Source organism: Hydra viridissima, unplaced genomic scaffold (genome assembly GCF_058129835.1).
Source record: "Hydra viridissima isolate aposymbiotic clone 2 unplaced genomic scaffold, HvirCarnegie_v1 scaffold_15, whole genome shotgun sequence".
NCBI classification, from domain to species: domain Eukaryota; kingdom Metazoa; phylum Cnidaria; class Hydrozoa; order Anthoathecata; family Hydridae; genus Hydra; species Hydra viridissima.
The window spans coordinates 3,310,329-3,454,507 of NW_028324314.1; the positions used below are offsets into that span (position 1 = coordinate 3,310,329).

At 29.7% G+C, this 144,179-nt stretch overlaps 10 protein-coding genes, 1 long non-coding RNA gene and 2 pseudogenes across 17 annotated transcripts in view; 7 read left to right on the plus strand and 6 right to left on the minus strand.

Annotated features, from left to right (window-relative positions):
- LOC149878216 (uncharacterized) overlaps nt 1–580 on the plus strand; it is a 7,246-nt gene extending 6,666 nt beyond the window's left edge. Inside the window, exon 4 of the long non-coding RNA XR_016447627.1 lies at nt 1–580. This exon is cut by the window's left edge and continues 453 nt beyond it. This is a non-coding gene — a long non-coding RNA (uncharacterized LOC149878216).
- Nucleotides 581–3,433: 2,853 nt separating this feature from the next.
- Nucleotides 3,434–10,460, plus strand: LOC149878217 (neurexin-1-like). 3 transcript variants are annotated; one of them, XR_016447626.1, is made up of 8 exons: nt 3,434–4,018; nt 4,589–4,812; nt 5,211–6,444; nt 7,074–7,179; nt 8,263–8,413; nt 8,634–8,751; nt 9,110–9,213; nt 9,824–10,460. XR_016447626.1 is itself a non-coding variant. In XM_090073007.1 (8 exons), the coding sequence occupies exons 1-8, from the start codon at nt 3,507–3,509 to the stop codon at nt 10,085–10,087; spliced, it is 1,689 nt and encodes a 562-aa protein (XP_089929133.1). In that variant the 5' UTR covers nt 3,443–3,506; the 3' UTR covers nt 10,088–10,460. The 3 variants fall into 3 exon arrangements, 2 of the variants coding, with proteins under 2 accessions (XP_089929133.1, XP_089929134.1); XM_090073007.1 differs by having other exon boundaries at nt 3,443–4,018; nt 4,586–4,812; nt 5,211–5,417; XM_090073008.1 differs by having other exon boundaries at nt 3,444–4,018; nt 5,211–5,417.
- A 4,726-nt stretch (nt 10,461–15,186) lies between these two features.
- On the plus strand, nt 15,187–17,340 carry LOC145193068 (sodium/potassium/calcium exchanger 5 pseudogene; annotated as a pseudogene). The gene has a single exon (XR_016447683.1). The product of XR_016447683.1 is annotated as a sodium/potassium/calcium exchanger 5 pseudogene (transcript).
- Nucleotides 17,341–21,224: 3,884 nt separating this feature from the next.
- On the minus strand, nt 21,225–29,854 carry LOC149878218 (uncharacterized). Of its 2 annotated transcripts, none has more exons than XM_090073327.1 (9): nt 29,797–29,854; nt 27,867–27,915; nt 27,582–27,685; nt 27,282–27,381; nt 27,094–27,170; nt 25,240–25,339; nt 22,798–22,869; nt 22,560–22,628; nt 21,225–22,186 (listed from the first exon to the last, which is right to left on the minus strand). In XM_090073327.1, the coding sequence occupies exons 5-9, from the start codon at nt 27,141–27,143 to the stop codon at nt 21,707–21,709; spliced, it is 771 nt and encodes a 256-aa protein (XP_089929453.1). In that variant the 5' UTR covers nt 27,144–27,170; nt 27,282–27,381; nt 27,582–27,685; nt 27,867–27,915; nt 29,797–29,854; the 3' UTR covers nt 21,225–21,706. The 2 variants fall into 2 exon arrangements, with proteins under 2 accessions (XP_089929453.1, XP_089929452.1); XM_090073326.1 differs by lacking the exon at nt 29,797–29,854 and adding an exon at nt 28,494–28,911.
- A 5,251-nt stretch (nt 29,855–35,105) lies between these two features.
- LOC149878219 (endonuclease V pseudogene) lies at nt 35,106–36,062 on the minus strand (annotated as a pseudogene).
- A 15,883-nt stretch (nt 36,063–51,945) lies between these two features.
- Nucleotides 51,946–53,192, minus strand: LOC145196832 (uncharacterized). Its single transcript, XM_090073083.1, has 2 exons — nt 53,064–53,192; nt 51,946–52,642 (listed from the first exon to the last, which is right to left on the minus strand). The coding sequence occupies exon 2, from the start codon at nt 52,640–52,642 to the stop codon at nt 51,950–51,952; it is 693 nt and encodes a 230-aa protein (XP_089929209.1). The 5' UTR covers nt 53,064–53,192; the 3' UTR covers nt 51,946–51,949.
- A 4,069-nt stretch (nt 53,193–57,261) lies between these two features.
- LOC149878220 (uncharacterized) lies at nt 57,262–60,306 on the plus strand. Of its 2 annotated transcripts, XM_090073372.1 has the most exons (4): nt 57,262–57,399; nt 57,571–57,645; nt 57,820–57,885; nt 58,049–60,171. In XM_090073372.1, exons 1-4 carry the CDS (start codon nt 57,349–57,351, stop codon nt 58,160–58,162), a joined length of 306 nt encoding a protein of 101 aa, XP_089929498.1. In that variant the 5' UTR covers nt 57,262–57,348; the 3' UTR covers nt 58,163–60,171. The 2 variants fall into 2 exon arrangements, with proteins under 2 accessions (XP_089929498.1, XP_089929499.1); XM_090073373.1 differs by lacking the exon at nt 57,571–57,645 and having other exon boundaries at nt 57,285–57,399; nt 58,049–60,306.
- LOC149878221 (uncharacterized) lies at nt 58,775–61,136 on the minus strand. Its single transcript, XM_090073374.1, has 3 exons — nt 60,210–61,136; nt 59,703–60,135; nt 58,775–59,626 (listed from the first exon to the last, which is right to left on the minus strand). The coding sequence occupies exons 1-3, from the start codon at nt 60,840–60,842 to the stop codon at nt 59,280–59,282; spliced, it is 1,413 nt and encodes a 470-aa protein (XP_089929500.1). The 5' UTR covers nt 60,843–61,136; the 3' UTR covers nt 58,775–59,279.
- A 156-nt stretch (nt 61,137–61,292) lies between these two features.
- Nucleotides 61,293–63,234, plus strand: LOC149878222 (uncharacterized). The gene is made up of 5 exons (XM_090073370.1): nt 61,293–61,359; nt 61,633–61,695; nt 61,921–62,177; nt 62,710–62,932; nt 63,027–63,234. The coding sequence occupies exons 1-5, from the start codon at nt 61,308–61,310 to the stop codon at nt 63,140–63,142; spliced, it is 711 nt and encodes a 236-aa protein (XP_089929496.1). The 5' UTR covers nt 61,293–61,307; the 3' UTR covers nt 63,143–63,234.
- An 11,223-nt stretch (nt 63,235–74,457) lies between these two features.
- Nucleotides 74,458–75,560, minus strand: LOC149878223 (H/ACA ribonucleoprotein complex subunit 2-like protein). Its single transcript, XM_090073447.1, has one exon. The coding sequence runs from the start codon at nt 75,003–75,005 to the stop codon at nt 74,529–74,531; it is 477 nt and encodes a 158-aa protein (XP_089929573.1). The 5' UTR covers nt 75,006–75,560; the 3' UTR covers nt 74,458–74,528.
- Nucleotides 75,561–80,268: 4,708 nt separating this feature from the next.
- LOC149878224 (atrial natriuretic peptide receptor 1-like) lies at nt 80,269–103,954 on the minus strand. 2 transcript variants are annotated; one of them, XM_090073051.1, is made up of 21 exons: nt 103,839–103,954; nt 102,627–103,409; nt 100,719–101,019; nt 100,378–100,542; nt 100,029–100,282; nt 99,713–99,848; nt 96,690–96,770; nt 96,288–96,329; nt 95,796–96,047; nt 92,275–92,353; nt 89,078–89,171; nt 88,801–88,947; nt 88,497–88,601; nt 88,128–88,362; nt 87,869–88,018; nt 84,402–84,585; nt 84,041–84,305; nt 83,737–83,805; nt 82,913–83,186; nt 81,418–81,509; nt 80,269–81,135 (listed from the first exon to the last, which is right to left on the minus strand). In XM_090073051.1, exons 2-21 carry the CDS (start codon nt 103,308–103,310, stop codon nt 80,803–80,805), a joined length of 3,942 nt encoding a protein of 1,313 aa, XP_089929177.1. In that variant the 5' UTR covers nt 103,311–103,409; nt 103,839–103,954; the 3' UTR covers nt 80,269–80,802. The 2 variants fall into 2 exon arrangements, with proteins under 2 accessions (XP_089929177.1, XP_089929176.1); XM_090073050.1 differs by having other exon boundaries at nt 88,801–88,950.
- Nucleotides 103,955–111,718: 7,764 nt separating this feature from the next.
- Nucleotides 111,719–112,144, plus strand: LOC149878225 (histone-lysine N-methyltransferase SETMAR-like). The gene has a single exon (XM_090072508.1). The coding sequence runs from the start codon at nt 111,719–111,721 to the stop codon at nt 112,142–112,144; it is 426 nt and encodes a 141-aa protein (XP_089928634.1).
- A 27,712-nt stretch (nt 112,145–139,856) lies between these two features.
- On the plus strand, nt 139,857–143,307 carry LOC149878226 (protein mesh-like). Its single transcript, XM_090073328.1, has 2 exons — nt 139,857–139,920; nt 140,400–143,307. The coding sequence occupies exon 2, from the start codon at nt 140,422–140,424 to the stop codon at nt 143,305–143,307; it is 2,886 nt and encodes a 961-aa protein (XP_089929454.1). The 5' UTR covers nt 139,857–139,920; nt 140,400–140,421.
- The last annotated feature ends 872 nt before the right edge of the window (nt 143,308–144,179 follow it).

A 144,179-nucleotide genomic window follows, 5' to 3' on the forward strand; every position in this document is an offset into this window, starting at 1 on the left:
TTACATTTTTAAAAGGAAGTTTAAAGGATGAAAGCTGCATATATAACTAGAAGTTAAAGCTTGTGTATTGAGCGTTTGTAATTAATTAGGATCACGTGTATGAAAAACGATTGGTTGATTTTTAATCTTCGGTTATATCAGAGTTTTGCATATTTCCATCAATATTTTTTATCTTTTTTTTGCGCTGATATTTGTTAGGGTTTTTGAAAAAAAATTTAAATTACATTAATAATGCTTTTAATTGCTTCGTTTTAAAAAAAATTAAGGGTTTGTTATTTATTTTCCTGTATCAAAACTAGTTTTTAAAAAAGGCTCAAGTTTGCTTTAGTAATTCAGATTTGCCTTTTTTATTTTGCGATGCTGAAACGAGCAAACAACAACATTTTATGTTGCATTGTTTTCATATCGTTGCTAAATCTAAAAAAATTATCAGACGGTTTATGGTTTTGCAACGCCAAAAGATTTTAACTTCAAACTTGCAAAGCTGATTTGATCAATAAAGTAATTATCACGGTTTAAAAGTAAGGGAGATTATAAAGGTAAGGGAGATTATAAACGTGTAGATAAGTTGTTGATTGAGAAGGAGGGGGGGGGTGGAGGGACTTCGGAAATCTATGTATTAATTTAAAATTTGTTGTTATTAAACAGTCCTGTTTTTTTTTTTTTTTTTTTTTTTTTTTTTGTTAATTACCATTGCTGTTATTACTTATCACCAAGATATGTAATTTCAAAGACTTAGATACAAACATTTTGAATTCCTCTATGCATATTTCATTTAATCTCTTTTAAAGGCTTATGTATTAAATGTTTATAAAAATTACTGATTTGAACTGAACTGACTCGTTTGAATAGATATTAAACTTCGTTATGACCGGATAAGACAGAGATGATATTACGTTTGTATATCGCATATGTCCTGTAGTTACGATTTGGTTGACGTTATTTTAAAAGACAGTTTTTCTTTTGCCGCCTGACGGACTCTTGACAAGATGAACTCATGTTATTGTGAGTGTCCAATTTGAAAATAATGTCAACTTATAAGAGTAGATGTTTTGATTGATACTTATAATATTGATGCAGTACAGTATGTGTTAAATTTTAAGTGAATTTTATCTGTCCCTTCATCGTTACTTCAATCTTAAATATTGCTTATTTATACGACGCAACTAGTGATGGTGAGTTGATGGTTTCATTTCAAGCTTTGACGTACTTTTGGATCATTATTTCAGATCAAAAAAACGAATCTTTTTTTAAATGCTAGATAAAAGGTAATCGCTAATATAGAAAAAGAAATTATTTTTTTGAAATAATAAATTTTAAGAAAAACAGATCATTTTATTTCATTAAAGTATGAAAAAATGAAGTTAAAAAGTTTTTTGTATTTTAAAATTTGCTCGCGGAGACGCCTAGTTTTACGGATACCACTTTTCTTCTCTTTTATCTGGTGATCACGAGCTATCTTCTTAATGATTACGTTCTATCTTCTTGATGATCACGTGCTATCAAAATTTTATTCGTGTAACTTTATCAAATACAAAGTAGTCGATCATCAATCAAAACAATTTTTTCTATGAAAAAGAACCAAGAAAACCAACATATTTCAAGTCGACCTATAACTTTCCTTCGTCAAGATGTTTCCCCTTGGCAATTAACATTCGCATACGGGCCTACGATTAGAAGATTTTCTGTCCTTTATCAGTTTTTAAAATAATTTGTCACCTACTGATAAGTGGAGTTGATTTTTTCAAGTTACTTCGGACTAAAAGTGAACTTTCTTTGAAATGCACGCTTAGTTGATGACTTTCAACGCGTAAGTTTTATTTTTATTATACTTTAAAATTTTATGATGATATTAACATAAGATGTAAACACATTAATATTTTAATTTTGTTTCTAAAACTCAGTTTCATTTAATACAATTATAAATGGCAGATAAATTTGAAAAAATCAAAGGGGGGGTTCTCCCTATTTAAAATTCTTGAAATAAACCACCCGCGGTGTTACTCTTTTTATTTTTAATCTCGTGTAACAGATGCATAAAGTATCACGTTCTAATGTTTATTTAGTTAAATAACGTTTCGGTGAAAATTAGAGAATTAATATATTATTACAAAATTGATCTTTAGTATTCTTTTTGAACTAGTTTCTATCTTTTTTATGAATGAAAGTGTATATAACTATTTAACTTTGTATGTCATATATGATATGATATTATATATATATATATATATATACATATATATATATATATATATATATATATATATATATATATATATATATATATATATATATATATATATATATATATATATATCTTATATGACGTGTTGGACAAGATTTTCCATTCAACAAAAACTTGATGAAATTTCTTTTATATATCTGGTTGCTAAGAACTTCAGGTAAACTAGAGGGAAAGAGGAGAGAGAACGAGAAAAAATTAGCAGGTGGAAACATCTTGACAAACGAAATTTATAGTCGACTTGAAATATATGTTGGTTTCTTGATTCTGTTTTATGGAAAAAAAATATTTTGATTGATGAGCCGACTACTTTGTATTCGATAAAGTTACACGAATAAAATTTTGATCTGACACAAGTTATGTTCCGTGAAACTATTAATCAAGTAAAATTTGCCTCATATCTTTGAGATTCAGGTGCAGTTAAAATAGTCCAGGGACTTTCAACCTCCCAGGATATATTAGATTTTTTTAAAACAAGTTGATTCAAATTTTATCAGTTTCTGCTGTTCCTAAACATCCTTTTTATAAATTCGTTCCATGTAGCGAATTCAGTATTTTAATAATTTATTTCTTAATACAAGAGTTACCTTAACTTCTAGGTAACCATAAGTAAGTAAAGACTTTCGAATTGTAAAAAGCGGTTTTCTAAAGCTCGGTAAATTATTTTAAGTTTTTTTTTTTTTTTTTTTTTTTTTATCTTTTTCATGTTTAAATAAACTCTCTACTTATTTTATCTTTTTATAAATGCATAACCCAAATATTTCACGCAGCTTACGAAGCCATTATGTTTGAAGGTTTTGGATGACTTCATGTTTTTTTGTTGTTTTTTTTTTTTTTGCGTTCTTTTATCTTTCAAGCATTTTTTTTTTGCAAGTGTTTTACATTTTTCTATTTCAATGAACGCGTCATTTGAAGAAAATTAGAGTTGAGTATTGGTATTCCCATGAGGTCCAATCGATGAAACCAAGACGTATCTTTAATGGTTGTTGCGAATATCAATACCCCCGTAAGACAACATTACATACCGTTTTCTACGTAATGTTTAAAAGTTCCTCATGAACTTCTCGCTAATGAAATTAGCAACCATTAACGCATTTTTAATGATAGGTGTTTATGTATATGGTATTCACACTGTATGACGTTGAGTATTTAGAACAATTTTTAAAAGATTGAATCTATATTATTTAAATTTTAAGATTTTTAACCATTTTTTATATTTTTTTAGTTTGATGTTGGTTTTTTAAAACTTTAGAAAAAAAAAAAAATGCATTCACTAACAATATTATTTGTGGCATCAATATGGACTTTAGTAAAGGGATATACCTTTGTTGATTTAAAGACATCCTACATAAAATATAAACAATGGTCAGCGAATCGTTTTGGGACCTTAACGTTTAGATTCAAAACTAGCAGCCCACACGGGCTTCTTCTTTATAGTGATAATAGTAAAACAAAACTTTCCACTTCACAAAGTTTTATAAAACTGCAGCTCTCAAAAGGAGACTTAGAATTTACTGTGCAGACTGGTTCCGAAGATTACAAATCGAAAAAAACCGTTTCGATCGGTAAAAATTTAAATGACCTGAAATGGCACGAAGTTAATATAACGAGAAACGATCGGGAGACCATCATTTTATTGAATAAATCAATTGAGAAAATTTTGATAAATGATGGAGAACACGATGAATTAGATTTGAATTCCGATATTTACGTTGGAGGAGTATCTGATCAGATAGCAACCAGTTTAGTTGATGGAGCTGTTTTAGCTATGCCGAGGTAAAGTTTTATTGAAATGCTTTGCTTAGATTTGTTTAAAAAAAAATTAGTTAGCCTTTACACTTTATACAAAAATTTTATATTTGTATGATGTATATATAATATAAAAGTATAAATAATATACAAATATGCACATATATATGTTTGTATGTACATATATATGCAAACTACATGTAAGTATGTATTTAATAATAAATATGTAGTTTGATCTAGAGATTTTTAGAAAGGGTATTCATAATTATGATTTAACTTGGTGATCTGATGTGCTAATCTTGATTTTTAATTAACAGAAGTTATTATTAATCTTACTAATAATCTATATACACTAATACACATACACAATTTACAAATACTAATAATACATATATACCATCATACATATATACCAATACAACTCATATACTAATAATACTTATATATACCACTTATTTACCTAAACTACCTAAAAAAATCAACTAATAAAAATAATAATAAAAATAAAAATAAAAGATTAAGCTACTAATCAATCGACTAACAATTGCGCAAATTTATTAAATGCTGACTTTTGTCTTTACTATTTATGTGAAGCAGATTTATTGGGTGTGTTGAGGACTTTAAATTCAAAGGCAAAAATAGTTATGATGTTTGGGAAGAGTTTGATGATCCCCTTTTATCGTCTGTTGGTGTGAAAGATGGTTGTCTAGATGCATGCGCGGAGTTTGCGTGCGCAAACAATGGGCAGTGTATTAATTATTTTACGACTGCAAAATGCAATTGCATTGGAACCGGGTATTATGACAGTAACTGCAGCAAAGGTCAGTTTTTGAAGTTTTTTTATCTCTGGTTTGTGCAATAACCGATTTTTAACTCAAAATTTAGGCTACTCCTATGAATGTGCTCAAAATTTACATTAATATTACGAAAATTTTTTATATTGGTATTGAAAATTTAGCAGTAAAATAAACTCGGTCGATAGGAAATTAAGTTGTAAAATTTTGTATTCAAAGATTAAGACGGTTGGTAGACTTCAAAAAAAGTACAGACACAAATATTACTCATTTTCTTCCTTTTCTTTTTTTTTTTTTTGCACACGCGTTTAGGTTTAGTATTTACATATGTATACATTCATGCTATATAAGCTTATATTAATTTCAATGATCATATTAATTTATTATATAATTATATTGGTTATACAAACTATATTATTTATTAGAGCGTGAATCGATACAGTTTGATGGTCAGAGCTTCATTGATGTGGACTTAGCTGACCCGCTTAAATCCACCACTGACAACATAGTTACAATGAGATTTAGGACAAAGTTTGCCGATGGCCTACTATTTGCTGCATATAGCAGAAGTGATCATATGATGATTGAGTTGTATTGTGGTTTGGTGAGGATGAGTATGGATTTAGGAGGAGGTGAGCCAGCCATTTTTGTTTATCTATTTTATGCTTGATTTTTTTCCCCTATCAATCTGTCATTTACACATTTGCTTTTTGTTTACTTTTTTTTATAGCGACATTCATGATATTTATATTCGGGGGCGGGATTAAAGTAGATAAATGTAATTAAGAAGAACAAGGTTTTTCTTTGCGCACTTTTTTTTTTATTGTTATATGAATTTTTTTCAGCTTCACTTTTTTGTTTGAATCCAAATCTTATTTAAAACTATTTAATTATTATCAATTTAAATATTTCTTGCGCTGTTAAACCGTGTTTATCAAAATTCACCTGGCAACAGTCTATTTCTGCTCTTTTATCAAACTTCACCTGGCAGCAGTCGATATCCGTTCTTTTTTAAAAAAGAATTCTAAGAATTAATTAATCGTTTTTCCGCTAAAAACTAATTGCTATCTGTGCGATCAAACACAATAACTATGATGATTAATACAAACACCTTGCTTTCACAAGTTTTGATACAAAATTACTAATGCAGTCCTCAACTTGAGAGTTAGATGTCCGATTGTTTATTGGATCGGATGCTTTTGTTATTGTAATCGACTGTGTTAATCACTTAGGTAGCTTTTTTGTCTTAGCCATTATCTAAGAGTATTTATCGCTGCGTATTTGTAAATAAAAGAGATCTAAAAATATCATAGATATCAAAATAGATATCTGAAGATATCATTTTGATTCAAATATTTACTTTGTTCAAAACCATCTAAAAGGATGAGTCAAGATGATTCAAGATGGTTTTGAACAAAGTAATTTATAAAGTGTTTAATTTTAGAGCAATAAAAATAATTCTATAAGAAATTAATTATTTTTTGGAAAAATTGGATCGAAAGTCTCAGCCAGCTCAAGCAATTTGTAATCTTATATAATGGTGTTAGACATTTTGACACCGCTTTGATTCGCACAGAAGGAGCGAGCCTAATATTACGTCAACAACGAATTTAAACGTGACACATCACAATCCACTTTGAGTTCCCTTCAAACATTAAGGTAATAGGACTAAAACTACATTCTAATCGCAAAAAAAACTTAACAAATAAGAAATTTTAAGATTTTAAACTTTTAAAAAAAGTTTGAAAAGCGTGATTGTTGTACCAAGAAAAAAATTTTTTAATTAGATAAAACTTTGTTTTTGAAAATAAAATATAATATATTTATTTACTTTTTTTAAGTCGTAATAACCCTTAAAAAAAACAATGTTACATTTTTGTTGGAGAGGACCGTGACGAATATTTGCGGAAAAAGAACCTTTTCCCCCGTAGTGAGATATTGTTTCCTTTACATCAACAACTAATGCTGCATCCTTAAAAAGATGTAATTTTAACTTTTTTCCGAAAAAACATTTTTGAACACGCGATACTAACAGATAAATTATAACCTGATTTTTGCTCTTAAAGATAAAATAAAGGTTCATGATTTTGAAAGGAAAACTTTCTTGAGAAAATTCAATTAATTCTATAAATTTTGGAGTACTAAACTCGATTTGAATTCAATATTTAGTATTTAGGCAGCTTCTTTATTCAAGATCATAGTCCATCAATCGATAGTTTTGTTATTACTTTGAATATTGTCGCTATTTTTATTGTGAATTAAAATAAATAAACCTTTTATTTATTTAGGCTACTTCATACTCGAAATTGCAGATATATCATTTAATGATGGTAAATGGCATTTGGTATACGTAAAAAGAAATGGAAGACAATTTTCCTTAACTGTTGATAATAGGTATAAAAACTAGTTTCTGTATACATGCATAGATACATACACACATACATACATACATACATACATACATACATACATACATACATACATACATACATACATACATACATACATACATACATACATACATACATACATACATACATACATACATACATACATACATACATACATACATACATACATACATACATACATACATACATACATACATACATACATACATACATACATACATACATACATACATACATACAGTGGCGGCTCGTCAATAGGGGCCATAGGGGCCCGGCCCCACTTATATTTATTTAAGATAAAGTATTTGGTAATGTAATTATGTATTTATATATATCTAAATATAAAACTATTAGCCTAAACTATTTGCAGACAGGTTTTATAAAAATAAATAGTTCTAAGTTAGTTCTAATTTTAAACTATATTAATTTATAAGTAATATGTTTATTTGCAATTTATTCAAAGTATTGTATCGTTGTTTTAATTAATTGCCAATAACGGCTGGGCCGATTTTTACTGGCCCTATTTATTTTGTTTGTAGTAATATTATTTTTGATGCGCGCGCAGAATTTGTTGTGCTTTCAGATGGGACGAAAAAACGCACCGCAGGGCCTCATTGAACTGGCCCTTGAGGAAAAGAACCTTAAAAACATCGCTAAGTTAAAAAATTTGCGATATTTTTCGTTTAATATTTGCTGGCCCCACCAAAGTTTAATGTCACCGGCCGCCACTGCATACATACATATACTTATTTAAACAAATTGATTTGGCATCAGCATAAAATTCTTGCATCAAATAATTCATCAAAATTGGAAATTTAAAGCATAAATATAATAACAAAAACATTAAAACACTTCAAAATTAAATATCTTGCAAATTTTCAGCCTGTTTTACTCAAATTTTTACTTTGTATTAGCAGTTTATATTACTAAGTATTTATTATAAATAAACATACTGAATTATTATTACATAGTAGTTGTCAATTGCAATTCTAATGTATGCAGTATTAGTTCATGTTATAGATCTTCTACTCTAAATTATATCTGGCAATTTTTTTTTTATGTTTAGATATTCACTTCAAAGTGAAACTCCAGGAATGTTTAGTAAGTTTAACATCCAAGATCTTTACATTGGTGGTCTACCTATGTCTGTTGTGATGATGAATTCCAAAAGCCAAACAAATTTCACTGGTTGTTTACAAGAGGTCTTGTTTAATGAGGTATTCATCCCAAATATTTTATAACTTTACAAATATCGTAAAGTAATCAGGTTCATTTAGGTTTTACATTTGTGCAAAAAATAACCATCCATAAAAATAAAAATTTTGTAAATATAGGTATTTTAAATGTAGTCAAAAAATGAATTAATGTATAGATAAAATTAAACTTATTATTAAATAATATTCTTTTATTTTGTTTTTTTTTTCTTCTCCAAATCAGCTAGATATTGTTTACAAATCTCTAAATACAGAGAGTAGTCGATTTCAAATGTTTGGTAACATCAAGAGTGGATGTGATGTGGTCAAGACTAAAGTAATTCAAACCAGAGACAGTGCAGGTGCTTTGTTTATTCTATTTAAAGTAACCAACTTTAAATAACAATAAAATAATAAAATAACAAATTTAAAAGAAAAGTCAGACATCAGACTGTCTGTTAAAAAGTCTAAAATATCCTAGAGACAATTTATCTGACCACAAGTTTTACACTAATGATAAATATATTTTCTATTCTTGATTAGTTTTTACGTTTTGTTTTTATTAGGAATATTTTCTATTTTATGTTATAGAAAACATGACAACTTTATTTGGATCAATCTTTCTTTTTTGAGTTCCTTCCCCATGCTTTTATTTTGTTATTTAATTTTTTTTTTTGTCAATCCCAACTTCGTATAACGAGATTTTTTATTCTTATTAAGGTCCTGTACTTAGTAAAAGTGGATCAGCTGTACCATACCAACCAAATGTTACTCCTATTAAACCATTTGAAGCAACTGAACAATTAACAGCACAGTATGCTCCAGTAAGTATATTGTCACCAAGCTTGTTAATATGTAATTATATTTAAGGCTTTACACCATTTTATTAATCTGTTTATATACATGCTAAATGATTATAAATTGCATTATAATTATATATGTTAAAGTTATGTAGATTTATTAATAAATATTAAATAATTTTATATTACATAATTATATATATGAAATATATATATTTATTCTATAATTATGATGAGTAATTATATATTATATAGTCATATGTATGTATATGTATTATATATGAACCAAGAAGATTAAAAAGCATAGACACTGACAATAGTTTATTGGTTACCACAGCAACTGGATTGTCAGTTAACTTGAACTAATTAATGACAGCTTTTTGAGTATTACTTTGATAATGAGTTTATGATTACTTGACTATCACTTGGTAGTGACTTTAACTCTGAATTCATGAGTACCTACATATTGAATTTTTAAACAACTTTGACAATGACTTTTTTACTTTGATATGATTATAAAAAGTTGTTTTGTAAATTTTCAGTTTTGCTAAGATTATTTCCACATACACTCTTCGTTGATCATTTTTCAAGATTTTTTTTTTGGTACCATTTCTAATTTTCAAACTTTATTTAGAAATTCATTCATCAGAAAACATCCACAAAGTTAAGCAAGCAAATAATAACTTGGATTATCATCGGGATAATAGTGGGATCCATAGCCCTAATTGTGGCTATGGCTTTAATTGTACATAGCTTCAAGAAACGATATAGCGAGATAATTTTATCAAAGCACCATGGAAACAATAATTTACTCAACAATCATAAGTCTAGTCAAGAAACTGTAGTCATTTATAAAGCAAATCATAAACAAGGATTTATTCAGCCTCGTTTAGTGTAATTTCGAAGAGCTAATAATGTGATAGAGATCAACTAGATTCTTATGGAGAGAACTGCACTTCTTCCCACATCAGAAATTGTCATGTAAAGTTTTAAAGAGGAACAGGTAACTTGTGCGCATGCGTTAAAAGTTGGAATGCTCGTCAACAGAGCTGAACCGTTCAACAAAGAAAAAAAAAGAGTTTTCATTCCATATTAGGAGTTGAATAATTTTTAGGTACCAGGCTACCTGCCTTCAATTAAGTGAACATTAAAACAGATCTTTTGTTCAATGAAATTATATCTACATTTTTGTAATGTATATTTTTATAAAAATGAATTTTTTCAGGAATCGTCAATAGACGTTTTCGTGCGAATACTATTTGTAAATGTTACTCAAGATTCTTTTTTTATTTTTACAAATCCTTCATTTAAACGCTTTCCGTCTTGTGACATGTCGTCAATTTAGAATTATTTTGTCTGTCTCCCATTTTAAACGTTCGGAGGAAATTAGCTATTGATTGTAATAAGTTATGATGACTTTTGATAAACACTTTATTTTTTAAATTTATTTCTAGAAACTGTTTTAAAATACAACTTATTTTTTATTATAACTTATTATTACTATAAAAAGTATTACTAAAATTTCTGAAAAGTAAAAAATTTCTCCCTAAAATTTAAAATGGGACATAGAACATAATAAATTCTTAACCTGACGACGTTTGCTCCTCGTGAAAAACGAATGCTCGCGAAGTTTTCTACAAATGTATCACGCTCCGAAAACCTGTCGCGCAAAATAAGAAATTATTAAGTCGTTTGCCTTTGTTATTCAAGAGAAAACACGTTAAAAAAGTGGCGCACAAAACAATTTTTTTAGTCACTTTTTAAATAACTTCTTAAGGATTTTCGACGGAATTTTATGATAAACATTCATTTTTTTATGTGAGCCTTTACAACAAAACCAGACGAATTATCAAAAAATTAATTCAAATTATATAATTAGAAAAAGTTATTTCTAAGCTTTTTAAAACAGTAACAACTTATAAGAAAAGTTCTTCCAATCAGTAATCATAAGCATTTTAAGTTGGTTTTCGTTTAAAAAGCAATAAAACTAATTAACGATTGCGTTGTTTCTTTTTATAATTCACCCTCTTAAAATTATTTAAAAATCCGTCGCTTTGTAATTTTTGAAAATAAAAATATTCGGGTAACTGTTTGCGGAAGCATTAGGTTATTTTAGTTATTATTTTTTACTATTTTTATACATCGCAATATATATATATATATATATATATATATATACATACATACATACATACATACATACATACATACATACATACATACATACATACATACATACATACATACATACATATATACATACTGATCAAATAATTTTAGCTTATAAAAAGTTCTTTTTTTAGCGGTTTTTTTTAAAAATAAAACGACAACGACAAAGCTCAATTATATGAATTTGTCAATAACGGAGGTCGATAACACAATGTTTTAATTCTTTATATGTATTTTAAATATAGTTTTTTACATATTTAACTTATTTCTTTAAAAATTATTTATAGCAAACTTACAGAATAATAATTTTATTGATGTTTCTGAAAAAAAAAGCCAAAATTGATAAATAAAAGATTGTCTGGCTTTTAACCCGATTTAAATCCATTTTATAAATTAAGCAAGCTGTCTGGTTTTGTCGTGTAGAGTCACATGTAAAAACAACTAGAGATTAATAAGGAATAATAGTAGATTTTTTTAAATAAAAATTTGCAAAGGTTTGAGACTAAACTCGTAAAAACAGCCACTTTAAAGTAAAACAGGGAATCAAAAACCTAAAAAAAATTTTATCATGTATATATATATATATATATATATATATATATATATATATATATATATATATATATATATATATATATATATATATATATATATATATATATATATATATATAGAGAGAGAGAGAGAGAGAGAGAGAGAGAGAGAGAGAGATAATAAAAATAATAATAATCATAATATATAGGATATTGGTTTTTGTAGTCCCTGTCCCTATTTCAGGATATACTTTAAATAAATTTGTTAGATACTATCTTTGTATCTAATAAATTTTGTTCACCACTTTTTAGTAATTACGTTTAATTCAACCCATCTGTATCTTTTAAAGTCGAGAAGCAAAATGTGGTGAGCTTTGGGGAAAAGTTTAAACTTTGTTATTACTTTTTCTGTTGGTCAAAAGTCCTGGGAAAGACCTTCTAAAACGATTTTTTTCTTTACAAAGTTTGACTTTATTTAATCAAGAGTCTCCTTGAAGAATGATTAATTCATTCCAAAACTTTTCTAACATTCCATGGTTTTCTTGTAGAACTATTTGCCAAGACCTCCAAAAAACGCGATGTTTCTAATAAACTTCATTTTTAGTAACAAACTTTTTTCCTGAAGCCTTCTTTTGAGATTTGCAAATGCTAAATAGTTGCTGGGGGACGAATTCGGAGAAGAAGGTGGGTGGGAAGCAATCAGAACTTTAATTCGTTTAGTTTTACCATCGTAAACATTGTCTTGGTGAAAGAGAACTGTTTATTTTTGAATTTATCCTTCAATCAGTTCAATAAGTAAAGGATAGATTTTCCTTTTTCCCAGGTTGATCTAAGATTCTAAGAACTGATAATTATTAAGGCTCAAATATTCTAAAAAACAAGAGCATTGTCTTTGGCCACTTTAGATGTCTATCACTCGCTGCTTTCAACTCAGCTGACTACTGACTTTATTCTAGAAAGTAATGTTGGATCCATGTTTCATTCATTTGACACACCAGCGCAATCAATCCTTTTTATTTTGTCACACGCGTGCCCATTCGTGCAAAATACTGCATACACTGTCTTTGGATATTTTAAAATGAGTTTCAGCTATCCCCTCTAACTGCACTATACAGTTGTACATAAAATTTTGAGCCATTTTTAGATATTCTCTGGCGTAGTTATCTCATTTGAACTTCCCTTGTGTTCAGTCTCATCTGTGGCCATACGTCTGCGTTTACACTCATCAAACCAACGAATAAATAATTGATTTTGATGGAGAATTTCTTGAATGGTAATTTCGCACATTAAAAAGCAATTTTAAATTAACAATCGAATTTCGGCTTGTCATTTGCTTTAAAAATGTCGAAAATAGCCTCAGTAAAACAACAATATCTCTCGTATAAAAAGGTTTTGCCTTTTTATTGACATTGTAAAATCTTTATTTTACGATATTTATCTTAGAAACTAATTAATATTAAAGTTTTTCTTCTGAAAATATTGCAGAAGAAAATGCAGCTACATAACAAATGGAGAAGTACAAATTAGAAAAAGATTTTAATCCAACAATGAAATGTGTTAGAATAGCAATTTTTTTTCAGAATATCGCTAATTAAAACCAAAGTGGAAGGCCCAATTAAAAACTTTGAGAAGCACCATCATGAACAGAGAATAAGAAAGTAGACAAAATTGTTAAAACATATTCCTCTCAGGAATTTTATACAACAGCTAAATGGCAGAAAGACCAAAAATTTAAAGATGCAAAAATAATATAAAACAAATAATCAAAAAAAAAAAAAAAGAACTGGAAATTACTAATAAAATTATGATAGCTTATGATAATTATGATTATAATTTTGACAATAAATATTATAACAAATTATTAACTTTATAAATTAAGAAAAGAGACCTTGCACTGTTTACTGATATAAAATTATCCAATATTAGGGATTGGCTTATTAGAGATTCCGCAATGAAAAACTTTACCTTCATCCTCCTTAATGTTGAACTAAATTTGATTTTTAACCTCAAATATCACATTTGATTTTTCAGCAAACTGTTATTGAAATCGACATATCACTCAATTTTTAAAGAAATGCCTCTGACATCACAAATAATTTGTCCCTTCAGGATCATATGTTTAAAGGTGCTAAAATTGATTTGAAATTTTATTGCTGATAATGCAACTAATAAATTTCGTACTATATCACCATGTTTTACCAGCATGTTTGCATTTTTTATATTCTGATTATTCTAAAACTCTATCGGTTATTCTCACTTTTGTAGTTTAAAATGCTTTTTTTCCTTAAAGTTTTGTGGTTTTTGCTAAGAAGCTCACAGTGCACCAGTCAGTTTAAAAGTCAATCGGAAAACAGAACTTTAGCATAAATTAATGGTACAAAACATATTCAGTTTAGCTTTGGTTTCTGACTGTAATCTTTCTGTGAAGATAAACTAGGCATAGTTAAATGAGGTAAATAACTTGCTAGCAAACGGATGGCAAAGGACAAACTTTGAACGTGTAATGTTGCTATAAAAAGATCCTTTTAAAATTTGTTTAGAACTTTCTTAGGATTAAACAAAGAGAAGAAAAAAAATTTTTTATTTTCGGGATCGATTTCACTGAACGTCTTCGAATAGACATATATTAAGGTAGTTTCTGGTGTTTAGCTATTAGAGACTAAATAGCCGTGATGGTGAATTTATAACGTCCTCTGCAGCTAAAGATTTCAACAAATTTTCAGTTAAAAAGATATTTTTATAGGGAAAAGCGCAAGCCGAAATCCTGTTTAATACACTTTGTGCTTCGTGGAATAAATTAAACCCATTAGTTGCGCGTGTTAAATTTTGTTAGTGGTGAGTTTGTAAAACCACTGTTTCAATTTTTGAAACGGGGAATGCTCAATATAACTGTAATTGTAGCTGTAAAAAAATATGACAAAAATCCAAACAAAATATTTTAAACAAATTAATTCTGCAGAAAAACAGCTTCGTTATGCACGTTTTAGTGGTTAATTTTTAAAGAACTGTGATTTGAGAATTATTACAATAAGAAGTGATTCCAAAGTGATTTGTATCTTAAATGATATATTTATAAACGGCCCTTTCGATTGATAAAGCAGACGTTAAATAGAAAAACAGGAAAACACACGACAATTTTCTGATGCGCAAATAGTGGCGAATAAATCATTATAGTCAAGCAACTCCTGAAGACTCACCAAATTAGTAATTATCGAGTTGAATAGATTCGGGTTAGGCGTACACGCTCATTGAAGCGTGAGTTTTAAACGAATTCGGTAGAAAACAAACATTTAAAATGCCGAAGAAGATTTGGTGTTTTTTCTAGATTATTTATTTTTTGCTTGGGGCCAGAAGGTGAATCTAAAGAGGATGATCGTAACGAGGATTAAAACACACAGCGTTTAAATACCTAATTCTAGAGCTATCATCATGAGGTTGCGACTAAAGATCAACCAGAATTTCGGTGCAAAACTTTTCATTGCTTTCTTATTCTGCGTTTATGCCTTGATTCGCTACAATCATTCCCTGACAGAAAATGGTGGAGAACAAGGTTTTCTTACAAGAAAGCTTTCTGAAACCGAATCCGAGACCGAAAAATCCGAGACCGAGCCTAGTCTAAAAGAAAAATGCAAACCAGCAAAAGGAGCGGTGGATGAGTTTCCTCCAGATTTTATGACCCAGGAACAACGATACAAAGGTGGCATTATTTTTCATGTAACCGTAACGTTTTACATGTTTGGTCTATTAGCAGTGGTATGTGACGACTATTTTGTACTTTCATTATACCACATTTGCTTGCGGCTTCAAATGGATAAAGATGTCGCCGGTGCAACTTTTATGGCCATCGGATCGTCAGCCCCAACGTTATTTATATCCATTGTTTCGATTTTTTTCACTGATAGTGCTGGAGATGTTGGGTTGGGCACTGTGGTTGGTTCGACAATATTTAACACGTTGTTTATTGTTTCAATATGTGCCATGGTTACAACTATTCCCGCACGGGTTTCCCCATGGCCGCTCTTAAGAGATTCATTTGTTTATATTCTCGGGACAATATCGCTCGCAGTAACAATTCGCGATAGGCGCGTTTATTGGTATGAAGCGTGTTTGTTCGTATTGGTTTACATGTTTTACATAGTAATTATCTATTTCAACAAAGAACTCGGAACTGTCTTTAATAACACTACAAAACAGTTATGTGGTGAGTTAGAGGACGAAGACTCAGAAATGATGACAATGACTTCAAAAACAACCATGGATGATTTACTAAAGCCACCGGAGAATGATGGCGCACCAAAAAATCATGATGCATCAAGCAACAACTCAGTAATAGACGATCTCGGACAGTTTGAGCATAAACAAGAGTCCCCGTTGCAAATACCAGAGGGTTGCATTGCAAAAATTGTGTGGTTGTTAGGCTTTCCTGTTATGATCTTATTCTATATCACGATACCACCATGCTGCAAGAAGCGCTGGTCTGAATGGTTTTTAGTAACTTTTGCGATGTCCGTAATGTGGATGGGATTTCTATCTTATATTCTTGTTTGGATGGTTGTTATAATTGGAGACACATTCGATATACCTGATTGCATTATGGGTATGACGTTTTTAGCTGCTGGCTCAAGCATACCAGATGTCATGGCATCAGTTATTGTCGCTCGTCAAGGAATGGCTGATATGGCCTTATCAAACGCTATTGGATCGAACGTATTTGATATGCTTTGTTTGGGTTTACCGTGGTTACTAAAAACTACAATCATGGATCCAGGCAGTTTTATTGTCATCCAATCTCAGAGTATTATGATTTCAACTCTCCTTTTAATCGGCTCCATCGTGTTCACAATTGTGGCAATCCATTTGAACAATTGGAGATTAGAATTGAAAATAGGAATTATATTTCTAATTATATACATAGTCTTTATATCACTTGCAACTCTTATCGAATTTTTAGCATGCCCGTGTCAGATTGAAGATTTCCTTCCCGTCTAATCTAATAAAACAAGGAACCCTTTGAAAAAAATAAGGTTCCAGTAATTATTCTAGTCCTGAAATCTAGTAAATCTATACGAACCAGATTTACCACTAATGAACAAAAAATTTTAAAAGTTTTCATTGGTATCTATTTACTCCTGAAGGTTCAAGATGTGTTTGCAGAAGTCAGAGATTACTCAGCTGTTTTTTAAGATGCTTGATGCTCAACCGATGACAAATCAAAACTTGCTCAATTTTTTTTAGAACAAAATTTCTATTAACAAAATAATAAAAGAGTGATATATTTTTCAATTCTGTGCGTTTCTGAAAAAATATATATTTAGTGAGATTGTTTTAAATATTTTGTTAGCTATATTTTTGAAACTTTTTTTTTTTAAATTTATTTAGTTATGTAAAGCCCCTCACAGCATTATTATTTTAAACTTCATGAAATTTAAAATAAGTCATACTCAAATCATATTTAGCTTATTCAATCATATTATTTCATACTTGATCCTAGTGATTTCTCATTTTAAAGTGTTTTAACTCAAGTTTGAACTGTTTTAACTCATTAGGGTCTCATTCTCATAACTAGAAATAGAAATCTTAAACGAACTGGTTTTTATCAAAAGATATTTTTCCTGAGAGTAGGTTTTTCATGTTTCCATAATTTATATTGCGTATGGCCAGAATCGTGGCTTCGTATGTCTATGGTCACTCAGTAAAGACTGAGTGTTTTTAGTGTAACTGAGCACTTTAAGGGCTAATATATTTTTTGTAGGGGCACTGGAAACTGTTTCTGGAACTCTCCTTACTTTTGGGATGTCAATGACAGGTAAATTAATATTAATGATGTCAGTTAATATGTTTCAAAAACCTGGTACCATTTGACTCCTTTTATGATCATTGATCACAATTATTGATAACATATCATCTATATTATAAAACAATCTCTCTTAGATCTTCAATAAACTCTTGGATCTTTAACAAACTCTTAACAAACAATAGGTTGACAAATGATAGACTAATAATAGGGAAGGTTGCGTTAAATGAATTTTATTTAACTCTACCTAGCTTTTATGGCTATTTTTGACTTAAATTTCGAATTTTTATTGATATATATCCGTAGACATACACCGAGTACGGACTAGCACCAAAATTACAAAATTTCTTATAGACATACTCACATAAAATGAATCACGCCTTTTTTTTATGAATTGGACTCAGACATACCCAAATTTATATACCAAAAGCTTTTTTTCTTCTAAAAATGATTTTTTTCTTTAATTCCCAAGAAATGCCTATCAATAACATTATGTCTTCAGTATCCAAAAGAGTAAAATTTATAAAATCAATTTTTAAAGAAACACAAATAAATATAACCACCTAATTTATTCCATTTTAGGCAATAAGTCAAGACAGAACAGCAGGTTTTCCAAGATGAAAAAGTTTAAAATTTTAAGGTGTTTATCTTTTGAATTAATATCAATTGATATTACATCTACAATCAATTTCACCATTTGTAAACTTATGAATAATATTTACCATTAATTGCCAATCAAATTACATTTAATTTACGTAAAAATGTTGGGCACAAATTTGCATATTTGTTTAGGTAAAATTTTAAATTGATCTTATAATATGAATTAGGTTAGTACTTTTAGAATCAGCAATTTTTTAAACATTTTTTAATTCTTAACATAAAGTTAAAAGGAATTTAAAATGTTTGAAAAAAAATGAAGAAAAGGGTAAAAGGGCAATTTTTAGTTATTTTTAATAGTTTTACTTTCTTGGCCCATTTTTCCACTTTTTTTTTAACCTGTTTTTTCCTAAGAATACCAGAAAACTCTGAAAAGCGTTTTCTCTTAACCCCAGTCCGAACTGGTGCTTTTGAATAGAGTGTTAAAACTAAAAAGTAGAAAATAAAACTAATCAGTAGATAATTCACATGCACCAGGAGTAGATGATTCCTTTTCCAGGAGTAAGTTGTTCGAAATCGATGTTGTAATTTATGTTAAGATATGTTATGTTTGACCATGTATATCTGTTGTTATGTTTGACCATGTATATCTGTTGTTATGTTTGACCATGTATATCTATTGTTATGTTTGACCATGTATATCTATTGTTATGTTTGACCATGTATATCTATTGTTATGTTTGACCATGTATATCTATTGTTATGTTTGACCATGTATATCTATTGTTATGTTTGACCATGTATATCTATTGTTATGTTTGACCATGTACCAGTTATATTTAATAATTTTAGTAATTTGTGTATTTACTTATTTGCGTTGATAATTCCTTATTTTGGCATGTTACAAATAATATTAATTTGTTCTTTTTTTGTCAATAAAATTTTTTAAAAAATTCCTATACTATAATACAACATACTCGGTGGTCCATCAATTGTTTCTGCGATTGTATAATCAGATTCCGGAAATTTTTGTTGAAGACCAAATGGCACATTGTTGAAAGCAGATACAGCTATTTCTACTGTCACATTTTTTTTATATGCGTATTCTTGAAAACTATTGACAACTGATATTCCATAAAGATTCTCCCAGGATGATTTCCTTGCCATTTATCATACTATCGATGATAGTATGTTTGTAGAGGTTTAAAAGAACCAACATCAAGATGCTGCAATTTATGAGTTGTAAGTGAATTTCGTTGCCTCTTGCCACAAGAACAACAATGCTTTTTGTGTGCGATGAACAAGTATCAAAACACATGGTAGCCTCTTTAGTAGACTTTAAAAGTTCTAAGAATGGCTTACGCGTTTAATATCTCCACAAAAGAGCATATTTCATCTTCGTAACTTGTACTACTTTTTATAGTACGAAGTTGCGAAGAAGAAATTTTAATATTTTTATTGAAATGTTACACAACCCTCTCACTCTCTGCGCTTAACATTTCTTGCAATGTGCTTAGGGTAGTCGTCATGCTGTAAAACCCGCAATTGTCGCGTCAGAAATCGTCGATTTTATTTTAATGGTCGCCCAAATGGCTTATGAATAAACTCTTAACTGCGGTTTGGAAGCAGTTCTTACAATTCGTTCTTCGATTTACTTTCGTTCAAATTACTTTTGAGGATATTCACTTATAAATAATTTCCCATAATTTTATAAGCCTTAAAATATTTATTTAATTGTTTTTATGGTCTTTTTTAAAATTTTGAATATTTTTATTTCAAAATACTATGTTAAAGATTTAAACTATAAGAACTCAATCCCGGTTTTATATTGTGAGGGCGGAGTTTTCTGGCCTGTGCAGTGATTTATGAGTAAAATCGTTCTCATAAAGTTTCAAAGAAATTCTTGAATAGCCAGCTCAATTTCCAGAAAGGAACTCAATTATTCACCTGCGGAATCATCTGGATCGAAAAAGCTACAATCTCAGATAATTAAGCTATAATTCTGTTATATATTGAATCAAAATAATTTGCCGAATAAAATTAAGTAAGTATTAAGAGTTAAAATGCTATAAATTCTGAATTTTGACAGCCATTTTTATAAATTTAGACCACATATAAACAAATATAGACTACTTTAAATCTCAATTTAGAGCTGCAATTAAATTACATTCATATAACAGAAGGTTGCTTTTACATTTTCTGCAGATTTGGTTACATTTTCACTCAGGTTTCTGTTTATATATGGCAAAGAATGGAGTTACTTATAAAAAAACAAAACAAACAAAAACAGCCAGCTAGAAAATTTAGGAAAAGTCATGCAAAGTACTTGAAATTGAGTGAGGAAGACATCTCAAGTGCTTTAAACGTAGATCGCTCAAAAAAAGTATTTGAATTGATCACTTTTAACAAAAATGGAATCATTTACAGTAAAATTTTAAACATCTTTTAGCATGTCTCTATAAAGATACACAACTTTGAAGTCCTAAATAAACGGCAGTTAACAGCACTTGCTCGGAAACACGATCGTCAATTCAATATAGTAAAATATATATATATATAAAAAAAAGGTGTTTGCTGTAAATAATTTATGGTTGATTGCTCGATTGAGCAACATTAGGAAGCAAATAGTATGAAAAACTCAAAGAAAAAAGTATGCCTTATCTAACGATTAGCAGAACATTTTGGACAATTAAAGTGAAGGGAAAATAGTTTGTCGCCATTTGAAGGCTCAACTAATTTTCAGCGTTCATGTTTAAAATTGTTAAGCTTTTTTTTTTAATCAAAATTTTTTTTTTTCAATAACACTGTGTTGATAATAAAAATACACTATTAATAATCTTTCTGATAGAGCATATTACATGACGTTTGATTCTAAAAAACGCAAGAGCTTCATTGGGTAGAAGGCAAAAAAAAAAAAAAAAAAAAAAAAGAAAAAAGAAATATTTCAAAATTTTCATATTAAATACTTACAAATGAAGCAAAGGCTTCTTAGGTATTTGTCGTGAAGAATCACTTTAAAAAAGCTATCTTCGATTAATATTCAAAGCTAACAATATCATTACCTTTCTACAAATAGCATCTCTAGGAGGTCAAAAACAATTAAAATTTTTCTGTTTTTAGGAAAGAATGTAGAGGCACTAGTGCAACGAAAGAATCTTCAATTACCTTAATTTTTTGAAGTATCTTGACGCGTAATTGGAAGATTAGAGTCATCAACAATTTAAGAAAATTATAACAGTTCGCCTAAAATTGGATTTCGCATTTTAAATTTTTATCTTTTAGAATTTCATTTTGAAACCAGATTTCGAAATTCTCATTTGTTGCACCCCGATAAAGTCTATTCCAAATTTGCTCTTTCGATTGAAGCATTTTTTTTTTTCGTTATCTTTACGATAACTTCGATTAGCAGAGATTTCCCTGAAATTTATTCATCATCGGAATCAGCAACCAATTCTTGATAATCCTCATCTGTAATAACAGTGGTATGTGTGATTTTTGACGCGTTTCCTTTCAGTAAGTCCATCTTCTTTACATCGTCCATTTTCTTTGTATCATCTGTTTTCTTTACACCGTCTGTTTTCTTTATATCTTCTGTCTTCTTTACATCATCTATTTTCTTTATTTCAACTGTCTTCTTTGACTCATAGGAATATTTTTTGGGCTGAGCTTGAGGAATATTAGCGTTGTTATTAAGTATAGAGTTATCGACAGTTTCGATTACAAGATCAATATCTTCCGCACTGTTATTACAACTTTCCACGAGATCTTCTGTCAATCCAGGTTTTATCAACTTACAGGGTGATTTTTCAGTGAGTACATTCTTTTGCTTATTCGGTGATTTTAAGAGAATTTTTTTCGGATCACGTTTAAATGGTTCATGAATCGCATTATAAAGACGTTGAGCCTTAAATACAAATAAATAATTCTTTGAGAAATTTAACAAAAATGCGCCAAAATTATCTTTCTAAATATTTAGTTTATGAAATCTGAATTTCAACAAAAAAAAAAAAAAAAAAGGTTTTCATAAACTTAAGTCAACAGAAATTAAAAACGCCTGCAATCCTAGTCACATTTTGGAAGGAAAGGAAATAGCCACACCGGGTCAGTTTTTTTCTTAAACAAAACAATTTTTTTTCGTCAGCCAGACAATTAATTTTGTCAGCCAAACAATAGTAATTACAGTTAAATAGTTAAAATCAACGTGAAATGAAGAAATATGGAACTGAGTAGGAATATAAATATTAGAAAAATTAACAAACATCAAAAACAAACATTACCTTCTGCGGACCGAAACCTGGGGAAAGCTTAATTTCATCGATGGTTGCGTTTGCAACTTTTTTCAGCGACTGAAAACACAATAAAATGAAAAAAAAAAAAATCAACGAATATTTGCTATGGTAATTTTATCCTGTTGTTACTTTAGAGTTACTTTTATGTAAACAGTGAAATCAAAAAACCAGTTAATACAAAAAAGTTTGTAGAATTCTAAGAAATTTTGTGTTCTAGCAAATAAACCTTAAATGTTGATAGTAGAGAGATGACATCTGTTTTATTAACTGATTTGACAGTAGTCAAAACATCTTGCATCTAAAAAATAAAGAAATGTATAAAAAAATGTGGTAAAAACCAGCTTATAAAAAGTTCTTTTAATTCGGTAAAAAAAGATATAAATAAACATTGAACCAATCTTAAGTAATGTATACATGTGCGTCTGGGTGAGTTAATCATACTTTTGTTTTATATCAAACAAAAAGTATGATTAATTTTTATAGCAAGTAAGGCTGAGCAATAGCACCACCAACTTTTAGGTATGCTTCATGAAAATTTGCTCACGAATTGAAAATTTAAGTCTTAATTAAGAACTAATTTTGTTAAACTAATCAATTAATTTAACTTTAACCTAAAATTCTAAAGTCATCATTACATATCTTCTTTCAAAATATCTCATTTTGAATATATACAGCATTAAATAAAATGATTATTGTGAAACAGCAGTCAATCAAAAGCAGCTAGATTATAATTGATACACATCGAAATGCTATACCAAAGTTAGAATTTACAATCTCCTAATAATTTGATACACTTACTTTATAGATAACCAAATATTGTAAAAAAAATTCCAAAATTTAAGTATTTGTATGACATGAAATTGAGGTAAAAGAAAAATGGCAGTGGTCCTTGTGAATTATTAATGACTGACCTAAAGTTATTCAGTACTACTATTATCTCATTTATGCTAGGTCAAAGTGCAGATACCAAAGTCGTTTCACAGCAAATTAATATTGATTTAAAATCTTATGGTTGCAGTGGATCCTGCAACCATAAGATATAAACTTTAAGTTGAATTCGTAAGTTGAAATCAAATAACAGACTTCTCCATAAAAAGAAAAGCAAAAGATCTTCTCACTCTTACAAGATTGGCATTGAGAGACATTGATTGACATTGATTGCTAGCATATGTGCCAAATCTATATGCAAATTCAGACAAGCTCCTGATGGAAAACTTGTCTGAATGAAGCATACCATTTTTTTTTTTCAGTGGATAGAGTTGCTGTCAATTGAAACAAGAAGATTGATCATGAGCAGCAAGAACTAACTGAAGAAGATTTTGATGTTACAGATCCCCCATAGGCAATAAAATGTTGTCTAGAAAAACTGAAGATGATTTACTGTAATTTTATTTAAATATTTTAGGTACACTCATATAGAAAAGGGTGTTTTTTATGCAATTCAGGCTAATAAGCAGCGTCTGCATTTTCTTTCAAGAAACTGAATGGTATGAATGTGAATGGTTTACTACATGACATCAAATCTCTCCTAAGAAATGATGTCATCATCGATAATATTTTGATTGACAAGTGGAAGTAAGATAGGGCGTAATCACAAGTAGTTAAGGGAAAGCATTTTGAAAAAATCATGGAATCAGAAAAAAAAAAGTTAACATGCCTTAGTGGGAAACTTCTCAAACCTCCAAAAACAAATTATAACTTTAACAAATACTATCTCAAGTTGGTGTTTACAGTTTCTTTACCTAAATATCCTCTTTAAATAAACCATGCCAACTTCCACATTTACCAAGACCAATGTTCATGTTAAGGATAAAGATGCTAAGAAACAAACATTTAACTATTCCTTCATATTACATTTCAAAAGGGTTAGTAATGGTATAGTTTTGCCAGAGTGAAGCTTAATAACAATTGCAATTTTGTTGTTTTTACTAAAGTTGATATTTTAAAATAAAAGGTGGCAGAAAATGTGAATTGTCAGTAAAAACATGACAGCAATAACTACATTGACAGAAAAAAAAATCAATTGTATGGAGTATTATATTAAAGAAGCAAGAAACTGGAAGTGTGATCAATCAGAAATGATCAGGATATCAGTGAATGGATGGATGGATGGATGGATGGATGGATGGATGGATGGATGTATGTATGTATGTATGTATGTATGTATGTATGTATGTATGTATGTATGTATGTATGTATGTATGTATGTATGTATGTATGTATGTATGTATGTATGTATGTATGTATGTATGGATGGATGGATGGATGGATGGATGTATGTATGTATGTATGTATGTATGTATGTATGTATGTATGTATGTATGTATGTATGTATGTATGTATGTATGTATGTATGTATGTATGTATGTATGTATGTATGTATGTTTGTATGTATGTATGTAAGACAACTTTGGTGAAAGAGCTAAAGGCCATACAAAAAAACTTGTATCTTAAGTGTTTTGATCATTAAAAAAAGCAATGGCACAAGTGCATTATAATTGATTGGGATTACTTTAAAGGGGAAAAATGAATATTGATGATTAAGTAAAAAATCTTTAAGAAAAACAAAGTCGCCATTTTTTTAAAAATACCAGGTATATTTCTGTATGAGTGCATTTAACATCTATACTTGCATGTTTATTTAAGAAACATAACTTTTAAAATTAACCTTAGATAAATAATCTTGCTCAACTCTCTCTTGGAGAATATCAGCTGGTTTATTCTCATACGTCTTGTAGGTTTCCAAGTATCTCCCTGCTTCTTCTGCACTATTTAAATTTTTAAACTAGATTTATTACACTCAATTGCATTCAAAAAAAGAGAGAAAAGTAACGTTAAATAAAAAAAATGAAAAGATAAAATAAGATCAAAATTTTGAAAATCTAAAATCTTTTTTTAATTTTATTATATAATAAATCTTTAATGATGCTTATTTAAATTCTTTATTCTTAAAGTAAAAATACTAATCATAAAACAATATTTGTATAGTAAAAAGTAAACAAGACAAAAATAGTTTAATGAAGCTTACAATCAATAAATATCATGAAATTATAGCCAATCAATTTTTAAAAATTCAAAACAAATTGTATTTGAGTGATATGAAAAAAAAAAAAGTAAAATAAACTGAGCAAAATCAGTCCAGTCTCCTGGATCACTTGATCTGCACTATGAGGTTACTGTTTATCAGTAAATACTTAATTTTTATAACTCAATTAAAACCTTTTGACAACTGCACTATGTTAATAGTTTTGAGATAATATGAGGTGACTTGGAATAATTTGAAAAATACAACATGTTGATACCAGGAGACCAAGCAATCCTTTTAGAAACTGAAGAAGCAGCTCTTGTTGAATACTTACTTGCTGTATCTGAGTGAAGATTTCCATTTTCAACAATTGTATTGCACATTGTTGTGTAATTTTACTTAGACAGAACAAATAAGGAGAAAGTACAATTTCAACTATAAACCTGAACATGACTGGGGCCAAGATTTCCTGATCAGACACAGCTAAATGCTAAGACAAAGACATAGTCAGAATATCAAGAGTAATAGAGCAAGTGTCAGCGTGGAAGTTATCAATCCATACTTTGACAATCCATGCCACTTAGCAATCTACTGAGTTATGATGAGACCAACATGATAGATGAACCATGTAACCAAAAGTTAATGTTTAAGTGTGGAAAGAAAATATTCTAAACTACACAGCAGTACACCAGTAATATTTGCAGGAATGGCAAATGAAGAACTTCTTCCTGTCTGCTTTGTTTACAAGGCACAACATATATGGTCAACTTGGTGTTGTGGTGGGCCAAAAGGGCATTTAATTAATCGCTTCAAAAACAAATGGTTTGATCAAATATACTTTCACAATTGGTTGATTTCAATTCTATAGCCATTCCATTGTAAAGGGAACATGAAAGGACTAAGGTTATTATCATGGATAACCTTTTATTACACTTTTCAATTGAAAATATTCAATAATTTGAAAATGGTAATAAATTTGTTTGCCTTCCCCAGCACTCCCTTTGCCAAGCTCTAAAAGTTCTATTTTTTTGGACCACTAAAGAAACTGTGGCATGCGATATTGACAGAGCAGAAGACCAGAAACAGCTCCAGAAAAAGATAGTTTTGCACAGTTGATGAAAAAAATCTGGAATAATTTTAGTCAAGCAAACTTAACCTCAAGTTTCAATGCATGTGTACTTGTTCCAATAAACAGAAATACAATTTTAAAACAGTGTGACTTGTAAAATAAGTATGTAATATAAAGATGGCTTCTTATTTATTAACTATACTCTGTTATATTTTTCTGTATATATGAAGGCTTGTTGTTTTTAACTATTTATTATGTATATAATTTTTTTTTTCTTTTCAAAAATATCAATTTGGCTTATCTTTGGGACAAACCACAATTTTTTAAAACACAAAAGGTAAGAATAATTTGTCTCAAGTCACCCTATTTTACAATACTATGCAACTGAACAATCAAAAATTGGAAAGAAAATCTGCTAAAATATTCACCTCCATGCAAGAATTAATGTACAGTTAGCCAGTATAGCTATCTTTGCCATTTGCTTCAAACTTGACTTTGAGTTTTCCTGCAAAAAAAAAACCCTGATGTTAAACATGGGGAATTACGAAGCAAGAAGGTCAGAAAAACAAACTTTTGAAAATGCTTAAATTGATTTGGTAGTGTTTTAAAAATGTACCACATCAACTTGAACAAGTAAGACACGTAGAGTGTATCTGTTGCCAAGCAACTTTAATCTTTCATGAATGTAATCTGGATTTAGATTGTGATATCTCAAACTAAAAAGAGAGAGAGAAAAAAAAGTAAGAAATAAGTAATAATTAGGCAATTTAAAAAAGTCCATTCTGTAATATTTAAAATTCTAAAACAATGTATATTAAACAAAGACCATGTGAATTTGAAAATTTTTATGTTGAGATTTTTTTTTCAAAATCTTTTATATTTAAACACTATTCACAAAACTTTTAAAAAAACTTACCTTAAAAAAAGAGCACAAGCTGTTTTCCCAATTTCATAATCAGCCACAATTTCACCATATTCCCATGGGATATTATGAACATGTTTTAAAATAGGATTACCTCGCTACAATATAAAATGTACATTATGATTAGATCCTATGTAGCATAAAATATACAAATTTTATTCAAAAAAAATATTATACTATTTTTGAACTACTATTGATTTGAAATTCATCTGAATTTCCATTTACAAAAAACCTGTAACTTTAGAACTATGAGTCAAAAATAACAACAACAACAAAAACCTGCTTTGGATTTACAATTATTGCATTGCTGTTTTTAGCTACATGTGCTCTAAATAAAAATCAAAAAAGTTAATGCTTACTTAAAAGGTTTGGAATAAGTTTCAAGTAACTTTTATTATACAAACTGTTAAAGATTGTTAACAGTGAAAATGAAAAATCCCAACATTTTTATAAATATTTTTTGGCAAAAAAATTTTAGATTTAGAATTTAAAATTTTTAAATTTAGATTTCAAAAATATTTTTAAAAACCAAAATTTATTATAAAGTCAGATATTTTAACAAGAATGAAAGATATTATGGTAAATCAGTAACTTATAAGAGACACTTATTGGTGCAAACTATGCAATTCATAAGCCTACTTTAACAACACATCATGGAATAAACAACTGTTATACTTGTTGCAAGTGCCATTTACACTTAATGCAAAAGATTTTATCTATACTACAAAAAAAATTTAATAGCTATAGGATATTACCTTAAAAATTTTAAAAATTGACTATAAACAATGGAAAGACTTTACTATGACATTATCTTAAGTTAACATTTTAACTTCATCATATTTTGCATAATAACTACCCAAAATATCTAAAGCAAAACTAAGCAAAAATATAGTAAAAGCAGCTTACTCAGCTGGTTTTGGCTGAGGTGGCAATTCATACAAATCTGTCTTTTTTAAAAAAGAAAATGTTTCAGCAAAAGATTTGCCAACTACCACTGGGATTTCATTTTTCACATTTTCTTTAATACTTTCTTGTTTTGATAGACCAGAATTACTTTTTTCTGATGCCAGAGCTCCCTCTGATTTTTTAATATCCTCTTTGTATTTTTTGAACATTGCACCAGCATTTAATTTGTCAATCTTTTCTTCAGAATCATTGCTGGTGTATTTATGCTTGTTACTCATCTTGATAATTTATAGAAGTTGGACAAAAAATAGCACAAAGTAATGGTAATCCTGAAGCTAAGTGGCATAAACAAAGTAATTTTTTTGCTTGAATAAACTTTGGTAGTGAAAATGAAAACAATTAATCTCTAACTAGCCCTATGAAATGTAAAAAAAACAACTAAATTCAAAAGAAAAGCATGATACAATAAAAAAGTAAAAGTTATAATCATTGGTAAATTTTTTTATTTTTTCATTTATATAATATCTCATAAATATCTAAATTAAAACACACACAGATATATATATATATATATATATATATATATATATATATATATATATATATATATATATATATATATATATATATATATATATATATATATATATATATATATATATATATATATATATATATATATAAACTAGTTTTATTGGTTTATTTTGCATTGAACAATTCGTCTATATTCGTCTATATAAGTGAATAGTTCCTCTTAACATTAAGTTAACGAATAAAACGGCTACTTCCATAGCCACATATCTTTTAAAAACATATTAGCAACCTTAACAACTGAGTGTCCTAAATTCTATAACTTTAATAAGTAATTAATCTAAAACAATTTAAAATTAAACTATCAACTATCTTAACATTAAAAAGTTAAAATATTTCTATATAAACAAAAATAAAATAGATAAATAATAACAACATAAATGATAAAATAATTAACTATTAACGATAAAAACAAATAATAATAATAATAATAGAAAACAAAAACGTATTAAGAAAACATAAACAAGTAAATAACTACTTTGAAATTTATCTACTTTGGTTTTTATAAACATTTTAAGAGCTATTTAAGCGCTAAAAGCTTAAAACTATATTGATTTTACGCTGCTTAACTGCAGGATTACCCAAAACAAAATGCATTAAAAAAATGAAGTATAAAAGAAAATAAATTGATGTTTCCTGAAATTTCTATAGAAACATTAGTCAAAACAGTATTCTTTAAAAAAAGATGAAATATAAAATAAAATGACTTAACATTTTCTGAAAATTCTCTAGGATCAGCAAGCTTCAAGAAATTGGTGATGAGAGGTTTTTTTTTACAACTGTCTGAGATTATTTTTGTGCAAATTATATTTTTAGAGTGACACAGTGGGCCAGAATACACTAATAAAAGTTAGCGAAAATTAAAGGAAATATTTAAAGACACAGTACATATCAAAAAATATCGTCGGTGAAATGGTAGATGTGCACAAGTGTATTTTTAAAATAAGTGCACAAGGTGAAGTGGATGCAAATTTACTCTACCACAAGTATGTAATCAAAATATGTGTACCTATGGAAACCATTGGAAAGGAATATTCAGATGAGATTGATTGCTTTATGATGCAGATTTTTGATGATGCAATATTTGTATTAGTTAGTTTCAAAATTGTCGGTCAAATGCCGGGAAAATTGTCGGTCAAATGCCGGGAAAATTGTCGGCCAAATGCCGGAAAAGTTCAAATCTTCTCGAACAGCTAAAACTTTGTCTAAATTGCATAATGTAATTCCAGATGAAGTCCATGTTTTCAGTCAACAGGAAAAAGTTTTCAATTTTTTCGAGCATCTCAAAAAGAAGTTCAAAACTAGCACATTTAAATTTTTACCCCAATCTAGTTGGTACCTCAACAATGATACCTAAGCTTACAGTCAACTGTTTTTAAAACAAATACATCAGTACATAAAGCTTTAAAAATTGAACATAGTTTGACTTCTTTTTTTTGCATAATTAGCTTTGTTATTTTGCATTTATAGGTTTCACTTCATTAAATTTCTTCGGACTTGTATGAGGTATTTAGTGTGAAAAGATGTTTCATTCCTTCTATTGTAGAAGATGTCTAAGAAGCAAATGATAGTATTCAAAATTTATCAGCACCCCTCAAACATGAAGAACTGAAGTTCATTCTGACATAAGATTTTAAATGTGTAAAAAAGGCTTCCAAGTTATTCTTGCAATTATGAAGCTCTTCATTGTGAAGGGAAGAGTTACCTTAATGCCAGTAACTAAGAACATTGTGGTATATAGACTAACTTTGTTTTATGTATTTTTCCAGAATTTCAGATTTAGTGTATTAAAAATGCACTAAATCCTAATAAGAGGTTACCAAGGTTTAACCTCACATTAAGGTTTATTGTACTTAGATAAAAACACTGCGGAAAGAACTTTTTCAAATGTTTTGTCCAAAAAAGTTTTCTTTAGTTAAATTAACTCATTAATTTTAAGTTTGTATTTGGAGCAAACATGTGTAAGAAAATGGAAGACTTAATAAACTCCTATTTTAGTCTTGACAGCCCAGATGCTCATCTGTATGGTATTGTATAAATATATACTTTATAGGTTATTTGCGTATGTATAAAAAGTATTCAGCGCTTAACTCAGACTTGCCAAATTACATATACCATGTCTTCTAATATATAGGACTATATTTATGAAGAATTATAAGAAGTGGGAAAGGTTCAACCTGACTGTCATCACATGATCAATAATATCATCTTGGGAACAGTTAAATGTTATTTCCAAAGTCCAAAATTTATCTACTATGGAAATAAAAAGTATGTTTGTTAGTATTCTTTAAAAAGAAAATTTCCATAATTTTCTTCTGATCTTTACCGAACTCTTTAAAACTAGACATTTGCTTACTCCATCTTTAAGGAACATCAGCAGACCAAAGCTAAGTAATTTATTCACTTGTACGCAATCAACATTGTATTACAAACTCTTTTTTCCAGTTTAAAATAATCAATAAAAAAAGTTTTTCTGTGGATGTCCTACATGTTGCTACTGATGATCGTTTAAAGCCGAAGGAAAAACACTTTGAATAAAGCATTTGTCTTCATTTAATATGATTTTAATATGATATACAGCGCTTTCAAAAAAAAAAAAAAACGTATTAAGATTATTTATTTCCATTTTTCAAAACATCATAAAAAAGTAAAAATATTTGAGGAAAACCTTTTCTTTATATGAGCATTGTGAAACTTGCAAAAAAATAATAAAGTCTCATAATATGGTTATGATATGTTTTATTCAAGGAACAAAGAGGCTTACAATATGCTTATGATATAACCTAAAAAGGGATCATCTGGAAAAGTTTCATTGACATTTTCATCAATAGCAATGGGATCTACCTCTGCCGGTTGAACATCAGCGTGATTTTCTTATGATTGTTCACTGGTAGGATTGATTATGGATGGTGGGAGCACATTATAATTGTTGAGGATATCCAGTTTAATAATGGACTCTTCTGAGCCATCATAAGTAATCAAACACCCAGATATTGTTCAGCATTTCCATCTTTGCTTATAATACTTGGCAGAGTTTAAAGCCTTTTAAGCTTCACCTGCTAAATGTGTAATCAAAATTCGTCGCTCTTTTGCAGTTTAGGGCTTACCATTACAGAACCATCAATTTGAATGATTATCTGTATCCAACCACTATCAATGGCAATCAGCGCCTTTAGAGTGGCAGTGTATCTTGCATCAACTGGCTGCCTAAGATCAGTGGCTTTAGATAGACCATATTAAATCAGTCCCTTTGCATTAGCCACAGTACCTTTAAAATTATATCCTGCATCTTTCCCTTTATGTTGTCTAGCAAAACGAAATATTTATCAAATTTTCTTTCGATAAATGGCAAGACCGTTTCATCATCTTTGCACTGATTGTAGCGTCCCCATTTTCTGTCATAGTTTAAATCATTAAAACCTTTTCTTACGCACTTTCATCTGCATGTCGCATCTCTATGCGACATACAAATAGTAATAGTGTCAGAAAAGGTTCTTAACATCCTGCTTTTCTTAAGTTTCCATTTATTCCTTTGCTACGATCTCATTCTTAACTCTTTATTCTGTAAAAAACGGAGTAGCACATGATGCTTCACTTTCACTTTCGGAGGAATGTTCAATTGTAGCCTTTTACTCCAAAGCAGAAAAAGTTAACAATATCCTGTTTTAATACCGCTTATAAAAACTCCTTGATAAGTGCAGTAGATATTTCGTCGAAAGCCTTCCTTTAAGAAATAATATGCGATGGGACAATGCAGCATCTTCAAAGATAGATTTTCTCTTTTTAAGCCACCTAAAAATCTGGCCCTTTGTTATACCAAACGATCCTACAATATTTTCTTGATTTGACGCCTTTTCGGAGGCGTTAATTACTTCAGTTTTAAAAGCAACAGTATATTGATGGCGCGCCTTACCAGGTAATTTACTACCCCCCTTCACTTTTTGGTCTTGCAGAAGCAAGATTGTTGGTTAGTTATCGACCATATTTTTCACTCAGGAACAGTAAAGTTCTTCGTTAGTTTACATCACTCGTAGCGTTTTACAATCTTCTTTGCTTATACTGTGTATAATTTTACCATGAAAAGCAAGTCTTTGCACAGTGTGTCCTTGTTGGCTTTTGAATATTTTTTTTTACAGTACTCGCATTCAACAAGTTTTTTCATCTCTTCACCTTTGTGCTTTAGCTTTTTGTTGAAACCAAATGCTGTCACTAAAATTTTTTTTTACGTTTTGTGATAATGGTTTGAAAAGCAATAAGCGGAGCAACAAAGGGGCAGATAGCATGTTAGAAAAATGGCTCCGGAATCTGCAGCAGAGAAATACCGCAAGTAAATTGTTAATTTTAGAGTATTACGTCAGAAACGCTCTGAAAATTTAAAATGGCAGAATCTGATGTCATCCAGAAACCTTAAGGTCATAAACTTTATAGATCAATGTTATCATTTAAATATTTAAATCATTTAAATTAAATGTATCAATTAAGATTACTATCGCTCTGAGATTGCAACGTGGTGGAAGAAGTGTTAGTATTTGAGGCTCTTTATTTCAATGTAGCTTGCATCTATAAAAGTCAATTCAACCAACACACCTGTATAGAGACGCTAGTGTGTGAGTAGCTTGTATCTATAAAAGTCAAATCAATCAACACACCTGTATAGAGACACTAGAGAATTACACGGTACCATTTGTAGACCGTGTAGTTCTCTAGATTATGGATGATCGAAACAAATGGTAGCAGTTTAACAAGATATGCCTCGCATAGTATAGCTTGCTTAAAAGTACGCCAGGGATATTTTAAATACTAACTTTATTTATTGCAGTTTTTTTTATTAATACTTAATGTTCAATAATATTTAAATCATAATTGTATAAACAATCTAAACTTTCTAATTTTTGTTTAAAAGAACTTTTTTTTGAACATAGAAATAGGTTTTACAAGTAAGCCAACGATTAACATTATGCATTAATTACATGAAAGTCTATTGACTGTTTTTTTTTTTTACCTTTGACCCATTGGGCTTTTTTTAAGGAGGGGGAATGGTACAATAGCTTTTAGCGCCGCGACTAAAATGTTAAAGCTAAATCAATTTTACGTTTTAAAGAACCAAAAAAATTTGGTTCTTTAACACATAAGAAAAAAACTAAATCCAAATGTGACACCAGCTAAATCCAAATATGACAATATAACACCCTCTTCCTTCTCTTTTAAAACACCTTCGGTCATAATACATGCATCTATTCAGTGATATAAATGAAAATTGCAGAAATAAAATTACGCGACATACTAAGATGCTTTAGAATGGTTTTAGAAAGAACTTTAACTGATGAACAAAACTGATCATAGAAAAAAAGTAGAATTATTTTAAAATTTTACTTTGTAAAAGTAACTTACATTTACAAAGTAAAATTTTAAAATAATTCAACTTTTTTTCTATGATCAAACAAAGGTATAAGAGTTAATCAAGGGACCAATCAAATACCTACGACGAAAGTGAGTGGGGAAGAAGATTGATTAAAGTAAAAAGAGCAAAAGCGAACTAGAGTACGGTGGCTGTATCACCATACTAAGCGTTTAACTTAAGAAAAAATCTTCAGATATTTTTTCAAAAAAAACAATAATACTACATTTACAACTAAGAAAGTTAGAAAAAGAATGTAAAAAAAAAAATTATTAAAGTGTACTAGTTTCTTAAATTTTATTTACGATAATTACTGTAATCTTTTATTTACGATAATTACTGTAATCTTTTATTTACAATAATTATTGTAATCTTTTAAACAAACATTTTAACATTTTACTGTTAAATTTATTATTTAAGTTAACTGACTTTTTTTTTTAAAAAAGTTAAAAAATGCAAGAACCTGATAGTAAAATAAATCCAAGCAAATGCAAGAACTGAAAAATAAAAACACTAAAAAAAAAACTAAAAAAACTTTAAGAATTTAAAAGAAAAGAAGACTCAAAAAGCTGTACATATACAAATTAACATACTTATGCAGTTTATAATTTAAAAAATATCTACTACTTTTCTTTACTTAATTTTAAACTTATTTCGTTAAAATATTTATTTAATTCATCATAACTATTACAGGTCTTAACATGGTCAGCATAATTTTTTCTCAAGTATTCCTTTGAAATCTGATCTGCATGTCTAATAGGTTCAGGTACACGAAACTTGCAACAATTGTTAACAATTTCTACTGCAGTATTCAATGAAATACTATTGCCTATAGACACAAAAATTGGGTTTGTACTCTTCTCAGTACTTCGTAAAACTTTTCCATAAGTAAAGCCTTTACTGACAAGTTCAAATGTGTCTCCTTTTTTGTGAAGTAACTTAACCTTTTTTTTAAAATTGTCATCGTTTTGCAAATCTTCAACACAAAAAAGCTTTTTTGCCACACCAATTGATGGTATATCCAATGAAACACCAAGATGGCAGGCAAAACCAAATTTTTGTGGGTGAAGTACCCCATTACCATCAACTAAAACTAAATGCGGGAAAAATTGAGGTGCTGAATTACTTAACTGATTAAAAAGGTTTTTAATTGGTTCAAACTCCCTGAAGGCTAAAAACTGAGGAATATAAATTGAAGTAAGGTGAACGATCTCAGTATTTTCATACACAATTTTCAAATCTGGATAGCTTAAGATGACAATAGACGCACAAGCATGAACTAAATCTTTTTTTTCTGTAGGAAAGGAAATATCTACACCTCCAATATATGCATTCTTTTCTGGGAAGTTTTTGAATCCATAATCTTTGAATTTTTCTTTTAAGCAGTCTCTTTCTTTAATCCATTCACTTATTAATAATTTAAATTTTGGATCAACAGAACTTAGCTGATCAGCATATGATTGGTTCTTGATTGAGAGATCTCCATCAAAACATCTTTCAGTAAAAACATCCTCTACATCCATACTTATGGATTAAAAATTTTTTAGAAATTTTTAAAACATTTTTTAAGTATTATATGCTCTAAAAAAAAAAAAGAAAAACATTTACATATAAAAAAAATATATCTAAAATAAATTAACTTTTAAGTTTTTTTATGTTATTTATTGATGCATCAATTGCAAAATAAAATTAAGGTAACATTTAAAATAGAGTTAACATTTAAAAATGAGCTATATTTACAAATTTCATGATCGATAAACCCATCCAAATACACTTAATTAAAAGCGGTCTTCAAAAACTTTATAACTTAGTTGTAATCAATATCTATTTTTAATTCTAAGACATTTCAATTGCATTAGCAGTAAAAATACAAGCCATATGTTAACTAATGAACATCAATCATTTTTCTTTTAAATAGTAAAGATTTTTAATGTCTTCTTTAAGTGAAGCATCTACTATCCTACTTTAAGTAAACTTGTTGCTCCACTTTTGTCTATACTATTAGAAGATAAAAGGACTATAGAAAAATGACAAATGTCTGGGGTTGCATACCCCTTCCCACTCCATTTTTTTTTTTTCAGATATGGAAAGTTCCTTGGCTGAAATGAAATAAAATACTGTATTCCATATTTAACTTCAACACTTTTTGATCTGTGTAAAAAAAGGCAAATAGTTTTTGCTGTATTTCAAAATTTTTGGACACCAAACATATAAATATTTGATATTGATCAAGACTAACCAATGGTTGAAAAGAAATAAGTTTTGTATTATTCATTCAGAGAGAACCAACAGGTCATGTTAGTAATTATTATTTGACAAAAATCTTACTAAAAGAAAAAAATTGGTCAAGCAGTATCCAAACATTTCAACTACAATGCATCAGGTATCTGATGAAGAACGATCAATTCCAGAAGTGTCTGAATTTTTTGTAGTTGAATCCAGTGAGAAAAAAACTCACTAATAGCTATTAGATTGTTACTACAAGCATCCTGAGTTTCTTTCTGAAGATCTGAGTCATGTAAGGCTATAGCCTTACATAACTCAAATTTGCCATTAATGCGCTGAACCACATCTTATAAATCAAATGTAAAAAAATTCTTTGACCACTAAAAGTGGTTTCTGTCTTACTTGATCTTTAGAGTCGATACACTTTGTATTGTTACTTCCTGCGTGATTGTTGTTTCCTATGTGATTGTTGCATGGCAAGGAAAAGACTGTGTGGATAGCATTAATGCAACAACATCAAACTTTCTTGGAAAGAACAAAGAAGCTAACTGTAAAAAAGTAGAAGAAAAACTTATGCAGGGCTCCAAACATCTTGCTTGCATCAATGGTACTTACAAATTCAATTTCTACACTCTCAACTAAATTTCTTTCCTTTAAACTGCAGAGCAGGTAAACAAAGTCCCTCAAGGCATGTATGCTGATGCTTTAAAATTGTTTGAAACATCTTTTCCTTGAATAAAAAAGAATAGTTGAGAAAAGCAGAAGGGACATTGTTGACAAGATTAATGAGAAAATTTTGTACGTTTTGAATTTATTTACTAAATTAGTTTTTCTTGATGAACATATACAATAGGTAGTTTCATGTATTCACTGTTTCTAATAAAATTTAACTTAATTTTGATAACCAGTAAAAATATAAACGTCTTAACTTTACCTAATACCTGTAGTTGAAAAATGTAAGCTTTTTCTTTGTGTAAAAAGTAGTAAGCATATTTAATTGCTACATCTGAAATCAACATGTTTAATTCATTTTTCATTTCTAAAACCTAAAATAATTGGAAATTGGCAGGTTGTAATCATTAGAAAAGAAGCATTTTTAGTAGCTCATGTCAATTGCAATCATTAAAAAAATCTTTGCATTATTTTAGAAATTTGTAACTAACTAACCATTTAAGCCATCATAGCAGTTTCTAAATGGAGCTTTATCACTTTTCATAGTAAAAGACAATAAATTTAAAAAAGTGTCATGATTTTTATCCTTTTTTAAAAATTGGGCTGATTTTCAAAGCTTCTGGGGAGTTTTTGATGTAGTGTTTGGACAGAATACTTTTTAGTCACTGCATTTCTTTCAGATGGCAAAAGAGGCTCTTCTGCTCCTTCTACTGTTAAACTCAGGATGCATGGTTTCTACACCTTGTTCTCCAAAAATATCAAGACCCAAACCTTCAATTTTCTATAAAATTAGCACAATGACTTTCCAACAAATGAATTTTGACGCAATGGACTCATGATATTTTTAATGAAAGTAACACATGAATTCTTCAATAGCCCATTCTATTTCCAATAACAATAAATAAAAGAAAATAATAGCTATAATAACCCTTGCAAGAGAAATATAAATGAGAGTAAATTTCATAAAACAAGACAATAAATTTTTAAAAAATGTAATTTCACTTAAATCTGCTAATAAATTCTAATAATGTTTTCACTTGAATTCATAGTTGCAGCATGTTGCATATCTGCAGAACAAAACAACAAACTTCTCACTCAACACCTTTGCCTAATCATGAATATCTGTACCAATCCAAGATCACTCATCTTAGGCATTAAAATGCACAGATCTAGGATAATTTTAGAGCATTTTTACAAAATTAGAGTTTAACAAACTATGTATTTAAGAACTTATAATTTTAGAAGGCTCTGGGCTGAAAAAATGCACAGATATTTTCTTATTTTCAAAAGAATATAGAACTTATATTGCAATTGCTTAATGAATTACTGTTTTTTTTTTCCCCACAATATGTAGCAATAAGTTTTTTCTCCTTGAAAGTGTGATTCTATGTTGAGCACAATAATTTTCAATAACCAAAAATAAAACTCTTTTTTTCACTAAAAATAATTCATTTCAAAATAAAGTTTGTTCTGTTATTTGATATTATATTATAAAACAAACAAACAACTAAAAATGCTTCAACTTTCCATAAGTTTTAATGAAGATTTGAAACAGGATTAATGTCAACTGCGTTTAAATGCAACATTAGTTTTGGTATATTATCAATTAAGCTATTTTTGATTGGTGGAGCATGGTGGAGCATCTTCTACACATATTTGGTAGGTGAACTTTTTTATTGTCAATACAGGTGTTTACATAAAATGAATTCTTAATTCTTTCAGAATATTTATTTACATCAACTGAGTCTTTCATTATATCTTCTCCACATTTTCAAAAAAAAAAATTTAACTTGGTTGAATTGCTCATGTTTACAAAATTTCTGAATGAAGCACTTATGTACGATGAATAAAAAATGAGCGAAAAAAGATAAAATAATAACTGGTCTCTAGAATTAACTTTATAATAAGAACAATAAAATAAAGAAAACAGAAAAATTTACAGATAATTCGTTTCATTGAAATATAGCTAATTAAAAAACTTAACATTTCAAGAAAAGTATTTTACCTTTTCATTTAAAAGCTGTAGTTAAAAATCTTAATTGTAACAATAAAATATATTATACAAGGCTGTATCTGTCAACTTTGAAACAAATCGCTACGGTTTAGAAAAAATTTGAAATATCAAATATAAAAAAATCCAAGTTAGGGTAGTTGAGCTTCAAAAAAAAAAAAAAGGAAAAAGCTGTCATAAAATACAAAGTTTGGCCAGTTGAAGAGCTTATAATATTGTAAGCGTTTTTTTTTAGAACCCAGTCTACTAACTAGTGCACACTGTAAACAAAGACTCGTTTAAGAATAATATTTACAAAAAGGTTGTTGATTTATCCTTGGTTTTTGCAAATGCCTGGTGCTAATAGTTCCATTTTCGGTTGTGGTATTTCTCGAAGAAAAAAATGTGTTTCAGTTTTTAAGATACCATCCATCGATGATGATTTCAACAAAGAATGGAGAAAAAAACTTATATACATTATAACTAAAGATAGAGTAATTGACGAGAGCCTAAAGACCCAAATAAAAAAAAAATTGTTTATTTGCGAAAAGTATTACGAGGCTAGCATGTTAATTGTCAATCTAAATAAAACTACTCTCAAGACTGGTTCACTACCTACATTAAATCTTCCAGTTAAAAGCTTTTTATTGCCATGCCCTTCTTCATGTTTGTTTATTACCAAAGCATGAGGATCAGCTTCTTCTACATCCCTAAAGAGATCAGCTTTTCCTTATATATCAGATGAAGCAGTTAATAGTAAGTCATATAAGTCTTTTAAGGAATTGGTTAAACGTATTAGCTTTCAAAAACTTGACTGGGATATAAATGCTAGTGAAACCTTTTTAAAATTGAGTAAGATGGATGATGTGCACACTGTTCCGAAGTACAAAATTTAGATTGATGATAGTCTGTTATTTACTATTCGTATATATTTTTTGGCTTCTACTATATAATCATGAAATATATTTGCATTTAAAAAGATCAATGTTTAATACAACTATTTCTAACCTTATTTCAATTTTGTTATCATTAATGGTATGCCCTGGTATTATAAATAAATTAGTGGATATTTTCTTCATGTTATACTAAAAAGTTTGAATAATTTAATAGTTATTCTTTACCTTTAAATCAAACAAAACATATCTGATCTCTTTCATGTGAAGTTATTATTACTAAGAATGAAATTTGTAAGGCATGCCAATGTCTTCAGTCTCAAGAAAAAATATCTTTTTAAAAAAATAGTGATAAATTACTTATTCCAGCTAAACTTAGAACTCCAATTTCTAAAACTGCACCAGAATGTTTAAAATTAACCCTACAAAGTTCTTGTTTAGAAAATACATTGCTAAAAGAGAACATAAAAGAAATGCAACAGGAATTAAGTAAATCCTCTCATCTTGTCAGTGATGACCTACACAAAGACTTGGTTTCAATCATATCAAAAAATTATAGGACAGTCACTCCATTTATGAAGCTATTTTGGGATGAGCAGCAAAAATACTTAAATACTTCAAAACAGGCAATTCATTATCGACCCCCAATGATTATTTGCTATTGTTTAGGTCTTGTTGCAAAGTCTCCTGCAGCTTATGAGGAAATTCATTTTAATGAAAAAACAGATTCTAGATTTGTAATTTTACCAAGTCATATGCATTTAAGAGACTATAAAAACTATATCCAACCACAAAGAGGATTTAACCATGAAATTGCCAATAAATTAAGTTTAAAGGTAAAGGATTTTTCTGAGCAAGAATGGTTTATCACTCTTTTATTTGATGAAATGAAAATTCAGAAAATTTGGTTTGGGATAAGAATTCTGATGATCTTATTAGATTTGTTGATCTTGGTGACACTAATATTAACTATGCAACTCTTAACTAAGTTGATAAAATTGCAACACATATCCTTGGTTTTCTTGTGAGAGGTATTGTAAACCCTTTTAAATATAGTTTTGCAAACTTTGCTACTACAAACATCCAAGCTATTCAATTATTTCTCTTATTTTGGGAGGCTGTCAGTACTTTAGAACTTTTATGTAATCTTAAAGTAATTGCTACAACAAGTGATGGTGCCTCATGCAATTGCAAATTTTTTAGCATGCATTTTCATATGACAGAAGAACAAGATATTAACACAAACATTAACTTTACCTATCGCATCAAAAATAAATTTGCTGATGATGATCGTTATATATATTTTATAGCTGATTCTCCACATTTGATAAAGACTGCTCGAAATTGCCTTCATTCTGCATCAGGTAAAGGAAGATATATGTGGAATACTGATAATCACATTTTGTGGAATCACATATCTGAATTATTTTATGAAGATCTAAACTGTAGCCTTCACACTTGCCCAAATCTCTCCTTAGAACACATTAGGTCAAGCCCATTTTCCAAAATGAATGTAAGATTAACAGCTCAAATACTAAGCTCATCTATTAGCACTGCTTTAAAGGCATTTTGTCCTGCTGAAACCTCTAGAACTGCTGAATATTGATAGATGTTAAATGATTTTTTTGATTGTGTGAAAAATATTACAGATTGCACTGAAATTAAAATCGATTTTTCAAGACATTTTCTTTGATAAATTATGAAAGGTTAATATGGTTGACTGAAGTCTTTTAAAATATTTTGAAGATTGAAAATTGTCTATAGATCAAAGACCTAGAAATCTCACTAAGGCTGATTGGGGGAATATGTTTTTATCTTGGCAAACATATGAAGGGATCAGTATTACTGTTCACTCAGTTATTTTGGCAAACATTGAGCCTTTGGAAGAAGAAAGGATAACCCATCTTTACATGATATTGGCTATAATGACAATATGATAAGAAACCAATGTACTTTCAAACCAATTATAGGAACTAATAGTCTTGATGATAATCCTGAACCAAAGACCTTTACCAAAGAGAAATTACCACGTCAAAATTGGAACAAAAAATGAACTCATCAAAAGAAGCAAATTAAAAATGGCTATTTTCATAGCCACAAACCTTATGAAGGCATTATTTGTATAAAATAATTGTGTGTTTGTGTGTAGACACACACACACACATTTGTCCTTAGTATTTGCAAGAAGGGTTTCCAAGTCTTGAATACTATTTTTTGTTAAGAAGTAAAATAGTGAGATAAAAAGATTTTTTGACTTAATTTCTTGTTTCCACCATGTCTTACAATGTGGATAATATGTGACAATTAGAGTAATTTGCTTGTGGAAACTTAAGGTAAGTGGTAATTGGGGCACCAAAAGGTACATTGTTAATCTTTAAAATTCTCTAGGAGACTAAAATAAAATTCTTAACACTATTGCATAATTATTTTAATAAAATAATTTTAATAAAATAATAAAGCTATATAACTATTAAACTACATGTTTTAATTATATAACATTTGATACTTAATATAAAAACTTACTTAATTTCATTTGTTTTTCACTTTATTAATAATTGCATCTCTCCATCATGCTGCAATATAGTTGCTATGCAAGAATATGTTTTTAATGACATTTGTGGCTATAAAAATAACCTTTTCTAATGTCTATTTTTTATCTAAACTATTTAGTGAAGTTCAAAGTTCCTTTCTTGATTTCTTTTCTTAATGAATTTGTTCATTTGTTCTTAGACTTGGTTTTATGCAAGTTTACAAGGTCCTTTGAATAGGAAAATGAGTAAACACAAATACAAAGAGTTAAAAGATGGTCTAGAAGACATTTCTTTAAATACTTTGGTAGAAGAAACATTGCAAATTTTTTAGAAGTGAGAAAAAACCCCAACATCTTGAAGCAACTCTGCAGTCATTTTGCTGCAGTCAAAATTTTTACTTAAAATTTTTGTTAATTTTCTGAATGCTATTTCTGCTATTTTAAATAGTGGCAAAGCATCAGAAGATATAGACCAAAGACCACCTCAATGTTTTAAACTAGTAAATTTTTTATTAGTATCATAATTACACTCATCAAAATAATTAGAATCATTTTCTACAATTTTACCAGCCAACAAAATTGAGAGTGTTTCTTGACAAAATCTGGTTTGCCAACATTTTGAATAATGTATCCTTCAATAAAAAGTACTAAATACATACCAACCCAAATACTCAATTAATTTTTTTTATTCAATTAAAAATTCTTTATATGTAAACTTAATTTCATCATCAATTACTAAAACTGAGGTGGCATTTTATGACATAGTTAAGTGAGCTTAAATGTGATTTGCAAAGTCATATCCTACAAGAGTTGAGGTTTTATCTGTGAAATTTCTCATAAAACCTTTCTGACCAACAACTTTGTAAAATTGTGGATAAAAAACTTCTGCACCACCATTAAAATTTTCAATAATTTCCTTATTAGATCAAATGAATGCTTTGCATCATCTTCAGAGAAACTGTTCCTTGAAAGCTTATCTCTGATATATGGAGGGTAGCAAAGATCGTTTTCCACAAATTTAATGCCTTTTTTAATGAAAGTTATGAACTGCTCCGCAGTGCACGCACGCTTAATATCAGTTGTTGCATTTGTTTGCAGTGTTGAAGAGTCAATCTTAGAGTGATGTGTTGTTATGTGGCGTTTGGGTCCTTTCTCTGATTTGCATTTTTTCACAAATTGCTGGCAGTTTAAGTTGTTTGAAACGCTTCCATTCTCAATTTCTGTAACAAAAGCATCGACATCATTAAGAAATTTACTTTTTTCAAAAAAAAAACGTCTGATTCTAGATCTAATATAAGAGAATCAGTGGACTGTTTCTCTCCAAAGTTTGCCATTTTTTAGATTTTTGTGCACTAGTTAGTAGACTGGGCACGATAAATTAACTATTATAACATAAATTCAAAATTTTAACTTCTATTGTTTGAAAACAATCGAATCTTGTAAAAAAAAGCTTAACTGGCCAGACTATCTGTTATTATGACTATAGAAAAAGCTGTACTTTTTCTCATAATTGACAATTGTTGGCTCGCACACTCAGAATTAAGTTCAAAAAAGTATCGATTTGAAACTGCCGCGGCCTTTTTTGAAACAGAAATTAAAAGTTGAAAAACATATTGACATAAAATTTTCGAAATTCGTTAATAACATGCTATTAACCAATTCAAAAATATAAAAATGAGGGAGTTTTAAATTAGTTAAGTTATAAAGAAATTATGTTTTGAGGTTCAGAGGAATTATTATTAGACTGATATTTATTGTTGCTCAGCTCGAATAATTAAACGAAATAATGGTACAATAGAAAAGAATTTTAAATATAAAGGAAATTATCTTCAAATAATTTTTTATTAAGTTTGCTGTTGCGCATTTCATTAAATCTGATTACTTATTCGACTGCTACGCTTAAATTATTTTTTTTTCCTAGGTCGTTCAGGCCCAGACTTAGAAATGCATGGCCTCTCAGGAGTGACAAGTATCGGGTCCCTTTTTTGGTATTTAACAAAAAACAAACTTAAGTTTTGTTTTTCATCTACTTCAGAAAATATGCAAGCAGATTTAAACAAAATTGAGACATGACAAAGGAAATGAAATATGAAAAAAGTACCAACTACAATTTTTTATATATAACTCTTACATTTACAATTATAAGATTTTTTGCCAGGCCATGAACTTACTTCTCTACAAAGGAAGTCAATCTGTAGTCTCAGATTGAATTACTTTTGACTCTATGTACACCAGAGATAATGAATTATACCTGTTCCCTTCTGATCTTAAATAGTTCTTTACTTTCTTTAGAACTGAAAACGATCTTTCCTCCGAACAGTTACGCACTGGTGTAACCAACAACATTTGTAGAGTAAATTTGACTTTAAACAAAACCCTAATTTTGGATAAATGTAAATAAGGCCTTCTTACAGGAGAAATTTGTTTAGCTTTAATTATTATAAGCTCTTTCAACCGGAAGCATCAACTGAATATTTATTAGCTTGTAGTTGCAGACAGTCGTTCCCTAAGCATATAACAAATCCTCTGGATAGAAGCCTATCAGGTTTCAACCCCTTTCCGAACTTTTTAGCTGAAACTCAAACTTTTTATTTAACTTTTTGTAAGTAGAGCCACTTTCTGTAGTCTATGGGTTCAATTAGTTGGTAATGACATTGAAGGTGGTTACTGAATCTATCTCTGCTAGAAAAGTTGGTCTTATTTTCTTTTACTTAGTCAAACTGGACTTCTTGCTTACCTTTCCACTTCATATCGTATGTGTATTTCTCTTCATCTCTTGTTTCCACAGTATTAGACTCAAAACTATCAAAAGTAGGATTGGACTTATGACTACTTGTTGAAAAAACAAAAACAAAAACTTTGTCAGGGAGAATTGGTTTCTTTCTCTTCCAAATTTAAAGAAATAAAAAATGCATCATTTTGTTTTTTATTCTAAATTAATTCTTTTTATTTAGAAATTGATTTAATCTCTAAATATGCATCTCCTTCAACTTTAGAAAATCTATGTTGTTCATCTTTGTTGAACAACATAGATGAACATCGCTTTAGGAATTATTTTGATATGGTAATGCTCTCCCAAAAAAGGCCATTGCAATTAATTTTTTAACTCTACTGTCATGAAGCCTATTTCTAGTCTTAGTGTGAATTATCCCAAATGTTGACCGAAGCTTGAGATGAAAGTTATCCCTACCACCAAATAATCGGTCTCGTTTCGCTTGCTGTAAACCAAGCAGTTGGTCTTTTAAAAAATTTAACAAAAGTTCTATATTCTGCTGAATTCACCAGTACATTCCTTCAGTCAATCTAAGATGATAACAGAATTTTAGAATCTAGTAGTAAAGTATTGTTTATTAGTTACCAGTACAATAAGTTTTTTGCACAAATGTTCTACTATATATTTAAAATAGTTAATTACCTGTAAACAAGTGTGGTATGTCAGACAAAAGGGTACAGCTTGACGATTGCATTTGTAATGAGTTCTGAGATTTAAGTGCGTTTTTTTATATTACATAAGTAAATTTTAATTTTAACAAACATCATTTTAGTTGTAAAGATGCTGGAAAGTGATGCTTGGATTGGTATCGTTAGGCACTGTCACTGTTGGTATCCATTTGCAAGATTGCTCCTGGATTACAGAAAAAAATAATATTAGAAAATAGATCTAAAAATAAATAAAAAGACCATTTGTTTATATGCCTTAGTTACATTTAATGAACATATTTTAATGGTTTTTTCTCACCTGGTTAATATCATCAGAAATATTTTGATTAAATATTACTTATCAGAATGGCACTTAATGCACAGTTTTGCAACATGGATTGTCATTCTTATGGCATTAGCATAATGCTGTACTAATATAAAATCTTTACAGGCTAATTTTTTAAAAATACTTTTCCTATTGCATTATCAAGATAATATGTTTTAAATTTGCATTTCACTTGTAGAGTAAGTATAAATACGTCCCAGCGAAAACATGGGTGGTTGTCTTGTCCTAGAGCTAATCTAGGATGTTTAAAAATATTAAAGTTATTTAAAATAATTTTAAAATTAATAGAGTTCAAAATATTTGATTAATTTATTTATAAATTCAATTATACTTAATAAATATCAGTTAAACTCTATAGTAATTATAATAATAAGACATGGACTTATGCACAAGGAAAAAATTATAGAGGTTAAGAATGAAATTAAGTGTAACTATTTAGGTAGAAATAATGGCTTAATTTTATGAACAGGGTTCTCAAAGTCAACTCATCATTCTTTTATATATTGCGTAAGTTTTTAAAAACAGCTTACTATTCTAAATGATAGTAAAAACTTTTGACTAGTCAATTTAAACAAACTGTTAATAGGACATCTAGTAAGTCAAAACAAACTCAAAAGGCAAGTAAAAAAAGGGGGCATTGCATAGATATAGAGCTTGTTTCTTGACGAACCGTGAAAAACAACAAAATTTTGCATTTCAACTTTAGATTTTTTGTTCTTTTTTTACATATGGAATAGAGATAAAGAATTTGGCTTAGCATTTGCAAAGTGTCTTACCATCAAAACTTTTGGTTGCACTGCGTACCGAAAGTCTTAAGAATTCTACAACTCCCAAATAGCATTCAATGATTTTCGTTCCGTGATGCTGTCTCATAAATCGCATCTAAATTCAAATTACAAGAATTATTTTAAACAATTATATAATTTAAATGGCAGACTGTGATAAGCAAAGTTATTAAGTGTAAGTGAATTTTAAGCTATAAACTCGATTCAGATATTAAGAATTTGTGAAAGAGCTATAGGGCAAGACTTGCTATATAGCTATATAGCAAGTATACATATAGCTATATAGCTATAGAGCTATATAGCAAGTATATATATATATAGCTATATATATACTTGCATCACAAATGCAAGAATCCTTGAAATTCCTTGTATCTCATTCTTATTTTATACATAGTGCAAAGTTAAAGTCAAACAGATGTTTAGAAAATATGCATAAACTTTTCTTACCCTCTACCATACGACAAAATGTGTATATTTTAAAATCTGTTTTCAACAAAACAAGAGAGACATTAACACGGGCCACAGCTTCCTTTCTCAACAACAGTTTCCCTAAAGCAAAAACCAATTTATCCACATCAGCTGAGGATATTCAATTAGTCTATAAAAGAAAAAACAGATGTGTATATCACAAAAAAAGGTTAAAGAACAAATATCAATCTAATATTCAAGTTGCAAAAAATTGCTTCACTGATCAATATTTGTTTTAGTGCATAAAGGTTGAATTATTACCAATCAAATATCAAATCACCGCTCTACCTCTGAAAACATTTCTCGCTTTGAATTTTTCTTTCAAGTAAATCAATATCACCCTTTATTAAGCACCTTTCAAAATGGGGTTGGTTAACAAATGACTGGTAATACTAAATGTTGCTGTGAATTGCTTCTGCAATAACTTTTACCAACAAAAGGTAATAAATATATTTTTCACATAGTGTAAATAATAAATATTATTTAGGTAGATTACTTCAACCAATTAATTGTGATTTGTTTATGGTTCAAAGTTAATGAATGAGCCTAAACTCTCTAATAAAATCAGGTGATTGAGTAACTGCTGACACTGCGCTTTCAGGCCAATTGGAAACAAATTTGCTTTTGTTTTTTTTTTTAATTAGTTGAAAATTAGCAACAGTTGTTATTTTTAATATTAAAACAATAGCAAGAGTAATCATGCTTTTTTATCTATCTTTACCTCCAACTCAAAGCAGCTTTTCGAAAATCTACAAGTATATCATGAATTTTTTTGTGAGAAATATATAGAACGTCATTTAAAACATTGAAAAACTGCACATTCTTAAGAATTTATTTACCCTGATGAGACAAATGTGTCTATCTCCATTCCTCTTCTTCATACAAACTTTTTATCTTGAATAAAATAGACTTTGTTGCATATTTGATTTAATTCTGCTATTTGTCACTCTGCAAGGAACTTTTTTACCATTCTTTTGTTTGAGAAAAATATTAAATTTTTTTCTCTCGTCCAGTTTTTTAACTAATTGGGTTAAAGTCTGATGTAACTTTTAAAACAATTAATTTGATCAAAAAAGCATTCGAGATGATAGATGATTAAGACTATCTTCATCGTTAACATAACAATCTGCTAAATGAATCATGCTATGAAAATTGTATGTCAAAGATTTCTTCATACAAAATTCACACAACTCTAAGAGACCAACTAAGTAATTATTTAGCATAGACCAGTAGTACTTCATTTTGTACCATTCAGAATATTCCAGTAGGAACCTACTCATGGTTGGAAAACTTAATTGCAAGTGGAAAAAGATGCTCATACTTGGTGACCTTTTTGCAAATTATTTTTAAAAGCCACAGCAGTACAAAGAGAAGCAGTTGTTTCCAATAAAATGCATCTTTCATGGTTATGGAAGCCACTATGCTCTATAATTCACTTTACAAATACTCTTGCATTTGCATCATAAATAAAATCTTCAGTAGTCATGTGTTTACATCCAACAGTTTGCAATAATTTTAATTGAAAAACAAAATCATTAAGGTCCTTCCTAGGTTCCTTAATTTCGACTGATTCAGAGGTAAAATATTCAATTGAATTCTTAACTCCAAGATACATATAATCACCTTTACTAACACGGTACATCAACTTTTTGAAGAGACTTTTGTAATGTCTGCATCTTGGTAAAATGGAATAATTTTGCTGAAGTGATTTAAAAGATTGTTTAAGGAATTATCCTTTTATACAGCATTTTTATGAAAACTCATATGAAAATCTTTTGTAGAAGTTTGAGGATCACTATTTTTATACAAACTCAATAATAAACATAGCATAAAGAAAAAGCATAAAGCACATCAGTATTTGAGAGAGTTCCAATAACATTTCACTTAAAAAAGATTTCTATCTGTAGATGATTTTTATAGTAATCAAATCTTGATTTACTTTTCTTTTGAATTTGTCAATATACAGTCCCCCATACAACTATAACACCATCATTTTATTAGACATAAATGTCATTTCTAAATAATATCTCAATACAAAAGTATCATTGCAGAATAAATTTAGTTTAAATAATATTATTAGGACAATACGTCTATAATTCTTTTAAGCAATATACATGAAACCTCATAATATAGAAACATGTGTTCCACAAAATTATAAAGACAAAAACAATAATATTTACTTACAAAGACATTATAAAAACAAATATGGATTTTTAGACAAAGAAAATTTAGATTAAAATGAATACACAAGTTTTCCTCTTTAAACTAAAGTTAATACATTCAGAATATAATTAGTGGAAACTTACTAGTTATATATTTTGAAAGTATTTAATAAGTCTGAAATTATTTTATTCTTGATTAAGTTAATAGTTTAAAATATGTTTTATCTGTAAGTTATATATACTTTTCAACCCCAGCGTTATTTGGAAATGAAATAGCAGCAAATTGAACAGCACTATGGACACTGAAGAAACTTATTAACTCCAACAAGTGAAATGCAAATATGGAACTAATGCTTTCAAAATGAAACGAAGTGGTTCATAACAGATGGAAATTTCTTTAAAGTAACAACAAAATTATAAGGAAGAAAAACTTTGAGAATAAAACCTTTCAGCATTAAAGCGTCTTCTGCTTCTTGCTGACATCTGATATATCTGTAATATCTTCATTATAACCCAGATAGCATGAACACGTTGGCCCGACGTCGGCACGACGTAGGCTTTTACAGCGGCCGATGGTTGTTTAACTACGTCGGGCCGACGTAGTTTTTGCTCATCGGAATGATGTAGGCCCGATGTCATCGGGCCGACATAAGTAAAACGACGTTGGGCCGATATCAGTAAAATGACATCGGGGCGAGATCAGTAAAAATACATAATTCCGAGATCAGTAAAGGACATTAACCCGCGATTACTAAAGCGACTATTATTCGTAGCGATTGTAAAATAGAATTGGAAATAATCGAAAAATACATAATAAAACGACGAAATAATTATTTGTTTTCATTATTATCTTAAATATTTTTTATACAATTAATATATATATATATATACATAAATAATTATTATATATATATATTAAAATATATATATTAAAATAAATAATATAAATAAAATATTATAATATTTTCAAGATATTTTTTTGCAACCTTATTAATTGCGGCAAATTGTTTTTATTCCTCTTCTACAGGATTTGCAACTTCGTCGTTCAAATCAAACTCTAGTCTTCCCCGCTTTGCGCGACCTTGGCTCCTATCTTTTGCGTTTCGAAGCCAGTCCTTCACTACGTCTTCTACTTCAGCATCTGTAGCTTTTTTTTGTCGATGGATTGATTCGAACTGCATCTAATGAAACAAAACAAAAAAAATCTATAAATTTCATAAAGTGCCTTGTTAAACTTAACAAGCGGAACTTTTTGCCATAACTATCGAAAATTGGGTAAAGAAGCAACGAATACATCAATGTTAAACAGTCATTGCAACATAATCTTTTCTTTTGTTTTAAATTTTTAATACATCTAGACACTGGCGCACTCTCGAGTTCCTAATAAACGTCCCCCCCCCCCCGTTTGTTAATTTTGGAATATTTTTCCCACCCAAGCTTATAAAGACCCCCCGTTTAATAATTTCAGACAATGCTCTTGGCTTTCTAACAAAATCTCTAGGAATACAGGAAACCATTTGTAGAAGCCTTTTTGAAATTAATAAAACCGTTTTACTATCTAATCGAACAGCTAGAGGCCCTTCTATCCAACAATACAACAATCGACGCATTACTCCTAAGCATACTAAATGCATGTAATCTAGAGGGAAACAAGATACCATGCCAAATTTTAAAGCAATTAATGGAGAATGCAACTGTTGTAAATGGTGTTCTTCATTGCACATTTCTTCAAAGCGCGCATCAGTTCGTAATTTAGAATTTACTTTAGGAAAAGTCATTTTACCAATATGTTCACCTTCCTGCTCGCATTTCTCGCATCCAAAATATCCACAACACCCCTTTACATTTTTTAAATATGCACGGGCAGGTGCGTCACAAACAAAACTGTGAATATTGATAGTATAATGAACATTGTTTACATGAAAACCAATTTCTTTTAACTGTTTATATTCTGTTATAAAAGATTCAAGATATTCTACAAACTTGGTGGTTTTGAAACACCACAATAAATACCAACAACAAATGGGTTCTTTAAAAGGGAAAACTTTACCAAACAGAGAATTGGCCACATTGAAATGTTCTTGCTCTTAAAGAGAGGTATACCATCCACATTAAATTGGAAATCTATTTCCATTGGTGTGTTTGGTATGCCCCCACTAATAATTAATTCTTCCAAACCTTCTTTAATACCAGAGTGGAAATATTGACCACCAGATGGAAGCTCACGAACTATGGTTGTTACTGGGGTCTGAAGTATTGTTCTACCATCACAGGGTAAATTGCTGTGATACAAACTTAACAACTTCAATAGGGCTGTTAAAGATGCAATTGTAATTCCATACTCTAGAGCCCATTGACGCAGATTCTCTTTTAAACATCCTACTTCAATCTCACTTTGATTATCTGACTCACTACATTCTGAACTGCTATAAACACTTGAGTCATCAAAGATTTTATTATCCCAATCAAAATATTCATCACTATTATTATCTGAATTTTTTGTTGCAGTTTCAGCCATTCCAGAGTCAGAACTACAATGCTCAAATTCAGTTTCTAGAGAAATTACAGATTCATTATCCGAATCATCTGAATATTTGCAATTGCCCATTGCTAATGCAACTTTTTTTACAATATCACGCCGACGGGTCCAGTATGATCGTTTAGACATCTATATAAATATATATATATATATATTTTTTATTTTTAATTTTTTTTATTTATTTAACCATAAAATCAAAAATTACAAATTTAATTATAATTTACAAAGTTAGGTTCGGTGTCACTCATATAGTTAAAAACTAGTCAATGGAGTGACACCTTATTAAAATAAACCAAAAAAAATAAAAATAAAATATTAAAACTAGGAAATAATAAAGAAAGTAACATTAATACAAGTAATAAAAAAAAGAAGTAATAGGAACAATAATGTTAAAAAAGTTGGATTCAGAACAAAAATATAAAGGTGTAAGGCTAAGAAAAATGAAAAAAAAAAGAGAGAATAAACGGATGAGATAAGATAAGTGAGAAAATAATGTAAGAGAAAACAAAAATTTTAATTCACATAAGTAAAAACATTTCAAGAAACTTACGATTTGTTTGTGTTGACTATTTTAACTTAAATCAATCTTTCGTCCACTTCTTCGCGTGATACAAACTGTTTTGTTTATCGTAAAACCACTTATATTAATACTTTTTTAACATATAAATAATATATATTAATACTTTTATAACATATATATGATATATTAATACTTTTATAACATATATATAATATATTAATACTTTTATAACATATATATATAATAACTTTCATAACAAACAGTTTAGGCCGGGTGAATAAAAATGAGCAATTGCTTTTACTCAGTAATCGGTCAGCTTTACGCGAATAAAAACTTCAGCAGTTTTGCTCATATTTTATTCACTTAAAGGTAAGCAATTTACTAAGTAATTGCTCAATTTTACTTGAATAAAAACTGAAGAAAAGTTGTTGAAGTTTTTATTCACGTAATGCTGACCAATTACTGAGTAAAAGCTATTGCTCATTTTTATTCACCGGGCCTTTTGTTTTCAAAAGTACGCGAAATTTAAGCAAATTACAAAAGCGTCGTTAAAAAAGAAAAAGACCTAAAAGCTTACAATTAACTGTTTTGTAAAACTATTAAAACATTATTAACAACGTGCTCGCAAAATTATTGAGCATGGTTCACTTCCATATCTGATATTTACAACGCCTAAACATAATAAAACAACGTAAAAACGTAAACTTAATTAAAAATAAATAGTTCGCAAAAATAACCAGTTTCATTTTTTATACCTTTATACTTAATGCTTAAACGTAATAAAAAGTTTTAAAAAAAAGTAAAAAACGTAAAAAAAAAAAAAACTACAAAAAATTATATGTAAACGTAAAAAAAACGTAATAAAAAAAAGTAACAAATTAAGTATGCCAAAAGTATGGAAAAAGTTTGGCAAGATTTTTTCTTTTACAGTTTTGATTAAAAATGCAAATGCATTTTTGCGGTCATTTTTGCATTTTTAATCAAAACTGTAAAAGAAAAAATCTTGCCTAACTTTTTCCATACTTTTACTACTACAACTTTTTCCATACAATACTACAAAAACTTACTTCTATACTTAATAAATAGTGTACACAATTAAAATATTTAAATATTTTAATTGTCTACACTATTTATTAAGTATAGAAATAAGTTTTTGAAACAAAAAATAATAATAATAATAATAAAAAAAACTACAAGTAATTGAACAACGGAACAATAATTGTTCAGTTGTTTAAAAATTAACACAATATTGTGTAACGTGCCAACATGCGTTAATTTTTCTAGTTTTCTCATTATATAATAAGAAATTTCTAGTTTAAACTAGAAAAATTAACGCATGTTGGACCGACGTCGGGCCGACGTGTTTTATTTGGCTAGAATATTTACGTCAGCATAACGTAGGAAATACTATGTTTTAAATGTGCATTGTGGTTTTCTGCGTTTTGTCTACTCAATTATTGAGCATCCTAAGCGCAGAAAACCACAACGCACATTTAAAACGTTGTTTTTCCTACGTTATACCGACGTAATTTTTCTAGCTGATATAAAACACGTTGGCCCGACGTCGGGCCAACGTGTTGATGCTATCTGGGAATTTAATATCTGATTTGAGCTGATCAAAAAATAGACAATCATATTTATTTGAGTTTTAGTTAATTTAGCTGCAATTTTAATGCATAAGTTTGAATGTGAGAAAAACTTACTTTTCTTTTATTCACACCTATGCATTAAACGTATGCATCACACTTATGCATTAAACAAAATTATGTAATGCATTTACATAGTACTGTAATAGAAACTTGATAGTAAGCATGAGGTAAAAATTTTGTTGCCCATTTGGATAAAAATGTGAAATACATCATTTATTTAAAATACAACATGCATTAAATGTCTTTTTCCCGCTTACACAGCATGAGTGGCCCCGTAATGTTCTGAAATTACACATGTTGTACACATGATATGTCAATACTTGAAAAAACAAACAAAGATTGTTATGAAAAACAGAAAAGCACACTGTTTGTTATGCTTAAATATGTAATCAAATTATTTTCCAACGTTTTTTTTATTACCGGCATAATTTACACATTAATTGTATTTAACCAACAACTTGGTTTGATCACCTTTTTTATTGAACTGTGATTGCAAGTACTGTAGTAACTCAGATTTCTCAATTATCGTATTTTTCATAAAACAAATCTTACTTTCATTGCATACAATGCGTATAAATATAACTTTTAAATTTTTCTTTGTTAATATCTTTTGCAATTAATATTTAAGACACTGAGAAAAAAATACGATGAATTTTCCTAAATCAAGGCCTCTAATAGCCGTCTGTCGGTTTATGTAAACGGCATGTTGATTCAACACGCAACCAATAGCTTTTTTTTTTAAAATAGCAGTAAACAGTAATCATACAGTGTTTAGAAGTAAACATTGATCCGTTGTTAAAGAAATTGCCGTTGAAGTAACATCCATTTATGGTTGATCAATGTTGATCGTGTATCTACACAATGTTAACAGTGATCGTCATCAAATCAATGCTTTTTTTTTTTAGAGGGAGGTTGATCTTATTATCAAACTAGTTCCGAAATACGGTTTGATGGAGACTGTGTTGTTGAAATCAAACAAAAAAAAAAACAATTTAAAAACTGAATTAAGTTATAGAAACGAAAAATATTGGATGTAAAATACGGGATGTCACTTAAGAATTTTTTTGGTAAAAATGAACGTATTGCTCTATTATGAAGTGAAACAGTTTTAGTAGTACAGACAATTTTGGACTGTACCCAGTACTTGTCATGCATATTGCATCTGTGACCCGAAAATTGATTTTTATATGGATAGTCACGTTTCAAAGTTAACGTAGTGTTGAACTTTGGCTAACATGCCATTGGAACGGCTTGACTGAGAGTAAGGTGACTTACGTGCATTTCTCCTCTACCAAAACACCAAGAAACGTTACTAGACAACTAGACAAACACAGTTTTTGACCATTTATTCTGAAGTTAAAGAATTTTGGAAGACTCTTGTTTCTTTGTTAAAGTTGCGTCTTATATACCACAATTCTGTTCATTAAATATCAAATGAGATTTTATTTGGTCGAAGCCACTGAACGAGATTGACAATTTCTTTATTAAAATATTTGTTTAGATTTTTGAGAGAGTTTTTTTTTTATCAATTTAAGAGTTCGTTATCAATCAAAAATATCATTAGCAAAGTTGTTTTAAAACATTTAAAAAGTTGTAAATGCACAAAATAAGACAAATATATTTTTTAAAAACACTTTTCACAATTAAAATAAACTGAGAGACTAAAAACAAGTAGAAAAAGAAGAAGAAAAAAGAAAAAAAAAAAAAAAAAAAAAGGAAATGGTTTTACAGATTATTAATAAAACTAATTATTATCTAAAGTTTTTTGAAACTTCTGTGCTGAGTAAAGTTGCTATAGAATTGCTATAACATTTCTACTGAAATTCTTTAGAACATTACAAAAGAACTTCTTTAGAAGAATATTCTATATAGAAGTTTGTATAGAATTGAATAAAGAAATTTCTATTGAATGTTTATTGTATTGGTATAGATAATTCTATAGCAGTTTTGTTAAAGAGGATCCATAGAATAATATTCTATAGAAATTCTGTAGAGCATTTTATATAATAATGTTGAATAATCTATTAGAATTTTGCTTTAGAATAGTTATATAACTTTAACTTAACTTTGAGTTTTACACACACGCACACAGATAAAAAATTCTCTCTCTTTATATATATATATATATATATATATATATATATATATATATATATATATATATATATATATATATATATATATATATTATATATATATATATATACATACATACATACATACATACATACATATAAGTAAAGAGAGAGAGAGAGATCTATGTATAAATGTATGTATATAAATATATATATATATATATATATATATATATATATATATATATATATATATATATAAATATATATATATATATATATATATATATATATGTATATATGTATACATTTACATATGTGTATCTGTGTGTGTACTTGTATCTGTGTGTGTGTGTATATGTGTGTGTGTGTTTGTGTGTGTGTGTGTGTGTGTGTGTGTGTGTGTGTGTGTGTGTGTGTGTGTGTGTGTGTGTGTGTGTGTGTGTGTGTGTGTGTGTGTGTGTGTGTGTGTGTGTGTGTGTGTGTGTGTGTGTGTTATATTGAGTTCTACAATGATGTTAATAATGATGTTGGGTTTACTGTTTTTTAGTACTTTTATAGAAAATCTCTTAGAAAAAGTCTTACTTGGTGATGGATTTTGAATATTCAATTTATAACTTTGCTATGCATAATTCTATTCAGGTATGGATTTATTTTGTGTAACTGAAAAAAATTTTTTTTAAATATTCAAACCAAATTTTTTAATAAAATACTTAAATTACAAGTGTATATGACTACATTTAGTAACTTCACACAAACTTAATGATCATAATAAAAAATGAAAAATTATATTTGATTTAAATATATTTTGAGGATGATTTGGACGCGATAAATAGTCAAGCAAATGCCTCTGCAAAAATCGTTCCGTCGTTACAAAAAGCAATTCAGGTCTGTGATTTAACGAAAGGATTACGGTAACAGCTAATACATCCACGCTTTCTAAACTTACAGTGAGATATAAATTCACTCATAATCAAGGAAAATGCTCTTAAGATGTAGAAATTTAAAAATTTATCTCTACTGTCAAAGTATAATTTAACAATTCATTGAAACCCATTTTAGAAATCTGATGGCAAAAATGGTATAAAAACCAAACGGCTTCGTGTTGAGGAAGTGATCAGAAATATAGTATGTTAATTAAAATAGGTTAATGTTTTGAATCAAAGTATAGGTAAAAATAAGTAATAGTTTTAAATTTTGCTCATATGACAATATAATTAACTGGTATTCTTTCAAAGAAAAAAAGAATTGTTATATTTTTTTATTTAATTTTTCTAATTGTTACATTTAGAACGATGAAAAGATAGCTAAATTAGAAAATGATCTTGAGGTACTGCGAAATGAAAATAAAAATTTAAGAGCACAATTGCAAGAAAAAACTGCAGGTTCTTTTATACTTTCTTAAAATTTTTAATTGTTAGCCATCTTTATTTTAAAAAGTTACAGTTAAAGTATGTACCTACATGCATACATACATACATACATACATACATACATACATACATACATACATACATACATACATACATACATACATACATACATACATACATACATACATACATACATACATACATACATACATACATACATACATACATACATACATACATACATACATACATACATACATACATACATACATACATACATACATACATACATACATACATACATACATACATACATACATACATACATACATACATACATACATACATACATACATACATACATACATACATACATACATACATACATACATACATACATACATACATACATACATACATACATACATACATACATTAGGGTGATTCTATTTTTTAGTTTGTCATGCAAACCTTTTCTAAAACATGAATAATTGTATTCTAAGAGCAACTAAATAAAAAATAATTAAAAATTTGAAAATTTTACTAGGTCAAAAAAAAAAGTTACTTTATGGAAATAAGACAAAATTATTTCTTTTTTTTAGTCTTTTTTTATTTTATACATAAGCAAAAGAAATACGACAAAGTTTATAAAGTGAAGTTATTTTTTATTCGACATTTGCATAAACATTTCTGTTAAAAAAAGTCTCTCAAGAGCATCATCAGACTTAGCCCGGGAACATCGGATGTCCATAGCTCGGAGTCCTCTCTCAGCTACCTCATTTGTTCGATGCACATTCTTGAATGAGATTTTAACACCAAGAATATGTCTTGTCAGAGCTTCTTGGGCTTTAATGCAACTTGATGTAGTTTCTTTTAAGTTTTCCCAGTTGGGTTCCTCTCTCATTTTAAACCATGCAAGTGACCAAGAACAGCTAATAAACTTAGCTATTTCTTTCAATAATGGTCGTTCTTCAGGAAGTAGAAAGTAGCCTAACAAGACATATATTGCTCTGCTGTTCCACCTTGCTGAGTGAGAACTTGGTAATTTCGTTGGTAGCTGCAGTTTGGGTAAAATATTGGTGTCCAAATAGTGCCTAAATGCAATACATAACCTGGAAAAATAAACAATAAAATGGATCAACGCATTCATCACATATACAAATCATTGATATTGAAAATAATAATTTTTAATAAAACAAACCTAGCCAATAGCTTATAATCATCTCTCCAGGTTTTTACAGTAGGAGGAGGATGAGGTGTTCTATGCAGGATATTGTATGATTCTTTCAATTGCGGATACTTATTTTTTAGTTTTTGAATGAACTTAAAATCAGTTAGAGTAGGCGATTTTGATGGTGTTGGCAAGTGGAAAATTACCATTTTTTTCAAAACAAGGTCCAAAATGTGAGCATTGCATCCATGATAAGGAACAGGCCTGTTAAATAGCTTAGATCTTAAAATCCCTACTATTCCACCAGAACAATCATAAGATCCACCTGAAGTAAAATGGAATAACTTATTTAATTGGATTTTTTTTATTATTTAAAAATAAATAATTTTAATTTTACTAACCTGTATTGACAGAGCAGGTGTCACAAATTATAAGGGATATTTTATGCACAACATTATACTCTAACAATGTTTCCGTTATCATAGCGGCTAGATTTTCAGAAGTTCCGCTAGTATGTAATGTTTTGAGGCCAATGTACCAAAATATTGGTCCATCAGACTGAAGGGCGATGACCATGCGTTCCACTTTTTTAATCCCATAATCATATGGTGCCACACCTTTTCCATCAAAGTGTAATATAAAGGATAATTGAACAGACAAAGCTTCTTTAAGTTTAAGTAGAGTTGTGAGTTGCAACCTTTTACCAGCTTTGAAAATAGCCGATTGATTTGGAGTTGGAATGTCACTATGGAAATAACTTAATGAGTGAGTTACACTAACTCCTTTGTGGGTTGAGATACCAGCTTCTGCGCACATAATGGCAATTGGCATCGCCTTAAACCAAAAGTAAAATTAAAATAAATTTAATAAAAAAACTTTTTTTATTTCCAAAAATTATTATTACTCACCTTTGATTTAAACTTCCGTTTGGGTCGTTCAAACAAAGGCTGAAAATCATCAACGTTATTATCATTTTCAGAGCTTGACTCTGTGTACAGTTGCTCTACATAATCAAGATCCATGTTTTTTGGTATCAACTGCCTGTTAGCAGGATGCTCAACAACTGTTTGGCTGGTTAATACACAGCTCTTTCTATCATCCATTTGATGATTATAGAAGATCTGCTCTTCCCTCTTCAGCTTTATATTTTTATTAAGGATATCAAATGGCATAAAAAAATCCATATTCGATTTTCTCTTCAAACTTAATTTATAAGCATTCACAACTTCATTCAATTTTTTTGTGATGCCAGCTCTGGATACTGAGGGCATGCTAAATTTCACATTCCAGAGCTGCTCCAAATCTTTTGCTATTATTTGCATAACAGCTCTTGATGGTGGTGCGGGGCGTGTGTCAGCTAGATGGTGATAGTAGCCAAGAATGTGGCGGACTTCTGGAATAGTCTTGAAATTGGCTAAGGATTTAGTCCGTAATCCATAAGGCGCTGCTGAAGCAAGCAGTTCCTGAGATTCCTTTGAACACGGTGGTGTTAAGTTGTTTGCTTTTCTCTTTAATGCTCCTTTAGCACTTATGTGGGACATATTTAGGTAAATATAATTATAACTAAAATAGAAAATGGAATACAGTTATTTTATTTCTAATCCACCAATAATTGTTAAGCTAGTTTTATATTATATTCACTATTAACTTCAGCTAATTAAAAAAATATCATACAAATTATCAATTTTTTTGCCTAAGTATTTTGTCTTATTTCCATAAAGTAACTTTTTTTTTTGACCTAGTAAAATTTTCAAATTTTTAATTATTTTTTATTTAGTTGCTCTTAGAATACAATTATTCATGTTTTAGAAAAGGTTTGCATGACAAACTAAAAAATAGAATCACCCTAACATACATACATACATACATACATACATACATACATACATACATACATACATACATACATACATACATACATACATACATACATACATACATACATACATACATACATACATACATACATACATACAATATTTGTACAAATACATGTATATGCATGCATGTGCTTATATCATTCAGGTGATTTAAAGATACATGAATGTAATGAAAGTAGTAAGTTAAATCTTTTTTTCTTGTTTTGTATGAACTCAAAAGGTTTTAGCACAGTTATTAATTGATTGCATATATTGAGTTTCTAAAAGTTCTTAATACATTTTACATGCTAAGATTTAAATCATTTCTTTTATATTTTGGAGAACTGATTTGATTCATATTATTGAAGAAATGACTTAAGAATTCTTGTATTCTTAGCAATGTGTAGGCTAAAGTAATGATCTCATTAGAACACTCTTGAATCTTTAATCTCTTGAATGTTTAATTATTTAGAAATTGTTAATCTTCTCACTTCCATTGATGTGTCAATAAAAAAGCCACGCGTTTATGAAAAACGTAGGTTCAAAATTTTTACAACTAGCATAGTACTAACACATTAGTTTTTACAACTAATGTACTACTGGAACATTAATATTTTATTATTTTAAAAATATTTTCTGAAATTTTGTGCTTCATATTTTAATCCTATGAATTAACATTGAAGTATGAAAAAATGTATTTCATGTTATGTTATCTAATGACAAACTATAGTATGAGCTCTATTCAAGTAATTCTTTTTAGGAATTGTTCGTTCATTAAGTTTGTTGAAAAGATCAACACAGGACTTGGCTAATGCAGTTAAACAGTTGCATGATTGTTCTTCCACATTACATCATATTTCAAAAAGTCACACTCTTAATTCATCACCAGTTTCAGATCAGCTCAATGATTCCTTTGTTAAATTAAATACAATCCCTCAATCAAGGGACACTCAAACACCTACTTCTTTATCCATTCCTAAATGGAAAAGACCCACATACCCAGATGGATCTAGTAGAGTAAGACATCTTTTAATTATGACTCAATTCAATCAGTTATTTGTTAATCAAAATAAAGGCATATATATTTTTTAAATTAAAATTACTTTAACTTCTTTAAAAGTGATCTAAAATGTATTTAAAAGCAACATTTTTTTAAAAATGTTTTTTGTTAAAATTTATACCTGTTGAAAAACAATATCTTGACAATTTTGTCATCAATTATTTTTGGAACACTGTATTTTAGAACACTGTATTTTAGAACACTGTACTTTAGAACACTGTATTTTAGAACACTGTATTGGTTACTTAAGTTTGGATTTTAAAAGATAGTTGTTAGGACACCATTCCTTTGATATATTTTTTAATCAATAATTTTTGCAAGCTTTAATATATATATAAATATATGTATATATATATATATATATATATATATATATATATATATATATATATATATATATATATATATATATATATATATATATATATATATATATATATATATGATTTGTAATTTAGAAACAATATTTGTATTTGATTTGTAATTTAGAAACAATTAGTGCCTGGTCACAATATATACATTGATCATGTAAAGTTCAGTGCATGCAATAAAAAGCATGGAATAAATAGATATGTGAGTGATCTGTTGATATCGTTAGTGGGTGATTCAAGCTACCTCAGCAGTGTGAGTCTATCTGGCAAACAGAGTAATGCTCACTCAGACAAACAAGCAAAACCAAAAATTTGTGAAGATTTAGTTGATGCTGTAATTGGTATTTGATTGTAGTATTTAAAATTCTTTTTAACTTTGTTTTTTTTTTTTTAATGTAAAACTTATTATTTTTTTTTTTGTTTTTTTGTATTTAGCTTGTGCCTCTCAGATAATGGATGTTTCATCAAAGGAAGTGCGAACAGCTATCATGTCAAAGTTGAATATTGCTTCTAAAATTGAGAAGATGAAGAAGATTAAAAAGCAACTTTGACTGATTTTATTAAATTTTCAAATAATCAGCATTGACATTAATATAAACATTATTGTAATTAATATAAACATTTGAAAAATGTTATGTTGAGGGCACTTGTGCTTTTACCATAAAATTGAATTTAACATTTTGCGCATCTGGTTTTAAAGAAAAACTATAATAAAGAATAGTTTTTCTTTGAAGTTCGTTAAATGGCTAAAGAAACTCAATAGAATCTATATATATAAATTCTATAGACTTAACAAAGTTTTTAAAGAATTCTTTTTATAAGCCATATGTTTCAATAGTTCTGTGAAGCTTTTTATGTAAAAATTCCAATTTTATCCTGGAATAGTTGGCTGTTGCATGAAATAATTCCCTTTAAATGTATTCCAATTACTCAAAAACTTGTTGTATTTAGTATGAAGCGTATGTATAGCTTTCTTTTCTATCGATTTTCATTTCTGATTCTCTACTTATTACTTTTCGTTTACTGCAGATTCTCTTACTCAAGACCTTTCTGACCTTTTAACAAATGCGAAATTAAATCTGCTGAAATTTAAACGCGAGATTACATCTGCTGAAATTAAAATTCATTGGATGATTTGAATCTTGTAAGACTAAATAACATCAGTCGCAACTGACGGTTGCATAAGAAGTGTTTAACAATTGGCTTTCTTTGTAATGGTGCAGATAAAAGAGCCGGAAGTTGTAATGGTTTTTGTAACGTTATTGAGTTTAATAGGGATTGCTGCAATGCGTTAACGAAATTTACTAAAAACAACTTTCTCTTATTTGTAAATCAAATTTGCAAACAGGGTTTTTTTCGTAGAGTTTTTGTAGTTAGCGTCAGTCCTATTTTCAAAAAGAACGTTATCCAGGATAAAAAAATTCAATTCTGATCATATATCCTAACGATGTTTTATAAGACTAATAGAATCCCAAATGTCTATAAAAATTTTGTAGAATGTGGTAAGGTAAGGGTCCAAAATAATCTTTCCTCGTTATATCTCTGTTTTAAACGAAAGATTAAAATATATATTTAATCAACCATTGGTTAAGGGTTGGGTTATCAAAACGATTTTTTTCGTAAGTATTGCGGAAATTTAAGAGTTTAATTATTTTTTTTCTTTAAAGGAAATAAACTTTTGTAACCTGCATATAGAAAAAAAATTCTTCTTGTGTACAAACAACAACACAGGAAAAAAATTTATTGCACTTCAACAGACTTGAGATTCTATGAGATTTTGTACATAAAACTTTTTCCTTATGGAGAGCTAGTTATCTTTTAGCAATAGGTTGTCTCTTAAAGAACCTTCAGGTTCAAACTCCTGGTTCAAACTCTTATATTCGGAGTTTGAACCAGGAGTTTGAAACAATTTTCTGTAAATAAATAAGTATAAAGTAATTCAAGATGCAGTAATAATGACAAAATTATAGAGTTCTTTATATCATACAATTTGTAAATTTGGATGTAAGATGGAGCATACTTTATTCCCTATCATCATGATTCATTCAAAAATAATATTTTTGCGGTCATGCTTTAGATAATAAGTTTCAAATAAGAAATTTTTATAGCTTCATGGTTAAAAATGGTGGTCCTTTTCCGTAAAAATACAAATTCTTAAGGTGAGTTTCCAGTCATCCGTTTTGCTACGGGAAAGGGAAAAGATTGGGAAAATTAATCACTTGAGCATGCGCAGTGATTAATTTTCAGAATTAAATGACAAACTGCGCATGCTCACGTGATTAATTTTCCCTTCCCTTTCCCTTTCCTGTAGCAAAAATGGATGAGTGGAAACTCGCCTTTATATTTACATGAGTAAATATTTACCACATACTTCTACCTAAAAATTATTGTTGACAACTTAATACCACATTTTCCCATTTGTTTGCTACTGCATTTGAAATTTCCAATATGGAATGTTCTTCTCAATGTTTTGTTTGGTTTTAATCTAAAACAAACCGAAAAAAAAAATTCCAACGCTTCGTTAAACGTTTTCAAAATATTATAAATAAATCAAAATTAAGAAATGAAATTTAGAAAACGTTTAAAAATTAAGAAAGTTGACCAAAAATTAAGTTTTATTGATTGTTTTTAATTTATTAAATGTTTTTTTTTTTTTTTTTTTTTTTCATATTTTGAAATAGCTACATATTCAAACAAACTTTGTTTTAAACATACAGTGGCTTCTTTTTTAAAAAAAAATTTTTCGAAATTTTTCTTTATTATTTTATACTGTGATCATTGCATTTTATTTTCCAATCACAAACGCAATTCTTTCGTAAAATTCTAATCAACACAAAATATATTGATTTTGATTCATGAGCATTTTGATTTAAATATTAAGAAATGCTCACAAGATTTTGAAATAATAGACTTTTTAATTGTATTTTACAATCCGTAAATACAATTGCTAAAATTGATCAGTCGTTATTAAATTTACGCTGGACAACAAGTAAAAAAAGGCTGTATGCTTCTCCGACATATTTAGGCTCCGACATATTTATTTCTTGACTAAATCAACTGTGCTCTGATTTCAAATCTTGTCAAAATTTTGCTTGTACGTCAGACTCTAAAGTTGTAGACAAAAATTTTGATAAAGATAACATTATTGGTAAAATAAATTTTCATGGGTATTTCAACATTAATAAAACGAAGCTGAAAAGCGTGTTGACCTTTGTATAGGTATAATAGTTTAGTTAGTTTCATATTTTGTGAAGTATAAAAATCATGAAGATGCACTTAGATATAATCAGAAATGTTTCAAGCATTTTGCTTTTGCGCTTGTTACAGGACGCTATTTCTTATTGAAAATTTAGCTATATCTCTCCATCATATTGAATTAAAACACCTCTGATCTCTCCTCCACTATTTTCCTGGTGAAACATTTCAAAATTTTCGTCATTCAAAAATCACAATAAATTATTTTGTAAGAAGGACAAGTGTAAGAAATGAAATTTTCAAAGAGATGCTACATCCCATTTTTCCGTCCTATCTTGAACTAAATTGATATAGTTTTCAGTCTTTTTTCATTCCCCAGCACATTATGAACAGTATGAACATGGGATCATCTAACTGTAGCCCGATTGATAATTCAGCTTTATGTTTTTTATTGCTTAAAGTTTGAAGGTTAAAATTTTGTTCCCAAAAACCTCCTTAAAAAATTAAAATTGAAATCCACCTGGGAACCCATGTACGCATGCGACATGCATACATGCATGCATGCATGCCTACACACACACATACACACACACATACACACACACACACACACACATACACACACACACACACACACACACATACACACACACACACACACACACACACACACACATACACACACACACACACACACACACACATACACACACACACACACACACACACACACACACACACACACACACACATATATGATATTTTGCTACCTCAACGATAAACTATTATTTTCACAAAGATTCTCGTCCTCAAACTTTAAAAAGATTTACTTAAATAACTTTCAAAAATGAAGAGTAATCGCATTAACATTATTCTCAAATCATATTGAGGAAAGTGAAAAACTGTGCTTCGTTTTGCGTGATAAAATATGTTAAAGTTTTTATGTGGATATGGTAAGTGGCGTAGTGGTCCGGGAGCAAAGTGGATCTAATTCTCAAGGATGTTTAGGTTGGTTGGCACCTAGCTTTAATTTTATCATGAACCGTTAAAATATTTTTCCAATACAAAATATATGAAAAGTTCTCAGCAAAAAGAAAGCATTTATTGAAAGAAATTTTAATAGAAGCAATTTCATATTCAAATCTTTGTGTACTTTGTGATTTATTTGACGTCATCAAAATATAGAATATTACTAAACCAATATAAATTTCTTCATGAAGCGCGTCTACGTATGGACAAACAATTTTTAATTTGGGCGAGCGCATGCTTGACATCATGCTTCATACTGGGATATACCGTAAAATACTTCTACTCAACGAAATGTTGCTTATGTAATTGTAAGGGAGGTGAAAAAGCGGACAACTGCGAGGAAGTTGTAGAAAGTTATAACCATGAAGATGTTAAAAAGATCAACTATGAAACAGTGGACTTCAACAAAGCTGACCTACAGCAATACAAAGCTGATATACAAAGCGGTGAAACAGTTAATGTTGGATCTCCAAAAAACAAGTTCAAAAGATTAAAAAGAAAAAAAATAGCTGATGTTTCTTATGAATAACAACAAAATACTTTTCACGGCTTTTGTTTTGGTTTTAAAAATATCTTCATCTCAGACCTTACCACACCAATACCTCGCTTGAAGCCAGAAGTTAATCAGCAGTTAACCTCCCAATCCCACCCCCATAAAAAAAACAACAACAACAACAAAAACAACAACAGTTTATACACACACTACAACTTAGTTTCTCAGAAGGTAATTAACTTCTCTTTAGAAGTGACGTCATAATAATGAGTTCGGGTATTTTTAAAAGCCTTTATTTTTAATTGTATTAAAAGTAAGTTAAATGCTTAAAAGTATGCAAAACGAATCTTAAAAATATTGGTCAACAACAATTTTTCATCAGGCTTAATTTTGTGTGGACCAGATACAAGTTTTTAAACTAATTTCAAATATATGCTCTGAGATGACATGGAAGAATTTTTAAGATTAGTAGTGTGAGGGCGGTGGATTTCTTAATTATTTATCTTATTAATTATGTTTATGTTTTCTTAATATTAAAGTTTTTCTTACGTTTGAGGGAAAGGGGTAAGGGGAAGGTTTGGGTTTGGTGTTGTTTGAATTAGGTATATGGAGGTTGGGAACTAGGTTGATGGTCTGGGGAGTATTTGGTTAAGAAAGGGCTAGGTTTGGGAAAAGTTTGGTTAGGAATGGGCAAGGTCTAATCAAAAGGCTTAACTTATATTCGCCGTCCTCAGTATATTCTATAACATAAAACTCAACAATTGTTCTATTAATGTGTAATGGTAAGCACTCTTATATTTGTGTGACGTAAGTGTAATGGCGCGGATATGCTAAGGTGCGCGGTAAAGCATTAAACTTTTCAATAACAATATTTAACGCATATAGTAATAACAACAATAATATTAATAATCGAAATGCAAACAAAAGTACTTACTACTGGTTCTTCTTCTCTTACTTATTTTTCTAAATAAATATTCTCAAATATTCTCATCAAATTAACTCATGCAAATATCAATAAATCAATACAGATAATAACGCTTATTTAAAGTTACTCAAATATCTTTTCTTACCAATTCTTCTCGTAAGTTTCTCTTTAAAATCTTCATAAATACTTCTCATAAAGTTCTCTTTAAATCTTTAAAAATCCTTTTCTCATAAATTCCTCTTTTAAATCTCTTTAAAACTCTTTTCTCATAAAATCTTCTTTTAAATCTCTTTTCTCATAAATTCCTCTTTTAAATCTCTTACTCTTCTTAACTCTTACTTTGCCATCTTAAAACCTCTTCAAAAAAACTGTTCTTCAAAAACTCTCTTCAAAAACTGTCCTCCCAAAAACTGTCTTCCCAAAACTGTCTTCTCTTCTTTTTTTGAGCTTTTTATAGTTTTCGGTTGTTTACCGTTTTTCTTGGTTGTTGTTGCTTTTTACTTTTCTTTTTGCTTTATCATCTTATTCATATAAAAAATTCAATAAGTCTCCGTGCGTACTTTTTTTGTTGGTTGACTCACTCTTTTTTTCGTTCGAATATTATATGCTTGAGTCGGGTAAAACTTAAAGATAATGTTTACAATTTTATCATTTTCCCTCCTCACAGTAGCAATTTATAATATTATTCCTCATTTCAGATTTGAGTTTTTGAGTAAGAAAATGTAGGAATTATTATATGCAGTTTATTTATCTTGTTCAGCACAATAATTCTTGCATTTTCTTGGCTTGTTGATAAATTTTATTTATCAATAAACTAAGAAAATCATTGTATGCGGCTTATTTACTTGGTCAACGGCGTAAAATTACAGAATATCTATCCAAAGTCTATTAATCGTACCTTCGATGTCAAGATAAAACAAGTAAGACATAATATTTGCACGAGCTGTTCTAGTAAATTGAGTGACTGGCTTCACAATAGTAAAGTTGGATTTTTGTTTCCCATACCCATGGTATGAAGGGAGCTTAATGATCAAACAACTAATCGCTTTTTTGTATCATTAAATTTTCATCAAAAAGTAGGCTCAAGATTGTTTATAAGCTCCACCTCACCACTGATTACCAAATTCTCTATCTCTAATAGGCAGTCTAAATCAGTGGTTCCCAATGTGAGACGCATGTCTAACAGGTGAAGGGGAGGGGAAGTTTGGTTGCTAAAAGGGACAACTTGATTGGAGAAATGTATAAATATTTTAAACTCATATTTCAATTTAAGTTTTTAATTTTAAGATTAATTTTAAATCTTGAATTTATTCCTTTAACAAAAAAAGTGGTGCGAGGAAGAAAAACTCGTCAGTACTAGAAGGAATGTTTAACATTTAGTTTTATACTAGCAATCCACGATGAACGATCACCTTTTGTCTATTATGCAAAAAACCCAGTTAGCACGCCACGAAATATAAACGTTTTATTCACGTATTTTATTTGGAAACACGAATAAAATACGTGAATAAAACGTTTATAGTTCGTGGCGTGCTCACTGGGAATCTTTGACTAACGAATCAATGAAATGAGATCCTCTTGAGGCGCATTTGAACGTGAAACTTAGTGCATAAGTTAGTTCGAATTTAAAAAGTTTAAAACTTTAAAGGAAAATATTGAATAAAGAGCAATATAAAGGTCTCTATTTACTGCTCATACTACAGCTCTCAATCGTACTCTTAAAGATAATGATTATATTTCCTTACAACTTTGCAGTTAACAGAAGAGTAGACAAAATGAGTGAATATATTAAAATACAACTAGTCGAAAAGCTGAAAAAAAAAAAAAAATTTCCAGTGCAAACGGATGAAACAAATTTCAGAGAGAGATTAAGGCCGTTCTGACCAAATTTTGCTTCCGAGCGTTTTTTTGACTCGACTATTCAATTTAAACCATTCAACTTTTCTATTACACTCATATTTTGCGCGTAAATTAAACTTTTTTTGTCATTCAAACAAAAAACATTATTTTTGAGCGTATTCAAAAAGTACTTTATATTTTGTACCTTTTACCGATGTGTTGTTCCTTTGACCATAATTTTGTTGCTAAAAAAAATCACACACTGTTTGGACTTATCTAACTTTATAGATTTCTTATGTATTGCAAGAAAGCTTCTGAAAACTTCTTGAGCTTTTTAATTGATCTTTTTTTGTATAAAGTTATCTGATCTTATACAAATCGCCATTCAATATCCTTGTACCTAAGACCGTGTCTTTAATTGCATCTATCGCCATAATCATTATATTTTTACTCTATTTAAATGTTTTTTGTAGTAAACAAAGAAAAATAACATGAATTGTCAGTATTATTTTGAGTTAATCACATTTTTTTTCAGTTGGATGTTATCTACATGGGATAGTTAGGGTTAAGGTTAGAAACTTCATATACCATTAATTTGTACAAAATATTTTCTAATTTAATTATTATTATCGGTTTAAATAATTTCAGAGCAAAAATATATTTCTAGAACTTAGTATACTAGCTGGTGGCCCAGGTACAATTAAAAATGAACCATGTTAGATCAACGTCAAATATAAAATACTGAAATCTACATGATCCAGCACTTTGTGGTGGAAATTTTATTATAATATCTTCAAGTTAAACATCACAAATATTGTCATCTTGAATTAATTTATTGCTTAAGTCTCGTGATTTCTTAAGATACTTAACTTTGTAAACAAAACCAACAACTTCAATAACTTCTACCACATAATGTCTAGAGTGTTTCTTTCCACTCAACTTGATGAATAAAAATTTTTCTGAAACAATTTCACTTTGTTTGCTTTTTTTTATTTTAATTTTTTCATCAGAGCTTTCATCATTTAAATTTGTGTCCAACTGTCCGAGCTCAACAAAATAGCCACCAGAAATTTTGCAAGATTGAATAACATGGTTCACAAGGGTTGATAAATCATTACAGTGAGCCGCAGTCCGAACTGTACCAGAATCTCCTTTTCCGTCGCTGGTTATTAAGTCACCGCAGGTGTAGAAATCACTTAAGTATTGACCTGCTCTTAGGAAATTCATGTAAAAATTTGGCTCTACCATTTTGTTGCTTAATGTTTGGTTAACACTTCTGACCAGTTATTTAAATCCGTTGTTTGACAGTCCCGTATATATTTGTACATTTACAACAGCTAGAGTGGTCACGTTTGGAACACTTGATGGTGGCTGGGCACTACTTTGACCTGAAACCAAAACATGTATATTTTATGTTTATAATAAACTTTGTTCAGAAAGTTCGGGTAAAACTTTTAAATCATTCGTTTTTAAAGAGCTTAGATTTTTAAAGATGCTTCCTGAAATTTATCTAGTCTTCATAGTTTAATAATAATGTTCCTAATAGTTAAGACTTTCTTTCAATATACGCATGTAAAAATTATTTAAGTATAAATATTTACCGGGACTGAGGCATGTGCTGCAACGCACCCTTGGTTCTTTCTTAATGGTGGTTTGCTCTTCAAGAGGATGTTTTCCTTGCAGCTTTAAACGCCCAATTTGAAAAACAGTAGGCTGTCTTAAAGATTGGTTTCCAATAGTTGTAGGAATGTCGTACAACAGTTGCACAACAACTTTGTTTTATAATGGAAACATTTTCTAGTGTAAGTTGCACAACTTAACGTCGGTTGTACAACAAATTTTATGTTGTACAACTGCGGTTGTGAGGTTTAAAAAAAATCTATTTCTGCAACAGTTTTTTGTTTTTTGTGCAAAACGCGCAGCTTATTTTTTAATGGAAACCACACAATAACTGTTGTATAACAATAAAGTTTACAAAATATCGCCATTGTGAGGAATTATTTTAACCTTCCCTGAGACACTAATGAGTCATTGCTTTCTTTATGAACTTGACAATATTTTTCCCATCTGACTGTGAATCATACAACTTACAAACTCCACTCCCCTTTTGCACAGTAGTACAACCGCCTCAATTTAACACATTAAATACATTAGGACAAATTTGAAAATCCGATTAATGACAAAAGGTGTTCAAGTCTGTCAGGAGACATTCTTGAGTATCGTTAAAAAAAATTCCCTATCAAATAGCATCATATCTTGCACCAAAGAACTAAACGCACCTTGCTTAACGAGTCTTTTAAATAGTTCTCTGACCCAAACATGTTTTCTTTTCTTTACGCTTTTTTGGCGTCTTAAAGTTAAAAGTGTAACAAAAAGTCGATAATTTAGAGTGATATTTTTTTTTATGACGGCCATTTTTTGTTTGTTTACACTGTTTTTTTTGAAAGACTTTTGCGCTAATTGAATCTAATGGAAACATTGCGTTGCACAACAATTTACCGCACAACAAATCAAACGAATGTTGCACGATTGTTGTACGATATTTCTACAACTATTGGAAACCAAGCTTTAAACATTTTTTCAGACATAACAAAATTTAACCTAAGTTTAATTTTTAACATACTTGTAATAGTTATAAGTATGTTAAAAATTGTAAGTATGTTAAGTGGATAACAATCCACTTAACATACTTACAATTTTTAACATACTTATAACTATTTATATTAATGATACTTGTCACACTGAATGACAATTTAGATAAGATCTTATTTGATGAGACAGTCCTAAAAACAATTTTTACTTCTCTTCAAAGGTTTTTCTTTTTAAAAGTTATTTCACTTTTAGAAAACGTTATATAGAGTTTTTCTCTTTTTTTGCCTCTGCACCTATTTTTATAAGTTTTTTACAAATTCTGTTTCCAAACAACCCTAATCTGTAAAGATTGACTTTCCTTGGAGTGGCCCTCCGAACTTTTTAACGGTCAGTTATCTTAGTTAACTAATCTAAACTTTTAAAGTTAATTACCTTAGTCAATACAAAAAAATTTTTTTTTTCTCACAGTTTTAAGAGAAATGAATATTTATTTTCTATGTAGGTATCCTTAAAAAAGCTTTTAAATCATTTTTTAGGATTTTTTTACATTTTGGTAGTAGTTTATACTTTAAGAAACACTGAGAGTTTCACGCTATGCATAAGCCAAGTCAAACTACGCATTAGATAGCAAATCAACATTTTGGTCTATAAAACGAAAACGGTACATTTAGTAGTTAAACAATTAGAAAAAAATTGTTCGTATTACATAGTAGAACACTTATGTAACCATTATTTTGAAGATGGTGACCGAATATCAAAGTAATCGGTGAGGATTTGAGGTATAAGTAGCAAAATACTAACAAAATTTAAACCAAAACTGCCATAAACCCTTAACCAGATAACCAATCCGACTGAAATTTTATCTAGAGTTTGGTGTGGCTATAGACTACATTTGCATCAGTTCTTATCAAATTGTATAGAATGGTTCTCGTTTCACAGGTGTTTTTATTGGCGCACTAGGAAGTCAAAATTTCACTCAGTTTAAACATTTAAATTATCTTGATCCTTGATAACCAAGTATAGATTACTTCGAAATTATGCTGATTTTATTCTTCTTGCGTCATGCTTTTGTGTAATTTTTTGCAAGCAAGAATAGGACACGATTGAACCCCATGAAAACCTGCATAAATCCTCAAACTATGTTAACAATTATAAGTATGCAGTAATGAAATACTGTAAGTAAAGAACACCATCACTAAAAGGAAAACTCGAAATAATACTTTGAAATAAAGCAAGTAAAAGTAATGCAAATCAAATAGGTAATTATTGAGTCATAACCTATAACTGATTTCATACATTGTGATGATAGCTGTTGGAATCAAAACAAATGTAATTACTAGTTTTCAATATATATTAAAATTGTAGTATTTTGAACTTTTTCATGTTTGTTATGCAGTGCTTCTTGAGATGTAAGCAAAAAAAATCTTTTACTTTGAAACAATTTTTTTTGTTTTTTATTTAATGATTTGAGTGGGATAAGTTAAGTAATCAAAAACTGGATATAAATAAAAAAGGTAAATTTTTCATTCTGCAGTCTTTTGATTAAAGTTTTTTTCTTTGAAGTTTATTTTTAATTATCATTGACTTGAGAATGTCTTTCATTAACAAAGTTTCCTCTGATTTTGAAAGGGATAAACAAAAAATCTGATTTTAAACAATGAACATGTAATTGATTTTTAAATTCATCTTCAAAGAATGGCATGTACAATTACTATTTAAGAAAGATACGCATATTTTATAAGCACAAAGTTAATTTAAAAAATGAAAACTTAACTAACTTTTGAAAAATTAAACTTATTCTTTTTGGAAAAATCAAAAAGAAACACAATTGTCACTTTATAAAATATCCTTTCAACACAAACTCTTACAAAGGGAGAGGCATCTCTTTAATTCTGTCTCTAAGTTCAGTGAAGGAGCTATCATAAGTATCATCTTTTTTGACCAAAACAACGCATGTTGCTCTTTTTGTCTGACTAGCTAAACCTAAGTCTATCCTTGCTGGTACAAAACAATATGGGAGTTTATTTTCTTCACACAAAACAGGCATGTGTGAATAAACATCTAATGGTGACACATCTCCTGCAAAAATGACCAAGCCTTTTTCCTTTTTACGTATTGCTTTTAGAACTTCTTTGACTCCTCTGCGGAGTTGTTTTGCTTTAGCAGCCTTTTTCACAACTTTGTAAATCTTTTTGGTCATTTTTTTACTAGCGAGAGGTTTAGCAATAACATTCATTTGAGTAATAAGCTCCTCATAGCTTGGCCTCTCCAACTTTATTTCTTCAATTGCAACATCACCATTCTCAACAGTGGTTTCTTCCTCTTTTTTTGATTTACCCATGTTTTATTTTTTTTTTGTGTTCAGCTGATATTTAAAGATAAAAAAATAAGGGAATTAACATTAGTTGATAATTTCTCAATATAACTTTCCACACATAAAGGAGTTAAAGACAGAAGTTAACAAAAAGTTTGCCTCATTGATATTCAAATCTTATAAAATTGATGTTAAAGCTTTATTTTAATTACCAAATCTCAGCAGCAAAAAGTTAATTTGAAAAAGTGAAGACCTACTCCTTATGTATTACATATACAAGTTTATAAATTAAATTTTTTATAAGAAAAGGTAAGTGGAGTTTACAAATACATTAAAATAATATAAATAACATAGTAACATAACTTTAATACTTTGTCTTTAAGTGATTTTTCTTTTAATGAAGTGTATTTACTAAATTCGATAAACTAATTACCTTAAAAAAATTCCTCTATTTATATTTACTAATTAATTACTTTTTGTAATAAAGAAAATTATAAAGTAACGAAATAATAACAAATGAGTTTAGCATGCCAATTACAAAAAGATGGTGGAATTTACAAGTAGAACATGTGCGCGACATTTAGATTTACGTTTTGGCCGGCTTTTAATTTATGTGAAAATAGACGCGTCGACGATTTGTGAGGTGCTTTCTTTCAGCCAGAGTTGATAACGCCTCCCGGCGGCAAAGTAACTTTCTGCCGAAAGGCCGACTTTTTTTGGAGGCGGAAGCCACTGGCGGCGGCCGTCAGAAGATATTTCTGAGGCAAGTTGGTTTAGAGACCGCCTCCAGTGGCTTCTGCTTCCCGATTGGCGGCAGCAGCCAGAACTTATTTTTGGAGGCAGAATGTTTTGAAGGCCGCCGCCAATCGGGAGGCGAAAGCCACTGGGGGCCGCCGTCAGAAGATATTTTGGAGGCAAATTGATTTGGAGACCGCCTTCAGTGGCTTTCGCCTCCCGATTGGCAGCAGCAGCCAGAACTTGTTTTTGGAGGCAGAAAGTTTTGGATGCCGCCGCCAATCGGAAGGCGAAAGCCACTGGGGACCGCCGTCAGAAGATATTTTGGAAGCAAGTTGGTTTAGAGACCGCCTCCAGTGGCTTCTGCCTCCCAACTAGCGGCGAAAGCCATACTGAAGTTGTTATTTTAGTCTCCCGCCGTCAGAAGAAATGAAAACAAAGGGTGTTGCCATGTTTGTCCATAAAGGAAAAGGAGCAGGAGTTTTTGATTGCTCGTAATTTTGCTCATTATTGATTGCTCTCGATTTTTAAAAGTGATAAAGAATTTGTTAAAACAATCGATAGCAAGGGAAAAAACAGCTTGGTTGTCGTTTGAGGCTGTCGTAAAAAACTCTCTTGGAAATAAAAAAGAAGAAAACTCTGCTGTTTAATTGTTAGAAAGTTGAAAGCCTTTTGTGCTCTTCGATGCGAAATAAGTATAAAACTTCGTTTTATAAATAGGCATCTTAAACAGTTTTTTGGTCAAGATAATTATTTAAAGGAGAGCGGTCCCACCAATATCTTAAGAAAATGGATGATCGTTATCAAGGACGTTTGGAAAAACACATGATGGCAGACCACTGTCCAACAGTACTGTCCAACTTTCTTTTGTCAACTTGCTTGATGCAAGTTGACAAAAGAAAAGAGCTACAAGCAAAAGTTTCTTCCCGATTAAATATTTATGAGAAAACGATTTGTTCGAAACCCTTTTCAAAATGAAAATTTACTTTTTTATAAATTTATAAAAAGTTTGACTTTGATAGGATGATGTTTATGCTATAAATTGTTTATTTTAAACGTGTTATTGACTTTTTTTTTCATCTTTTAATTTTATAAAAAATAAAATCTTTCAAAATATACCCTGGAATTTCAAAATAAGTTTCAATTCAGAAATACTTCGGAAAAAATGTGCTAACTACCTAAAATTTGCAAAAATTAAAAAATTCTATGCAAAAAATCTGATGTGACATTAAATGGAATCCTTTTTTTTATTGCTTGTACTATAATATAATTCAAGCTTATTGGAAGACTAATATTATTTTGTCAATTTAAAACTTAAGATAGTAAATAGGTATCTGGTTTCCATGACCAAGATGTCTTGATGGAATCTTTCACCTTATTTCTCACTTACTGCACCGAAGTTTACTGCCATCGATTCGGACGTTTATTTCGTTCCTACAACATGCGCAACCAAAGTACACTAAACCACAAAATTAACGCACTACTTTTAAATTCCGTCTTATTTTGAAAAATATTATGTATTTCCAGATTTATCAATTGCAAACATGATGTTTATTGTTGCGCATTTTGTAGGTTTTATTCCGTTTCCCTTATATAGTTTCAAAATAATAACAGCTATTTATAAGTAGCATGTTTTGCTGTAATTAAACCTCACTTGTAAAAGAAAAGTATGTATTGGTTCTAAATTGTTTTAACAGTAGAAAAGATAACTGTAATTTGAGCAACACATCTTTTCGCAATGCAGCGTTCTAGACGAAATTTAAATCGTGATAAATATGTTACAATTGTTACTTTGTCCAATGAAGGAATAACAAATTGGAGTGTCTCATACAACAGTCGGTAGGGTTCTACAATGGTTTGTATAGACCAATGATCACGCTAGACAAATTCTCCAAAGCAGACCTCGAACTACCAATGCCGTGGAGGATCTATTTTTAATGCTTCGAACACTGAGAGAACAATTTACTACTGCACCAAGTCTCCAAATACAACTTGCTGAGGTTCTTGGAACTGCTGTCAGTCAAGATACCATAAGAAGAAGACTTCGTACTTTAAATTTACCATCTCAAACAGCAGCTACTGGTCCCAGATTGTCTATAGACCATTGAAGAAACAGACAGGCTTTTGCAAGGAGGCATTTGAATTGGGAAATACATGATTGGGGACAGGTCTTGTTTACAGATGAGTCAAGGTTTTGCCTTGTAAATTCTGATTGCCGCCCAAGAGTGTACAGAAAACCAAATGAAAGATATTTCGCTTGTAACATTCAAGAAACCACTTCAAATGGAGGCGGCTCATTGATGGTATGATGCGGAATACCTTTAACAGCTTGCACGGAGTTTTTTATTGTTGATGGTGGACGTCCGACTTCTCAACGATGCATAGCAGACATTTTAGATTCTTTTGTAGTACCTTTTGCACCGTACATTGGAGATGGACTCCTTCTTATGCAGGATAGTGCTAGATCACATATGGCACATAATGTTACTGAATACTTAAATAATGTTAACATTGAAGTTTTTGAGTGGCCAGCTTGCAGTCCAGATATGAACCCAATATAGCATCTTTGGGACATAGTAGGACGCAGTATTAGAAGCCAACATCCACCACCTAACAGCCTGCGAGGAGCTGCGACAAAGTCTTATCTGCGTGTGGGAAGATATCCCTCAAGAAACGATTTTTCTTCACCGCCCTCAAAGTCAATTTTATTATTATCATCGAAATAATTGTATTTATGAGTTCTATTCTTAATATATTTGTCAAAATATATGATAATATTGACGACAGTTAAAATAATTCGAAATATTTAAGTGGTGGTTTTATTTTGCGGTTATTAAGTGCAGATAGTTTTATATTGTCATTAAGAAGCAAGGCGGCTTTAAGGGAAGTCTTTCTAGAATCTATAATGTCTAGCTCTAAAATTAATCACGTTGGTTCCAGATAGCGGAAGATTCCATTGTTTAAGAAGAAACTCCTAAACTTCTGTTTTGCTTTTTCTTTGGATAGTTGAAGGTCTTTTACAAGAGCATTATGATCAGCCTGGGTTAAAAGGATTCTAATTTTTGTCTAATTCTTCAGCATCTTCTTGGTGTTCAACATCATACCGAACCTCATCTGTGCTACCCATCACTTGTGGTGCTTAGATACGTTGATGGAATAAGCACAAGATTCTCAGCTTTATGCAAGACTAACCTCAGAGCTAATAGTCGTGGTCTTACTTTATCAATTGGGCTCAAAACTTTCGGTTTTGATGTGATTAACCTGGGTAACCTCAGAGCTAACAAGCAGTCTGGATCTAGTTGATTTGTACTTCTTGATGAATACTGCTTTGTTAATCATGCGGAAGTAACAATCGGACACACTATTGGTTGGTTTACGCCACAACATGGGTATATAAAAAACATCGAACGTTTTTTTTTCCGAGTAGAAATTGCATTGACCCAGAATATCATGTTGTCGAGCAATTATGAAGGGCACAACTTTTATCCTGCTCACAAGGTTTGCAGCTTCGAATCTCTTGGCTAACTTCTTTCTTTAATCTTTCCGCAAATATAATATACCAAAAATTGCCCAGATGATTAATGCAAGTTTGACTCGCTCTTTTTATTGTAATTAACTAAAAAATACATATATATCAACTTTTTTTCTAATCTGAAAGAAAAAATACAGCATTACATACAGATTAACAAGCAATTTTATGGGAAGGACTATACATGATAGAATAATAATAATTCTATTTTCAGATATGTTCGGGTTTAGCTCAACAAACTTTGTTTATATTAGGAATCAAGTTTTCAGATGGGAAAAAAACTTTTTTTGTTGTTATCAATATATATTATCAATTGAGCCGTTCAGTGACAAGTTGATGAACTCCACTTTTTGAAAAATCCGAAATTTGAGTGTCAAAGCACATGGTGTTGTCATAAATTTTTATATTTACAGTAACTATCCTGAATGATAAAGATTAATGCGATTAAATCATCAAGGCATTTTAAAAAACAAAGTATGTTTTTTCATCGCATTTCTTAATTTTTTATTTTATGGAGTTAATCGATTTGAGCATTGAAGACGTGACAATCGATTTGAATCGATTGTTGTAAGTGATACTTTACTCAATGATATATATTAAGATGTCTAACTTCACAAAAATTCCGTAACAAAAAGTGAAGCAAGTTCTAAAGTTTTTAATACCGATAGCCGTTTTATTAAAACTGACAATCATACATTCTTGCTTTGCTTTATTGTGTCCTTTCAGGCTGGCTAAACAAACTTGGCTTCTACCTTGCTTTTTCCTCCATTCGAGAAAGTTAACTGATTTTGTGACAATTTCTTAAGATCTTTGAAATAGCAAATGCCCGATTCTAAAAGAATCCTGAGCCTCCCCCCCCCTTCCCTCCTCCATATAAAACGTTATATTTGTAAACAAAAAAATTAAGGACATTCGTGCTTGGTTACGGAAAAGGAGATGGTGAAAAGGGGGTTCCTTTCAAAATTAAATAATTGGTACCTACTAATATATTTAATATTGGTATATATGCCACAGGAAACACAGATGTAAGATAAGCAGATGTTTTTTTTTGACAGTATATACAATATATATTCACATATAAAAAAAATTGATAAAAAAATTTGTAAAAAAAAATTTCGTCAGTAAAGAAAAAAATATGAAATTTCCGAAATTTAATTTACTCGACCTGTTAAAAACACGTTTGACGTTAAAAGTAAAAACAGTTCGTTTTAACAAATTCAAGAATTCAATTAAGTAAGAAGTTCACATAAAACCATGTTCAACAATAAAACCCTAAAATCGTAATAAATTAACATAATATTTGAGGAAAAAAAGGAATCCAAAAGTGAAATACTAGAAGAACATAATAGAAGGATGAATAAAACATGATAGAACTTCTATAATAGAAAAAAAAAATTATATATATATACACACAAACACAAGATACAGGTATAAATAAAAAAAAAGCAAATAGCAGATTAAGGAAACGAGTGGATCTTCGACATTAACTCGCCTCAAAAGGTTCTAACGAAATACCTCTAAAAGGTCGAAAACACCGCTCAGCGTCACACACGAACAGTTTCACGTTTCAATGGCATTATTTTGGATGAGTGGCAGGAGCTCTATAGTAACACCATTTTCTTTACCATAGTCTTTGGTATTATGATTTGCTCCAACATTATTAGAATCTATTCTAGAACGAGTACTATTTGTTCGCTGCCATTGTGGCGCTAATGCTATAGGGGAGCCTCTGTGGCTAAGAGGCGAAGATTGTTTTAAAAGGTTACGGCGCACAGGAGGTGAATTACGTAAGACTTCCATAGGCGTATAACTACCAAGATTCTCTGAATGTAGGCGTTTGCGTGGTGGTTCATCGCACGCTGTGAGCCAGTAAGTGTAAATGTTACCTTTTCCCTAAAAATTGATTAAAAAGTTAATAAAAAGTAAAATATAGTGCTGCAATTTTGTTCAATTATCTAGGACATCGTAACTAAAACTCTGATTAAATTTTTTAAATGTCGGAATTTAGAGAAAGTAAAATTTTCTCAGTTATTTTCATTAATAAGCTTTGAAGTCTCCATTATTACAATCATTACAATTATTAAAAAACGTCAACATTTCGTTAAAATCATTTTTTTTTTTTATCTACCAACTTTTCAGCCTCATCTTTTTAATCATGAGAAAAATATATTTTACCTTTAGAAATGTTTCGCCTCTTTCTTCAAGAGAGAAACCACCAATTTTATCAACAACTTTTTTAAAAAACGGGCTGACATGAATTCGTAAAGCTAAACAAAAAGATTTTCCGTTTTATACACAAGAAGAAAAAGGAGGTTAAGATTTTTTTTATATATATATACATAGGCGCCGAGTTCACGGGGGCAACAGGGGCAGTGCCCCCCCAGGAAATTTATACTAATACATGTTTTTTTTTTTTATAAGCATAACGCTTATAAGCATATAGAGGCTCAGATTTGGAAAAAAAATAAGCATATGTAAGCATATTCGTGAGCCTCCATAAACTATTTTAAAAATTTGAATTTCATTTACTTAAAATTTTAAATATATATATTTCTAAATTTATCATTTGTAAAAGAACAAAAGCTTGATAAATTTGTTTTTTTGCTGGACAATTTGAAGGGACAGATGCAGGAGAATTTTAAAGATGCTGTGGTTGCTGCTAAAGGACTTTTATGGTACGGTCTACCAAGTGCCACTGATCTTTAGCAACTAGTTGACGCAGGATATGCTGCCACTCTTAAAAGACTTATTGCAATTGAACATCAAAAATGGCTTGATAGAGATAATCATTTTGATAGATGGTTCAGTAATACACTGCAAAAGAGAAACAAATTTTGGTTACACATTGGGCAGGGGAAGCATGGAAAGCTTTAAACACTTCAACGTATGACAAGCAAAGGAAGAAATGTTGGACAATGACTGGGTTTTTAATGACTTCTGATGGCTCAGAAGATTCGCTTGTTAAACCAGAGGGCCTTGATAGTTACAAAGTGCCGCCACCATCCATTATAGATCCTGGCAGTGATCAACCCATAGGAAATCAGGGTGATATTCAACCGGTGGAGGTAGATGATGCTATAAATGAAAGTGCCAACAAAATTCTTCCAGATGACACCTTTATTGGTCCGGACAAGAAGGAACGCGAAGTTCATATCTTTAATTTAATTGATAACATTTGTATATAGTATATATGTTTTATTTTTTGTTATTATACTATAACATTAATTCAGCTACATTAAAACCAAAGCAAATACAGAGCATAAGTCAACTTTTTATTTTTCTTATACCCATTAACTTTTAGTAACGCGCACACTTTAGGAAAGTATTGAAATAAGCATATTTTATTAGAAATATGCTTAAGCTTAAGCATACCTTTGAGCCTCTTTTAACTTTTTGCTTAAGCATACCCGAGCCTGTTTCAAAAATTTCATATGCTTATAAAAAAAAACATGTAATATATTATCACGGATTATCTCGGGGGCAAATAGATACTCTCGCCCTCATGATAATCCGTGATAATATATTATTAGTATAAATTTCCTGGGGGTGCACTGCCCCTGTTGCCCCTGTGAACTCGGCACCTATGTGTATATATATATATATATATATATATGTATAACAATTAGAAACGTAAAACAATTAAAAATGTAAATAATGCGAAAAATAATACGTTCTCCTGTTGATTCCATCCTAGAGGCAAAATTAACAGAATCTCCAAATAAACAATATCGAGGCATAGTAGTTCCAACAACGCCTGCCACAACAGGTCCTGTGTGTAAACCAATTCGCACTAGCAGTTTTTGATCAGGCTTGTGACGCACTTTAAAAGTTTGAACTGCAGAAAGAATATGAAGTGCCATTGCACCAATCTCTTTGGCATGCTGCATTTTATTTCTAATAGGCAAACCGCTTGCTACCATATATGCATCTCCAATGGTTTCTACCTAAACGAAAACTTAAGTAAAAAAAAAAAGGCATTTAAATTTAAAAATCTTTGAATTTATAGAGTGAAACAGAAGGAACATTATATCTAAAATATATGATAACATGATAATATATAACAATAAAAAATAACCACAATATATAAATATATATATATATATATAAATATATATATATATATATATATAATATATATATATATATATATATATATATATATATATATATATATATATATATATATATATATATATATATATATATATATATATATATATATATATATATATATATATATATATATATATATAGTGGGTGGCCCAAGATAAATGACTTAGTTATTATTTTTATTATAGCTTTGTTATTTTTTTAGCTAGAACAGTGAATTTTTTTTTAAAAGATTTATTATTAAATTCTCTATAAATCTGCCTTGATGGCTTTGTTTTATATATGTATGTGTGTGTGTGTGTGTGTATATATATATATATATATATAGTGGTTATTCATATAATATTGAAAAAAACCAGTTAAAAATAGACTTGAAATATTTACCTTGTAAACATCATAGTTAGATATCACATTATCGAATAATGTATACAAATCATTTAACAATGAGACAACCTAAATCAAGTTAGAAAATTAATAAAAGCATAAAAAGATTGTAAATAAAAACTGTTCAAACTAATTTTCTTTTGTTTACTGCTTTAGAAATTTTTAGAGCAATCAGAACAATTGCAACCTAATAAATTATGGCTTGATGGAGAAAAAACCCTGTTACTCAGTTTATTTAAAATAAGAACATGAAAGCTAATTCAGAATAGAGAAGCAAAAAAGAAGTGCAGAAAAACAAAACAACCTGTAAAGGAGTGCTGATTGAACACAAGGAAGTAAAACCAACAATGTCACTGAAGTAAATTGTAACTTCGTCAAAGTACTCAGCTTCAACTTCTTGACCCTTCATAAGCTGTCTGGCAACTGACTTTGGAAGCATGCGCAAAAGTAGAGCTTCAGTTTTCTGCTTTTCAGATAGTAGCTCACCAGTTCGTTGATTAACAACATCTTCAAGATGATTGGTATATTTTTCCATCATAGCCACCATATTATCCAGTATATTTGTTTTCCTATTAAAAATACCCACACATAAACACAAAGACTTAATTTTAAAAAAAAAGTGAAAAAAAAAAAAAAAAAAAAGCAAAAAAAGAGAAAAAACCCACAATCCATTGCGCTTCATTAGATTTTCTATCTCCTTTCGTATATCTGTAAATGAAGGTCTTTCATCAGCATTCTCAACCCAAGATCTCTTCATAACATCTCTCAAATCTTCTGCATTTTCAATCAATTGTGGAACATGTGGTCTAAATGGTGGATTTTCACCATTCTTCACTCGTGCTACAATCTCTATAAAAGTTAGCCATAAAACATCAATTGTAAAACATTTTGCAAACAGAAAAATAAATGTGGATTTTTTTTTTTAATGGTCAAATATTAAAAATGCATTTTTGATCTATATTTTGTTTTAAATTAGAATGTTAAATAAAACACAGAAAATTTCTTTATAAGAAAAATTTCTTTTTAAGAGCAATTTCTTTTTAGAAACAAAGTTTTTTATAAGAACAATTTCTTTGTAAGAACAATTTCTTTATAAGAGCAACTTCTTTGTAGGAGTAAAATGGGTGGTAAAGATGTAGAAACTGTTTTAATACTAAATTAACATTTTGTTAAAGAAAGTTTGTTACAATGGTGGCTTTAAATATATCATTCTGAGAAAAAAACATATATAAAAAAAAGATGGTTTTAAATTAACTTTTTCATTTGAGAACTGAGGATAGGCATAAAGGGTAGGTTTTTCTCACCTATGATTTAACCTATGATTTGACATTTGTAACCTCTAGGGAAAAGTTGCATAACATTAAATGTAATGAGAATTGAATATTGGCACTGTAAAAAAGTATTATATATATATATATATATATATATATATATATATATATATATATATATATATATATATATATATATATATATATATATATATATATATATATATATATATATATATCTTTTACAGTGCCAATATATAATTCTCATATTACATTTTATGTTTTACAACTTTTCCCTAGAGGTTACTAAATGTTAAATCATATAGAAAACTTATTGTGAATAATAATTACAATTGTTGTAATGAATTTTACTTTAGAGGGTATGTACTTTTTATTTTATTGAAAATTTAATTCAAATAAGTGGCATAATTAGTGTCCTGTATATTTTAAAAACACTGTATAAAAATTGTAATTTATTTTTCATTTTTTAATTTTCAAATCAAGTAACTAATTTTATCCAAATACATCCTGGCAATAATTTAGAATTTAAGATATGCTTGTATTGATCCTATGCTTCTGTGAGATCTGAAGGAAGTTGACCTCAAGGTCTGCCCAAAAAAAACTTTGAAGACTCATTTACAAAAACCAAAAGACGTAGAGTTCTAGATTTAGTACAATCTCAGAGTGCCAGTGAATTAACCACAACTGCTGAAATAGCACATCATTTGTCGGGTCAAAGAAGGGTAGCTACTTCTATTAGAAAAAGTACAGAAACACTAAAATGAAGAAAATCTATAGATATGATTTGTGGTGGCAGACAATTGAGTAGCGAAGAGGCATTAACTTATTAGGTAGATTCCAAGTTTACTAGACACTCTTATAAACAAACCAGAAAGTGGTCTGATGGTGGAAAGCAGGACATGAAGTATTTCCATCTTACCATAATTTATGTAAATCCAAAAAGTCGTGTTTGTATTTGCATTAGTCCCATTGAAATTGAGTGATGACTGTCATTATATCATTTGGCAGAATCCCTACTCATCATCAACACTTTAATGCTGACCAAATAAATTCATTTTTTCAAAAGAAACAAATGAATTTACTGCAATAGAAACTAACAGTTTTGAAAGAAATACCTAAACTTCTCCCAACACTGTATTGTTGGTGAGTTTAAACTTATTGTGAAACACAATCTGTTACTTATGATGATATACAGAAATGTATGCAATGCTTTAACTGACATGCATTCAATACAAAAATGTTATATCTGTGGTGCTACTCCAAAAATGATGAATGGTGAATTAAAAGGCATGGTTGATAAAAAAGAAAATTACAGTTTTGGTTTGTCTACCTTACATGCTGGGATCTGTACCTTTGAATGCTTACTGCACATTTGCTACCATTTGAACATAAAAAAGTGGCAAGCTAGAAGCAATAAGGATAAATATCATATCAGACACCATTCGGAAGAAATCAAACAAAAGTTTAAAAAGCAAATGGAGTTTATTGTAGACAAATAGATGGCAACACAGCTCGCAGTTATTTTCTAAATCCAGAAAAGAGCAGAGAGATTACAGGATTAATACTGAAATAATTTAAAAATCTAGTGTTTTATTAAGAACACTATCTTCTGGCCATGACATTGATTGCTTCAAGTTTGAAAAACTTTGTTCTGATACTAGAACTTTATATTTAGATTTGTATTCATAGTACATGACTGTTACAGTTCAAAACTTTAATGCATAGTATTGAAGTTATAAAGTCATGTATTCTTCTAATTAGCCAGCTCTTGGAAGAATCTCAAGAAGCATAAAATAAAGATTTCAGAAAATTTTGAGAGCATCATACTAGAAAAAAATTGCATATTTCTACAAATATAGATTTGCTGAATATGCTCTTAATAACATCTGACCCTGTTATCAATTCACTTAGAGAGTTGCCTGAAAAAAGAAGCAAAAAACTGCTAGAGGAGGTTTTGAATTTGATTGTTTCCCTTCCAAAAAAAGCAAATTGTAATTTTTCTAAGAATCATTTTATATTTCAAATGATGAGTCTTCTGAAGATTCAAGTGTTGAGTGTTCGGAGGAGTTAATTGATAAGTTTTCTGTTAACTGAATATAACTTTTATTGTATAATTTTATGTATCCTTGTCTTTTAAATGTATTTTTTATTTTGTACTTCATTTTTTTATTATAACAGTTGTTACTGCAATGAGGAAAAAAGAGGAGGGGGTGTTTGGCTGTGGCGGTTCCCTCTGCAAAAAAAAAAGACTTAAGTTATTAAACCCTAGGTAATCATTCAATAAAACAACAAAGTATTACTTATTTCAACCATTCAGAACAGCTGAATTGGTGAAGAAAAAGTTTTTGTCCAGCTAACTTCTATTAGACGATTCACTGTGCATAGATGAGAAAAACCTACCCTATATGCTTATCATCAGAGAACAACTAAAAGTGTTAAATCAGAAAAAAACACAACAATTTGGTTACACATAGGCTAAATACACACAACAATTTGGTTGCAAATATTTAACAAAATGAGCTGACTTATGATCCACACTCCTCAATCAAAAAGGTGCAGTTTGTCAATTGCTGCTGCATAACAAACTACACACTGTACAATTGACAAACTGCACACTGCTCACACAGAAAAAAGCAAAATTGACCCTCTTAAAGAACTCCAGAAATTTATACTTCAAGAATAAATAAGCTTGTAACTAATTACCAAAAAGAAAAAATTATTAGAACTTCATAAAACTCATGTTTTTAAAGTTGTTATTTTGAGTAGTTAGGTTAATTATCACCTGAGTTAATAACTTTTTTGAATTAGAAAATTATAAATTTCCTAATGAATATACTTACCATGAGGTTCTAAATACGATGTACTCCAAGGTCCTTCCCTTGTATGAAACTCTTGTGTTATGATTGCAAAACTATAAATATCACCTTTTTGTGAACCTCGTGGTGGTGGATTGCTTAAGCGAAGAAGTTCTGGTGCTTTAAATAGCAAGTCTAAATAAATCAAAAATGTAATAACTCTATTGATAAATATTTCAAAACTGAATGAATACTCTTATAAACAAAAAATACAACAAAAAATACATAACAAATATTCTTATACTTCTATAATAAGCCGTAGTCAATTCTAAGACAGAATGATCTTGCTTAAACTCATGCAGTCCAAAATCTGTAATTTTGAGGGTCCACCTGACATCAATAACACAGTTTGAAGACTTTAAGTTGCCATGAGATTTAATATCAGTGCTGTGTAAAAACTGCATTCCTTTCACAATTTCATGAAGAAGAGATAAACAGAACAGTGTATCAAGCTTAATATTGTCATTTTCGAGAATATCCTAAATGTAATAGAGTGAATAAAAAAAACAAAAAAACAAAAAACAAAAAAAACAACAAACAACTTTATAAATGTTTATAAAAAAACTGATAGCAATAATAAAGTTTATTTTTTCACTTTATAAATAGAACTAACCTGAAGACTCCCTCTAGCACAATACTGTGTGACAATAGCAATATTTCCATTGTCCACACACGCGCCAATAAAAGGATTTATATTGTCATGACGAATATCCCGCAACTATATATGCAAAGGGATCATAATATCAATTCTTTTTCAATAAATATTCAGTAGGGAACAATTATATTCTCAAAAACAATAAACAAGTAACAAAAAAAGGGTTTAACATTAATCATTAATTTTTACTGATCAGGAAAAAGAAACTTGCATAAATTACTAAAAAAAATATAAGCATTACAATCCTTTTTTTTTTCATTACCTGCTTCAGCTCCATTAGCACATTTCGATTAAGCTCTACAGTCCGCTTTTTTAATCTGCGAACTGCAACTAAATTTGATTTATAATATGCTGTTGTTGTAAAATGCTGGTATTTCTCAAAACCATAACTACAAAAGCTCTGGGCATCCTGCTTTTCAAACAAAAAAAAAGCTACAAATAATTATAAACATGATATATTATCATTATTATTATCAATATCCAAAATATTTAAAGTATTGAAATGAACATTTAGATTGTTATTAATTTAATAAACTTACACTAGTAAAAGAGTTGCGGGAAGAGCCACCACTTAAATCAGAAGATGAAATCTTCCATAACTGATTTGATAGCTCTCTCTCTAACTTGTATTGCCTACATAAACATCAATTAGAGTAGCTTATGGTATAGATTAACTGGTTGTTTTAAATGTGATTTATTTTGACATAAGTTGAAGATGAAAATGAAGATTTTTATCAAATGTTTGTTGAAACAGCACAAAACTTGAAAAGCAGTTTAAAATAAAACTTGAATTGTAGTAGAAAGCTTAGAAACCAATCCCATAAAAATGATGCTTCATAACTTAATGTGTCATTGAGTGTTTTTATACAACTAGATGGAAACCTATACTTTAATCTAATCATGTCATTCAATATTGAAGACCAAGTGAAAATTGCTAAAATCCGTCAATCCAGTTGACTTTGCTGCTGCATTGTGAACAAGATTGTTGGTTCTTACTTTATAGAAGTTCAAAAAGACTTAAGTGCCACTAGACATTATATGACTATGATTTATAAGATGCTGTTATTGTAAAATGACATGTATGTATGTATGTATGTATGTATGTATGTATGTATGTATGTATGTATGTATGTATGTATGTATGTATGTATGTATGTATGTATGTATGTATGTATGTATGTATGTATGTATGTATGTATATATGTATGTATGTATGTATGTATGTATGTGTGTATGCATGTGTGTGCATGTGTGCATAAATTTTTTAAGTTCAGAAATTATTAGAAAACAGTAGTGTCCATCAAAGAAATATTTATAAGAAAGTTTAATAAACATGATTTTGGATTTGATAAATTCTGGAAAATCTTAATGAAATCTTTGTTTTCATTTAAAATATTTAAAATAAAAAAAATTCTCAGTACATTTTGCAAGAAAAAAAAAATTTCAAAAAAAAACTACACACTTTAGTTTGATCAGTATTTTAACTGCACATTAAAGATGAAAGAAAAAAACACTTCTGATGAAAACATTCTCTGATAAACTTGGCAGACAAACCTTTTTGAAATTCAATACCATATAATAAATTTTCGCAAGATCACAGTATATTTTAAAAAGAGGTTATTTTTATAACAGTCCAATGACTTTGGAAGAACAAGACTCCCTGGTCTGATGAATAAAACTTTATTATATAAAAAGGTGGACCTAAAATATTTAGCAGGCAACAAGTAAATTTGCTTTTTTGAATTAGCAATAGTAATATAATATGTAGTAGTATGCAATATAAAAAATTTGTAAAAGTTCATTAACAACACTCCACACTTCTATTATCTGAAAGACTTACATAAAGATAAATTAAATACATGCGAGCATAACTTTTTTTTAATAAATCATACCCCCTCTCACTTTATTTATAGTTATAAAATAAATTTCTTCAAACTTGACTTATACTTAGTGCTGATTGAATCATACTTAGACTAATTTTTTGTTACCCTTATGAAATTCACTAAAAAGAATTCAGATGTTTATTACATAATGAGGCATTTATGAAACATTCAGTAATTGTAATTGTAATGAAGCTCAAAAACAATTGATGTTTGCTAAAAACAAGTAAAAAACAGCGAAATTTTTAGAGCTGTTTTCCACTCTTGATTCACAAACTATGTTAAAGATTTCAATTTATATTGAGTCAAACAAACTATAATATAAAACTGCCATCAATTGGGGAAGTTCTATGACATGCCTACTATCACGGAGAGAACTGTAACTGTGTGTCTGAAGAAAGTATGTTCTATAAAGTATGTTGAAGAAAGTATGTTCTATATGGACAAAACATTTGACTTTTAAAAGCCAAATTGTTGCACAAATTGCAAAAGTAAATGAATATACAGAGAAATCAAAAGAAAAGAATAATGCAAAAAAAAACTTAGTTGTTTGATACTAACTAGCTGTGTTATATATTTTATGAACTTTCTGTTGTCACTTATGGTACCTCAATAATGAGCTGGTGCCTCTCCTGATATGAAATAACAAATGCTTAAAGCTCTTGAAAAGCTTGTTACTAAAAAGTCTAGAAGCAGAATTCAACTTCCGGGAAAAAAATTTATCAGAAAAGACCTTGCAAGTTTATATAAGTAAAGAAGGACAACTGCATATACTTTGTATTTTGCTATTCTTACTGAATTTTAATTCAATTCTTAGGTTAAAAAAAATTAAAAGCTGCTCTTCAGACATTTTAAAGCTAGTTTTTTAGGATGTTAATTAAATAAAACAAATGGCTAAAGAAATCACAGCAATAAATTATTTAGCTGAAAAAGATTCAGAAATTAGGATGAGAAACATTCGAAAAGAAAATAAAAAAACTAATAAACAAATAGTCTCAACACAATATTCAAGAAAAGCTTAAATCATTTTTTATGAAATGGTTAACAAGAAAGTGGTAATTTAAATAAAACTTGTTTAGCTTAAAATGTCATTTTAGTGTGAACAGGGTATAAATCAAAGTCATAAAACATGTTTTGAAGAAAAAATATTTGTTTAGCAACTCGGTCAAGTATTGCTTCCTAAACTTATAGTATAAACACATTCTACAGCAAGTTTAGTAAAACCAATGTAAGCATGTTGAGGAATTAAAATTGAGAGTTACCTTTGATACTCTTTATCCCTACAAGTTTAGAAGAATTTTTAATTGAATGACTTAAATCCAGACAGCCACTCTGGTCTGCAATGTTTCACTAGAACTTTTCTTTATTTAAGAAAAACTAGCATAATATAACTTTAAAGTTAACTTTTCCATTTAAAAGTCAAATTTTCACCACCTTTCTCTAACTTTCAACTTTCTGTTACTCCTCAGACAATTATTTGAATGCAAATAAGATTCTTTTATATTTTTAGATATATGTAGCATAAAAACCCATGTAAAGTTGATTTTTTCTGTTACTAACACTGATACTGTTTAAGAACAGTAAGTAGACTATTTCTAAAAAAGTGAATCAATATTACTTTTTGTACTTAAGTATACAACTGATCAAGTAGGGGCGTAAAACTGTATGTACCAACAGGGCAGCTTCATAAATAATGGAAAAAACAATAAAAAACAAAGAGTGAGTGAGAGGGATTAATAGGAAAAAGTGAGGCATAGTTAAATAGAGAAATTAACTTGTATTATAATTTTATGATTTACAAAAAAAACCTATATACTATTATAATTACTGTCAAATACATTGACATCATCATTTACCTGTACATAACCAATGGAACAATAATAAGGATTACACCAACAAATGTCATTGCTATTGTCACACCAAGTAAAATTCTATCTAGAAAGCAAACATTTCACAATCGAAACTTTTTTTCCTTAACAAATAATTTAAAAAGCCACTCAAACCAAAAAAATAAAAAAATAAAAATAAAGCAGAACTAGATAAATAAAAAAAATACATACTTAAATAAAGTATATATAATATAATACATTAGGGTGTCAAAGCTCAAATACTTTTGTTTTTTTGTGTACTTCACAGTTGAAAAATAAATCACACAAAAAAAATTATGACAGCAGTGTAGTATTTAGAAATTCCTCAATGCCATCAAAGTTTCAAATTTCTTTGAATTTTAAGTAATAATTACAGTTTTTTGTAACCCTTGAAATGCAGAAACAATATGTTTAAATGTATCATTCACAAACTAAATACTGATATACACTCCTTACTAGAGGTTAGACTAATATTTAGCTATTATGTTAAATATTCTTTCATATTAATTTCAGCATTTGTTAAAACTATAGTAAAAAAACTAATGGATGATTTACATCAATTGATAGATCCATGATCTGTTCATGATGTATACTTTCATGATTTAAAAACCCTCTCTACTTTTTTTTGTGGTTAACCTTCTCGTCAGGTTCATAATTGAGTCATTATAGTGTTTCAAACAAATTATAGTGATAAGCCCCATGACCTACACCAAAATTTATGTCCAATACTACGCTAAAATGAGAATGTGCTCAAGTTAGGAAAACATCAATATTTTTGAATATAAGAAATTTGGGTAGAAGATTTTCTTAGTTATTAAAAAAAAAAAATATTGCTTATGGTCTGAAAGAACTTCTACATTAGAGTTGGATACAAAATGGAATCTTATAATTTTTAGCTATCAGTACAATAAACATACAGAAAATAATACAATAAAATCAGGGTTAGCAGAAATGTATTCCAACCAGGTTTTTGAAAAAAAAAAATCTTAAGTTTAATGCAGTATCTAATTGAGCTTAAGTAAAAAAATTTAGACTATATTTTAGTCATTTGCTACTTCATTACTTGTAATACAACATAATAAAACTAAAAAAAAAACCTTGGTATATGTAGGATATGTCGAACTTAAGGTAAAAAAAAAAAAAAAAAAAAAAAAAAAAAAAAAAAAAAAGTTTATGCTACCGGGAAGTGTGTTTAAAAATTGCATATTTCTTAATTGGCTTCAACCATGAGTACTGTTTTGAATTTGATAAATTTGAATTTGAAAAAAGTCAAATGAGTGATTGCCATATTATCAACGTTTGTAAATTATCAAATTTGATATTTAATTATGATAGAGTCAATAGTTAATATCAAGAAAAAGAAAGAAAGGCAGATCAAATCTTTCTGAATATATAAGCCCAGGGAAAGATATTATTGGGTCAGAATTACCTACACTAAGAGATCTTTCAAGTATAAACTTTTTTAACAAGAAACAAATGCTGAAAACAAAAGAAACTATTCAATAAAATACAATGTGTACTTAAAGTTAATTGATTAGTGAAGTTACACCAATGCTTTATTTGTGTTCACAAGATTAATATAAAAAATTATATTAATCTTGTGGACAAATTGAATGTAGCTGTTTAAGTTGCCAGGGGAAAAGGAAGCTTAAAAGATAAAGATATGCAGTTAAAAATTGAGATGCTGCAGGTTTTTTTGTGGGGTACAAGAATGAATGTTAAATTACAAATCCTGGTAAATGTTTCAGTTTTTGTCATTAAAATTTTTTTAGGGAGATTATGTATATTTGGAAGTTTTTAGAATACAGGGTTTTTAGTTTTGAAGAAAAAATGACACACTCATCTATAGAATCATTTAATTATTAGTTACCCAATTTAACCTCATTCTCAGTAGTTAATTCTGAAACTATAATTAGATAAAGCTAGCTGAGAATAACTATACTAATAATCAGGATTAACAGTGTATTCCTTGTCATAAAACTGATAACAGTTTTGTAAGAAGCATATTTCTTTGTTATTTACTAAAATATTTACATTTATCTTAGTCAAAACTAGATTTACATTTTCTGTATGATTGTTTATGATTGAACATGTGATTGTTTGTCATCCATTATAAGATAAACATGAGGTTGTTTGTCATTCAGTATTTTAGAGTTTAAAAGACACCAAACTAAATAATACTGGTTTGTTGTGCATATAATTTTGTATAAATCTAATGAGTCAATAGATAAATTATGATTGATAAAATTTTGTGCAAACTTGATTGTTTTTTGAAGGTGGTAGCTTGAAACTAGCAGATTGAGGCCTAGGGCCTCAATCTAAACTCAACCTTTCAAAATAGGGATGTGAGCTGTAAGGAATTTAAGCCATTAGGTAGAAGATACCTAAAAACGTTTTCTTAAAAGTAAACAGATTACATACTAGATCACAGATTAGACTAGAAACTATTTGTGTTTACTTAATCATCATTAAGCAAAGTATGGAATTATATCCATCAAGGATTTTGCTTTTGTGTTTTTGGGTCCAGAGTAAAACCCAGAGTAAAATCTTCCATAAAAGATTTTATAAAGTATATTTATCGCAAATTTTGTATCTTTATCTGGATCCAGTAGCATTAATCAAGTAACTCCTCCACCAGAAGTTCATTACCTAATGAATATTTGCTTTTTCAATGGTGAAAATAGGTAGAGTTTTAACTTAGGCAAACCAAAACTTTTTTCAGTGAAAAATAAAAGCAGTTGTAACCAGTTAGGGAAGGGAACTTCGCAAAGGTATAAGAAGCTTCAAATATTTTATTTTTATTTGTTTGATTGCTCTGAAATGGGTTACTGATTACTGTAATTTGTTCACTTTAGTACAGGTGTAAACCTTATTTTCAATAATTGTTTCAAACTTTGTTTATTTCAGTTTTATAAATATGGCTTTTTTGTATTTTCATATGCTTTCATAAACGTTTTTTTTTTTCTTTCTCAAATAATGTTTACTTAGTTATATTTGTTAGAAATATTTCAACTATAGCAATTTAAAATGAGTATGACTAAAAAAATATCAGAATATAAAATACTAAAATATATTCATACAGTGATATTCAGTTGATAAGCAGATTTTTACTTATTATGAAGAATAATCATAGAAAATCATTATTAGAGATTTTTTTTGAGCACACAAAATTTTATAGCAATTTAATAAAACTTTCTTCCAAACAGAAATGTTTAAACACTTTTTAATCATAACTAAATCACGTAAAACATTTTTTTTGATTTTAAAATATGAATAGATTTTTGCTACTTTAATTTCATTCAAACTCAAATAAAATTTGATCTAATTATCAAAATATCAAATGCGTTTAAAAAATGTCTATAAAACCTCATGTTTTCTGGCTATCAGTTCTAAACACTTGTGATGTTAAAGAAGGATATTGGAATTTCACAAAGAAATTTTGAGAGATAGTGGAGTTTCACAATGAAATCTTGAAAAATAGTGGAATTTCACAAGGATAAAAAAATTACCTTTTTCCTTTTGAGACTGATCAACACATTTACTACCATCAAAGCCACATTTCGGTTCATCTAATACATCTTCTAGCTTTTTATTACCAGGCCAATACATTTTGGCTCCTATAATAGCTTTATATTTTAGTTGCAGTTCACCAACAACTGTTGTTCCATTAACATTTATTGAACCATTAACATGATTTAAATCTGAGTCCAGATCAGCTATCGCTTGCATTTGTGGCAGATCATAGCGACATTTTTCTTTACCTAAATATCACTATATATTTTATTCTTAATCATTCATCATCATTTATCATCATTCATCATTCATCATTCATCATCACCATCATCATCATCATCATCATCATCATCATCATCATCATCATCATCATCATCATCATCATCATCATCATCATCATCATCATCATCATCATCATCATCATCATCATCATCATCATCATCATCATCATCATCATCATCATCATCATCATCAAAGTCTTAAGATACCTATTTCTGACGACAAATGGCATCTACAAGCTTCTTCATTTGCTGTAAATACAAAAAATTCTACAGCAATCACTACATACGCTGTTGCTTTATTTGTCACTTATTATTAATGGATATTATTAATACTATTACCAACACATATTTGATCTCTTTTTTCTTTTTGTTATCAAAAATGAATAGCTTATATAATATAATATTTCTGTTTATAGTATAATATAATATAATAATATAATATAATATATATGTATATATACATATATATTATATTGTATTATATATATATATATATATATATATATATATATATATATATATATATATATATATATAATATATATATATATATATATATATATATAATATATATAATATAGTATATTCTGTTATCAAAAATGGACTTACATTGGTGACCATAGTGGTACAAGCGAAAAGGGTATTGCACTTCACCATTGTTATCAAAGAATAAAGAATAGCCGTGACTGCCTATACAATTAAAAAATTTTCATTCACAATAACTGTTGCACCATTTAATTTAGACCCTAAGATATCTCAAACTACTAGAGAAAATTTAACTCTCTTTAGCTATTCAAGATTAAAAAATATTGGTAAAGAATTATAAATGATGAAGTTTAGAAAATCCAAAACAATTGAAGACCACACCGGAAAAACAATCAAGCTACATTTTTGCTTTTTTTGGGTTTTTGCCCCTTTTATATTCAGCTGCAGTTTAACTATATAAAAATTGACTATATAACTAGAAAACCAATCAAATTACACAGATATTTAGCTTAACAAATAAGTGAGCTATGGTTTTAAATAAAAATGTAACTTGATTGTTTTTCCAGTGTGGTCTTCAATTGTAAATTGCATGTAAAAAGTGTCAAAGAGTAAAATGTGATACTTAAATAACAAATTCTAAACCTTCACAATCAAAATCTTTTCAATAGAGGAATATTGAATTTTAAAAACTTCAAACATCAGAGCTAAATTTCGAAGAGATTATTTTAATTATCTGTAGCAGTTTCTTGACAACTGAAGACAAATAAATCAGCATTCTTGACAGAACTTGATGAGACCACTTTTTTAATGTATTAACAAGTATTTTAACCCTCAAATCTTCAAACCTTATTTCCTTTCTATTACTCATGCTAGAAACAAACTTCAAACCATATAACCAATTTTTCCCATATAACACTTCCCCACAAAATTTTAATACCAAATCAGTTTAAGTTATTAATAGCAATAACTCAAAAAATAATAGCATAGTAAAAATGTACTTATTTAAAATACACATAAAATAAATTGAAATACTAAAAACTTTTAGTATTTAAAAAAAGATTTTGTTTGAAGTTTTTTTTATTTTTAAACAACAAAAATTTTAAGACCATTTCAGTTTTTTCTAAATTAATAGTGAGTTGATCAACCTTTTTTTTTTTTTTTTTAATTACTTCAATAATTCTATTTAACATTGAATGAATAAGATTTCATCTAAGGTTATTTGATCACGGCATTCCTTTATTTTTTCTTTTTACTCATTGACATAATTAATTTGCTTTCCATTTGCATAAACCAAATGAACTAAACTACTCCAGATATTTTCAATAGGATTTAAGTCCAGGCTATTTGGATATCATCGTGAAATAATTACTTTCTTTGTTTGCAACCAATTTTTTGTATGATTTGAGCTTTGGATGCTAGCTCCATCTTGCTGAAAAATTGGGTTCTTGCTACCTATTTTTTAAAAGCCGACAAACTTTCTTTAAGTAGTCTTCAGAATCTAGAGTACCTTTAAAAAATAAATAAAATAAAATAAATAAAATAATATAATGGTTGATTTTCCTCAACTTTCAAAAGCTGCCCAAACCATTAAACTTCCACCTCCAAAATTACCTCTAGATAAAAGTTTTTCTTCTTTTCTTGAATCACGCCAATAATAACCATCAGGCCCATCTAAATCAAACTTTTTTTCAGACAACGTCATTCCAATCTAACCTTGTATCAATGCAATTTCTAGCAAACTCATATCCAGCTTCTTTTTGTCTTATATTTTTACAATTAGTCAATGGATTTGATTTGATTACTTGATACAAAGTTTGAACATTTGCATCTAATGATAAATCACTTTTTATCTTCTCAGCAGTGATTGTTGAATTGCTTACTAACTTAAAAGTTGCTCATTGAGCCCATTTCTTAATTATTTTTTTACATCCTCATATCTTCTTAAACTCATTTCCCTTTTTCCTGTAAGATAGTTATGAACAAAAGTCTTCAATCTGTTTATATTTTTTGCTATTTTTGTTTCACTCTGGTTCTCAGAATAAATAATCAATTTTACCACACTTGTAATCAGTGATCAGTCTTTTGCTTTACCCATTTTTTAAAATTAAACAAGATAATCTAAAACAAATAAAATTTTAAAAGTTTATTATAAGTTCACTTTATATTAAAAAAATCTAGAGAAAAATTAAATCTAAAATGTTTTAAAAACAAACTGGTTTTAAATTTTTTTCATTTTGAAAATATTCATAATTTCAATTTTTTTTTCCTATAAGCCAAAATTTTGCATATATATAAGCTATTATTTATTAAAATAATATACTCAAAATAAGAATTAAATTGTTTAATAAAGAAATTATAAACTTTTGTGAAGTGGTCTTAAAACTTTGATGTGGAGTTCATTTGATTTGCAAACTGGATAATGAACTTAAACTTTTGGTATCTTAACTTTTAAAATCTCTGAAAACTTAAAATTGAAATTTTTATGAAACAAATGATAAAATAAATTCTAAAAAATAGTTTAAGAAGTTGCACTTTGTGATGAAACTTTTAGTTTAAGCCCATCAAATAAAGCCAATGAAAAGATTCTATAAAAACAGTTATTAACCTGTAGCAGAAACTATGCATGTGGAATAAAGTGGTGCCCAAAATAAAAACTCATAATATACTAACAATTATCAAGTTAATTGAATCACTGATAATGCAAATAAATAATATTCTTTACCTGCCAAGTTCATAGAACCACAGATAGCAGAGATCTTGTTAATGCATTAAGTATTGAGTATAATGTAAATTTGTGCATTTTACAGTCTGTATCATAAGCATGAATCTCAATATAGTTCCTTGTGGGTGCAAATTATTTAAATATATAATCAGTAAATGATATTGGGTAAAGGTAATTGAATATCAAATATGCAATTTTATTTATGTAAATGCGGAACATTATGAAAATGAAAATTTCACAACGCAATATCTTAATTTAATTAACAGCTGGTAAAAATTCCACTAAACTTGAGAATGCACACAAAGAAGTTTGAATATATCTGATAGAATGAATCCATCTTCTGATGTTAAGTTAAAGTTTTCCTTTTTTTTATTTAATAAATTACTAAAACAAATTCTTCACTGACAAAAAGGGTTATACATACTAAAAAAAACTTTGTTTTCCATATTTGCTAAAACAGCTGTCCCATTCAAATAGCTTTGCCCTTTATTTAGCGTTAAGTTGACAGCCATTGCATAAAACATGATTGCATCATACAAGTTATTAGAGTGAGTTGGTGGCTACAAATGAAAATTGAAAATTTTAAATCTATGTTAAACAAAAGTGGATAAAAATATTTACATACCAAAAGGAAACTAAAAATGAAAATAAATGTTTCTTTTAATTTACATTTAAATCTCATGACAAAAACACAAAAATTTAAACAAGAATGAAATCAATTACAATATATAAACACATACTGTAGATTTGGATCGAGAATAGTTAGTAGCTGGGATATCACCTTCATACGTGCTATAATTGAACCATGTTTTCATTCCTTTTTTTATTCGCTCATGAAATTCCTCAACACTTTTTGAGGTCTGCAAAACATCTGTAGTTGATGGATGCTTTGTTATTAAAAGTAAGGTAGATTCCCAGGCTTTGCATAGAAGTTTACTGCGATTAATAAATGATTGATAGCTAGCTCGCGGATTATTATTATCTGATGGCGTGCCTGTAATCAGAATTAAATAATGCTATTTTTGTTATTTTTAACGTAAAAAAAAATATCCTTAGAATTAGAAAAGACCTATCTAATATAAAACTAACCATGATCTGCAGTGGCCCACTTAAAAGGTGTTTTTTGTCTTGTTTGAGCACCAGGCATATCCAATTCAAAAGCAATAAAAACATAGTCTCCATTAATAAGATTTAGCTCTGCAGCTGCAATAAGACATTCTTTAGCAACTCGAACCATCATTAAAAGCAAGATAACTAATAAAAAAATATTTAATAAATATTCTTCAACCTTTAGATTGTAAAACAAAATAGAATGTAATATCAAATATAAACCAGATTTTAAAACCCTTCTTTTAAAACTGTTTAATCACCAGAAAGGCTAGCTATTCCTTTTTTAGTGAAAACCTATTACTAAAAGATATATAGCTCACTTCTAGACTTGCTTGCTAAATTCTTTAAATCTTCTTTCACTATATCAAAATGTTTCTCATACATGTATTGAGAAGAAGGAGGTATATATTTATGAAGCATGATTTGCTCTGAAAATTCTTGTTTTATATCATTAAATATGCGTTTATATACATCTTGATTTTCTATAAAAACGCTGAACTTTTTCCATTTATAGTGCCGTAAAAGTTCACGAATAGCTGGTGTGAGTTGACGCCCATTAGGTTCTGTTCGTGCAAATGTAGGATATTCTTCTTTATTAGATAACTCTGGTTCTAGACACATCTATGAAACATTAGCAGAAAAATTACTGTTTGTTATATTACAAACCTCATTGCCCTTTAAACTAGAAAATGAAATTAGATCTTATCCTAGAAAATAGAATCAAACTTTTGTGAACTTATTAAAAGAAATCTATGAATAGAGCAGTTCAAAAAAAATTCTTAATCCAACCTTCAAAAAAGAAACATTTAAAGTAAACTAATAAGGCTACTTGCTCATTTTTTAGAGATGAGTTGTTTCAACAGTAAACAGAAAAAAATTCATTAACATGATTCAAACACTGAACAAGTTTTATTTATAATGTATATTATCATATCAGGAAAAAACCTCTACTCTTAGAAAACCCTTGAAAAATTTAAGCACTTTAAATGTATATTTGAAACTCTTTGAACAACAATTAAATTCAAATTTTTATTTCAAATTATTGTATATTTCCATAACTTGCTTTTTTCTTTCACAAAATACATTTAATTTATTTTTGACTAATAGTTCTTAAAAGGCAATAACTTTTTTAAAATAGGAAGATATAGTATCTCTATTTTTTAAAAACATTTTTAAAAACTAAAACACTCAGATTCACTTGGAATGAATAAACACAGCTAGCACTATATTACATTGCTAAGTATTATAAATTATCATGTATAAATTACATTAATGACCAAAAACCAAGCATAACAATTATGGCTAAAAAACTAGTTCATAACAAAATCAACAATATTTTTGTGTCTTGTTAAAGCTGTAGTTTTTAACAAGTGTTTATAACTACTCTTTTAAAAGAATTCTAGAATCAGCCATGTTGTAATGTAGTTACTTGATCATAAAATCTTATTAGAATTTCAAACAACAAAATGTAAAATATGGTTAATACTTTTTTCATGGGTTTTTCTTTATGTTTACTCTTCAATAACTATTCAACAAAGCTTTAAAATAATTATTAATTAGCAATTTTTTGATAGTTTAGCTATCCCAGCAAGCACACAACGTTGAAACAACGTTGATCGACATTGATCAGTGTTAATTCCACATTGTTTCAACACTGTGTGCTTGTTGGGATTAGACAAAAGTAAATCCATATAAAAACACTTAAAAATGTTAATTAAAAACTGGAAAACAAAAAAAAAAAGAAAAGAGAAAATAGAGAGAAATCTTTAAAAAAATTTAATCCTTTAAAAGAGAAAGATTTAAGAGCTGTTCAATGAAAAATTTACTAGGAATAGAAATTAATTTTGAAAAATTTTCAAGGAAATTTTGTGGGACTTAAAAGGGCAAAATTGGAAAACAAGTAATTGATATTTGTGTTTTCTGTTGAAATCTGAAACCATCAAGCATTAGCTAAATGTGCTAAGTGATTAGTATTAACTTTTAGTATGATTGAAAAATAGGTATTAAACAAAAATGACAGGTGTCTAGTTCTCTTATTCTTTTTTAGGATTTTTTCATTTAAAAATTGAACTGTAAGCAATTTTAAAGAACGTATTTTGAAGTTGATGCTAAAACAAATAAATAACCATAAAATTTTTTTCATAAACACTATATATAGACAAAAAATACTTTTACTTTGAAATTTTATTTTAAAAATAACATTTTTAGATCAAATATTGTAAGCTTACATGAGAAATCATAGGCAGATTTAATGCTCCTGCATTCCGTGCCATTGCTAAACACCCAGCACAACCACCACCGATAAATGCATCAACTTTTTCATATTCATGCATTTCTATCTGCAACTTTACTGAATTTTTCCAATTGCACATTGTATCACCCCATACTAATTCTAGTTGATAATTTGGCAAAAGAGTATGCTGTGAATTAATATCATCAATTGCCATATACATCGCTGAAGCATAATATAGTCCACTGTAATATGATGAAATTTTTGAGTCACCTAATGTGTGTGGTAAAAGCACTCCTATTTTAATGACATTAGATTTTTTACGAGGAAATTGATGGTGTGAACAATTTATATGACTAATCTGTTGAGTGGGGGAATAACAGGAACAATTTGTTGAATATGTGTCATTATAGGTATTTAAGCAGCTGCATAATAACAAATTTTCTTGACTAAAATTAGTGAAGCTTGATGTATTGCCTACTGAATTGCACCTACAAAAAAAGTTTCTTATATCAGAAGGATTAGGACATATGCAAATGCCATCAGCACCAAACCTGCATGTAGCATTGTATGGTTGCCATCGAAAAGATATAAAGTCATAATGAGACCTTGGTTCTCCATTTAATGCATTAAAGCGGGATATAAATAACAAACTTGACAGCAGCACCATTAAACAATGCATAGTTAATGATTATTAAAGTTCTTTGATATTAGAAGTTTCCATAATATTTAAAGAGTTTATAATCAATATTTTTAACATGTTAGTAAATTTGCTTGTTTTCTAGAAGAAAAAAAAAAGTATATATATTTACGAAAAAAAAAAAGAAAAGAAAAATAGTACATATGTGTATGTATGTATGTATGTATGTATGTATGTATGTATGTATGTATGTATGTATGTATGTATGTATGTATGTATGTATGTATGTATGTATGTTTGTTTGTTTGTTTGTATTTGTATGTATATATATATATATATATATATATATATATATATATATATATATATATATATATATATATATATATATATAACACATACAAATTTATGTACATCATACATTCATAAAGCTCAAAAATAAGTTTTGTATTGTAAAAATGTAAAACTAGATCTTAAGATTTTAAATTATGCGGTTTTAATTCAATTTTTTAAACTTAGAAGCATTAAGCAGCTAAATACTTTAATAGATTAATTCATTTAGCTATTCACCTCATAAAATTATTCTCCGTTTTATTAAGTATTACAGGGCTCGACTTATTTTTCATCTTGTGGAATCTCCATTGTAAAAATAAAAAACAAATGAAATGTGAATAATGCGGCTGGGAACTAATTTGTTTGCTGGCGTCGGACGATCCACACTTATTAAACAGTCAGACTTTACGAAAGTGAAGTATATAGATTGAATTTGGTAAGTGAAGTTCACAACAAAAGTGCTGTGTAGTTTACAAGTGGCTTAGTTACTTTTGCGCAACAAAACAAAATAAAACAAAAGCTGTTTTAAAATATGCGCGACCTTGTAAAACAGTGACAGTAATGCCAAAGTGTCTAAAAATCCTAATCAAAGATACAAGCTGAAAATTTGTCAAAATCGATATAAGGAGAAATATTTATTAAAATAAACATTTTAATATTATCAGTTATTTTTATCCGGTAAATGAAACTTTTTTTATGTAAATTTTTATATAAATTTTTAAATAAGCTTTTATATAAATTTTTATATAAATTTTTATATAAGCTTTTATATAAATTTTTATATAAATTTTTATATAAATTTTTATATAAGTTTTTATGTAAACTTTTATGTAAATTTTTATCTAAATTTTTAGATAAATTTTCATGTAAATTTTTATATAAATTTTTATGTAAATTTTTATGTAAATATATTTTATATAAATTTTCATATAAACGATCATTCAACGTAAATTTGGCCAGTTTTATCTATAAAAAAAGTTACAACAAATAATTCGTGTTCGGTTATTGTTAATGCAAAAAAGTTTTTTTAAGGACTGTTTATACACAAATAAAATTACAAAAAACTTTTTAACCAGTAATCTTCATAATTATCCAAATTGTGTATGTAAAAATATATAATAGTTATTTTTTGATAAATACTTGCACTGAAAAAAATAATTTTTTGTTGTTTATAAATTGACTGTTGCTGCGCAACTCCTAAACAAAAATTTAAACTTAAGATACGTATTTTTTTTTACAGCTTTCTAAAAAAAACAAAAAAAAAAAACAAAAAAAAACAATGATTAAAATTTTGTTTTTAGAAATCTTTATTGAGTATACAAGGCGAATTTTAACAAAGTCACTCTTCAAATGGGTTTTTTTCTGCTTCAAGAATTTCATTGAATTAAGAGAGCAAAACAGAGGAGGCCAAAGCAACCATCAGGTTGCATTTAAAGAATGAGGAGCCATCCATCCCTTCTGGAAATGAAATAATGTCGTTGTTGTTAAATTCAAACATGACCAAGTCTGGATTTCAGCTAAAATACCGCAATTGCAAAACAGTGGAACCTTTTTTTTGTATGTAAAAATGTAAAATCATCAAAATTTTTGCTTCCCAAAGCGTTTTTGAGTGTCTTCTTCATACCTCATACAAGTTGTTAATCAAAAATGGAAAGCAATTGGAGACTCTTAATAATTAGCAAAAAATCAATATAAAAAAGGCATTCAAACAAAAAGTAGAAGTTGTTGTTGACAGAAATGTGGAGGATCAGGAACAACTACGTTTTGCATACTTTGTCTGGAAACTGCATACCTTTACTCCTTCATGTTCCATTGGTATTACATGCCTCAGAGTTTATAAGGTCTCAATTTACTGACCAGTTTTGTCAGTAGGTCTATTTAAAGAAGAAGCTGAAGAAGCTTGAAATAAATAATTCAAATGTTATTAGCATAAAGTTTTAAGAATGGAAGACAAATGAATAATTTAAAGACTTTTAAGAAAAATGCGGACTTTTATGAAAACACTTTTAAGCACTTCTGATCTAGTTATTTCATCCTATGGAATGTCATAGGGTTCCGTTTGAAAGTCGAACGGATAATTTCAAAAATTTTTTGGGTCTCGAACCCGTTTGGGCATTGGCCCGTTAAAAAACTGATATCCCGAACATCCGAAACAATGACCAAACGGGTTAACAGGCAAAGGCAGTTAAGGTACCAAAAACGATAAAATATCGGGTACCCATTTGAGTATTGAGTTTTATATTATCCGAAAATCGGTACCCGTTTGGTATATGGGCTTTATAAGCTTTCCGTTCCCTAAAATTATTTTAAGATTTTTAAAAACTGCAACAATTGCAATTTTTAAAGTTTGTAGTAGATGAGCTTCCCCGATAGTTGATGAGCTCCTTTTTAAAAATTAAATGGTTATCGGAAATACTGAGAAAGAAGCGAGCGTTCCTGCCGTGTACTCATTTCTCACTTCCTTGAGTATGAGAACGCTTCAGTTTTGGGCGGCCATCTAAGATTACAAATTTAATTAAAATTAGGCAAAATAATTAAACTTAATTTTGAACAAAACTTTGAATGCTTCTCATCGTCTCTTGGTTAATTGCAACTTTAAGCAATTTTTGATTTTAATTTAAAATTTTGGTGTTTTCATGATAGCAAGCACTCACCCCCATTAAAATGCAAGCTTTGTTGAAATCCCCTCTCATCAATACTACTTAGTTTAATTTTCAATGGGATAGTGAATGCATACTAAATTATGAGATGCGCTGTTAATGAACGACTTATCTTCTATATTAAACTTGTTTGTTCTCTGATTTATTGGTCAAATATTAATGGTTTGAGCTGAGTAACATTTACAATTAAAGAATGTTGCGTATCTACTACAGTATATAAGTAACATCTGATTTTTAGTGAATTTCATATGGATAGCGAGAATTCATTATCTTTTTAAACTTGAATGATATAACGGAAGCACAAAATATGATTAAATCTTGATGAAATTTGGTGGATAAGATACTTTTACTACCTCAAACACTAAAAGAGGTTATGCTAGTCCATTTATAAAAATATTTTTTGTGTTAGTCTACTCTAATAATACCAGAAATCGTCAGTATTAGATGAAGCATATGAAGAAACCAAAAGATCAATAAAAATGTAAGAAATAATAGCTTAAAAAAAATTCAGCTAAAAAATAATCAGCCAAAATCGTTTAAAAGTTTTCTTATTGCTAGCCTGTGTAAAGTTAATAATTTTTTTTTTTTTTAATCTTCATTTATCTTACAAATAATCTATTAAATCTTTATTAAATCTTATTCTTGTTAATTAATTAATTTATTAAATCTTATTCTTGTTAATTAATTAATTTATTAAATCTTATTCTTGTTATCTGACTTCCTCTACTAATTTCTAAGAAAAAAATTTAGTAAGCAACTGGTATGCTTGCAAATATCGTGACAATTATAGTGACAAATATGGTGACAAATGTGGCGACAAAAATTATGACAAATATATTTCAGCTTCTTGAGCATTTGAAACAGTAAAGAAACAAAGGTAAAAAAAAAATTTAAAAATAATAAATGAATTACATAGCATGGTATAAATATAAATTAAAATTTAAAACTGAATTAAAGTAGTAGACGAGTATGACAAACTTTTATAGTTATATATCAGATATATATCATAGTTATATATCATATATCATATCTTCATAGTTATCGTTTTCAGATCAAAATTTTAGCTTTTACTAGAATTTTTAAGACACCACCATAAAAATAATGTAAGCTTGTTAAGTTAAAAAAAAATTAGTGTGCTTGCATCAAAATTTAGTTTGCTTGTTTATGACATATCCACCATTAGTAGAGAAGAGGCTGCTATTTTGCTTAATGGCAAGCTTTACAAATTAGGCTTTTTTAATGCCCGGTTGAAGCATGTACGTAACAACTTGACGTAACAACTTTTCTCGCTTTCCTAGTTAAGTAGAGTAAACAGGGGGTATGTGTGTAAAAAGTAGAGTAAACAGGGGGTATGTGTGTAAAAAGTAAAGTAAATAGGGAGGTATAAGTGTAAAATTGACACTAACTATCAAAAAATCGGCATCATCATTAAATGTTGACATATTGTCAAAACGCAAAAGGATTTTCTATTTCAGCAGCTGTGAACCATGTAAAAAATAAGTACAACAGGTTCTAAAGCTCATAGGTTTTTTTCATATTCATAAATCTTCAAAAACACAACCCGAAGACGGTCCAAAGTTTTAATAATTGGTAAATCAACACTCTTTTAAATCGTTTTAACTGCAGCTTATAAGATTTCAAAAGATTTAAAAAAGTATAAAAGTATAAAAAATTATAGTTTGGATTGTAAAAGAAGATTGTCGCTTTTCAGAGAAGATTTAAAGAGAAAGGAACCTTTTTCGCTTTAAAACGAAACAGATAAATTTACTGAGAAAATGCTTTTTTAGCACCATGTTTCTACTTTTGATATATTAATTTAATACTAAATTTGTAAACGGAATACAAAATAAGCCGTTCTAATTTTAATCAGAGGAAATTTTCAACTAATTATAACAAAATATAAATAAAAAAACGGAAGAGTTAAATTAACTTAGCGATTTTTATATGCACAGATGTAATAAGTATTATTAAATAAACCTAAAACAATTATTTCGTGATTTTGCTCACCCCCTGCCAATATCTCTTTTTGCTCACCCCCCCTGCCAATATCTCTTTTTGTGTTTAAATATATTACAATAATATGGTACAATTTTTTTTCTAACTACATAAAGATTATCCAATTAAATATGAAAGAAATCTGAACTAGCCAATGATATACAAGAGAATAAACTAGGGTTTTTTTAAACAAATAAAAATTTTCCTTAAAGAACAAATGACAGTCAAGTTTTGTCATTGTACTGATATTGCTACGTCGGTTATAGTACAAGTTTAAGAATAAGGAAGACTATATCATTTTAGATGTGTATTTGATTTTATAATACCTATCGCTACGTTGATGACAAACATTTTAAAAGTAAGTTTTTTTGTGAACATGTATTTTAGTTGAGCGTTTTAACCACAACAACCAGGGTCAGGTATGTACTTTAACAAATAAAGAGCTACAGTGGGTTGCATAAATATATAATCAGTTGATTTTTAATATGACTTTTTAAATGTATTTTTTTAAAACTTAAAGCAAACAAAAAATTTAACAACTTAAATTGTTTTAAATTATATTAAGTGGTATTATAAACAAAATAAAAAAAAAATAAAAAAAAAAAAAAATTTAACTTTTCCAAGGCGTGCTGTAATTGTGCAACACTGGTTATACTCTCTTTGACCAATCTGGGGAAGGAGCTGGCTAAGGCATGACCGCAATGTTTTTCCGATTAAGCCACTCTTTAACCAAGATCGCAGGGTGAGCTGTTGCGCCATCTTGCTGAAAAATCTATCGTTGTCGTCTTCCGTAAAATGATTTGGCAAAAGTTAACTTAAGTCTTACAAATACGTTTTTAGCATAACCTACTGCACAAATATACTAGATTACAAATATCGTAAGAGCAAAATTATCTGGTTCAATCCACATCTCAGCAAAAATGTTACCACCAATATAGAAGAGTGGCTTTTAAATCTAGTCGACCAATATTTTCCATTTCACCACAAAAATTTTTTTTTAAATCAATTCCATTAAAGTAAGCTGCAGCTGCATTCCGAGCATGAAAGGCATTGTTCTACAACCTGGCCACAAAAAGTTGTATGCCATGCCTGTACGAAAAAAATGTGATCATAATGTCCGAACATTAAAATCTACTAAAAAGAAAGAATTTATGCTGTTTAGGGCAACACAATCTTCATAATTTTTTTTTTTTCTAAATTCTGCAATATTTAGAGTATGAACATTTCACAAATGGTACCTACCGTTAGAGTTACATAGTTTGCATTTAGCTATGTAATTGCGATTTTAAACTACTTCTTTGCAAAAGTGATACCAAATATGAAATTAATTCATACTCCACAGCTTTCAAGACCAAATGGTTTTTTTGATGATAGAACCAAGTAAACCACTATACCGAATCTATAATCACAAAATAAACTCTGTAAGTGTATTAAATATATTAGAAATGGTGGGAGTTGTCTGATCAACAGACATAAAGTTGAAATACTAAGATTTCAATCATCAAAGTTAAAACATAAATGTAAATATCATTATCTTTTAAATATCATAAATATCAATAATCTTTTAAAATTTTTTTCCGATAATAACAATACAAACTTGAATTTATCGTTTTTTTGCGGCATTTTTAATCTGCCTAAAAAAACAGTATTGACAGCAACATGAGTTAGCCATAAATCTATTTTTTAGTATTAAACTCTATCTAAACATAGACAGAATTTAATACTAAAAAAAAATTACCCAGTTATGACTACAGTTTTTTTTTTTCATTTTCGTGCTCCAAAAAAGTGAGATGCAGAAAAAACAGTTAGCTCAGTGGACTCCTCAATCAAAACGTAATGCTTTAAAATTTTTAGAAATCTAAATGGAACTTCTTTTTCGCTGAGATTCATCATTTTTATATTAAGACAACTATACTACAAAACCATTGAAAATCTGTGAAGCCGGTCGAAATAAAGCATTTGAATTTCACCTCCACTTACTTATGAGAGAAAAAAATAAAACATTGCAGTTTTTTTTTGCAGTTTTTGTTGCACATCTAAATAGATAAAAGTTGATAGTTCAGCAGGTCACCCATTTAATTCGAATGTGTTTAAACATTTTTAATAGTTTAAATATTTGACAATATTCCTTTGTTACCACTTTAAAATTATTATATTACGTTATCACTATGACAATTTAAATACCTGACCCTTAAATAACAAGATTTTTTTTGACAAAATCACTTGGTAAAAATTTATGTAAGCAAATGTTTTGTAAGTCGCCGGATCTCTTTCTCATCGGCTACTTTAAGCTTCCTTAATTTATAAGTTGAAGGCCAAGAAGTTGAACCTCCGGACGCTCAAGTTTGCTTAAGACTTGTGAGAAATCTAATTCTAAGTTAAACAAGATGCTATTACTAACGATAAAACCACCTAAAACCGTTAATTAATATTTTACACAGCAACGAATAAAAAATGAAAAGACGCCAATGCCCAAAGCATTAGAACCAATATAAAAAGGGAGATACGAAACAGAAAAGGGGGAATCAGAGAAGAGTTAGTTAGTGATAGTCGGTGAATGAGAGTCAGTCAGTGGTCAGTCAGGAGTTAGCTAGGAGATACGAAAGGAGGGAAAACTTCAAGAATTACCAAGAGAAGAGTTGATACAGAGTTTTAGGTTCTACTGAAAGTAAGTAGACCGGAGGTTTGATTTTATAAAAGGAGTTTAGAAGAAATATTATCTAAATAATTTTAAAGTGGAGAGATTATTATTAACGATTACGGTAAACTAAAGGAAACGGATTGTTACTAATAGAGTTTAAATAAAAATTTGCGCGTAAAGAAAAGTACACGTGTTAGCAAGAATAAGTAAGAGTGCTATCACTACACAGAACCAAGAGGCATCCCTATACACTTTTAACCCAAACCACCTAAACCTAAAGAAACACCCAAACCCCATCCCCATTCTCTGAAATATACGCATAAGAAACTTATAAAAAGACCCGTCTCACAAATTCTTGAAACATCCAACTTGAAATAACTTTTAGTTGGTTACTGAACTTTTGCTTTTAGCGGCCTCGCTTTAAAATGTGGTGGCGAACATGGTGGTCTGTGGAAGTTAAGTTTGATGTTTCATCACAGGTCTCAGTTTGATTATGCAAAAATGTTTGATCAAAAAAAAATATATATTACTAATTACATAAAAATAGGCATCTCAGAGGAACGTAATCTCGATAATTTACATGGAGAATTTTAAATGAAAAAGCAGTTTGGAAATTTAATACCATATTCGTTTACAATTTAACAAAAACTGGACTGAAAAAAACGTTTCAGCTTAATTTTGAGCGTTTTAAGCGGAATAAAACCGATTTCTTGCGTCGTTTTTTATAACTATCCTAAACTGAAATAGCAACATTATAGCGGACTGAGGCTGGTTGTGTGGCTCCAAAGCAGGTGACGTGATGACGAATGACAAACTAGGTTATGGCATTAGTTTTTTGGGATGTAAAAGGATTTTTGTTGAATGAGTATTTGGAAAATGGTAAAACAACTATCTTTTTGAATCCAGTGGATGCTAAAATTCGTGAAACAAACCAAAGTTTAGCGAAGGAAAAACTGATTTTTCATCTAAACAACGCAGGTGCTCACACAAATGTTTTGACGATAGCTAAATTAAATGAATTAAAACATGAATTGCTTGATCATCCACCGTATTCACCTGGTTTGGCTCCTAGCGACTATTACCTCGTCAGAAACTTTAAACAATTCCTTAAGCGAAAGCGTTTTTCATTTAATGAAGAAGCTTTTTCAGCCATGGATCAATATTTTGCGGAGTTTCTAGAAAATCGTTACATTGATGGTATAAAGTTAATGGAGGTCATTGGAATTAGGTTATTGAAGTTATATTGAACACACAAACTAATTTTAGGTTAAAATTTACATTCTTTCATTTTTACTTTCAAAACTTTTCAAACAACCAATATATTTAATTATACCACTATCATGCCGATGCCGGCGTCAGATAATATGCCATTTTCATGCTGATGCCGGCGTCAGATGTTATAACAAATTCATACTGATGCCGGCGTCAAATGTTAAAATATCAACGTTTCACTATTATATGAATTAACGGTTTTATACAAAACTAAGTGAGATAATTAAATATTAAATACCATTTTTAGAAACAACAAAACAAAGATTTTCAAATTGATATATCGCGAGGTTATAATTATTTTAATTATAATATTATAATTATATTTGGTCAAAATTTCTTCAAATAATCCTAATATCAAAATTTCGGCACATTAAACGTCATAACTTTTTGTCGAATTGTTCAAAACCTTTTCACCTTTAAAATACGTTTTTACTTCATTGATACAGAGTTAGCTAATTTCAATGATACAGAGCAGCCTTGTATTTGATCAATACAAAAGTTTTATATCAGACGCCTACTAATACGAGATGCAGATGCTCAAAGAATAAGTACTAACTAATTGCAAACAATTTCACAAAATTTAAGTATAATTGATGATACTTTGCTTTACGGTTCTCTTTTTCCCATGATTCTTTGCTTTACAGTTCTCTTTTTCTCATGATACTTTGCTTTCCCCATGCTTCGTGGCTAACTTAAAAAGTAATTTTCCTTGTCTTGAAACGAACAATCCGTTCATAGATGTTTTAAAGCGATAAAGATTTTAAATGTTTCGAGAAAGAGATCCAATCCTTACTGATACTGTTGTACACGTGAGGCAAGAAAAAAAAACAGTTTTTCTCACAGCAGGACTCGATGCTTTCAGAATGTATATGGCTTGTTCATGAAAAACGGGGGTTCAATAAATTGTCATTCTCATAGACAAAACTTTCTAATTCCAAAAATTGAAAAATATAATTTTTAGGGTTGACAGGTTTTATGCGATGCAAAATAGTCAAAAGGAAAAATAAAAATAAAAATAACAAATTAGATATCAAATTTTCCTCAACCTAAGTGGCTTAAACTTAAAAACATAAATCTTAATGGCTAAAAGAAGAAAGCTTGTTTAAGTCAAAAACCAACGATTTTTCATACCGTAAACTAGATATTACATTAACTATTTAAAAGTTTCTTCATCTCAAAAAAAAAAAACTGCTTAGAAAACACTTTGTTAACTATTTTTGAGTCTAGATAAAACCCCAAGTTCAGAAGAAGTATAATTTACAATTGCTTTTTCTATAATATATTTTTATTTTTACAAGCATTTCTGTTCATAATGTGTCAAAGTTAGGAGTTTATTTTGTTTTAAAAAGTACATTTATCGCCGGCAATTAACCTGCTAAAAAACCCTATATGATTTTTGAAGAACGTATGAGTTCTTTACAAAAGTTCCGATAAAGCAACCGAAACGGTCCTTCGAAGAACCCTTCAAGTGGGTCGAAGCTGCTTAAAGAACTTTGTGCTATAACTCAAAAAAAAATTTTTCTTTTAAAGAAATGAACTTGCTCTTTCTATACAGTTACAACAGCAACTTCACATAAAAAGCAAGTGTGAATAAGGATTTAACTTTTAAAATTTTAATTCAGTTATTAAAAAAAAAATTCTGTTCTTTAGTTAATTAAAAACAAAACAGTTGTGAAATTAAAAAATTTTCTTTCTACAGTAGTGTTAGGCGGGGGATTTTCTGCAATTCCTGTGTGTATATTTAGGGGAGTGGGGATGGCATCTAGCATTTCGTAGGTTAGGCAGTTGGATGTATAGGTGTATGGGAAAGCCTCTTGGTTCTGTGTAATGGTAGCACTCTGACCTATTATGTCAATGCGCTTACTTTTCTTTACGCGCGATATTTCTCGTTGAAACTCTAATATTAACGGTATCGGTATCGTTGACAAAAATCTCTCCACTTTTAAATAGATAAAAACTATTTCTTCAACTCTCCTTTTGTAAAATTAAAACTCCGGTCTACTTCTTTTTCGCAGAACTTAAAAACTCTGTTATCGTTTCTTCTTTTCATAATTCTTAAACTCCGCACTTCTAATCGTGCTGTAGTTATCTATCCACTTCTTTCTCTCTTTGTGTCTCTCTTACCTTTCTATCCTTCCTCTTCTTATAGTTTTCACGCTTTTTATATTGATTATATTGCTTTAGGCGTTGGGGTTTTTTCATGTTACTAAGTAAAATATTGATTAATGTTTTTGGGTGGTTTTATTATTATAAACAGCATTTTGTTTCACTTAGAACTAGCTTCCTCACACCAGCATGCAAAAATTTGGTACATCAAACTTTTTCGGTTTTTAAAGCACAACTTTTCACAAACTTTCTCAAATCAACTGTAATTTTTAACAAATGCTACTTATATTAATTTAATTCATAATACAAACCTCAAATATTATAAATTATAACGGTTAAAGTTTATTTCTTTTTGAAAAGGCTTCTGTGCAAAAGTTTAGAAGCAGGGGAACATTGATAAAAATTTATTTCAACTCATTAAAATGTCAGTTTTTCAATTGGATAGTTTCAATAAAACAGTTACTATTTTGTGGCATATCCATTTGCCTTAAAAACCACATTTTAGCAACGAGATAACAAATCAGCTGAATTAATGACAACATCCTGAGGAATGTTATACCAACATTTTTTAATCAAAGCAAATAAAAGGTCTTTTTTGGTTGTTTTTCTACCAACTAATTGGCGATCGATGCACTCCTGAAGATGCCCAATATAATTGAAATCTGAGCTCTGTGAAGGGCCTTTCAAAAAACTTTTATTTTTTTGTGATTTAAAATAATTTTAAATAAGTTTTTGTGATTCAAAGTATTAAAATAAATAAAACCAGAGGAAAGGTACGTGTTATTTGTTTAAATTAAACGAGTGAAAAATTGAAAAATGAATAGTTAAAAACGATAAAAACAACCGTGCAAAAACAAAAAAAAAAAAATAGAAAAACTTAAAAATACTTAAAAAACGCCCTGTAAAGTAAAAACGAAAGAAATAATATGAATTGAGCAGAAAAAGATACGTGCCTTCTTTCTTTTTCGAGTAAGCGGACATGTAAAAAAGAGCTACGAAGAGAAAGTGAAAGAGTAAAAAATCTAGACAGAGAGGTGGAGGTAAAATCGCCAACAAGGCGATCGAAATATTGTTCCCTTTCCTTTGGACTTTTTCAAAAGTGCGAGCAGATATTTGGCGAAAAAAGCGCTCGCTAAATTATCGCCCGAGAAAAAAAATAGTCGTGATCGGCCCGAATTCTGTTGTCACGGTTCCTCAAACGTATTTGACTTGTTGCAATGACGATTAGAAATCCATTCGCGAAGCTCATAAAATGATGCCAAAAAAAAAAAAAAAAATTGAAAACTAAAGTATTAAGAGAATAAAACTGGTTCATTACGATTATTGATTTATTGAAGATTGAATTTTATATCGTTTCCTTTTCATTGTATTCTTTTGCCTAATCGCACATGGTTTTAAATTTTGCATCGATACTTTTAGTTTTTACCAAATCATCTAATTTTTGAACGTCTGCAAACAAGACATCGATTAGATATTTGATTTCTTTCGATGCACCCAAAAGATAAGCGCAACATCTAATTCGATTGAATAAATTGTTAATGTTTTTGACAGCTTTGAAGAACAGAATAATTGCACTCTCGATTTCTTTTTCGGTAATGTTAACATCTTTTCCAAAGTTTGTTTTGTTTGAAAACGACTTGATTTTATCGTCGGAGATTTTTTCTTTTGCTTTTATCGATAAAAAAAATCAAGAAATGTTGTCTAAATTTCCAAACCTGCTGTGACCAATCGCTTGCAAATGGAGAATTGTAGATTGCGCACGAATGAAATTGATCATAGCAATGCTTGCATTATATTTTACAAATCATCTAAAAATAACAGCTTACACCTTTAAAAAACAAAAAAATAAAAAATAAAGATATTAGAATGGGTTTAAATCAACAAAAGAATCAACAAAAAAAAAAAAAAAAAAAAAAAAAAAGGAAAAAATGGAAAGAAAAAACTGTTTTAAATATATCATGGATACAATAATACAAAACAAAACGATTAGTTTGATAGCGTTTCTTGTCATCGTGTTTTTTGCGATGTACTTTGGAGAAGATAAAGGCAACAACTGCAATTTGCCATCGATTGGATCGCAACGATCGCACCTTCACCGAAAACAATATATCCGACTAAAAAGAGTGCGACTTAGTCAGTGAAAAAAAAGAAGCTATTATTTGTGTTCGTTCGTATGTTGATTAAAAATTTAAATGTAGATGCATTTTTCGTTCCGTTTGTTAAGTTCAATGTGACACTTTTTGTGTTTATTTTCACACGTCGCAAAGTGATATTCGGCAAATCTCGCATTTCTTCCAATTCCACTTATAATCTTTCTCGATGTATATTTTTTTGACAGCTGCTTTAGTTTTCAAATCCAAAAGCGATTTCTGATCTTTGTGGTATGCACTTTCCAAATTGATTATTTTAACTTCGATGATGATAACTCTTAAAAGATCGTCTATTTTTTGTTACTTATTCATTTTTTTATATCTAAAAAACTAAAAGAACCATTTATATTTCAAAACTTATTTTTTTTTCTTAAAATAATATTAATTAAGACGTTATAAAGAAGTTTTTCAAAATAATTTTCCAAAAAATTCTTTCAATATTCGTTGCAACAGCATTTGTAGCAGAAATATTCGTAATCATTTTTAATTCGTTCGATTCGTCTTTCATTTGCATTTTATCATTGCCTTTTCAAAGGCTTCGTGTAATTCTTTTTTAAGTGATTTTTCCATTTTTTAAATTTTTCCTGTGAAAAAAAAAAAAAAAAAAAAATTAAAATTGGAACTATATGAAGTAAAGGTCTTTTCTTTCTATATTATTGATGATACGACGGCATTCTTCAAACCAATTTTCTCTATCGTGAAACCTTTTAGTTTAAACACTTTTGGTTAAGCCAACACTTCGTAGTTTTGTAGCATTTTTTATACAATTTTTCACGTTCTTAATTGCAATCAATGACGTCCAATGGACAATCATGTATATTCAGTTCTCTTCTAAACTTTTTCCAATCGTTTCCTGTTTGTGAAGCTATCGCGTTGAAAAATGTCCGAAAATTTAGTTTCATGTTTTTTTTTAATTTTTTTTTAAATCAAAAAAAAAAATATACGGAAAATAATTAAATGTTTAATCAAAATAAAAATTCTCGTTTTGTTAACCCTTAAATGCCCAAAGCAGCATAAAATGCTCAAAAAATTCTGATTTTTGGTACAAGTAATCCTATATGCATTAGAAAATTGGGAAAAATTTTTTTTGTCAAAAAAACGGTGACAATGCTCTTTTTTGAGTTGTATCAAATCTGATACAACGGGCAAAATTGTACTAATATTTAACACAAATTTAATTTTTTTGACTTTATTGTAAGTGTTCTAGCTTATTTAACGTCATAAGTTGAAGCAGATTTCAAATAATTATCGATACTCGAATTAAAGGGCCAGGAAATTTATGCAAAAAAGTTAAATTACTTGTTAACAGACAATTGCTTTTATATAAAGATAACAGTAAGAATATTTTTAAATACTTATAAATGAAAAACCTCAAAACAGTTTCTATCTTTGTTAAGGCAAAGCCATGTTTGCATTTCTTACAGCTTATATATGATAGTCCTGACTTGCAGGACAAACACCTCTGTCGCTTTTCATTGTAGCATGGTATATGGTCAAACCCATCCTTTCTTACGTCATTTGAGGGATTTCCTTGAACCCGAGCTGCCTTTGTAGGTTGTTGTAGGATACTATCTAAGGATGGTCTTCAACAGGATGAAGTAACTTTGATCAGACTCTCAGCAACTTCTGCAAGGAAACATTTAAATTGCATGAACTGAGCATCGGGTCTACAAATCTTCAAGTCGCGCCGGTACAGAAACCATGCATTTACAACAGCAATTTGAATTGTATGAAACCAAATATAGATGTACCATCTCCGCGTTCTCAATCTTGGCTTGTACAATGCACACATCATATCTAACTTGTCTATGCCACCCATAAATTGATTATATACATGAACAATGTTGGGCTGCTTTAGATTAATCTTTTGCTTCAATAAATGATCATATCTGCGAACAGTGTGAAGTGGTTCAATGCTTACATATGAATACGCTAAATTAACTGATTTGTTATCATACCAGCGAACTGCAACCACATTTGAAGCTATATCAACTTGAAAATCAAAGGCTGCCTTTCTTTTTCAAATCCTTTTCACTCAGCAATCGACGCTTCTTCATTCGTGAACCTCTAATCGTTCCTACAAAATAAATGTTACGCTTCCTCAATTCAATTATCAAGGGCAAGTTTGTAAAGTAGTTATCAGCAAATACTTTTAAGTTGTGTTTATCAGGCAGTGAAGAAGTCAAATATATTACTACATCTCTACAGATACCTAAACTTGTATCACAAATGCTTTTTAACTTCCCTTGATAAATATCAAAGTCATATAAAAAGCCTGAAATGCCACTTCGACCCCAAAGCTTGAACCCCCACTTATGTGGCTTTTTTGGCAAGTACTGACGCAATAGGGATTTCCCTTTAAAAGGAACCATTATCTCATCAACAGCGTGAAACTCTTCTGGTGAAACTCTCAGAAATATTTTGCGGAGCTCTGTTATCCATATTCGTAACTTCCATATGCGGTCATTTGCTTTTTCTTCCTCAGCTACTTTTAAGTTGTTTACAAAATGAATATTCCGAAGAATAGTTTCAAACTTGTTCCTTCCTATAACTGAAGAAACCCCATCATAGGTCATAAATGTTTCCCAATATGATCTTTGACTTGGGAGCCTTACCAAACCCATCCTGAGAAATACGCTAATAAACTTCTCAATATCCTTTCTTAGTATGCTTTTTTCTGCACCTTTTGATTGCAAAATATAAATATTTGCTTGCTCTGTGATGTTGTTCAGCATCTCATCACTAATAAACAATTTAAAATATTGAAAGGGTGTTTTTTCCACATCTGGTGCTGGTGTCATTTCAGGCTCCTTGAAGGTTACGCCATCCAGGGGTTCAAAGTTCCTACTTCTCCATTTGTAAGTAGTTGGTGTGGTATTATTTCTGTTAGTAGATGTCTCATTAGTATTCTTAACTGGTCTTGATGCTATAAATGCTAATGGCTCATCATCACTTGTTGAATCATATTCATTCTCACTTACTTCTTCAATATTAGTATTGGCTGTATCATTTTCCAAATCAAACTCATTGTCACTTTCATCACTCTCCCCAAAATCACTTTCTCCATCAAATACATTGTTTAAAACATCAGAGACAGTTATTTTTTTATTTTTATTCATCTAAACAAATTTACAATAAAACTTTTTTCTGTATTTGTTTAAAATAATAAAAATAAAAATTTGAACTTTTTTGAAAAAGGTTTCATACTTAAACGCCCATTGTATCAAATTTGATACATACAAATGCAAATAGCAAATGTTATGCATATTTGATAACCAAAAAGCATGAAATAGTTAGTAAAGTTTTCCTGCACCTTGATTCTAAAAAAAAAGAAGTAAAAAACAGCACACAAATTTATAAAACCAATATAAAATAGAAGTAAAAACAACACTAGGTAAGCACCACGTGAACCACTCCTCGCAAATGCCGTTTTCAAATGTTTATAAACTGAAAAATTTACCCGGATGAAAAGTACTATATGTACGGAATCGAAAATTCACTTCTCACATTTGTAACAATGGGTGTTTTCAGATAAAAACAAGCTTCGATTTAAAAAATACAGTGGTTTAAAATTTGTGTATCAGATCTGATACCTGGGGTCATTAAGGATTAAAGTTCTATCCAAAATACGTCATTGTTTTTGTTGTAAATTCTCAACGGTAGCACTCATGTTTCAATTCGCAACATTTCAAACGCGTTCGTGACGTAACGCGCATTTGTCCGGACCTTAATTTTCAAACAAAGCTTCTTTGCATTCGAAATATTTTTATAAACGCGGTCGGGCAGCATTTCAAAATATCGCATCCTCGATGTTTTGAATTTTTTTTATCTTATCGCATTCTCGCAATGGTTCCTCCTAAAAAGGCAATTCTTTAGTGAAGGAAACTCTCGTCGCTCGAGAAGGGAATTTTCATAGTTTTTTTCTTCTCTTGATCATTCTTCGTTCCATTATTCATGTCTTTGGTATTCATTATTTTTTTTTCGCTAAAAAATTTTGATTTGCGGTTGTTTTAAGAGCGTTTCTTTTCTTTCTTTTTTTGTTTCCACCTCTACTTCGAAATACAAGCAAGTTCATCAAACCAATTCTTTTAGTTTTTTTATTTCTTTTTTTTTATTTCTTCGTTCGAATTCCGTTTTTATGTTTCTTCGCTTCGATTTGAATTTGGAACTTTTTTTTGCATTGTTTGCAGCAAAAAATATTTTTATTTATCTGAAAAAACAATTATTTTTACATTAATAAACGTTAAAAACATTTTCATATGGGTTTTTAAACAACATACTTATCACAAAGCTTCTTTATTAGCATTCGTCAAGATTGATTGCCTACTCTTCGTGTTTTTCGGTGAAGACTTTCTTTGACGATGACGTTTATTACAATGTCCATTGTCATATTTACTGCTTCAAAGAATAAGAATTACATTTTTTTCAGTCGTTCGTTTAAAAAATTCAATCTTTCCTTTGCGTTCTAACCTTTTTCTTTCAAACCATGAAGATCGAAAACGGGCGGTGGCCCTTGCAAAACCGAAGATGGTTTTTCTGCTTTTTTTTTTTTCCGTCTAAAAAACACAATCATATTTTAGCGCAAATGTTATATCGACCGATGATTTGCAGCTTTCGAGAAAACTCTCTTAATATCGCTTTTGTTTTTAAACCTTAGCTCGCGTAAAAACCAATTACAAATCATTTTCTGTGATTTTTCTTTTACGAAACGTTGATCGACGTTAATGTAATTGAGTTCGTTTTCGTCCACGTTAAGTTGTCTGCTTGATTTTGTTCCAGTCGGTTACCAGCTACGCTGCGATGTTTTCAAATTTCAACCTTCTTATCAGTCGTTTTTCATCGCTGTGGACTTCGCTCTCGATTATTTTTCTTTGTTCTATCCATCTAAAATAAACCCATCTAAAATACGTAAAATTAAACTTAAAAAAATTAAATTAAAGAAAGAAATAAAGTTATATCCAAATCCGAAACATTAAACATCTAAAAATTTAAAAAAAAAAAGTTTTGCTAACACAAAAAAAAAAATCCAATTTTTATATCCTTTTTCATTTGCATATGTTGTAAATAATGTTTTTATCCTTGTATTCACCGTGTTCTTCTCTTTTGCAAAACGCGCAAGAATCGTAATCAAATTTGTTAGTTTGAATTTTCTCAGATTCTTCTTACAGTTCTTCGTACAACTGTAGAAGACTTTCTTCCAATTCTGACGTTTTTTTTCGAACTTTAAACGATTCATTCCTTTTTCCGTCTTTTTTGCGGGTTTTTCAACAATTTTTAAAACGTCTATTCGTTTGTCGATCGATTCCAATAACGCTTGCACCAAAGTCAGTCTGGGTTGTTTGTAATCGAACGAGCAAAGTTCTTGTTCGAGGACTGCGTGTTCTTTTCTTACGCTCGGAAACAGCGTTTTGTCGAGATAGCAAACTTATTTTTCTACTGTAATTACGAAGATGGTTACAATAAGAAAGATTACTGCTGTAAGAAAGATTGCTGTTGTTAGAATATTTAAAAAACTCGAGTTTTGTAAATTCGTTTGGATCGACAAATTTGTTCAACATTTCCAACCAATCGTCGTCAAGTCTGAAGTGTATCCACAAATGCTTTTTCATTCCAGTACACAAACCGCCAATACCTCTAAATTCGTTGTAGTCATCAATCGCGTAGTAAATTTGCTTATTTTCGGTCATGCTTTTCTAAAAAATAAATACGATATTTTTAGTTTAATTTTATTTTTGAAAAAAACGTTGCGTCTGCTCAGCATCTGTGTTTCTTGTGTTATTCTGCATCTGTTTTTCGTTTTGCAAACTTTGCAAACGCGATTGTTGCAGAGTGTGCATCTGTCAGGATCTTTTCCTATAAACCATACCTCTGCGCAATTGAAGCATCTTTCGTAAGCAACACAATCGGGCGGGATTTTTCCGGCAGTATTAAGCGCTCGCTCAAGCTTTCGTACTTTTTTTATTTTCGTAAGTAACTTTTGCAATGTTCTTCAATCTCTTCGTTCGTGTTCATTTTTTTTAGTTTATTTTGCTACATTTTTCTAAAAAACGCAAAAAATGAAACGTCTATTTCTAAATACTGACGTCGTAATAAACAGCTTCCGTTTCCGGATAAGAAGGTGTAAAAAACTTTCACAAACGATCGTTGTTGTCAATGCAAAATTCAACACTTTGGACTTCTTGAACAGAAAAATTTTTGTTCCACAACTTTTTTGCTTTCCACGGATTTTTCAGGTGTTTTCTTTCCCAAACGCTGTTTTGAAAAGTCACTCACTCGTTGATGATTTTTTGCAACGTTTCCGGGTCGGAATGATCTACGAGGATCTTCGTAAGACATTTCCTAGTTGGTGTTCAAGATCATGCTTCTTTTGACAGATGGATCTTCGTGGCAAAACTTCTTTTCGGCTCTGAAAAAGAGCAAGTGGTTTTTAACGGCGTTTTTATACTCGACTAACGAACATGAGGGCATGGAGTTTTTCATGGTGGTCCATCTGCGTTCGCTTTTCAAAGGCAAGTTGACTTTGATGGGTTTGTAGTAAAGACCAAATAGTTGATGACGTAACTTTGTCCGTATCGAGTTGAAACAGAGGAACAACGCTGGCTTGAACGAAACATCCAATTGACGCGTTGTTGACCAATTTTTCGACATTTGTAATCATGTAGCATGTCGCTTCTGACAAGTTGAGATAACCAAATTTCTTCTTGGCGGCCACTTTACTTTCTTCTTTTTCTTTGTCGGTTCGAGGCTTTTTTCTTACTCAGTTTTTTTCAAACAACTTTGGTTTGAAAGTGCGGGTTTTTTATACGCTTGAAACAATGAAACAGCTGTTCGAACAAACGGATGCGTTTTTAATAAAAACGGTGCTATTTTTAACTGTTGAATGGACAAAAGTTCAAAGTTGAAACAAATATTCTCCGTTTTCATTGGACGAGTCGACAAACACGAGCAGATGTTTGCTACAACACGTATTACCAAGAAGATAAGTCAACAAACACGAGCAGATGTTCGATATTGTCATATCGAATAATGTTCGCGTTTTCGAAGAAAGAAAAAACTGTTTCCGAAGGTTTCAAAATCTTTAAAGAGCTGTACGCGTTGCTGAAAAAAAAACGGTTTTTCCGTACTACCAGATTAGCGACGAGAGATTGGATCAAGAGTTCAAAGAGTGTTCTTCGCTCGAACTGTTCGCCAACAACCATCTGAAAAAGAGCAAATTGAAAGAAGAGGAAATGCTCAAAATCGCGTCCGCTTACGAAAACGTCGCGCGAATGTGGAAGCTTTTAAAACTGAAATCGCTGAGACCGTTGCTGAAAATATACGCCCCGATGGACGTGGTGAGCTTGAAACACGAGTTTCCGTCAGACGGAAGTCGGTTCAAGCACCCTATCTTGGAAACGCTGGACAACAAAACAAAAAGAGGCAAGCACTTGACAATTTTTCGAAACAAACCGCCAAAAAGTACTGGGACGTTTATATCAAAGACAAACAAGACTTTGTTTATTCTACTCCGTTTTCTTACAGAGGTTTCACTCCCAATCAGCTGGACGAGAAAAGCGACGAAGTTACCGTTTTCATAATCAAAGATCAATTGGCCGCGCAGAAAAAAAGATAGGCATAATCAAAATTCCACAACCTCGGAAGTATCACCAAAGACACCAAAAAAGCTATCAAACCTTTGCCGATCGGCACGCTGTACTTCTTAACAATATATATATATATATATATATATATATATATATATATATATATATATATATATATATATATATATATATATATATATATATACATATATATATATATATATATATATATATATATATATATATATATATATATATATATATATATATATATATATATTGTTAAGAAAAATATAAAATTAAAAAATGCCTACTAATGAAGCAAAAAGAACATGTTGCGAAAGAGAAACTTGGAGGATCTCTACAGTCCTAATGACGACTCTGCCACCCTCAACGATTGTTTAGCAAGCGCTAAAGAAGAAGTTGGTCTATTGAAATAAGATTTTTAGGGAAACCTGCCAAAAGAATGTTAGGAAAGATTAAGAGAAAAATGGCAAGGATTTAACACGAGTGGTGATCAAGAAGATGTGATCAAAGCGACGACGCAAGTGGTTTTTCCCAACAGCAACACGACTCGCGATTTGAAGTTGCGTTTTGAATAGAAACCGATGGAGAACTTTAAGATGAGCGATCTGTGTTTAGCTTTTAAACTGCGGATATTAAAAAGTGTAAACGAAAATGTGTTTTTCAGCGTGAAATCAAAACCCGGTGACGAAGCTTTGATGAAGAAGTTTTGCTTAGGCGATGATTTAACATTTTATTTTATTAAAGGTTAGTGTTATGGAAAATTTTGACGAGAATAAAACGCAGGTTTTACTCCAACATTTCAAAACTTTATGAAATTGCGAATAAAATTACGATCGTCGTTTGCAGATGGAACGATCGACAACTTATTAACGATTCTCAAATTTGGAAAAGTATGATATTCCTCAAGAGAAAATCATTGTAGAAAGTTATTCACAAAAAAAAAAAATTTTTTTTTTACATTTTGGATTCGATCATTTTGTAAATGAATCTTCCCAACAGCTCTCAGCCGACGAAAAGTAAAACGGGTCCGCGTCCAGGCTGTCATATTTTTTTTTTTGCTTTTTTTTAGTTCATGGTCGATACTCTCTCGAACGGTTTTTGTCGCCTTCCGCCGCTATAAGAATAAAAAATGTCTCCACCGCCTCGGTAAGTAACACTTGTTTGCTCATTTTTTTTCATTCGCTTTAAAGCGTGATGTAATTTAAATAGTTTTTTTTTTTAATTACCGCCGTAATTGTAAAACTAACGGTCTTCGTCGTTCAATTTAACGTGGTACTAATCTTCTCCACGAAAGTCGAAGACTTTCTTGCTGACTGTATGCTCGACAGAATAGCAATGTGTAGGCGCGTAAAAGTTGTTGATTTTATCTTTGGTGGTGAGAAGTTAGACGATTTTGGAAACGCCGTCTCTCTCCCAATACCATTCGGTTTGTGTGAAAGGTTTGCTAGACGTTTCTTGATTTTGATCTTTTCATCGTCTCCGGATATATATATATATATATATATATATATATATATATATATATATATATATATATATATATATATATATATATATATATATATATATATATATATATATATATATATATATATATATATATATATATATATATATATATATATATATATATATATATGTATATATATATATATCTACAGTACTGTGAATAAGTTTTAGCCCACCATAAGTTTATTATTATTTTTTATTTTATTGTAAAAATATAACGGACTTTGAAGTAAAAAAAAATCAGGTTTATAGACACATTATAAACAAGAATATCTAGAAATAATTTGATAAAATATGAAACAAAAAGAAGGAACAATTAATACTTTGTATGTCCGCCATTTGCGTTGATCACAGAAGCAAATCTCTTGGGAATTTATTCATATAAATTTGCAATGAAATTTTGTGGAGTATTGTCCCACTCTCTTTTTTATATTCGAAATCATTTTTCGACATTTTTGGGGTTATATTCAACCTTTTTTTTATTCAAATAATCCCAAACATGTTCAATAATGTTCAAATCTGGACTTTGAGGAGGCCAGTTCATTACTTTGAGAACTCCCTCCTCACACATGTCCTGTAAATATTTTTTGGCCATTCGGGAACAATGTTTAGGGTTATTGTCTTGCTGTAGAATGAAGTTATTACCAAATAGTCTCATTCCAGATGGTATTGCATGATGTCTTAAATTTTATTTATACTGTTCTCCTGTCAGTTTGCAATCAATTCTGATTAAATCACCTACTCCAGATGATGAAATACAACCCCAAACTAAAACAGAACCTCCCCCATGCGTGATTGTTGGATGTAGACAATCAGGGCGGTAAGCCTCTCCTACCCTTCTTCTTACATACTGTCGTCTTCTGCTACCGAACAATTCAAATTTTGATTCATCTGTGTATAGTACACGGTTTAACATTACTTGCGCCCAATTATTATGCTGCTTTGAATATTTAAGTCTTTTTTCTTTATTGCCACGACGTAGTAAAGGCTTTCGAACTGCAACACACCCTCTTAACCCAGCTTTTAGCAAATGTCATCGAATGCAAGATGAGGAAACATTTGTCCTAGTCGCAGCCTGAATGTCTTGGGCTAGTTCACTGGAGGTTTTTTTTCCGATTTCACAGAGACACATTTTTAAAATACTTTATGTCATGTTTTGTAAGCTTCGGAGATCTTCCACTTCGAATTTTATCCCCAAGAGATCCCGTGTTTTTAACTTTTTTTTATAATTTTTCTAATGGGTGTCCTTGAATATTTTGTTTTTTGGACAATATGTCGTTGAGAATAACCTTCTTCATGAAGCACGAGAAGTTATTTACGTTTCGGTAGTGGAATTTTACCTATTTTATTACTTAAATAACAACAAAAATAGTAATACAGAAGAAAAAAAAACAAAAAAAAAAAACGTAAATTAGAAGTTTCGCTCCTTAAAAAACAAAAAATAATATTAAACATACAGTATCAATGAAATATCTTTGTAAACTGTGCTATCATGTAATATAAAGCTTTCACAGCAATAAATAAACGAAAATGCAAGAGCAAACTAAAAACAAACGAGCTGATACGAATTGGGTTTAGATCAGCATACAATAAAAATACACACGTTAGATATCTAAATACAAAAATCTATATAAGTTTTTGATAAATATTGCTTGTGTCTGTTAAAATAGTGTTTAGTATTGTTTGAAGTTAGAAATTATTTTATATAAAAAAATAATCGGAAGCTATTATTCAAAATCTGTTAAAAAAACACAAGTTTTTTCCATATTGACCGCTTCTATGTTTTTAAAACACACACTGCACAACAAGATAGTTTTGGTTTTCTTCTTTTTCTCTCATACTCTATCCTCGCTTTCTTCTTCATTACTCGATTGCCCTTTTTTTGTTTGTCGTTTCTTCGTCTTCTTTATTTATAGCGCATTTTTCTTTTTCTTTTTTCAAATCTTCAAGTTTTCCCTTCTGCTCTTCTTTTGTTCATTTGTTTTTACCTTCCTTTTTCCAATGTTGGAAATGCGGACTAAACTGTTTGAACTTTTGTTGATTCGTTTCGTAAAGCTAACGATTCTCGTCATTCTGAGAGGGTCTTTTAAAAAGTAATTTGCAGTTCACTTTAAATCTGTTCGAATAAGCTTTGATGTGACTCATTTTTATTGTTTCAATAAAACTTCAACGTTAAATACCAGATTGGGATTTTCATCTTCAAATAGTAACGGTTCCTTTTACGTAATTAATTTGATTAATACCGAGCCTTTTCATTGCTCCCTCGCTTTGCGGTTGAAAGTTTAGCAGACTAACATACACGAATCCGTTTCCTTCTCTCCCTTTGAATTCGTTCAAATTGAAAGAGCACACCAAGCTCTTAACCGATTTGTTGTTCAAAAAAACCATCGGGCAAGCAGCGTTTTCAAATTGAGCGTAAACCACACAATTGTTTTCATTTTGGTAGTTTGAAGCGTTGCTCGGCATATACAAAATGTCATAATCTACACTTTCGATTAAATTATTGCTAAAACCGTTTCAAGCATTCACCGTTCTATTAGTCCTCTTTTTCCAATTTAATAGTATTCTTTACATTCGTTTCTTTCGTCCAATCTTTGTGTAAAACAAGGGCATTTTTAAAAAATCTGGTGTCCATCGTAACATAAATATGGGATCGAGTTTTAAAACGTGAAAGTGAACTTTGAAAAATCGAGCGTGTTTCTCATCACAAAACAACACGCTTGCCTTTCCAAAACGGGTGGGTGGATCGTCAAAATGAAAGTCTCGCTCTTTTTTTTTCTTTGCTCTTAAATCGCTTCAAATCGAACAATCCCATCACGTGTTCTACTTTAACGTTATTCAAATATACGTCGCATTTTTCTGCCATTTCAAAAGCCACCTGTACTCAACGATCTTCTTCGGAAGAATAAAAAGTGAATGTTTGTCAGAGCACAAAAATAATATTTATTGTTTTGATTTTTTTGTTGAATCTCGTTAATCACTGAATAGGACAAACGCAAAGCAAAAGGATTGCTCTCGTAATAGATACTATCCTCGTCGCGGAGTAAAATCATAAACGCTAATGTTCGGATTGTATTGAAAATTGAGATATTCCTGAAAAGGAAACACATTACAAATTACCGCTTGCGAACGTGTTGGAATAAATGCGAAATTCATCACACTCTTCACCGTCTTAAGCACCAATTTGGCAACGGGTTTGGCAACGGAAAAAAAAACTGATTCCATGAACTGGACTGTTTTGCATCAAGTTTATTAGGTTCCGGCTCGACTGCTTGTGAACGTCTTTCAAAAATGGAATCTAATCGTACCAAAAAAATTGTTTTATCTTGAGCCTCGTTTTTGAAAACTTTTACATCAAACGCCCGCTCGTAAAAGTTTTTCTCTTATGGAACGTAGCTTTCGTTTTTCAAAGGAGTCACAGTTATCTCACTACAAGATGTTGTTTAGAAATCTTGTTTTTTAAAAACACCTTTCCTCGTCTTTCGTTTCCAAATATTCATCAATTGTCAACTTCACAACGCTGTGATGTTAGAGTTATTGTGCATATCGTTTCTAAAATCAATCACTTTCACGTTCCATCCATTAACCGCGGTAATCTTTTTGGTGATTCAATCCAATATGACAGGTTGATTGTTTAAGCCGGGGCGAGAAAAAAAAGTCATACACGTTTTTTTTATAATACTCAGTCACCTTTTGTATCTCAGGATCGCCTTTTTTTTTTTTTTTTTTCTTGTTTCTCCATTTGCGACTAGTAGATTGGAATCGACATGGACTTCAAGTGAATAGAGGAATCCGTTATTAATATGTTTCGTCCCGCGATTTTTCTGAAATCTAGAAAAGATAATAAAAACTCGTTCATCACATTAAAATGATTTTTCTTAGAAGAAGGATCACCACTAATTTCCGAATTATAAAAATAGTTCGTGTAACGTTTGTTTAATGTCGGTTGGTACAACAAATTGGCCAGCACTTCTTCCCACAACATTTTTTCAAAGTCTTTTTCATATTCAAGCTTTTTTTGTGAGCAATACTTCCACAAGTGAAGTTATACAGCTATTCACGAAAGTTTAAACGATTGCAGAATTTTCAAATCTAATCTTCGGTTTTTCTTGAATAAAAATCTGACGGAAATAGATATCAAAATAATTATTTTTCCAATTTGGTAAATAGGTTATTTGTTAATAGAATAAATAAAAGTAGGTTTTGACTCATTACCGTTTACTCAGAAATTTCAATTAAAAGGTAGGTGATACAAATTAAGAGGTTTCACAAAAGTTTAAACGATTTTATTTAGGATCAATTATTTGCTAATTAATTGATAAATCCGCTGCGAAATTATCTTTCGCAGCGAATTTATCAATTAATTAGCAAATAATTGAGCAGTTTTTCAATCAAAAAATTCATCACAACATCATCAGGCAGCTTTTAATTCATTAAGAATCAATTTAAAATATTGTGAATTTCAAATTCATTTCAATTGCGTGCAAATGGGTCGAAAATCAGTTTCTAGTGACATCAAATGGCAAGTTATTGGTATGGCGCGGACAAAAAATCACACAAACGTTCAAATAGGCGAAATACTTAACATTTCTGAATGTTGCGTTAGAAAAACCATCAAAACCTGGGAACTTACCAAGGACGTCTCCGAAATACCGCGAACTGGGAGACCATCCAAACTCAGCAACCGTGACAAAAATGGTATATTCAGAATGAGCAGAGAAAACCCCAGACTCAGCTACAAAAAGCTAGCACAAATCTTCAATGAGTCAAAAAATAATCCAAAAGTTAGCAGAGAGCTCGTAAGACGAATATTGTCGGACAAAGGTATTGGAACGTACATAGCTGCTAAAAAACCTATTCTTTCAATCACGGATAAACGTAAACGATGAGTGTGGTCCAAAGAAAGGCTGAACTGGTCTGTAGAACAGTGGGCAAAAGTTATTTGGAGTGATAAAGCTAACTTTCAAGTTGTAAGCCGCAAGGGAAAAATCTATGTCAAAAGATTTGCAACTGAGAAATATTCAGACAGGTTTTTGCAACATCGTCGACAAGGCGGTGGAGGTTCGGTTGGCATCTGGGGATGTTTTTCTCACAAAGGTATAGGCTTCTGTGAGCTGCATGAAGGCCGAATTAATCAATACACCTGCAAGAACACATTGGAAACGTGTTTAGCTCCATCAATCAGACATTTGTATGGCAGAAGAAAGCAATTCATCTTTCAACAAGACGGGGTTTCAGCTCATACAGCACACTCAATCAAAGAATGTTTTTTGAAAAAAAAGTTCAATGTGATGCCCTGGTGCCCTAGATCACCAGATCTCAACCCAATCGAAAATATTTGGTCTTGGATCGACAATCAACTGACATACCATAAAAATCAATCAACTCAGCATTTAAAGCAACTTTTGAAGGAGTACTGGCTGAAGGTACCTCGCGTGATGTGCATGAACATAGTTGAATCAATGCACAAACGAGTTTATTTTTGCTATAAAAACAAAGGAGGACACTTTAAATATTAATTTCGCTTTTTTTTTCATTTTTTGTTCGAATGTTGCAATTCGTTTAAACTTTTGTGCTTCTTATTTTTCTTATATGATTTTTTGTAATAGCTTTTTTCTAACTAAATGTTAAAATTTTTATAACATGTTCATATTCATTTTAAAGCTAATTACTTTTTCTTTAATAAGTAAAAAAAATTAAGTCGATATCATTTTACAGTTTATTTTTATTAAACAAAAACCAAACATACTTGATAAAAATTCTGAAATCGTTAAAACTTTCGTGAATAGCTGTACAAACCATTACGATTTAAACTTTGCACTTTACTCTGAACACAAAATTAACAAATAACAAATATTTAACGAAGAACAAAAGAAAAAAAACACCAACTACTGGCTCGCTTTCAAGGGAAGATTTAAAAAAAAGACAAGAATGCAAATAAATTCAACGAAGATTCTAATCGAACATAATGTTGTTGGAGAACATGGAAAAATAGGAGGGAAAGTCATCAAAAACGGGTCGATAGGAGGGAAAGTCATCAAAAATTCCTACAAAGCATGGTAAATGAGGAATTAGAGGTCACTTTACAAAAGAATACTTTTTTACACCCATCATTTTTTTCATTTTTTCCCTGTCTCCTTCCAAATTAAAGCAGGCTTTGGTTGTTCGTTTTTTATACCCCCAATTTTGCTTAAGGTCATGGGTTTCGAAAATGTTTATTTGCATAAGCTCAATTCTGATTGGTCAGTTTCCTTTTTTTTTGTTCTCTAACTTTTCTCAGCAATCTGATTGGTCAGTTTATTTTTTATTTAACTTTCTCTGCAATCTTATTAGCCTGTTATGGTTACTTAGTATACTCCCGCTTTTGATTTGTTTACCTAAGGGGCGTCAATGTTATAAATACCTGCACAAACCAAAAATTGTTCAGTTACAGAAAACCTCAAAAGAGAAAGGAGGCGGATGCTCTGCCCAAATTTTCAACCGACAACATTTATATGGGCACGAAGGAATACTAAAAAAAGTATGCTCCTTGAGCGATTTATTTTTCTCTTTTTTAAAAAATGCACAGTTTTGTTCATTTAGGGACTGGAAACTATTTTCGATCCGATCTCTTGAGTCAAACTTGGATATCGTTCCGCACCTTTCTGATTGATTGGTTCTAATTGATGCTATTTGATCACTGACGTCAGCGCAACTTGCGAAGCTCAACTAAGCAAACAAGTATATTTATAACTCTATATACAGATCATCACGCGCCCAAGCATTGCTGCTTTGTCGAGCACACCGTCAACAAGAGAAAATTCGTATCCCGTCACTTTGAACGACGAGAAATGCTATTTTGACAATTTTGAGAATATCGAGAAAAATTTAAAAATCACATGACGCTTTGAAAAAGTTTCACAAACAAAAACAATAAGCGGATGAGTGTTCACTGACAGAGGCGTTGGAGGCTTACTTATTCTTTATCACGGCGGAAGAAGTGACGGAAATAACATGAAAGAATTTCGAGGAGCACAAAAAAAGAAAAAGAAAATACATCAAATCATCTGCAGAGTCATTGACAACGAATTGAAGAAACACAAGAGAAAAAGACAACGTTGTGGTATATTACTCTTTTTACCTCTTGTCGACGGCGCTCTGTAGGGAAGATACATTTACAAAAATACAAAATCAAGTTGGAACTTGTTTAAACAGAAATACATTTATGCCATATAATGTAAAATTTTATTTTTCATTTTATCAGCGAGTCATTCTTTATGAGCAAGTTCTGACTACCCATTTTGTTTTCTTTTTTCCGACGCGATTCTGCCTTCCGTTCATTTTGTTATTGGATATCTGTTTTTCGTTTACAAAGTTTGAGCAATTTACAATTTATCTATCATTTTTTCCGTTTTCGTGGATATAACTTAAACCAAAAACACGATTCGGAAATCGACTTCGTTGCTGTCATAATCACTGTCATTATCGTAAACGAATTTTTCATTCGAAGGAAAAGAAATTATAAAGTAGTTGTTTTTCCCTCTTCTCAAAGTTTAATCTTTTTTTGGTTTCACTTATGTAATTGCTAATTTTTTAAAAAGATTTAACTTATTTAATAAATAAAAACGTCACATACAAATATAAATAAAAAATCTAAACAGAAAAACCGCTTAAATTTGATAAAAAATTGTCTTACCATTCAACATTTGTTCTGTCTTTAGCTGTTTTTAACACCGCTCATTTTTTTTCTTTTTTAAAATAAGGAGTGAGAAGAGAAGTAATAAAAGTTAAAAAAAAAAAGCTGAAAAACTAAACAATTCTTGCTATTGGTTTGCCTAAGCAGAGTCTAAGGAAACGAATAGTAATCGAACCCAATTCAAAAGGTAAAAAATATGAAAATGTGAAAGAAAAAATATATATGTATGTGTGTGTGTGTAAGTATATGTGTGTGTGTATATATATATATATATATCCATGTGTGTGTTTGTATGTTTATTTTACAAGAAGAAAAAATTGAGTGCTATGATTTGATAAAAGTGTTAAATACTGTGAAAACTCATCAAAATTTTAAAAACAAAATTAATTAATTTCTACGCTCAAATAATTACATTATGTGTTTTTAAAAGTGTAACCAAATCAGCATATTCAAGAATGTTAATATACTTAGAAAAGCACAACTTTAAACTTTTTGATATAATCTTTATCTTATTTGAATCATTTTCTTATGCGACTAAGATATGCTTGTTATGATTTCAGTTTTAGAAAGAGTTTAAAATGTTGATTAATATGGAAACATATATAAATACTCAGTCAACAAACTAAAAAAATTCGTTGCTACGGACCGAAGCCGTTAATAAAAACTGGATTCTTTTAAGTTACTACTGCGCTTGCGTATAATAACCTATCGCTTCTGAACGACCGTGATTTAAATAAAAAATAAATCAGTCACACTGTTAATATTTAATATTGTTTTGTTAAAAACGGAGAGAAATACAATTGTAACTTCACTGATAAAATAATATTAGTAAATTAGCAAACTTCTCGTAAAATCTGTAGCCATTCTGAAACAAACACCAGAAGGTATAAAAAAGTATAAAGGAAAAGTTAAGAAGTCTTTCTAAGTCTTGCTAATTTTTTAAAAAGGTTTAACTTATTTAATAAATAAAAACGTCACATACAAATATAAATAAAAAATCTAAACAGAAAAACCGCTTAAATTTGATAAAAAATCAAAAGAAAAACCATTTGTAAGTATTATTTCTCTGTAAATATTTCGATTTAGGTATTGCTACCATTGTTACTATATGCATTATTATTTTTTATCAAAAAGATACACAGCCCTAACATTCTGCTACTTTACTACTCAAAAACAATGCCTTAAACTGTTGACTCCATAACACACAATCACCGCCATTACATTATTTCTTCACACACATTCTCTCTACTCAAAACTACCACACTCAAAAACCCCGTCCTTGTACTAAAAAATACCCCACCTTCACACCAAAAACACCTTGCAATACCATTTAGAGAAAATGCAATAATCGGCCAACGATGCAGGGCATAACAAAAAATTTACTAAAATATTATTTGCATTTGAATATCTTGTTTAAAAACCAAGAAGAAGAAAAGGTGCGCTCAAATGGAGTGAGCTACTGTGTACCTGGATTTATTTTCAACACAGCTGCTGAAAGTAAGCAACATATTGTGAGAGTGGCGTTTATTGTTTTTATTCATTAAATTATGTTTTTGTATGAAGCTGTTAAGCTGAAATAATTTTGGAATGGTTTGGGTTTTTCAGTTATGTGGAATGGGTCTTGTGGAAGGTCGATAGTGTGGGGAATACTTGGTTAGGAAAGATGAGGTTTGAGGATAGTTTGATTAGAAATGGGTAAGGTTTATTTGTTAAAGTGTGAAGCTTTTGTTGCTATCCTTAGTATATTCCATTTTACATTATAACTCAATAAACGTTCTATTTTTGTGTAATGGTAAGCACTCTTTTACTTATTACTTTTATAAAATAAAAGCAATACTGTCTTACTCTACTTACTTTTTTCTATCATGTAAATTATTCCCTCAATTTTTCAGGTAAATATCAGTTATCTAAATCTAATAATTGAAGAAGCCGTTTCGAAGTCAAAGAGCTCTTAAGGTTGTTATATTTTAGAAATACCAATTCTTCTACAGTAAAACGATCGATTAACTTTCATTATAGTTTATCATTTAGTTGTTCAAAAAACAGCCTCAAGCCAAAACTGATCCACCTCCGTGTTTGACTGTCGGAACAACACACTCCTCCAACTCTTAATTTCCCTCGCATCGGGAAAACTTTAAGATTTGTGACTTAAATCCAAGTCTGTGACTTATCGCCATTAAAACGATCACAAGCTTCGATTGAGAAATATTTTTCAAACTTTTAGAGGTTAAAGTTGAATGATGTTTATTAATCAAGTTTTTTAAAAAGTTTTATTTTATTGACTTTTAATGTCTTTCAAATCTTAAAGTTTTTGATTGGCTTTAAATAAAACGAGAATATGGAAATTTTAAAGCACTGAATGTTTAGCTGCATGGTAGTCCAATATATGTCATAAAATTCATATATCAAATTAAGTCTTCAAGCAAAGCAAAATAGCAGGTTAAAACAAGTTGAATTTTGGAAATTGAATTTCTACTGATACGAGTTCTTCTATTAATGATAACTGAGCTTGTATATTATGGTAAAATCTATATAAAGGTCTTTTAATCACACATTACTCTTTAGCTGGGTTTATAAGAATGCAATCTAGCTAATTGGAAACATGAAGTTGGAAATGTTTTTTGCCACCAGGTTTACGAAATTGCCAATTTGCCAATTTTTACGACATAGCCGATGCTCGTTGCCACCAGGTTTACGACGTTGCCAATTTTTGCAGGATCTTTTGTTGATAAGATAAGATGATGGCAACAGTGTTGCGGTATCAACCAAACTGCGGTTTTAGTAAAGCCTTGATGCTTAAATATGCATTGAACCTTCTAAAAGAAACATTTTGGAGAAGAGATTTCTTAATTGTTTTCCATACTTACAAATTCCAGCAAATTCTAATGTTGCATGACATAACAAATGCAGGGAGAAAAACGAGAAAGAAAATGATTTGTGTTATTAGTTCAATCAAACATAAAAATCTTCAATAAAGTTTAAAAATTTTTTAAAACTTCTAATGTATGGCTTTGATCTTGGAGATCAAGTATTCGATCTTGGCGTTACACTGGAATTTAACAACCAAACTGCCGTGTTGGATACAGCTCATCATGTGATACCTCCTGGTGTTCTAGTAAAAAATCTTCTTGCTTGTTGGTTAACCATAGTTGGATAGTTGTATTGAATTTACTTTAAAAAATATTAAGGAAGAGAGAGGAGATTTTTAAGAGATTTGCATACTACAGAAGTCCAACAAAAAATAATAACTTTTCTTTCACTGGTTTTATAAAAATGAAATTTTTCTAATTGATTCACTAATCAAGAATAATTTAATCGATGTATAGAAGTTTGATTTTCCAAAGTTTTTAAATAGCCAATTTAGATAATTTCCAGTATGAAATATACAAGTTAGGGATTGTCTAAGGGTCCCGTTCGGCCGAACGGGTAATTTCAAAACATGTTTTGGGCCCCGAACCCTTTCGGTTATAAACCCGTTAAATGCCCGATATTCCGATAACCCGAAACAACGATCGAAAGGGTTATAGAGCACCAACAGCTAAGGAATCGAAACCGATAAATTATTGGGTACCCGTTCGGGTATTGAACTTTTTTCTTAACCCAAAAACCCGAACCCGTTTGGTTTTTTGTTTTGTCACCGTTCGGGTCCCGAAACTTAATAAAAGATTTTTAAAAATTGAGAAAATCTCTAAAACTCACTAAACGTTTTGCTACGAGTTGTTGCTTACAGTAATTTTAACATCTTTGAAGAGTCTGTGAAATGTATAATGTAAAATTTAAAAAACTTTCCAAATTAAACTTACTTAAGCTGAGAGTTAATAAATGAAGTTTTTAATTAAAGTCTACAGTTAATTAAACAACAGTAACAGAGTAAGTGAAAGAAGTTAGCAATGTTAAAATGTATGCAGTTTTGGTACCAAAAATAAACTTTCTAAACACACTAGCTGTCTTAATCATCATAGAAATAAAAAACTGGCAAGTATAGCAATTTTACCTTACACTTATTACAAATAAACATTTAAAGTTGGAGATATACTGATTCGGAGACTGTTTTCATGAGTTTCTTAGCATGAAATAAATTGAAAGAAGTCGGAACCAATGTTTAAAAAATCATTTTCGACAAATTCTTTGTCTTCTTCAATGGCATACATGTCCATAAAGTTAATTGCATCAACAGGGGCTTCCTCGAAATCATTCATTCAGATCCTCATTTGGAATAAATGAAAAGTTTTCTGTTTCTGAGCAGAATTGGAGCAACATTTTTCTTTCTGACTGAGAGTAGTTGGTCTTGATGAAGAGCAGATTTTCAGCTTTCAGAGGATTGATGCCATTTCTTCCCTTCGTGACTGTAAGGTTGGCAGCACTGAACAAGCGCTCTCAGGATGCTGAACTTGCAGGAATACTCAGGATAGCAAAAGGTAGCCTTGGAAAGAATTGGATAGATATACCGTTTTGTCACCCAGTACTGCTTTGGCTTTTCCATCCATGCAGAAACTGCCACAACATCATTTTCATTGGCAAAGATTTCTCGTTTCAATCCAGTCGCGCTCTTCTTCTGCTTTTTTGGGTGAATAAAGCTCAAAGAGAAACTTCCAAATTGTGAGTACCAAAGGCTGTCGGTGACAAGGATGGTTCAATCTTGGAGTCTTCTTCCCCACTTTTGCCGAACAAACTTAACAAGTACTCTTTGACAGCTTCTTAAGGATCTTTGGCCAAATTCTGAAGGCTGAATTTTGACCAATCATATTTTAAAATGATTTTTCACTCACATTTGTAACAAGGATCCAAGAAGTTGGCAACCAGAAAGACAACTTGTCTGGATTTTTTTCAACTTTAAGCGATTCTTGAAAACAATTAGTACCCTGTTTAAAATTTACAGGCATTAAACAAGGAAATTAAGCTAATTGGTAATGTATAACCTGTTATTTTGGCTTTGATCTCGAGGCAAGGCAGGTCAGCTGGATTTGAAGATAGTGTTGGATCTTCTTCTTCACGAATACTTCCTTCTTCGTTTTCAGTATCAACATCGCCTAGACCTTGTGATGACTGAGCATTTGAGTGGCTAACAAACATTCTCGAAATATTTTTCTCTTTTAAGCACGTCCAATTTTAAATTCAATATATAAAAATTACAACCTATCTAACATTGCTTTAAGAAACAGAAAAGGAAACAATTCTGAGACATAATGATGCTTTACGATCGCTTTTACTGCTTTTGGCTTACCTTGGATTTTTTTGTAACAACCAATCAGTCGAGCATTTCAAATAAAGGGTGAGATAAAGTAATTTTGTCAAACGGATGGCGTGAATAGCATAAGGAAATATGTTAAATTTTGTTTAACTGCCAAAAAACCAAGTGAAAATGTAATTAATGCGATTATTACGGATATATTCCGTTTTTGCAACTTTTTTAGAAATATCAATTATTTTTGAACAAAAATGTTCCTTTTTCACATTATAACCGACAGAACCGTTTGGGTAATTGGGTTCGGTTCGGGTAATTGGGTTCGGGAACCGATAGGATGAAAACTTTTGGAAACCGATTATTTTAATTACCCGAAAAATTGAGTTGGGTTGGTTATGAAAAATTTTGACTATCCGATTTTATCGGCGTTATTGGGTAAAACCAGTTCGAGTAACAGGTGTCCGATAAAATTATTTTAAGCTTTTACCCAATACCCATTCGAGCTGGGACTACTCGGTTCCTATCGGGATCCGGACTTTCCCTCATACAAGTAAGCATCAGCTTTTGGATTTTCCATTTTTAATGAATTATAACGAATAAACTACGAACTACTAAATCAAACTTTCAAGATAAATCAAACTTTCGAGATAAATAAAACTTTCTGAACTTTATTAATAGATTTCTTAATGCGTTTATTGCAGCAAAGTTTTCCTTATGACCCTGATCTGTAATTAAAAGTATGCAACCACTTTAGTTTGTAATCTCTTACTTTGGAAAAATCAAAAAACTAAAGAAATTATTGATTCATGGCCTATTGCAAAATTTTTACTACAAAATCAGAAATACCTAAAGAAAACTTTTTAAAAAATAAATCCAAACAAAATGAGATGTAAAAAAAACAAAAAGCAAAAAAAAAAAGCAACAAGAAATGTGCTGTATTTTCCAGGAACTTACTTGCGTAGACTATTTTTAAGACGGCTCGAGTTAACGGCTTCTTGATGTTTAGTGTAAATATGTTGAAGAAACTTATAATTTCAGAAAACTAACCTTTAACGTTGATAAGTATTGCATTGACTTAATACTTTTAAAACCTTTAGCTAAGTAGATCACTTTCAAGATTCTGTAATATGTTTGAATTAAGGGCTACCTGAAAAATGTAATCTAAATTGAACCCCTTTATGTCGCCAAACTCTTTATCGATTTGTGTAGACATAATCTGCTTTCAAATTGTTACATCTGTAGTCATAATCTGCATTTATAAAAAAAAAAAGCTTCACAAACAAGAAAGGCATTAACTCACTGCTTAAACTATTTAAACTTTGTTTTGGGATGAAAGATGCTTTGTTTATAAATAGAATAATAAGTGGGGAATTTTAAAAAATCATAATTGAACTTAATGTGTTTACTATGGAAACATAATTAGTTCAAACTTGCTTTTCAAGTAAATTTTTTAATTGAATTGTAACTCTTAGTGTTTCAGGTAAACTGATAAAACAGCTGAAGCTATCCACAGCAGGTTTGATAACTTTCAATTATTTTGCTTTTAAACAAAATTTTCTTAAATGTGGTCAAAATATGCTTACACGCTCTTACTATTGTTGACCAGGTGTATTTCTATTATTTTTAACAAACAATTCTAAGTTTCTTTTCCTCGCGAACATTCTCGCTTTGCCATGTTAGTAAGAGATTTAAGGTTTTGTTTATACAGCAACATAGAATGGGTTATCCATATAGGGTGATCTTTTTTTTAATTACATTTTCTTTTGTAAATTTGATTTTACAAATATCTACTTTGATTAAGTCTCTAAATATATATACTTTCACTTTTATTATATACTTTTTATACTTTCACTTTTATTATATACTATTTATACTTTCACTTTTATTCTATTTACCTTTAAAAACATTAAGGAAATCATATGCATTAACCGTTTGAGCGGTTGATAAAATCATATTGTTTTTAAAGTCACATTATCTTTTTTTGCTTTTTTACAGGACCTTTTTGTGTTTTTATGCCATGTTTAAAATTTGGTTAGCAGGAAACTTGCTGGAAAATGTTGTTATTGGGAGGATAGAGAAAAGTGATTTCTATTCATATGGGACTGCTGCAAATGATAACTTTTTGCCATCCAGAGATGATGAATCAAATCGTGTACCAATAGCATTTGATTACCCGTTCTTTGGCTCCGCCTATCAAGAAGTTCACATTAGTACAAATGGCATAATATCATTTGGGACTGGTGATGCAAGCTATTCTCCCAGACCATTTCCGTTAATTGGAATGCGAACTGTGGCAGCCTATTGGACTGACAGCGATCCTTCAAAAGGAGGGCGGATCTTTTATAGAGAAACAACAAATCAAATTATTCTTGGCAAAATTTCCCAAGAAATAAAATTACGTCTCATAATATACAATACATTTAAAGCTGAGTGGGCACTTATTGTCACTTTTGATCAAGTGCGTCCATACAGTTGTGGCTGCAATACATCGTGTTTAAGTGACATTACGTACCAGACAATTTTAACCAGCGATGGAGTCAATTCATTTGCAATTTTCAATTTCAACCATCTTGGCTATCCTACCGGCTCAACCGGGTGTATTAACTTTGCTCAAATAGGCTTCAATGCAGGTGATAAAAAGAGATATTTTCTTATGCCAAATTCAAACACCGCTGAAATCTCAGAAACTGCTCTTTTTCAAAGCAACGTTGGAGTACCTGGAAAGTGGATATTTTCCACAGATGCCAATGACATCATTGAACAATGTAACACAAAAGGTCAGCTGGAAATACTTCCGAGAAAGTTACTTTACTTTGGTGGTCAAGAGGTTAAAATTTCGGGAGTGTGTTATGAGCAAAACAGTTCTAGAGTTTCAGTTTTGTTTGATGATACTTCTGTTGAATGCGACTTTGGAGAATGGAAAAACTTGCATTGTAGAGTTCCACTACTCAAAAAACTTGGGAAAATTGAAGTCTCTTTAGAATATAACTCAATAAAATACAAGAGCTTTATCATTTCCGTTGGAAGAGATGACAACACAGTTGTCGAAAATGTAAACAAGATTCAATCTCAAACATACTTAGACGATAATTTTACAATTGAATGGAATCTTTTTGATTATAATCAAGAAAGTATTGAGTTCACGGGGCATCAGATAGATTACTATATTGACGATCAAGGAGGAATTGTTTCAGAAGAGATAAACGCTCTACAATACGGTAGTTTTCCTAACAACGGAAAAGTTTCTCTTCGCCCGGTTAAAACACTAAGACCTCAAAACGGTGTTGAACTTCAATTAATAAGAAGCATTTTTGCAACAGGTTTTTTACCTTTTACTTCTGGTATTACGGCTTTCATTATCATTATAGGGAAACTAGCAGCTACTATGCATTGCAATAATTGGTACAATAAACAACCGTCATCTACAGAAATAAGAAAAATTGTTGAAGCTGTGACACAAAAGAGGCCTTGTTTACCGTCAATCCCTTTAACGTTTCCTGATAAAATAAACAACTTTGTTATAGACGAAAGTTGCAACTCAAAAAGTTTTAAAAATGACTTAATGTGCCAATTCTTTCATCCTGGTGCAAAAGGATGCTATAGAAGCACAAAAAATGAAGGAGATCCAGGCGTGCAATGCTGCTACAACAATGACGGCAAGCTTCTGCTAGGAAAGCCTGCTGGCGGAACTCTTGACTTCGGTGATTCGGAAGTTTCAACATGGAAACACTTTCAAGTAGATGTGTTGCCTTATCTAACGTGTTGCAAACTTGGAGTTGATCAGTGCGATAAATATTACGAGAAGCGACCTAGCATAAACCCTGGCATCGTGCGACCGCCAAGATCATTAAGAACAAGTGGAGATCCTCATTTTGTCACACTCGACGGAACCTCTTACAGCTTCAACCCAGTAGGCGAATTCGTTTACTTGACAACAAGTACCTCTGATGTCATTCAAGCTCGTTTTTCTCAATATATTGACCAAAATAGAGTAGCAAAAAAAGCCAGCATTTTCTCAGGATTTGCAATTAAAAGTAAAAACTCAGACACTATTCAGGTAGAACTAAACTCAATACAAATTTTTTCATTTAAGGTCAATGGACAACCCATGCAATTGGATTTTGGATTCTGGAACTTTAATGGAATAAGTTTAGAATACGAAAATAATGCAACAGTTGTTGTACAAACTAACTCGGAAATTCGATTAGAGATAGTAGCCCTAAATAGAGCTCTTCACGCAATTTTAAGTTTGTCGGACGCTTTCAAAAATCAAGTTAATGGTTTGATTGGAGACTGGGACGACAACTCAAGCAATGATCTAAAGTTACCCAACGGAACATTTATTTCTACCAATTCATCTAACGAAATCATCCATTTCAAATTTGGAATGGTTTGGTCAACTTCGAATGAAACCAGTTTGTTCACTTATCCTGCTGGTCTGTCTTGGTATGATTATCAAAATAAAAATTTTGCTCCTGATTTTTCAACTCCGATTGATTACCCTCAGTGTAAAGGAAATAAAGAATGCAACTATGATGTTCAAGTGACGGGTAACGTCAATTTTGGGATAAGCAGCTTAGCTATTGAAAAAAGATTAACTGATTTAAAACAAACCTACCAAAACATAAGCCAAACGTGTCCTTCTAATTTTAGCGTTACAAACGGCAACGTTGAAGTGAAAGTAGATGAAAATACAACGCACTACTCTCTCATCTGCCGAGACGGATTTAATCTTTTTGGCAATAAAACATCTGAATGCGTATCCGGCTTATACACTCCGATAGGCCGTTGTGACTATTCGTCTAACTCTAAGGAAAGATTAGGAATCGCTTCAGGTTTTCTTATCGGATGTTTAATCTATAATTATCTCTATCAAATGAGACTTACAGTAAAGAATTTTTAACATAACAGTTAACAAAATATTAGTAAGTCCAGAACAAATAGTTTAAATCAATCCATTTGATAATAGTCAGTAATAACTTAATAATTGACTATTTTCAAACTAATAGATTAAATTGCATTGAAAATTGTTTTTTTGAAGAACTGCTATTTGCTATTGCTCTATGTTACAGGTTACCTAAAGCAAAGTAAGTTTGGACATAAATGATTAAATTTTTCAATAATATTACAACTTTTTACTAATGTGTTTGGGATAACTTTTCAATTTTCAACTCACAGCAAAATAATTTTGGTTACATGCAGTTTTGTTTCAATCATAATGAGGTCTTTATTCTCTATTTGTTACTTTTTTTCTTTTTTTTTTTTCTATAACTTTTTTTCACCACAAACTATGCAATTCATTTGTGAGGTTTTGCCTTTTACTGCAATATTATCAAAATTGCAAAGTATTAATTTTTTTGAAACCATTTTAGAAAAGTTTAGAACAATAAGCAATAGGTATTTAGTTATTTGCTGCCCAGTAGAGTGATGTTTTCACTATTTATTTGTTATTGTCAAAAAATTCAAAAGCTGAGGTTTATTTACTGATTTCAAATATGTTCATACTTATTTTAATTGTTTGAGAAATATCCTCTATCAACAGCTTTTTAAAAAATGTTTTTTTTTTCTGCTTACACTAATGGAACTTAGTTAGTTATCTCTTCTCGTTGAACGTGGGGTGGGCTCTTAACGCAATTGCGAAACTTATTTTATACAAAAGATATGAAGTTTGATATTGATATTTACTGCATTAAGTAGATTTTAACATATAAGGATTTTGAAACATATTATACAGATAAGACTTCGAAAAAGAAGATAGAACTCAGATTTTGATAC

Coding starts and splice junctions, on each gene's coding strand:
- LOC149878217 (XM_090073007.1), top strand. CDS start 3,507: ATGCATTCACTAACAATATTATTTGTGGCATCAATATGGACTTTAGTA. Junction 4,813..5,210: donor TGACAGTAACTGCAGCAAAG/GTCAGTTTTTGA, acceptor ATTATTTATTAG/AGCGTGAATCGATACAGTTT. Junction 5,418..7,073: donor GAGTATGGATTTAGGAGGAG/GTGAGCCAGCCA, acceptor TTATTTATTTAG/GCTACTTCATACTCGAAATT.
- LOC149878218 (XM_090073326.1), bottom strand. CDS start 28,771: ATGAGTAACAAGCATAAATACACCAGCAATGATTCTGAAGAAAAGATT. Junction 27,916..28,493: donor CCTCAGCCAAAACCAGCTGA/GTAAGCTGCTTT, acceptor ATTTTTATTTAG/AGCACATGTAGCTAAAAACA. Junction 27,171..27,281: donor TACTTGTTCAAGTTGATGTG/GTACATTTTTAA, acceptor TTTTTTTTGCAG/GAAAACTCAAAGTCAAGTTT.
- LOC145196832 (XM_090073083.1), bottom strand. CDS start 52,642: ATGTCTAAACGATCATACTGGACCCGTCGGCGTGATATTGTAAAAAAA.
- LOC149878220 (XM_090073372.1), top strand. CDS start 57,349: ATGGATTTTGAATATTCAATTTATAACTTTGCTATGCATAATTCTATT. Junction 57,400..57,570: donor CTATGCATAATTCTATTCAG/GTATGGATTTAT, acceptor ATATATTTTGAG/GATGATTTGGACGCGATAAA. Junction 57,886..58,048: donor AGGAAGTGATCAGAAATATA/GTATGTTAATTA, acceptor TGTTACATTTAG/AACGATGAAAAGATAGCTAA.
- LOC149878221 (XM_090073374.1), bottom strand. CDS start 60,842: ATGTCCCACATAAGTGCTAAAGGAGCATTAAAGAGAAAAGCAAACAAC. Junction 60,136..60,209: donor AACGGAAGTTTAAATCAAAG/GTGAGTAATAAT, acceptor TTTTGGTTTAAG/GCGATGCCAATTGCCATTAT. Junction 59,627..59,702: donor CACCTGCTCTGTCAATACAG/GTTAGTAAAATT, acceptor ATTTTACTTCAG/GTGGATCTTATGATTGTTCT.
- LOC149878222 (XM_090073370.1), top strand. CDS start 61,308: ATGTGCTTATATCATTCAGGTGATTTAAAGATACATGAATGTAATGAA. Junction 61,696..61,920: donor GCCACGCGTTTATGAAAAAC/GTAGGTTCAAAA, acceptor AATTCTTTTTAG/GAATTGTTCGTTCATTAAGT. Junction 62,933..63,026: donor TTTAGTTGATGCTGTAATTG/GTATTTGATTGT, acceptor TTTTGTATTTAG/CTTGTGCCTCTCAGATAATG.
- LOC149878223 (XM_090073447.1), bottom strand. CDS start 75,005: ATGGGTAAATCAAAAAAAGAGGAAGAAACCACTGTTGAGAATGGTGAT.
- LOC149878224 (XM_090073050.1), bottom strand. CDS start 103,310: ATGCATTGTTTAATGGTGCTGCTGTCAAGTTTGTTATTTATATCCCGC. Junction 84,586..87,868: donor ATCGTATTTAGAACCTCATG/GTAAGTATATTC, acceptor TAACTTTTATAG/AGATTGTAGCACGAGTGAAG. Junction 81,510..82,912: donor GATGGAATCAACAGGAGAAC/GTATTATTTTTC, acceptor CTTTTTGTTTAG/CTTTACGAATTCATGTCAGC.
- LOC149878225 (XM_090072508.1), top strand. CDS start 111,719: ATGGCATTAGTTTTTTGGGATGTAAAAGGATTTTTGTTGAATGAGTAT.
- LOC149878226 (XM_090073328.1), top strand. CDS start 140,422: ATGTTTAAAATTTGGTTAGCAGGAAACTTGCTGGAAAATGTTGTTATT.